The following is a 116,616-nucleotide window of genomic DNA, read 5'->3' on the forward strand; positions in this document are numbered from 1 at the left end:
GAAAAAAGCCGGAGCAGCAAAGAAGACCCAGCACACCCTAAATAAATATATTAATTAAATTATTTTTAAACTATATTAAGTATTCAAGTATTGAATACATACATCTATACAGTACAAATTACAAAATAGTTGTAATAATAATGATTTAAAAGCCTCCCCCATTCCTGTTCTCCACCTACCCAGTTTCACTACAAAGAAGGTCATCATACTAGAGATTTCTGATGATTCTTCTAGAGATATTTGATATGTAGACAAACACCTATATTACTGCCTCTCACATACTCATCAATGACTTCCTAAAATTTAAGAAGGACTGAGTCTTCTTCTTCTAGAACAGGATATAATTTCTCTTCACTGACTCCTTGGATTGGCATGCAGGGCCTCCCAAGGGCACCTCCACCGAACTCTATGCGTCACCCACACAGGTCTCCAAGCTCCGCATCACGTTGCCATCTCCCCAGCCTCCTAGTCTCTAGCCTCCCTCCAACAGCTCCATTTATTGGGATCTTTTTCTCTTTGAGTCTCCCCAGCCAGAATCTACCCACCTCCCGGACCCCAGAGGCCCCGCCAGCCTCTCTTAGCATATTTCATTGTACAGTGATGGTGTATCCCACAGGACCTTGGAGGTCAGAGTGAGGCGCTGGGTTTTATCCTAATCGAACAGGAAGCCGTTGAAGGGTTGCAGAGAGGAGAGGTCTAGTCAGATTGGCCCTTTAGAAGGGTCATCCCAGCTGCTCTGTGGGGAACAGATTGGAGGCGGTGAACCTGTAAGGGGACAGAGCAGCCCTCATGCTAATGCAATAGTCCAGTGGAGAGACAACAGTGGCTGTGACAAAACAGGGATGGAGAACATTCGACAGACATTTCCTCTTGCTGGTTGATTGGTTGTGAAAATGAAAGAGACCATGAGAAAGATGGTACAAGGGACCCCTAAAATGAATAATCCAGTAATGGGTGTTTGTCTCCGTCCCTGCCTTTCTTACTGGATTACTCATTTTAGGGGTCCCTCGTCATTGGGTAGCTGGCCTTATAATGGCACCACCATCCATCCACTCCCCAAGCTAGCAAACTAGGAGTCCATCTGTCTTCCAAAGGGCCATCACTGCTTCTGGCCACCATATTCACTAAGGACACCTCAGTCATCATCTGAGCTAACCTTCTTTCTGTTTATGAAATATGGCAAGTCCCTCCCAACCTCAGGGCCTTGGCCCATGTTGTTCCCTCTGCCAGGAATTCTCTTCCCACTCCTTGTCTTGATAACTTTTAAGCATCTGGGGAGCTTCATAAGAGGAGGGACCTTGTCCACTTCGCTTACTCCTGTATCCCAGCACCGAACCCAGTGCCTGACATAAACCAGGTGCTTGCTTAATCAATATATATTTTTTAATGAAATGATTCTGCTTGTTACATTTTGATACAAAATTTGGACTCTACCATGCAAAATGGGTCAGGAAGATTTCCTGGAAAAAGGAATGGCAACCCACTCCAGTATTCTTGTCTGGAGAACTGCATGGGCAGACCATATGATGGTAAAAAGTCAGACACGACTGAACAACTAACACTTTCCCTTTCATGCAATATAACACCTTGTCTTTGTTTTTATCTAAGGATTTGGTACACCCCATAGTTATAGCCTAAACTGCACCCAGACAGTCAGCCTCTGTTTGCATTTCCCATGCCAGGCTGCCCAGTAATAAATACTGCTGCTGCTGCTGCTGCTAAGTCACTTCAGTCGTGTCCGACTCTGTGCAACCCCATAGATGGCAGCCCACCAGGCTCCCCCGTCCCCGGGATTCTCCAGGCAAGAATACTGGAGTGGGTTGCCATTTCCTCCTCCAATGTATGAACGTGAAAAGTGAAAGTGAAGTCACTCAGTCGTGTCCGACTCTTTGAGACCCCATGGACTAAAGCCCACCAGGCTCCTCCATCCATGGGATTTTCCAGGCAAGAGTACTGGAGTGGGGTGCCATTGCCTTCTCTGAGTAATAAATACTAACTGTTCTAAAACGTTTTTTTTTTTTTTTTTACATTTAAGAGTTTTATTATTATTTTGCTGTTGTCTTATTCTGGTGACAAAAGAAAATATGTCAATTGTATAAACTGCAGGTAGAAATAAATTAGAAGGTACGAGTTCCCCGTGGGCCCTCCCTTTTAGAGCCACTGCTGATTTATTTTTTATCTTTTGGCCATGCTGAGTGGCATGTGGGATCTTAGTCTGCTCAGCCAGGGCTCTAACCCATGTCCCCCACGGTAATCGTGGAGTCTTAGCCACTGGACTGCCTGGGGAAGTCCCACCACTGCTGATTTAAATGGCACCTATATCTTGTTTCCATTCGTAGACTTTTCAGGGGAGGAAGAGGAGACTCACCGGCCTGCCTGTGAGCCTGATCTTGGAGGATCCCTTTCTCTTCTTAATTTCTAGCCCCCACCACACCCTGTAGTTGTTCATGCACATAGCATTGATCTTAACATTATACATCTTCTGTGTTAAAGTTGGCACACATTGGCACCAGTGACTCTGGTGAAGAGGAAGTCTGTTTAAATCTCATCTGAAATGGATTGAAGCCATTCTCAGGCTTCAATCAGGCTCCAGGTCTCCATTCAAATTTGTAAACATTGCATGAACAATTCCTGGGTCAAGTTGAACCCAGATTCAAATCTTGCCTCCAGCACTTCCTGTGTGCCCTTGGACAAGTCTTTTGCTTTCTCTGAGCCTCTTTTCTTCAGCTGGAAGATGACAACAGTAATGGTAGGATCACATTTCAGCTGTATTGGCTTTCTTTCCTTTTTTTTCTTTAATATTTAGGTATTGATTTGACTTTCCCAGGTCTTAGCTGTGGCACACAGGGTCTTTGATCTCTATTGAGGCATGCAGGAACTTTATTTGCAGCATGTGGGATCTAATTCCCTGATCATGGCTCGAACCGGGGCCCCCTGCGTTAGGAGGTCAGAGTCTTAGCTCCCGGATCACCAGGCAAGTCCCTGTATTGGCTTTCTTGTTCCTTGCACAAGCCAAATTCATCCCCACCTTTAGGCCTTCGCAAATGCTCTGCCCCCTGCCTGAAACCTTCTTCCCCCAACTTGTCGTGTGGTTATGTCTCCCTTTATTCAAGGGGGAACCTTTTTGGAGAGAGCTTCCCTGGTTCCTCTCTCTAAAAGAGCACCTCTGTCTTTATAGCAAGTCTCATTTAAAAAAAAAAAATAGCTTTTGCTTCTTATTAATTACTCAGCATTTTCTGAGGTCCTGTTGTGTGCCAGGCATTTTTCTAAGCATTTCATAGGAAAATTCATTCCATTCTCAACATAACTCTTTGGAGACAGGTGGTACCATTGGTAGACTGCTTGGCTGGAGGAGGAAATGGAGGCATCAGAAAGTCGAGTCACACAGCGCGAGGACAGGTCATTAGAAAATGGCTGGGGACTCTGTGGCCCCAGTGCAGGGGCCCAGCTTCCACCCCTGGTCAGGGAATGAGATCTCGCATGCTGCACCTAAGAGTCTGAATGATGAAACTAGGGACCTTGCAGGCCACAACCAAGACCCAGAGTAGCCAAATAAATCAATAAATAATAATTTTTTTTTAATGGATGGCAGGGAATTTGAGTCCAGGCTGACCAGGGCCAGAGTCCTACTTACCATTCACCTAATCTGAGTCATCAGTGGTGTCTAGGAGGGTTATTCAGAGCGGGAAGAGATCCAGTGCTTCTTCTGTGATAGGGTGGTTCTAAGCAGGTGTGCTCCAGGTCCCATTACAAAGGAATTCTGCTCCACCATTTATTACTGGGCACTAAGGACTCTAGATGGAAGGACTTAGTTCAAACAAAGGCTTAGCATTGACAATGGAGGTGAAAATAGCATCCTGATTACAGGATGATATGGCTTCCGCCCACTATTAGTAGGCTGATAAGAGGCCTCTAATGTCCTGGGAGACTGGCCAGTCCTGGTTCTTTTCCACGCCCATTCTCTTCACTTGAGGTGCGTGTGATGAAGGGGCGTCGCTGGTGGTCAGTGGCTAAGACTCCGCTGGTGCTTCCAGTGCAAGGGGTTCGAATTCAACCCCGGTCGAGGAGCACACATGCAGTCCCATGTGACAAAAAAAATGCGATGAAGCACATACTTACACCTGGAAGACAGTCACCTCCTCTGCGGAGTCACCCCTGATTCCTCAGGCTGAGTCAGATGCCTCTTCCACCTTCCCAGAGCCTCCTGGTCACATTCTTCTGCTAAGCTGCTGTCCCCTTCCCTCCTCTCTCCTCTCACTACCCTCTCCCCAACTGTGAATTCTCTAAAGCCAGAGACTGTCTTTTTCCTTGCTGTGTCTCTTTCCCCTTCCTCTCGGTCTGTTCACTCCTACTCACCCTTCAGGTCTCATCTCAAAAGGTCACCTCTTCCAAGAAGCCTGCCCTGGTGACCTCCACAATCCAGAGAGACAATTTTCTCTGTGTAAGCATTGCTTGCTTGTCAAGTCCCCTCACCCTCGATCCAGGAGTTCCCGCATCTTGGTGTCTATGTCACCCTGGGGAAACTTCGTCAGATGTAGATTCTCAACTCCAACCTCAGAGAGTCTGATTCCAGGGACTGGAGCAGGGCCTGAGGATCTGCCGTGGGGTTGTTCACACCCTGAGTCTGGTGCTGTCAGAGGAAGGATGCAGTAAACGGTGCTGCTTGAAGGCAGGGACCATCGTTATCTGTCATGAGCCACACATTAGTCAGCCTGTGTCTGACACGTGCATGATGGTTGAATGAATGCTTGAAGGAATGAATGGTGGCCAGCATTCCTATGTTCTCCAAACACGACTTGATTTTGGCCTTGAAAAAGCCCTATGGGGCTTCCATCCTCTCCTGGAATGGGCGTGGGAAAGTGCTGAAATTCTGGTGTCCCCAGTGCCAAATTGGAAACCGGTGCCCTACTTCTCGGCCATACTCCCTGAGCAAGTTAATGAGTCCCTCTAAGCCTCAGTTTCTTCATCTGCAAAGTAGAAACAATAATAATAAGAGTGTTTGCATCATTATTTACAGGGATGTGAAGAGATTAAATGAAGCAAGGGTGCTGGCCCAGAGTCAGTGTCTGAAGACTTCTGGATCCTGTTATTATTATCGCTGTTGTTTTTACTACAGCTATTAACATAAGAGCTAGCGGGGCTAGTTGTGACTGTTCAGTCTCTCAGTTATGTCCAACTCTTTGCGACCCCATGGGCGGAGCACACCAGGCTTCCCTGTCCCTTATTATCTCCCGGAGTTTGCTCAAATTCATGTCTATTGAGTAGGTAATGCCATCCAACCTCTGTCGTCCCCTTCTCCTGTCCTCAGTCTTTCCCACCATCAGAGTCTTTTCCAATGAAGGGCTTGAGGGACTTTAGATCCTCAAATTCAGGGGCTCCCTACTCAGGGTTCTATGGATTACCCTCTCCATAGTGGGGGTTGGGAATTCCCTGGCAGTCCAGTGATCAAGATTCTGGATTCTCACTGAAAAATGTGCCAGTTCAATCCCTGGTCCTGCACAGGGTGGGTAGGGGAGAGTGAATATACATATAAGGTGTGGGGGGTCAGGAGGGTATTCTATGAACATCTGGAAATGGAGTGCAAAATTTTCGATGCCTGCCCATTTCCTAAAAAGGACAATGTTAGCTTTTAACCATTTAAAGATGGGAAAGTGGGACTTCCCTGGTGGTCCAGTGGTTAGGACTCCATGCTTTCACTGCCGAGCGATGGGTTTGATCCCTGTTGGGGGAACTTAGATCCCAAAGCTGCAAGCTGTCCCCCACCCCCACACACCAAAAAGAATAAAAAAATCAAGAACTGCATCATCCCCTCCCTCTTGTCTCCAATTTTAAAAAGTAATCTGTAAGTAGCATCTCTCATTCCATCTCATCAGATGAATAGTTGGTAAGTTTATTGAAAAATTCCATCAAAGCAGGAAATGATTAAAAAAAAAAAGGATATAGCCCTGAAATATTCCAATTTAAACACCTATGGCTGTATATTCATTCACCCATCTTTTGATGTAGGGCCAGAGCCTTTTCTTTGAGTTTGATCTGAGGTACCTGGTTGGCGTTCCCCAACATCCTTCTTGCAGAAAACACTCCTCTGAGTTCTAGCTTGAGCTTCTTTAAGTCGATGTAGATCCTAAGGCCCTTGTTGTCTAGATTTTTAGAATTGCATGGCCACCCAATAGTCTCTAGTTCTCCAGGCCACACTTAACTAACTCCCTTCAGGCCCCCCCGACCCCATCATCCCCCCATCCCCAGTCCCAGCCCCAGTGGTTTATGACAAAGTTTACTTTGTGCTTATATTATGTGGTCATGTGTGTCAAGCTGGGGCTTTGCTCCGTCTTTCTTTCTTTCTTTTTAAATTGACTGTATTTTCAGAGAGTTTTAGATTCATAGCAATATTATCAAGAGGTACAGAGATTTCTCATAGCCCTCCCCCCATCAACGATACATACATATTCAGCCTCCTCCGTTCTCAACATCCCCCACCAGAGTGGTACATTTGTTACAATGAATGGACCTGTATTAAAACATCATTATCACCCAGAGTCCACAGTTTATATTAGGGCTCACTCTGATGTGACGGTGTTGTACTGTCTATGAGTGTGGACACGTTTGTAATGACTCATGCCAACTAACTTTTAAAATGAATCTTTCCGAAGCATTCGACTGCATTTGGAGAAACATCAATTTTCTTTAAAAAAATATATATATTTATTTATTTATTATTGGCTGTGCTGGGTCTTCGTTGCTGCGGGGGCTACTCTCTAGTTTTGTTGAGCAGGTTTCTCTTTGCGGTGATTTCTCTTATTGCTTCGCGTGGGGCTTTAGCAGTTGTGGCTCACAGACTTAGCTGCCCTGCACCATGTGGAATCTTCCTGGATCAGGAATCAAACCTGTGTCTTCTGCATTGGCAAGCAGATTCTTAACCACTGGACTACCAGGACAGTCCCAACATCACTTTTCTTTTCCCATTCCTCTTTATCAGTCATATACAATTATGTGATTTAATAACAAGAGTAAATGACTGGAGAACCTACCCAGCTGACTTTTGGTAAGCCCAGCTGCATCCTTGTTAAGTCAGTGGGAGGAGTTAGAAGTTGGTTGTCCTAGAGACCAGTCCTCCAGCTGCTGTGGGCATCACATTGTTCTGGAGTTTACAGTAGGCAAGGTGAGTGATGGCTAATCCAGGAGCCAGCTCCAGTGAGTTGGGGGATTTTTGTTTTGGCTTCATCATGGCCTGTGGGATCTTAGTTCCCTGACCAGGGATTGAACTCAGGCCCCAGTAGTGAAAGCACTGAGTCCTGAACACTGGACACCTGGAAATTCCTCAGTAAGTTAGTTAATCCAGAGAGCCTCTACCATACAATCATGTATAACAAAAAGCTCTCTGAGTAATTGGTGAAACCAGAACTAATCCTGTCCTTTCTGCTCATTTATATTTTCTAGTTATTTTTTGCAACTTTGAAACAGCTGATAAACAGATGATAGTTGTTTTTTTTTTTTTTTTTTTTGAGTTAATGAGGAATATAGGGTCATAGGTGCCAAGTGCCAAATAAATTATACTAGGCTTCAAAGTCTTTGAGGATTTCCCCTGGTAGTCCAGTGGTTGGGAGTCTACCTGTCAACATGAAGGACATGGGTTTGATCCCTGATCTGAGAAGATCCCACATACTGCAGAGTAACTAAGCCCGTGAGCTGCAACTACTGAGCTCTTGCCCCACAAGAGAAGCCACTGCAAGGAGAAGCCCGAGCACAGCAACAAAGACCCAAGAAAGCACAGCAACACAGCCAAAAATAAATTAAAAAACAAACCAAAACTCTTTGAATTGAGCCTAATGTAATAGGCTGGACATGACATAACCTGCCTAATGGGGATAATGACAGCGGAGTAACCTTGGTATGAAGCTCAGAGTGCAGTCCTCAAAGTGTGTTCCCAGGACCTGCAGCAGCAACATCACCTGGGAACTTGTAAGAAATGCAAGTTCTCAGGCTCCACCCCAGACCTGCTGCATCAGAAATTTAAAGGTGGGGCCCAGTCATCTGTGTTTGAACAAACCTTCCAGGGAATTACAACATTCCCTGGAATTAACAGATGTTTCACATCCCAGGTTTACCACTTAGAGGCTGTGTGATCTCAGACGAGTACCTCTCTAAATCGGTTTTCTTTCTGGAAAATGGGAATAAAAACAAACCTAACCTCCAAGATAGTTAGTTGTGAAGAGGAAATGAGAAAATACACATAGTAAAATGCCGAACAAGGAAGCCTGGCAGGCTGCAGTCCATGGGGTCGCAGAGTCAGACAGGACTTAGCGATGGAACAAGAGTGCCGAACACACGGCAGCCACTCAGTAAACCTTACACAGAGCTAATGCTATTATTAGGGACTCATGAGTGGCTGCTAATTAGGGTGAAATACTTTTGGGAGAAAAGGGAAAAGATTTTAGGAGGTTGAGAAGTTTTTTGAGCACCACAAGATAGCAGGCATTTTGACCCCATTAAGTCGCTTGGCGCTCCTGATAAATGGGTTGAAGTAGGTAGGAGTCTACTCTCTGCCCACTTCACAGACGTGGAGACTGAGGCTTGGTGAGGCTGAAGGACAGCTAAGAAATAGGAGAGCTGGGGCCTGACAACATTCAAGTACCTCACACGTCCCATCCCAACCCCTGCCCCAAACAGATGCAGGCAGATTGCCAGCTTCTGGTGCCAGGGGAGCCCTCCTCCTCCAAACCATCTGCCCTCCGGAGGAGGCTGACTGTTCTCCTCCCGGGCCCCCCTGCCTGATGCAGGAGGAGGCTTGGATTTCCTGCAAGGGTCACAGCAGGATTGTTTTCTTGGTGCTCTACAAGTCAAGCCTTTCAACTCATTTCTGCTGCACAGGGATTTCCTGGTTCTGTGCCCTGGACCATTCCTGCTGCTTCAGACACTCGCCCAGCTCCAGCCAACACCAGCATGATTCAGTTTTGGACCTCAGATCAGAATTAATAAAGGCATCACTTCATTAATTCATTAGACATTGCACCTGCTCTGTGTCATGCACTGAGAGTATAAAACAGATGCAGGCCCTGCTGCAAAGAACCTGAATATTCACACGAAGAGCACACAGAAGCAACAAATACCATCCAGCATGATCAGTGCAGAGATGAGAGTATAACCTTGCCCTGTGAGAGCCCAGAAGAGGTGACAGATCCAGCCTAAGAGTGGGAGGGGATCCAGGAAGGCTTCCCCGAGGAGGTGACCTCTGAACTGTTGGGTAGGACTTCACCTTAGTGTTTCATCAATTTCTCATTTTGCAGATGGAGAAATGGGTCCAGAGAGAATTATTTAGCTCATTCATTCATCAAAGCAAGCAAACATTTCCCCAGTATCTACATCCCTGAGCCTAAGGATACAGAGGTGAATAAGGAAACAGCCCTGCTAGATGGAAGGTGCAGAAAGGCCCCAAGCACCCAGGGGACCTCACCCGTTCTTGGCCCATAAGCACCTTTGTTTCTTTTTATGTGTATGTGTATTTTATTTTCCTTTATTGTTCCTTTTTTAATAGATTTTTTTTAATGTGGACCATTTTTTTGAGTCTTTATTAAATTTGTTACAATATTGTTTCTGTTTTATGGTTTGGCTTTCTTGGCCACAAGGTATGTGAGATCTTAGCTCCCCACCAGGAATCGAACCTGCAACCCCTACATTGGAAGGCTAAGTTTTAACCACTGAACAGTCAGGGAAGTTCCCCTCCTTTACCTTTTTAAAGTCAGGATTATTACAGTATGGGCTTCCTTGGTGGCTGAGACAGTAAAGAATCCACCTGCAACACAGAAGACCCAGGTTCCATCCCTGGGTCAGGAAGATTCCCTGGAGAAGGGAATGGCTACCCACTGCAGTATTCTTGCCTGGAGAATTCCATGAACAGAAGAGTCTGGCAGGCTACAGTCCATGGGGTCGCAAAGAGTCAGACACGACTAAGCGACTAACTGTATTACAGTATGCTTTACATAGAGTAAAGTATGCTTTACATACCCTTTTGAGTGTATATAGTCCGGCGAGTTTTGACCAATCCACACAGTCCTGTAACCATCATAATGGAGAACCCCATTTATATCTCATGCTCAGCCCACTTCCTGAGCCCAAGCTTTCCGCCTGATTCACTGTGGGATCTGGGGCAGGTCTTCCCCTGCCTGGACCTCAGTATCTTCATCTGTAAAACAGGCACCATGGTATCTCTCTCACCTGAGTGAAGTGAGGATGCTGAGCAGAATAAATACTCAATAAGAAATCCCAACTCTTAGTAGAGATCCCTTTTTCGTTTTCCGTTTTCTCTGCTCTCTCTCTCTCTCTCTCTCTCTCTCTCACACACACACACACACACACACACACAAAGACATTTTTTGAAGCCTTTCGTTTCTCAGAGAGGTTTTATTTATAGGCCGCGCCTCATTGTGAATGTGAAAAGGAGAAAGCCCAGGCCCTCCGTAGACCTTTCATGTGTAAATCAGCCTGGGCCCAGAGCACGGGGGTCACCAGGAGGGGGATTTCACTCTTAATTACTCCTGGAGAAAGCGGGCGGGAGGGCAGCCCGGCGCAGGCTCCACCCACGCGGGAGGGAGGCCTCGCCCCGAGCCCCCGGCCTGCCGGGCCCAGCGCGGGGAGCCTGACTCGGCCCGGCGGGGCTGGCGGGGCTGGGGCCGCACCAGGCCGAGGCGCAGGTGCCTCCGGGGAGCTGGGCCCCAAGTGGGTTTCTTTGGGGGCAAGATGTTTGGACGTGGAAAGAGGGTACACAGTTTGGCACAGTGGGTGTTAAGGGAGGGATGGTCTGCGAAAGGGCCGTGGGGGTCTTAATTAAAAAAAAAAATTTTTTTTTGGAAGGTCTTTTATTCATTCTTTCTTTTCCAGTGTAAAAATAACCTGCTCCAGAAAAGAAGTATGGAAGTAGTCTCACCAGGCCCTGCACATTGTTAACCTCTGGGAATGAACTTGGAGGTGAGGAGAGGAACATTATTAACATTCTTTTCTAACACTTTTCTTTATTTTTGACTTAGTGCAATGGCTACATATTGCCTTTTGTAATTAAAAGAGAGGTACTTTTCATAATATTTGTGATCCTGTTTTCTAATTAGAAAAGAAATTCATATTCAACGTAAAATACTGAAATAATCATAACTACTCATGTTCCCACCCAAAGAAAGTCACTTTTAATATTTAGGATATGGACTTTGATGATTTATTTCAAATTTTTTCCATTCTATTTTGGTGTTTTTTTGCATCCTTAGACTGTATACTTTGCACACTACTTAACATATTAAGGTTTCTTCCATTTATCTTGTCTCTTCATGTGTTTTATGTATTTATATAGTATATATTTAAATTTGTATAAATGTATGTATATAAACATACATGTATTTATATACATTTCATAAATAAATATATTTAAATGTATTATATATAGTATACATTTGTATATCATTTATTATATAAATATATTATATAATAAAGTTATATATTTAAATATTATAAATGTCTATATCTATATTTATGTTACTGGATGGCAATATCTTGAAATTTAAAATATACAAACTCTTGGGCCCCAGCAATTCCATATCTAAAATGCTATTCCACAGGGAATTCCCTGGCAGACCAGTGGTTTGGATCTGTGCTTTCACTTTAAAGACCAAGGGTTCAATCCCTTCTCAGGGAACTAAGATCCTGCAGGCCAAGCAGTATGGCTGAATAAATAAAGTAATAAAATAAAATAAAATTCTATTCTACAGAGGTAGTCACATGAATTTGAAAAAGATAAATAGTATAAATAAATATGTTCATTGCAGCAGTGTTTACAATATAAAGCAAAATCTAGCAACACTCTTGATGTTCATCACCAACCTTGATGGGATTAATTAAATAAACTATGTCACATTACAGTGGAATGTTCTGTAGCCATTGTAACAGAATATCATACTTGCAAAAATACCTAAAAATCTATACTGCATTGAATAACAAAGCCAGTTCCAAAATTATATTGTATGAATCTCTATACATAAACACATTTTTTCAGTGGATAATCACATCTAAGTGTACATGCGCAGAAAATTTCTAGAACACACATGAAAGTGGTAACAATTACTTTTGGGGAAAGAGACTAAACAATAAAGAGGGGTCCAAGAAGTTTTACTTTCACCTTCTACCTTTGTGTACTGATTGAATTTTTCTTTTAATGTGAGCGTATGTTATATTGATACTTTTAAAGTAGTTCACAAAAATGTAGTTTAGCTATATATAACTCTAATATATGTTCATTAAAAAAAGTACAATATTTACTAAATAAACACAAAATTCATTAAAGAAATACAGTGTTGACTAAGGAAAATATAATCCTTTATGCCATCCAAAGGGTTTCCCTGGTGGCTCAGTGGTAAAGAATCTGCCTGCTAAGCAGGAGACTCAGGTTTGATGGGTAGGAAAGATCCCCTGGAGAAGGAAATGGCAACCCACTCCGGTATTCTTTCCTGGGAAATCTTTTGCTTGGACAGAGGAGCCTTGCAGGCTACAGTCCACGGGTTGCAAAGAGTCAGGCATGACTTAGTGACCTAGCCACCACCACCATCCAAAGACTCCACTGTTAACATTTTGGTTTATTTCCTTCTAGTTTTATTTCTGAAGTTTTTTTAACTTTGAAAAATACACTAGTGGAAAAATATACACAAAAGATATATTTGTAGCAAAGTTAGGAAATAAATACCACTCAAACCCTACTATTCAGAAATAACCACTGTTTACATTTTAGTGTATAAACTTTGAATGCTTCTCTGCAGCGTTTTCTTTGGGGAGTTGATTTTTTTTTAGCCTCTATTCCTTCTATATATGTAAATTTGTGTTTTCCTTTAATTCATTAGTCTATTTTTATATGCTCTTTTATGTTATTATAAATGACTTGCAACTGCAGGTTTTTTGTTGTTTTTTTTTTTTTTTTTTGCTGAGTGGCACGCAAGATCTTATTTCCCCGAACCGAGAATCAAACCCATGCCCCCTGCAGTGGAAGTGCAGAGTCCCAACCACTGGACTGCCAGGGAATTCCCACAGGTCTAGTTTTAATAGTTACAAAATATTCTTCATTCAAATCTTTCCCTATTAATGACTGCTAAATTGTTTCCAATTTTTTTATTATAAAAAGCTCAGATGAACACTTTGTACTTACATCTTTTTTTGTGTGTGTCAAATAATGTCCTTGTATCTCAGCAGTGGAGCTATTGGGCTAAAAGGCAATATCCATTTCTCTGGCACTTAGAAAGCATTGTCCAGTGTTTCTCAAGCATTACCCTCCCTTACATCTCACCTACAGTCTCTAAAATGTCCTGTCCATTTCACTGTGTATGATGGGCACAGGCATTCTGGAGGAGGATGGGTTCGGCAAGATTGGGTGGGAACACTTGAAATTTAAATATATATCTCTGCCTGTCTGTTGCCAGCTACCCTCTTTCTTTCTCTTCTCTAGGATTGCAGCAACCACCAAGATTTACTAAGCATTTACTTTGTGCTTTGCATTGTAAATCCATTATCTCATTGACTTCTTCCAAGAACCCTATGAGGTGGGTGGTCTTCAGTTCAGTTCAGTCGCTGAATCGCTGAATCGTGTCTCACTCTTTGGGACCCCATAGACTGCCTCACAACAGGATGCCCTGTCCATCACCAGCTCCCAGAGCTTACTCAAACTCATGTCCATCTAGTCGGTGATGCCGTCCAACCATCTCACCCTCTGTCGTCCCCTTCTCCTCGTGCCTTCAATCTTTCCCAGCATCAGGGAAATGAGTCAGTTCTTTCCATCAGGTGGCCGAAGTATTGGAGTTTCAGCTTCAGCATCAGTCCTTCCAATGAATATTCAGGACTGATTTCCTTTAGGATGAACTGGTTGATCTCCTCAAAGTCCAAAGGACTCTCAAGAGTCTTCTCCAACACCACAGTTCAAAAGTATCAATTCTTCAGTGGGTGGTCTTACCATCCCCATTTTACAGATGAGGAAACTGAGATTTAGGGAGGTAAGTGTCATTCCCAAGGTCATGTAGCTGGCAAGTGGTTCACCTAAAGTTTGAACCAGGCAATCTGTTTTCCTTTGCCTGATTTATAGGCTGATCAAGCAGTCATTTTACAGATAAGAAAAACTGAGGCAGAAAAGGGATGCAAATTGTCCAAAGTCAGAAAAAGAGTCTAAGTCCAAATTGCTGAACTTTTTCTGGCTATGCTCTGTTGTCTGGTCACAGAGTGTTAATCCAGGGAGTTAAGACTGCAGGAGTTCCAAAATTCTTGGCCTTCGAAAATCTGCCTGTGGGGCTTTTTGATTCCAAGAAGATTCAGAGTCTCTCAGAACCACAGCCCTAGCTGTGCGTCTCCCCTCCAGGGCTGGGTGCTGCCTGTCAGTCATAAAAAAAAAAAGGAAATAGCAGTTAAGCACCCACATGCCCAGACAGGGAGGAAATCAGGCAGCCCCACTGCATGTTCAGCCATGGCCATTCCATGGTTGGGAGCATGAAGTATTAAGATAAACAGAAAAGAGATGATAGAAGAGGAGAAGGAAAAATGCTTTAAAAACGAGTGCATTCTGCAGGAAGGCTGCAAAAACAGGCAGTAGAGAAGGAGATTTGAGCCTGGAAGAAATAGAACTGGCTGGTCCCCACAGGTGAGAGAGGACCAAGTGCTCCAGCCTGAGTTCCCACTTCAAAGAACTGTAGCGTGCCTGACCTAGAAGTTCCAGTCACTGCGTTTTACTGATAAGGTCTCTGCAGTAGAGAGAGGGAGGTTCTCCGAAGCCACAGAGATGGCACGCCTGGGTTCTGTCATTGCTTTTGAGTCCCTTCTGTTACAGTCCCATCATCTCTTGGTTGACGATCAGAGCTGCAGGAGGTGAAACTCGAGCTCTGTCTTCCTTGCTTAGGCCTGGGCCACACTCCCTGCTCACATGTGGACTCAGCGGCTCTAATGGGAAGACAACTAGTAGAATGGAAAATTCCCGAAAAGGTCAAGATAATAGATATCCATCCATCCATGTATTCATCCATCTGTCCACCCATCCATTCATCCGTTCATGCATTCATATATCCACTGATTTATCCATCCACTTGCCAGTCATTCTCTCCATCCATCCATCTATCCATGGGTATCCATCATCCGTGCTAACACTAACAACTAGTTTACTAGTGGGCATGCTGTTTAAGACGGAGTGCTAGAATCAGACTCTCCAAGTTAGAATCCTGGCTCTACCACACATATAATCTGTGTGAAAGTGTCAGTCGCTCAGTCATGTCCCACTCTTTTTGCGACCCCATGGACTGTAGCCTGCCAGGCTTCTCTGTCTGTGGAATTCTCCAGGCAAGAATACTGGAGTGGGTAGCCATTCCCTTCTACAGGGGATCTTCCCAACCCAGGGATCGAACCTGAGTCTCCAGCATTACAGCCAGATTCTTTACTGTCTGAGCCCCCAGGGAAGCCCATAATCAATGTGACCTTAGACAAATTTCTTAGCCTCTTTGGTGTCTTAGTTCTTTCATCCATAAAGTACAGATAACAGTATTATAGTCACCTCAGAGGGCTGTTGTAATTCTTAAATGAGTTAATCCATTTAAGGTACTTAGAACTGGTTCATATCTGCTGGGCACATGCTCCTTAGTCTAATGCCACTTATTATTTTTTTAATAATTTTATTTATTTATGGTTGTGCTGGGTCTACACTGCTGCTCAGGCTTTTCTCTAGCTGCAGCGAGTGGGCAATACTCCCTAGTTGTGGTGTGCAGACTTCTCACTGCGGCGGCTTCTCTTGTCGCAGAGTGCTGGGCTCTAGGGCATGGGGGCTTCAGTAGTGGCAGCTCCCAGGTTCTAGAGCACAGGATCAATAGTTGTGGCCCACGGGCTTAGTTATCCTGCCGCATGTGGGATTTTCCTAGACCAGGGATCGAACCTGGGTCTCCTGTATTGCAAGATGGATTCTTAACCACTGAACCACCAGGGAAGCCCAATGCCACTTATTATTATTCAGGAATGTTCTATATAGGGCCCTGAGGTTTGAATAAGTTGCCATGGATAACAAAGGCGAAAGCAAACACCTTGGTCAAGTCAGGGAAAGCTGAGTTGCACGATCTTAGTTCCCCTGGCCAGGGATCGAACCCATGCCCTCTCCAATGGGGGAGTGGAGTCTTAACCACTGTAATGACAGGGAAGTCCCAGAGGTTTCCACTGCTTGATTCATTGTATTCAGGGTCCTTGTTTGGAGTCCAGAGATGAGAGGAAAGGAGAAGGCCCCCCACCCGGCTGTGATCTGGGGCCTGTGTAGCACATGCCATGGGCCACTGCCCTGGTCCCCTAGGCATGCATTTCCCAGGTGCTGGTGGCTGACCAGTCATGGCTGAGTCCTCTTTGTGGCTTCCTCATAGTTGAAGGGAGCAGTTACACCAAGGTCATGCCCTTTTCTCAGGGTAACTTATGTGCTTGGGCTGGTTCAATGCAGCTATAAATGCTCGGCCCCCTCATGTCAACTCAGGACCACGCTGATGGACCATCTTAGCTTCAGAGCTCCCCAGGCAGTTGGCTGGGGCCCCCAGTGAGACTCATTAGAGCCCAACTCTTCCCTCTACCCACTGCCACTTCCTTCCTTCCCTTTCTACAGGATTCGGCCCTAGGAGCAATTCTAATAAAGTTCTGTGTGCTAAGCCCTCCGTCTCTGAGTCTGCCTCTGTTGGATAAAGGATGCAACATCACTTGTGTGTGTACTATGTGCTTCATACAAAATATCTGATAACACCCTCAGGGAGTAGATACTCTTATGGCTCCCTTTGCAGATGGGAAAGTCAAGGCACAGATCGCGGAGAGGATTTGCCCAGAACCCCACAACTGGCATTGGATTCAAACTCAGCAGTCAAGAGCCAGCGTCTGTGTGCTTAACCATTACACTACACTGCTTACTGGGGTCTGACCACACCCAGGAATTCAGTGCAGGGTGGGGTGGGTGGAGGTGTAAATGTGGGGGGAGGATGCACATACTTGTGTGATCACATGTACCCACGTGTTCACTGTGAGTGTGACAGCATGAGTGCATGCCCGTGTAACATGTGCCTGTGTTAACATGTGCTCTGGGGATTTCCCTGGTGGTCCAGTGGTTAAGACTCCATGCTCCCAGGGAAGGGGGCCTGGGTCTGATCCCTGGCCAGGAAATTAGATACCCATGTACTGTGACTAAGACCTGGTACAGTCAAATACACAAGTAATAAAAACAAATATTAAAACAAACAAACAAAACAATGTGCTCTGCTGACATGAGTGTACCTGGGCAAGGCATGTGGGGATGTATGTGCACCCAGGGTCCCCCACTCAGGCTCCCACAGGACCTGTCTCCCTGCTCTCTCCCCCTTCCCCTTGGTACACAGAAGGAGTAAGTGTATTTATAAGATGTTGTTGTTCAGTGGCCCAGTCGTGTCTGATTCTTTGCGACCCCATGGACTACAGCACACCAGCCTTCCCTGTCCTTCACTATCTCCCAGAGCTTGCTCAAACTCATGTTCATTGTGTCAATGATACCATCCAACCATTTCATCTTCTGTCTTCCCCTTCTCCTGCTGCCTTCAGTCTTTCCCAGCACCTGGGTCTTTTCTGGTGAGTAGGATCAGATGGCCAAAGTATTGGAGCTTCAGCATCAGTCCTCCCAACGAATATTCAGGGGTGAGGGGCAGGATTTGGATTCCAAACCCAAAATATCATGTCCTATTCCCATCATGCCTTCCAAGAGTAGTGGAGTCTGGACTTTGGAAACATCAAGGTTTCTGTGGAGTAGACTTGGAGATCAGGGCAGGGAAGTCAGAATGATGTAGTTTGCTCCAGAGGCAGCAGTCCCAGCCTCTGACCTTGCCTGGCTTCCAGCCGGGGTGGCTGGTATCTGCTACTTCTTTGGGAGCCATGTACTTATTGATAAGAGAAGGCTGTGGAGTGAAACTGCTGGGTTCAAATTCCAGCTTAGCCTCTGAGCTGTGTGACTTCAGCAGCTTACTTACCCTCTCTGATCCTCCATTTCCACTCTGTAAGATAGGTGCCAAATAATAGTAGCTTCAGGACTTCCCTGATGGTCCAGTGGTTCAGATTTTGCGCTGCCAAAGCAGGAGGCCCAGTTTCAATCCCTGATTGGGGAACTAGATCCCACATGCTGCAGCTAAGAGTTCACAGGCTGCAACTGTGAAATCCCTCATGCAACAACAGGGCTTCCCAGGTGGCTCAGTGGTAAACAACCTGCCTGCCAGTGCAGGAGACATAAGAGACGTGGGTTCAACCCCTGGGTCGGGAAGATCCCCTGGAGGAGGGCATGGCAACCTACTCCAGTATTCTTGCCTGGAGAATCCCACGGACAGAGGAGCCTGGCGGGCTACAGTCCATGGGATCGGACACAACTGAACAACTTAGTACACACACACACCACAACAAACAGTAACACACACCACAACAAAAACAGAAGATCCCAAGTACTGCAACTAAGACTCAGTGCAGCCAAACAAATAAATTAAAATTAATATTTTTACAAATAGCTCCGTCATAGGGTTTGTTGTAAGGCTGAATACCACTTGAAATAATGCTGAGCCATAGTATGTACTCAATAAATGCTAGTTTTGTTATTGTTTTCAACCCATACCAGACTAGTAAAGGTCATTGGAAAGTGCTTTTCCAGAGGAAAGTGATTTTGTCTGGCAGCTGTTGTGTCCACCTTGGTGAAGCAGGTACTATCATGCCCATTTTATAGATGAGGAAACTAAAGCTCAGCAAAATGAAGTAACTTGCCCCAGGTCACACAGCGAATGAGCAAAAAATAAATAAACACCAGATTTCAAAAGTTGGTCTCACTCCAATTCCAGGGGTCTTCTTAGCACCCCACAGCTGCCTCCTCGTTTGGCCTCGAAGCTTCTGGGTTGTGACAACTTGTCCTGGAAAGCCTGTTCAACACAGATATTTTGCTGCCTACATGTTTTTCTCTCATGTTGCCTCCTCACGAGAGAATGCGCAGGGATTCGCAGGTGGTCAGACTTTATGGGGAAAAAAATAGACATTTTTCTTTGTGCAGAAAGAAATACAAGTGAGACAGTCAAGGGGAGCTCTTAGAGGAAAATGGGAGGTTCAAAAGGCAATTAATGCTGCTGCCTGAAACTGTAAACAGAGAGTTACCGGCTCCGACACCAGCAGCACACAGACAAAAGGCAGACAGAAACAGCGCACCACAAGGAAGCTGGAGTAGACTACGCCCAGGGTGGAAATTAAATGTTTTCCTGAAAGCAGAAAGGAAAACCATGGTTAAAGCCAAGCCATGACTCTAAGTCTGCGACTCCATGACAGGATAAGTTTAGGGAGTTAAAGGCCCATAATTTGTACGTAGGTGTTGTGAATCTTAAAGTCTTACTCGGCCTTACCTCTTGACCTAAGTTTGTAAAACAAAAGTAATAATTAGAAGTGAGTCTTCAGTGTACACTGTCATTTTAATTAAAGATATATATGCACAAATATATGTGTGTGCATATGTATATGTGTGTGTGTGTATATATGTTTATTGCTGTTGTTGTTTAGTTGCTAAATCCTGTCCGACTCTTTGCAAGCCCATGGTCTATAGCCTGCCAGGCTTCTCTGTCCATGGGATTTCCCAGGAAAGAATACTGAAGTAGGTTGCCATTTCCTGACCCAGGGATCAAACCTGCGTCTCTTGCATTGGCAGGAGAATTCTTTACTGCTGAGCCACCATATATATGTGTATAATATACAAACATAAGTATACATATGCATATATATATATATGCATCCCAGGTGGCACTAGTGGTAAAGAGCCTGCCTGCCAATGCAAGAGACATAAGAGATGTGGGTTCTATCCCTGGGAGGGGAAGATCTGGAGGAGGGCGTGGCAACCTACTCCAGTATTCTTGCCTGGAGAACCCCATGGACAGAAGAGCCTGGCAGGCTACAGTCCATAGGGTCTCAAAGAGTCAGACATGACTGAAGCAACTTAGCACATATATATACATGTACATATATGTATAATACAGAGAGAGAGGACATAATTGGTATATTTAGCCAGAATGCTTGGTTGTAACTCAAACTGATGCAAACAAAAAAAGTAATAATTAATAATAATTATTATTTTGTGGCTCACAACTGGATCCAGGCATCCAAAGATCTCAATTTTCTTGCCATGGCTTGGCTCTGGTTTCCTCAGCAGCTTGTTCTCTGGCAGATACGCTCATCCCCAGGGTGACAAGATGGCCCTCAGAAGCCCCATGCTTGCTTTCTCCTCCTAGTGGAAAAGAAATTGCCTCTTCCCAGCCAAAATCTCAGGGCTGTCTCTGATCGGCTCTCGTTGGGCCACAGGTCCATCTTCCAACCAATCCTATGGCCAGGCTGGATCACAAGGCTGGAGTAAATCCCATCCAAGGTACACAGACTAATATTGGCAGAGGGAGAGTTCCCCAGGGAAACTGGGGTGCTATTCCCTGAAGAAGACATATGTGTATCTGGTAGTTCCCACTCCTCTGTTAACCAAGCTTAAGGAGAGGCTGTTATCAAGAACAATAATAATAAATAATTCTTACTGAGCACTCACCATGTGCCAGGCATTATGTTAAATGCTTTTTAGGCATTATCATATTTACTCTTCATATTTTTTTCCTTGGCATCCTCTAACTTCACCAATGGGCAAACTGATGTTTAGAGTGTTTAAAGCACTGGGCCAAGTTGGTACAGATAGTAAGGAGTGGAACTAGGCAATCCTTTCCCAAATCCTGTGATCTTAGCTCCTCTGGGAACTACGTTTAGAGCTGGTCTGTCTCAGAATTGCCAACTCTGTGCCACAGAGGAAGCCCTGAGTCTTCTAAAGGGTTACCTTGCAAAGGCTAACCACTGTGGGATGGCAGATAGCATCCTGAGGCTCATTTATGATTCTCAAAGGATTTCTCCTGCAGCAGAACCATGGATCTGGTGCCTTGGATACTGAGAGGTTTGACAACAGGGAAGTCGGATCCAAGGATCATTGCGAGTTTAAGAGACGGGATCTCTTCAGCCATGCCTTCCTACCCAACCCTCCAGGAGCGGTGGAAAAGATAGTGCCACGGAGGAATGTCCTGGGTTTGAGCCCATTATGCCACTAACCAGCTCTTTGTATCCTTGAATAAACTCCCTTAGTCTCCCCTCAGTTTCTGCATCCATAAAATGGGCATAATAACACATTCCTTAGAAAGTTGTGAAAATTGCATTGTCTGCAAAACAATGCCTGCTTGTCACCTAGCTGGTGCTAGTTTTCTCACAATATCTCCCTTCTCAACACTCCCAGAGATTTAACAAGGGTGGCAAAGGAGAAAAAGGGAATCACCTCTGCCTTTTCTTTCCAGCCTGCTCCCCACAGCCCCTGCCCACTGCCTCTATTCAGCATCGTTCTTGGGTTTGAATCCCAGCTCAGTGGTCCACTTCTTAGCATTGTGTCCTTGGGTAAGTCCTTGTTGCCCTGCTCAGCTGGAGGACACACCTCCCTCACGGGATCCGATGAATATCTCCTCTGTAAATGAGCCTGGCATATAGCTTGTTTAGTCTCTGGGTCTGAACCAGAGAAAGGGGCAGAGCTGGTGGGTTAGCTTGCTTTGGGCAGGGCCTGAGATGTCTGGTCAGCAGAGGATCCCTCTCAACACCACTTCCCATCTCCTGAATAATTCATGACAAGCAAAATGGCTGGCCCAGACTCGGCCCTCCTCCTCCCAGCTGGGGAAGGGAGAAAAGTTTCTAATTACAGGTCAGCAGCCGGACTCCCTGGGGCCCCTGGGTGCTGCACACAGGGGGTATTTATGGGAAGAGACGGGAGGGGGGGGAGGGCTCAGACCCAGCCCCTTTCCTGAAGGAACTCAGTTCCTTTTGAAATTGTAGCCTGGACTTGCCAAGGCCCAGGGAGTGACTGGGGAAAGAAATTTAGAATCGACAGGAAGAGAAAACCTTGCCGAGGGGTCAGAAAGGAGAAGGCAGGCCAGGGAGGGGCGCTCAGGAAGCCTCGGCAGGGGGAACACACAGGCTGGGGAGGGAAGAGACTTGCCCATCGTGGAGAGCGTGGCCACGCCAGGCTTGTCCTGACTCCAAAATTGCAGCCTCTCAGCCAACTCACCTGTAAAATTGGAAGAAACACTGAACTGACCTTACAGTGTGGTTGGGGAATTACACGAATTATTATACATGAAGGGCTCAGAATATTCCCTGGCACATAAACTCAAAAAATATATTAGTGGTAGTAGAGTTGTTCTTTTTTACATTATGTTGCCGTGTGTGTATGTGCTAAGCTGCTTCACTCATGTCCGACTCTTTGTGACCCAATGGACCGTAGCCCACCAGGCTTCTCTGTTCATAGGATTTCCCAGGCAAGAATACTGCCATTTCGTTGGTAAAGATGAAGGTGACAAAATGGTTGAGGGAGATGGTGGGAGATGAGGAAAGTATTTGTGAGGCAGTTTTGTGTAGTGATTAACAGAAAAACCTCATAGCTTTCACTGCTGTGGCCCAGGTTGAATCTCTGGTCAGAGAACTGAGATCCCACAGGCCATGTGGCACAGCACAAAATGAAAGAAAGAAAAAGAGTGAAGATCCCATATATTTCACAGCAATTATAACAGTAATAGTAAACGACAGGAACCCCAAGACTAGACTGACTGAATTCAATCTCACTTCTGCCTCTTACTAGCTGTGTGATCTTAGGCAAGTTGCTATACCTCTCTCAACGTCTGGATTCACCATGTCTAGTCAGGTCCCTGTCCTCATGGAGCTTGCAGTCAAGCAGAAAGTTATGCTAATCAGGAGCATTTACTGAATGCCTACTGTGTGCAGGTCCTGTGCCTACCGTGTCATGGAACTTGCCATCTATCAGAAATGCTATACAAATCTAGAACACTTATTATGTGCCTACTATGTGTAGGTCCTGGACACTCTGCTGCTGCTACTGCTAAGTCGCTTCAGTCGTGTCCGACTCTGTGCCATAGACGGTAGCCCACCAGGCTTCCCCGTCCCTGGGATTCTCCAGGCAAGAACACTGGAGTGGGTTGCCATTTCCTTCTCCAATGTATGAAAGTGAAAAGTGAAAGTGAAGTCGCTCAGTCGTGTCCGACTCTAGCGACCCCATGGACTGCAGCCTACAAGGCTCCTCCATCCATGGGATTTTCTAGGCAAAAGTACTGGAGTGGGGTGCCATTGCCTTCAGACAGTCTTTAAACAAGCCCTCCCAGCATTCCCTCCCATTTTACAGATGAAGAGACTGAAGCTCAAAGAGGTCAGGAGAGAGGAGATTTGAAACTAAGGGGTCATTCAACAGCATGGCTGAATCTCCAAACTAGCATTTGAGCAAAAAAAAGCCAGACACAAAAGAGTACACATTGTATGATTTCATTTATATGAAATTCTAGAAAATGCAAACTAACCTATAGTGACAGAAAGCAGATCAGTGGTTGCCTAGGAACCAGGGGTGGAAGGGGGGGGTAGGCATTGACTGCAAAAGGGCACAGGGGAACTTTTGGGGAGATGGAAATGTTTTATATCCGACAGAGATGCTAGTTACATGGGTGTATGCATTTGCCAATGCTCACTGAACTGGACATTTAAGATGGGTGCATTTTATTGCCTGTAAATTGTATCTCAATAAAGTTGGTTTTTTTAAAAGGGGGAAAAATTGTTCACTAGACTCCCAAGTTCTGCAACCCTTCTTATATTCTTTGAGTGTCTGATTTCAAGCCCATTTGTGGGCAGAAACTGGATCAGATTCATCTTTAGGTTTTTCTCCCTCTTCCGACCCCTGGGGTCTAGCAAAATATTCTCAAACTCAATAGTGCAGATCAACAAACATATCTTGGTAATTCCCTGGTGGTCCAGTTTTTAGAACTCAGTGCTTCCATTGCAGGAAGCGTGGGTTCGATCCCTGCTTGGGAAACTACGATCCTGCAAGCAGCACGGTACAGCCAGACAAAAACACACACACACACACACACACACACACACACACACACACATAAATATACCTCAGGCATCTTTATTTGTGCTGGGTGCTGAGGTCACAGACCTATCCATCTAGTTGGGAAAACAGAAGAAAATGAACAAATAGATACAACAAGACAGTGCAGTCAGTGTTCTGATGGGGTAAGTGAGACATCAAGGGTGTGCCAGCTGGGTCACGGTAGTGAATCCTGCATAGAACCTGGAGCCTGCACTGTGGGGAGGATGCCCTGACTCTGGAATCTACTCCCTGGGTTCAAATCCTCACTCTGCTCCTTGCTAGGTGTGTCACCTTGGGTGACCAACCACCTTAACATACCAAGCTGCAGTTCCCACCTCCCGGAAAGGATCTAAGCTTCTTCAACCTAGAGGGCTGTTATGAGGATGAAACTAGAGGGCAACCTTGCATGCTTAGCCCAGCAAGCATAATAAGAGTTCATGAGTGCGTGCTAAGTCACTTCAGTCATGTCCAACTCTGCGATCCCATGGACTGTAGCCTGCTGGTTCCTCTGTCCATGAGGATTCTCCAGGCAAGAATACTGGAGTGGGTTCTCATGCCCTCCTCTAGGGAATCTTCCTGACCCAGGGATCAAACCCAAGTCTCTGACGTCTCCTGCATTGGCAAGCGGGTTCTTTACCACTAGCTCCACCTAGGAAGCCATAGAAAGTGTTCAATAATTGCTAACTGTTCCTACCATGATAGAAGGTGGCACACTCAGAGAGAGGGGGACTCCCTGCCCAATCCAGGGGGCGGGGGACAGTGGGAGAGGGGTCAGGGGTGCTTTCCCAGAGAGGTGAGACTTGGAGGAGGAGTTAGCCCATGTAAGTGGCCATGGGGGCAGGAGAGTGGGAACAGCTTGGAGCAAATGCTCAATAAATATTTGTTCAAAAAAAAAAAAAGACTGCAAGGCCGGCCTGTAACCAGGGGGACAGAGAAAGCCTGACAGGGCAGACTGGGGGATCCTCGGGAGGCCGGATCTGGGTGGCAGGCTCCACTGGCAGGCTCTAGACCTTTCTGGGCTACAGGGTCTTCCTTGGCCTGGTCCGGCCCCACTCTGTGCCCCTGAAGGGAGCTGGACTCCCCCAGACTTGAATCCTGAAGCCCACGGGAGGGGGAACGGTGGGGCGGAGGGGCAACGGTGGGGCGGGCTGGCAGGGCGGAGGTCCTCCCGGGCCTTCTCCCCCTAATGAGAATGGGCCGAGTCCCTGCGAGGCGCCTCCCCGTGCCCGCGTTGTCCGAGCCACAAAGGGCCGGGATCAATGGAAGGCGGGAGCGGCTGAGGGGCCTCCTCTTTGTGCGGCTGTCTCAGGCCTGTTTGCGCCGCCGTCTCCGCGCCCCCATTGATCAGGCATGTGGAAAGATTCCGCCTCCCGGGCTCCCTTTGTGGCTGCGTTGCCAGGCTGCGCCTGGCGTGAGTGCCCCGCGCGGGGCTCTCCCGCCTGCGGTGGGCACCGGGCTGCGAGACCGGGTGGGGTCCTGAGAGGGTCCGGTTGCCAGATTTTAGCAAATAAAAATACAGGACGCCCAATTAAATGTGTGTTTCTGGTAAACAACACATAAAAAGCAAAGCAAAACGAAATTAGTGTTAAGTATGTCCCAACTATTGCATGGGACATACTTATCCTTTAAAAGTATTTGGTTTTTTTAAATCTGAAATTCAAATTTAACCAGGCTTCCTGTATGTTCATCTGGCACTCTGGGAGAAGAGGAAGCGGAATACAATTTAGGATTATACTTCTCCTAACTTTAGTCGCTGGAGTTGTTTTTTGTTTGGTTTTGCTTTTTTGTGTTTTTTATTTTTTTCTTTTCTCTTGATTTGGTTTGGTCATATCTGCATGTGCCCTGAACAACTACTATTTATTCACTATTATTTTAAAATGAACTCATTATTTTTTAACTTAAATTATTAACAGTGGTTTACTGGTGCATACATTACACACATCAATTTGAATAAACATCAAATGTACCTCCAGATGCATTTTTACCTACGCAGACACCCATGTGATCGCACCCGATCAAGATATACTGTATTTCCATCACCCCAGAAGGTTCCCTTGGATCTCTTCCCTGTTGAGACCCTCCCCAGTCGGCAGCCACTAATCTGACTTCCGTCTGTTCTTGAACTTCATATATGTGGAATCGTATAGTATGTACTCTCTTGAGTCTGGCTTCTTTCATCCAATATTCTGTCTGTGAGATTTGTCCACGTTGCGGCTTGGATCAGTAAGTTTATTCCATTGTATAGCTGTACCATGGTTTGTTCATCCATTCTCTCCTTGATGGATGTCTCAGCTGTTCCTGGTTTTTGGCTACTATGAATAACACTGCTATGCTCAGACTTGTGTCAGTGTTTGTACGGACTTAAACACATTTAACCTAAGCAAGATTACTTGTGAATTCACAGGCTTGACATGCCAGTTTTATAAATATATAACTATTCTACATGTTTATGTGAGCATCTTATACTTTAAAAGTATTTGCTTTTTTTTTGTACCAACCAAGCTCACCTTTTGCAGGGTTGACGGCTACCTGCCAAACTACAGAATAGAGGTTAAGAGAATAGGCTGGCTCAGGGTGGATCCTCGGTAAGTGAGTTAGCTCCTTTGAGCCTCAGTTTCTTCATCTGTAAAATGGAAATGATAATGAAAATTGCCTCTCAGGACACTTGAAAGGCCAAATTGGATAATGCCATAAAAAAGGACTCAGCACAGGGTGCTATACAGTCAAGCATGGGATTAACAGTAGCGACTGATGAGTTGGGCCTGTTAGATGCCAGCTCTCATTCCATCTGCATTTCAATCTTTTGTAATAGGTACCATTATTATCAACCTATTTTACTGATGAGGAAATAGGCTCTGGGAGGCAGTCACTTGCTCATGTTGGCGTAGTTAGTAAGTGGCCAAGCCCCAGTTACAGAAGGTGGGGCAGGAAGGACCCAGGAAGGATGAGGCTCTACAGAGGATCTGGGTACCTTTTCCTCCTGCCTCTGTGTCCTACACCAGCACCCACTCCAAAGGCAGGCAGGGGACAGTGGAACCCGTTTCTCTTTGGAGAGTGGAAGAAGCAGGGCCGGATATTTCTAGGAGAGGCCAAGCATCGCAGCTACCAGGCAGGTTGGAGGACAGACAGGGCGGGTCCAATGGGGGAGGCAGAGGAAGCAGGAAGCAGGAGGAAAAAGCCGGCTCCTTGCAGCTCTGCAGCCACAGCCGCTGGGCATCGCTACCTGCCATCTGAAGGACACGGGGAACTGCTGATCTCAGGCGATTAGCATAACAATCCCCGATCCCACGTCCTCGGGGCCCAAAGCTGGGTCTGCACAATCCCATTTTGAGCCAGCTCTTTCTTTAGCTGGCTAATTATGGGGGGGGGGGCGGGTGCAGAGAGGGAGGGGAACAGGATCTTCTTAAAGGGCCCCTACACCCAGGGCCCACGCTGGGGCTGGGAGCGGGGAAAGGACCCCAACAATACCTTCAGCTCTAGCAAAGTGTGGGTGCCATCACCCCAGGCCATAGGGAAAAGGTTCATCCTCACTAGGGATTTCAAAGTGCTTCTTGTTTCAATCTTCCTTGGCTCCATTAGTGCATAACTGGAGGGTACGAACTGTTCACTTCTGTATGTATCCTGGGGCGAGGCACAGAGTAGGTGCTCTGAGAAGTAGCTGAAGCATAGAGCCCATGGCTTCAGAACGCGGACTTGACCTACCTGTATATAATGAGGCCCCCGGACGTTGCTGATGGAGGACACTGAGGCAGCCTCATCTTTGTAGGTCCCTCAGGGTCTTCTTCCTTCTGCCCATCCCCACCCTCAGCATCCTGAACCTCTCCTTGTCCCTCCAGCCTCCTGGCACTGGAAGGCAGAGAGAGACTTTGGGTGAGAATGGGCGGAGCACAGGGATAGAGCAGGGTTCCAGTCCTAACTCTGCTGCTTATCACCTGTGTGATCTCGGGTAAGTCTCCTAACCGCTCTGAGACTCGGTTTTCTCAGCTGTAAAATGGGGACAATCAAAACCTGTTTCAGGAGGCTTCCCTGGTGACTCAGTGGTAAAGAATCTTGCCTGCCAATGCAGGGGTGACTGGTACAGTCCCTGACCTTGGAATATCCCACATGCCGTGGAGTAACTAAGCCCAAGCCCATGAGCCACAACTGCTGAGCCCACCTGCTGCAACTACAGAAGCCCACGAGCCCTAGAGCCTACGCTCCGTAACAAGGGAAGCCACCACAATGAGAAGTCCATGCACCTCAACTAGAGAGTAGCCCCCGCTCTCTGCAACTGGAGAAAAGCCCACACATGGCAAAGAGGACCCAGCACAGCTACAGATAAATACATAATAAATAAATTAAAACAAAACAAAACTGTTTCAGTGGAATTCCCTATTGGTCCAGTGGTTACGACTCTGTGCTTTCACTGCCAGGAACTCAGGTTCAATCCCTGGTTGGGAATCTAAGATCCTACAAGCCCCAAGGTGCAGCCAGAAAAATATATATTTTAAATATTATTTATATGCATTCACTAAAATGCCATATGGGAGTGCCTGTCACATGGTTGGGGACAAGCGAATAGGAATCCTCTGTTTGCCTTCCATAGAAACATCTACTGTGTCATTGCCAACATGGCTATGGTTTATCAAGAAAGCAAAAGTGAAAGTTTCTCATTCTTGTCTGACTCTTTGTGACCACATGGACCGTCCATGGTATTCTCCAGGCTGGAATACTGGAGTTGGTACCCTTTCCCTTCTCCAGGGGATCTTCCTGACCCAGGAAGTGAACCACGGTCTCCTGTGTTGTAGGCAGATTCTTTACCAGCTGAGCCACAAAGGAAACCCAAGAATACTAGAGTGGGTAGCCTGTTCCTTCTCCAGCAGATCTTCCTGAGCCATGAATTGAACCGGGGTCTCCTGCATTGCAGGAGGATTCTTTACCAACTGAGCTATAAGGGAAGCCCTGTGGTTTATTAGGTGTCCTTTATATGCCTATCTTTGCTCAGCACTTAGATTCTCTCTTCAATTCTCAAAACACACCCTGCAAAGTGGGTTTTGTACTGTTTGAAGAAGAAGAAAACAAAGGCAGAGAGTGACTTGCCCATGGCCACCCAGCTAGAAGTTTCAAAGGGAGGCAGGAGGCCAGCTGACCCCTAAAAACAATGGCTCTGGGGTCTGGGAAGCAACAGCAGACCGTCCCCCTTCTCAACTGACAGCCAGCCGGCCTCAGGTGTCTTGATCATCAGTGTGTGTTAAGCTCTGTGCTGAGTGCCAGCAGGGGACAGAGATGGGCACAAGACAGACATAGCCTGTCATTCTGCCCTCCTGGAGTTGGAATCTGACCATAGGCAAGAAATTTCTGTGAGTGATAAGGACCTTGCAGACTAGAGTCGTGGTGGTGCTGGTGGTGGTGGGGGCATCTGGGTAGTTGTCTCCTGATGAAGTGATACTTGAACTTCAGGATAGCTGTGGGAAGATTGAAGAAGGAGGCAGGTTGTGGGGAGAGCAAGTGCAAAGATCCTGGGGCAGGGTGGAGCAGCCCTGGGCTTGCAGCACTGGGAGAGAGGATGGAGCGGGGCGTCATGGGCAGAGGTTGGGGAGGGAGGAAGGGCCTTAGCCAGGCAGGCTTGTTGGACTTGAAGAAGCCACTCTTCTTTCCTTTACTCCTCTCTCACTTCCTTCCTCCTTCCTACCCTCTTTACCTCCCTCCCTCCCTCCCTTCCTTCTTTCCTTTTCTTCCCCCCCTGCCTATTTTCCCAGGCACTGGGCCAGGGGCTGGGCCCTGTGAGTTTCTTCAGGCTTCTCCCTCTCTGCCCATCTCCCCTCCTGTCCCCTCCCCCGCCTCTTCCGAACTGCTGCCCCGCCCCCACTGGTCCAGCTCTCTCCCCCACCCCACCCCCTCGCCCCCCGCCCAACCCCTCCCTTCCCCCTGACAATGAGAACGCACGCCCTGAGCCCAGCTCTCCCCAGCCTTGTCCCTTTAAGGAATCCCTAAATCCAGACACCCCTCTCCTCCCCCACCTGAGAACCAATTAGGGTTCCCGAATTCAAGTAGAGGCTTTTGTGTGTCACGTGTTTGGGGAACAAAGCCCTCTCCGGCAGGAATAAAAGCTTCTATTCAGGAGCCAGTTTGTTCTCATTCTAATCGTCTCCACTTCAGCCTCGCCTCCTTCCCGGGTTCCCAGGGCCGCCCAGCCGGGCCTCACCTTCCCGCCTCAGCACCCCATATTAGAGCCCTACCCAAAGGCAGGTGGCCACAGACCCAGGGCTCAACCCATCTTCTCTTCCTGAAAGCTCCTGTGACGCTAGCCTCTGAGCGGGGCTCAGGACCTGACGTGCATCCACCCGGAGAGCTGTGACAATCCTCAGTGCGATGGAGGAAACTGAGGCTCAGAAGGGTTAGGGAACTTGCCTGAGGTCACCCAGCTAGTAAGAGGAGTCTAGACTCTAGAGCCCACGCATTATGCTTCAGTACCCTCAGCTGGTCCTAGAGTAGGGCAGGGTGAGGGAGAAGGGAGCTGTCATTTTCACAAAGCCCACAGGGCCAGGCACCTGCTGGGTATTAGAGACTCCTCACAATGCCTTTGAAGAAGCAACAACCGAGGTCAAAGTCACGGGTAAGCTGGAACTCTGGACTCGGAGGATGGAGAGACAGGGGAGTACTTTCATATAATGGAACCATTAAGAAGGATGTATTGAAATGGACCGATCACTGATACATTGCCAAGAGAAAAAAGGCAATACTGAGCATAACGTAATCCCATTTGTGTAAGAGAAAAAGGAAATATGGATACACACAGAAACATACATATGTACTTACTGCACAGTGCTACATGGGCAGAAAACATTTAAGACAAATACGTAATAAATTGTATCCGTGTTTATTCCCCCCTTTTGGGCTTCCCTGGTGGCTCAGGGTAAAAATCTGCCTGCAGTGCAGGAGACCTGGGTTTGATCCCTGGGTCAGGGAGATCCCCTGGAGAAGGGAATGGAAACCCACTCCAGTATTCTTGCCTGGAGAATCCCATGGACAGAGAAACCTGGTGGGCTCCAATCCATGGGGTTGCAAAGAGTTGGACACAACTGAGCGACTAACATTTCCTTTATTCCCTTTGCGGAGTGGAAATGGAGAGTAGGAAGAGACCTCAGGACCATTCTGTCCTGTGGGAAAAAATATTTTCTTACCACAATCATGTATTTCTTTTATAGCATTTAATTTTGTTTTTTGAGGTTGACTTAACCATGTAAAGCGTAGAATTCTGCTGCCTTTGGTACGTTCACAGTGTTGCGTGACCATCACTTCTATCTAGTTCCAAAATATTTTCATCCCTCCAAAGGCAAACCCTATACCTGTTAAGCCCTTATTTCCATTCTGCCCTCCCTTGGCTGCTAGCAACTACAAACCTCCTTTCTGTCTCTATGGATTTGCCGTCTCTGGCTATTTCATAGGAATGGAATCATAAAATACGTGACCTCTTGTGGTCTGGCTTCTTTCACTTAGCATCAGGTTTTTGAAGTTCATCATGCTGAAGCAGGCATCAGCGTGTCCTTCCTTTTCATGGCTGAATTATATTCCCCGGTGTGGACACACCACTATTTGTTTATCCATCCATTCCTTGATGAACATTTGGGTTGTTTCCATCTTTTGGCATTTGTGAGTAGTGCTTCTATAGTCTGTCTTCAAGTTTCATTTGAATACCTGTTTTCAATTCTTTGGGGTATATACATAGGAGCTGGGTGATATGGTAATTCTATAATTTTTGAAGAAATGCCAAAGTGTTCTTCACAACATTGCACTATTTAACATACTTACCACAGTGGAGAGATTATGATTTCTCTGAATTCTTATCAATACTTGCAATTTCCTTCTTAATTTTTTTTTTTTTTACTGTAGCCATCCTAGTGGGTGTGAAGTGACATCTCATTGTGGCTTTTACTTGCATTTGTGTTTGTGATGGTTAATGACGTTGATCATCTTTTAATGTGCTTATTGGCCATTTGTGTATCTTCTCTACAGAAATATCTATTCTAGTTTTTTGTGCACTTTTAATTGGGTTGTTTATCCTTTTATTATTGAGTTGTAAGAATCCTGTTGGCTTCCCTGGTGGCTCAGTGGTAAAGAATCTACCTGCTAATGCAGGAGACTCAGATTCCATCTCTGGGTGGGGAAGATCCCCTGGAGAAGCAAATGTCAACCCACTCCAGTATTCTTGCCTGGGAAATCCCACGGACAGATAAGCCTGGTGGGCTACAGTCCATGGGATTGCAAAGAGTCGGATACAACTTAGCAACTAAACAACAACAACAGAGTTCTTGTGGTATATTCTGGAGACTGTGCTGCGTGCTAAGGCGCTTTGGTCGTGTCCAACTCTTTGCAAACCCATGGGCTGCAGCCCACCAGGCTCCTCTGTCCATGGCATTCTCCAGGCAAGAATACTGGAGTGGGTTGTCATTTCCTTTTCCAGGGATCTTCCTGACCCAGGGATTGAACCTGAATCTCCTGAAGCTCCCATTTTGCAGGCAGATTCTTTACTGCTAAGCCACCAGGGAAGCCCCTTCTGGAGACTAGACCCTTATATATAATTATATATAATAATATATAATTTGCAAGTATTTTCTCCCGTATTGTCAGTTGTCTTTTCACATTGATAGTGTCCTTTGCTGTACAAAAATTTTCAATTTTCATGAAGTCTATCCATTTCTTTTATGTTTGTGCTTTTGGTGACATAACTGAGAATCCATTGCCAAATCCATGGTCATGAAGATTCACTCCTCTGTTTCCTTCTGAGAATTTTATAGTGTTAGGTCTTTGATCTATTTTGAGTAAGTTTTTAAATGTAGTGTGAGGTAGGGACCTACCTAACTTCATTCTTTTCCTTGTAGAGATTCTATCATAATTGTTTTCAATCCTTGTCCTTGGTATCTTAACCAATGATCTCCAAATTTTTATGATCAGACATCCCTAGAGGAAATCATCTTTGAGCCCATATCTTTAGTATATGTAGATGTACTTATTTTATTTATTTTTTGGCCATGCCTGGAGGCTTGCGGGATCTTAGCTCCTCAACCAGGGATCGAACCCTTGGCCCCTGCAGTGGAGTCTTAACCACTGAACCACCAAGTAAGTTCGTGTAGATGTACTTATTTATTAAGTATATAGGTGTACAATTATAATATCTATGTTATGAAATGTATACAAAGGATCATTTTAAGAGACAAAATAGGAAATTCCCTGGCTTCCCAGTGGTTAGGACTCTGTAGTTTCACTGCCAAGGGCCCAGGGGTTTAATGCCTATTCAGGGAACTAAGATCCCACAATCAGCATTTCAGTGCTTCCAAAAAAAAAGATGAATAGGACAAAATGTAGAAGGCCTGGTCTTTTCTTGGTGGATCACATCTTGAGAGTTCCCAGGGCTCTCGCCCTTCTCTGGAGCCTGCTGATCCTGAGGACAGAGCAAAGTCAGCTGTCCTTCTCAAGGGACAGCTGGGGCTGCTGGTGGGAGGGTGAGCACTCCAGGTTGGATCTGATGTCCCTCTTCCGGGTTACAAAGTCTGGTGTCAGAGGGGCAGGTGTTTGAACCCTTCCTCTATCTCCTAGTTGCGTAAACTCAGGCAAACGGCTTTGCTTTCTGAGGCTCAGAGAACATGAGTGAGTCAGTGAGTGAGTGAAAGTCCCTCAGTCATGTCTGACTCTTTGTGACCCCATGACCTATACAGTCAATGGAATTCTCCAGGCCAGAATACTGGAGTGGGTAGCCGTTCCCTTCTCCAGGGGATCTTCCCAACCCAGGGATCAAACCCAGGTCTCCCGCATTGTAGGCGGATTCTTTACCAGCTGAGCCACAAGGGAAGCCCTCAGATAACATAGTCCTCACTTACTTCATGGGCTTCCCAGATGGCTCAAGTGGTAAAGAACCCACCTGCCAATGCAGGAGATGTGGCTTCCATCCATGAGTCGGAAGATCCCTAGGGGAGGAAATGGCAAGCCACTTCAGTATTCTTGCTTTTAAAATCCCATGGACAGAGGAGCCCAGGGGTTGCAGAATCGGACACGACTTAGTGACTGAACACACACACATAAACTACTTATAAACTGATAAACCACTTCATGGGGTGGTTTGTGACACAGATGAGTACAAGGCCTGGCACCTGATAATGTCTCAGTAAACCGTAATGGGACTTCCCTGGTAGTGCAGGGGCAAAGACTCCATGCCCACAAGGCAGGGGGCCTGGGTTCAATCCCTGTCAGGGAACTGGATCCCACATGCTATAACTAAGACCTGGCACAGCCAAATAATGAAAAAACGAAAAACAATGATCATTATTACTATACTTAAGGAGCCAAGTTCTGACAGACCTTCTGATCCTCTTCTTCTAGAAAAAAAATTCAAGGCAGGTACCCCTGGTTGGAGGAGCTGAAGGAAGGGATAGGGAAGGGAAGCAGGGAGAGGCCATCCTGGAATGGGCCAGGCCACACTCTGAGGAGCAGTGTGGTGTGATGGGTGAGACAGAGGTGTCTTGAGCAGAGAGGCCTGGGTGGCCTGTTCTTCCTCTTACCAGCCACGTGACCTTGTCCAGATGGTGACACTTCTCTGAACCTCAGCATCCTCATCACTCCAAGGGAGATAATAATAATTGCACTTGCACCGTAGCGTTATCTAATGAGCAAATGAAACAGCACGTGAACGTCCTTGCCCTGCCAGAAGAGCTTGAAACACAGCAGTGATTATTATTACTACTTGACACCTAAAGAGGATACTGTATCTACCACCCTATTTACCCGTTTGTTCATTTTATCGAGATTTATACAGTGCCAACTACATGCCAGCCATATGATGGGGAACAGGAGAAGACAGTCCTTACTTTCAAGAACCTTATAACCTAGGGATACACAGGCATTAACCAAGCAATAGGTACATGTGAATCTTCACTGTGGCAGATGCTATGAGGAAGAAGGAGTGGGGAAAAGGCAAAGGAATAAAAGATCAGAGAAGTGATGTGGGGAAGTCCTGTGGGGAAGTGACATATATCCAGAAACTCGAAAGATGGAAAGAAAGGAAGCAGGCACAGAAGGAAAGGATGTCCCCAGCTGGAGGCAGCATGGTCAGACTGGGGAAGGGTGTCCAGGCTCAGGCAAAGGTGCTGCAGGTTGAATAAAGGGGGCTGCAGGCTGAGAGAAGAGGGCGAAGGGCAGGCATTCCAGGATGAAACAGATCCTCCTGTCTGGAGGACGGTGGTTCCAAGGCCCTCCGTGGAGAAAGAGTTTGGTGATTCCAGGTTCTGAAAGGCCAGTTGATCAGAGAAAAGAGAGGAGGTAGGATGTGGGGGGGAGAAGGCAATGGCACCCCACTGCAGCCTGGTAGGGTCCATGGGGTCGCTAAGAGTCGGACATGACTGAGCAACTTCACTTTCACTTTTCACTTTCATGCATTGGAGGAGGAAATGGCAACCCACTCCAGTGTTGTTGCCTGGAGAATCCCAGGGAAGGCGGGGCCTGGTGGGCTGCCATCTATGGGGTCACACAGAGTCGGACACGACTGAAGCAACTTAGCAGCAGCAGCAGCAGAACGTGGGGGAGATGAGGCTAGAGAGGCAGACAGATGCCAGTTTATCTAGAGTTTTCTGGGTGTCTGGGTTTTATTCTATCACTGAAGGAAAGAAGCTATTAGAGGGTTTTCAGCCTGGGGCAGAGAGCCAGAGCAACTGCTAGAATACCAGGCGTGCTTTACAGACATCTTACTGAGGGCATGATACCCGAACCTGGTGGTGGACGAGACAACACATAGAAGTGACTGGATTCTAAAGTGGCTTAGAACCAGCCTGGGGACTTCCCTGGTGATCCAGTGCTAAGACTCCACTCCCAATGCAAGGAGCCAGGGTTCGATCCCTAATCAGGGAACTAGATCCCACATGCTGCAACTAAAGATCCTGCATGTCGCAATGAAGATTGAAGATCCTCCCTTGCCACAATTAGGACCCAGCATGGCCAAATAAATAAATATTTTTTTTAAAGAACCAACTTGTGTGAAAATCCCAGCTCCCTATTTCTTTGCCATGTGACCTTGGGATGTTATATACCCTCTCAGGGTCTGGGTCTCCTCTTCTGCCAAGTGAAGTTGATAAATGCACCTACCTCAGTTTGGGAGGGAAAATGATATGATTCAATTAATGTGTACTGCTTAGCCAAGCACCTGGCATATTGTAAGCTGTGACTAATGGTAATTATCACTCCTATTCTTCTTCTTATTGTTTTTCTGTTATGTCCAATAAAGAGAGGTGGGGCTGGTGATGGAATATTTGACTTAAATCCCAGGTAAACATTTAGCACTATGGTTGGAACATAACAGACTTGTAGTAAGTGTTTGCTGAATGAATGAATGGATGAGTACATCTTTCTCTGTTTCTGGTGAGAGTTCCATCCCGCATCGTCTACCACCGCTCCTTGAGCCTTAATGTAGACCCAGCACCATGTTGTGCAGTGGATGTGGGACATGCATACACAGTTCAGTCAACACGGGTGCCCACTGCCTCTCATTCAGGGAGTGCCCACTCCTCTATTTCTGCTTTCTGATCCAGCTCAAATGCCAATCTTCCTTTCCTCTCCAACCTGCTGTACCTTCCCTCTGTTGACCCTGCAAAGCTCTCTTAAGGTCTTATGATCCTCCTACTTTACTTAATATACTGTAATTTGTCCCTTTACTGGAGTGTATGGGAAAAGGAGTACGTCAAGGCTGTATATTGTCACCCTGCTTATTTAACTTATATGCAGAGTACATCATAAGAAATGCTGGGCTGGAAGAAGCACAAGCTGGAATCAAGATTGCCGGGAGAAATATCAATCACCTCAGATATGCAGATGACACCACCCTTATGGCAGAAAGTAAAGAGGAACTAAAAAGCCTCTTGATGAAAGTGAAAGAGGAGAGTGAAAAAGTTGGCTTAAAGCTCAACATTCAGAAAACTAAGATCATGGTATCTGGTCCCATCACTTCATGGGAAATAGATGGGGAAACAGTGGAAACAGCGTCAGACTTTATTTTTTTGGGCTCCAAAATCACTGCAGATGGTGATTGCAGCTATGAAATTAAAAGATGCTTACTCCTTGGAAGGAAAGTTATGACCAACCTAGATAGCATATTGAAAAGCAGAGATATTACCTTGCCAACAAAAGTCCATCTAGTCAAGGCTATGGTTTTTCCAGTGGTCATGTATGGATGTGAGAGTTGGACTGTGAAGAAAGCTGAGCACAGAAGAATTGATGCTTTTGCACTGTGGTGTTGGAGAAGACTCTTGAGAGTCCCTTGGACTGCAAGGAGATCCAACCAGTCCATCCTAAAGGAGATCAGTCCTGGGTGTTCATTGGAAGGACTGATGCTGAAGCTGAAACTCCAATACTTTGGCCACCTCATGCGAAGAGTTGACTCATTGGAAAAGACCCTGATGCTGGGAGGGATTGGGGGCAGGAGGAGAAGGGGACGACAGAGGATGACATGGCTGGATGGTATCACCGACTCGATGGACATGAGTTTGAGTGAACTCCGGGAGTTGGTGATGGACAGGGAGGCCTGGCGTGCTGCAATTCATGGGGTCACAAAGAGTCGGACACGACTGAACAACTGAACTGAACTGAACTTAAACTCCTCAAGCTATGGTTTCTCCAGTAGTCATGTATGGATGTGAAAGCTGGACCATAAAGAAGGTTAAGTGCTGAAGAACTGATGCTTTTGAATTGTGGTGCTGGAGAAGGCTCTTGAGAGTCCCTTGGACTGCAAGGAGATCAAAGCAGTCAATCCTGAGGGAAATCAACCCTGAATATTCACTGGAAGGACTGATGCTGAAGCTGAAGCTCCAATACTTTGGCCACCTGATACAATGAGCTGACTCATTGGAAAAGACCCTGCTGCTGGGAAAGATTGAAGGCAAAAGAGGGCGACAGAGGATGAGATGGTTGGATGGTATCATCGACTCAAAGGACATAAGTTTGAGCAAACTCTGTGACATAGTGAAGGACAAGGAAGACTGGCATGCTACAGTCTATGGGGTTACAAAGAGTCAGACACAACTTACCAACTCAACAAAACAGCAATAAACTCCTCAAGAACTGACAGCAAGTCTCATTCAGATGTAGATTTCTCCAAGGGAACTGACTAGGTAGAAAATGCATATTGGATTTATTCGGTGGGAAGTGAAGAGACAAAGATGGAACCACTGAGTACTTGGGCAAGAGTCTGCAATTTTTTGTTTTGTTTTAATTTGGCTGTGCTGAGTCTTAGTTGTGGCACCCAGAATCTTCACTGAGGCATGCGGGATCCAGTTCCCTGATCAGGGATGGAATCCAGGTGCCCTGCATTGGGAGCTTAGAGTCTTAACCACTGGACCATGAGGGATGTCCCAACCCTTCTCTTTTTGGATCTCTAAGTTTCTCCATCTGTAAAGCAAGAAGGCTTCAGAGGTTCTTCATGGCAGCTATTCTCAACCTTTCTGAAATTGGGACACTCCTGATGGAATGACAATTCCATATGATGCAAATTCCATGGGCATTCAGATAAGATAGTCAGAAGCCCTGTATAATCCCAATTCTTCCTGGAAAGCACATTGGAGAGCACGTCTGAAGGTCAGGGGGCAAGCGTAATGTTATTTATAGACATAACCTTGAGTCCACCATTCCTCATTTGTTTATTTCTTTCTCTTCTTTTCTTTCATTTTTTTTGAAAGTAAGTAACGCGTTTTCAAGCTTCAATAGAGGGAGCATTTAAGAATACCTGGTCAGAGGCTTCCCTAGTGGTCCAGTGGTTAAGAATCTGCCTTGCAATGTAAGGGATGCACGTTCGATCCTTGGTCAGGGAAGTAAGATCTCACATGCTGCAAAGCAACTAAGGCCGAGTGCTGTGGAACCCATGCACCACGAGAAGAAAGCCCTTGAGCTGCAACAAGAGATCCCATATGACACGACAAAGATCCGCTTTGCCAAAATTAAATTGAAAAAAAAGAACACCAGGTCAGAAGCCAGGAGGCCTGCCTAGAAATCCCCTCTTCACCACTTCTGAGTTGAGTAACTTTGGACAACTTACTGAGACTGGGTTTTCTTTTTTCTTTATAATTGTTATTATGATTATTAGTTTACTCTGAGCCTGGGTTTTCTGGTTTGCAAAATTGGAGGATCAGAGCAGAACCAACTTCAGACGACTGTGGAGAGGATTAAGAAAGATCATGCAGGAAAGTTCTTAGCATCATCTGGACCAGGTGTCAAGGGTTCAGAAAAATTGTCTATATCTACATGTACTGTGATTACTTACATGCCCAGTGGCTTAGCGGTAAAGAATCCGCCTGCCAATGCAAGAGACTCGGGTTCGATTCCTGGGCGGGCAAGATCCCCTGGAGAAGGGAATGGCAATCCACTCCAGTATTCTTGTCAGGATAATTCCATGGACTGAGCAGCCTAGCAGGCTACAGTCTGTACGGTTGCAACAGTCGGACACGACTGAGCACACACACACACATAACACACTAGAAGAGTATGACACGAAGCTGAAGGCTGAAAACTACGCTTTTGATTAGCTTCTCCAAAGTTAATCTTTTGTGGTTTTCTGACCCATTCTTGGGGGTCCTGAATACAGGTAGATTTCTCTGCTAAGATGCTAAGCAGATTTATGGATGTAGCTCATTCTTTCTTTTTTTCTAATATGACTTTTAAATTTTTAGATATTTATTTGGCTGTGCCAGGTCTTAGTTGCAATACTCAGGATCTTTAGTTGTGCACGCAGGGGTTTTTTGAATTTTTCTTTTAGCTGCAGCACATGCAATCTTAGTTGAGGTACATAGGATCTAGTTCCCCAACCAGGGATCAAGGGTGGGGGTCTGTACTGGGAGTCTTAGCCAATGAACCAGGGAAGTCCCAGTAGCACATTCTTTCTTTGCCTGGTTACTCTTTCCCCCCCTGTCTCTTCCTATATTTCTTTTATTTATTTATTTTAAAAATTTTGCCTTTTTAGTAAAGCATGATGTTCTTTTTTATTGTGCTATAATTTAAATAAAGTGAAATGTACATATTTTAAGTGCATAGCTTGATGAATTTTTATATATAACTACAACCCACAGTAAATAAGATGCAGACCTGTGTGCATCTCACCACATGTGACTACGGGGCACTTGAAATGTGGCTGGTCCAACCTAGGAAGTGCCGTAAAGTATACGTTGGATATCAACTAATGTAGAAGATATCTTAACAATTGTATTTGGTTGACAGCTCTGGTTTGCATCTTAGTTCTATTGGCCAGTGCTGGTATAGAAGAACATTTTCATCCTCCAGAAAATTCTTCCCTGCTTTCCAGGCAATATCTGCTCCCTTCTCCCCTCCCCCAAAACAAACACTATACCAATTTCTCTCCCAATGGATTCAGAAGTTTTGTTCCAGAACTTCATATAAATGGAATCACATAATATATATTTTTAAGGGTTCAACTTCTTTTGCTCAACATAATGTTTTTGAAATTCATCCATGTATCAGTCATTCATCCCTTCTTATTTTTGTGTAGTATTCCATTGTATGAATAGATCACACGATAGTTTATTCATTCTCCTATTAATGGACATTTGAGTTGCTTCCAATTTCTGACTATTATGAATAATGCTCCTGTGACCATTCTTGAAAAAGTCTTTCAATAGTCTCATCAATTATATTTACTGTGTTTTTTCTTATTGTTAAGATGAATCCATACCTACAAACTTCCCAGGTGGTGTTGGTGGTAAAAAAAACCTGCCTGCCATCATAGGAGGCACAGGAGATGTGGATTCGATCCCTGGGTCAGGAAGATCCCCTGGAGAAAAATGGCAACCCACTCCAGTATTTTAGGCTGGAGAATCCCATGGACAGAGGAGCCTGGAGGGCTATAGTCCACAGGGTTGCAAAGAGTCAGACACGATTGAAGCAACTCAGCATGCACTGACAGGAAAAATCCATTTGCGTACTAACACACAATGTGGGCCTCCACCCCTGTTTGATGTTAATGGTTTATGTTTGGTGTAAATCTTTTCAAACCTTTTCCTCCACATATGGAATCAAGTATTATTATTATTCCTGGCAAAGGGAATAGCTACCCACTCCAGTACTCTTGCCTGGATAATTCTATGGACAGGGGAGCCTGGAGGCCTACAGTCCATGGGGTCGAAAAGAGTCAGACTAACACACACACCCATTATCATTATTAATAAAATTCTCACTTTGCTTCTTCCTCCCTTGACTTCCTGACCTCTGGAGATGGCTGCGTGGCTCTTGATTCTTGCCCTGCTTATTCTAAAGTCCCTAGAAGACCAAAACTGGAAAAGACATAGGGATGGTCCTGGGAAGGCAAATACATGGCACTTCTTCTATATTCCTTCATTACCTGTATCCATGTCAGACATCGCTAATCAATCACAGCTTTCCATCCTTGCCCTGCCCCAGCCACTACTAATCAATAGAAAAACTGAAACCAATTTCCCACGTCTGAAATAATCTGGCCACCTTCCATTTTGCTGATGAATAAACTAGGGCTCAGACAGGGGAAGAGCCTGCTTCAAGGTCAGAGATGGAGCCCCAAGCTCCTGACTTCCTGCCTAATGTTTTTTTTCTACTATATTCACTGACTCCAGAAACGATTTCCCTGGGATACCTGAAAACCTGGTCTCTAGGGAAAGAGCAATTTATTCCCCAAACAGCACTCACAGATGGGACCCTGTCTTCTAGGCAGCCCCTCATCTTTATGCCTTGCCTGACTGTAACCGGAAGCCCCTGCCAACAGACTGGCATCCCTTCCCCCACAGACCTGCGGTTTCTGTGCTTCAGGTCTGCAGTTTCAGTTTCCCAAAATAAACATTTAAAAAAATAAAAAATAAATAAAGGAGGCAGGCTCTTAGCATCTTTGTCTTCAGCCCAAGAATTGTGGAATTATTAACTGACCATACTAAATCAAATTGTTAATTACAACAGAGAGGCGACTTCAGATGCTGAAACCGTGAAACTCCCCAAAGCATCTGCCTTTCACCAACACATCAAACTGACTCTGGCTGTCATTGGAAGCGACAGTGAGAAAGTGGGAGAGTCAGCAGGTCTGGACAGACTGTGGGTGTTCTCAGCTGGGCAAGCAGAATAGTTTATTTAATTCCCTCTCTGCCAGGGCAAGGGGGAAAAGTCAGAGAGAAAAAAATGGAGACAGAACGTAGCCTAATGTTTGAGTTGGGTTGAGTTGGGTTTAGACTGGCCCCACACCCTTGCTAGTCGTGTGACGCTGGGCATGTCATTTCTGGTATCTGAGTTTCAGTTTCTTCATCTGTAAAATAGGGATGCTAACAGAACCTACTTATTGGATTATTGATTGCAGTGATTTCAACGACTTGCTTAAAAAGTTGCAGTTTTATAGTAGTAGTTTTATCTCTTGTATTTGACTCTAGATTGTAAGCTCTACAAGGGCAAGAAGAGCTGCCTGTCTCATTCATTGTCACACCCTCCAGTGCTAGCACAGTGACGAGTTCTAGGCAGGGATTTACTGAACACCAATCTAAGCTATGGTCCTGGGGATGGAGATGATGGTGCACAAGATTGCGAAGCAGCTTAGCACAGATACCCTGCCCTTAAGTAGCTCTCCTACCAGCCTGACAGTCCAGAACTTCTGTAATAATAAACACTTTGTTATGCATGAAATAGGTAGATTATATAATATGGTAGTTCATGGTGGAGATTCCGGCATCAAACTTGCTACCATTCTGATCTTTATTAGCAGGTTTACCTCTCGATGCTTCTGTTTCCAGATGGGTAAAATAGGAGCCTACCTAACAAAACTGTTGTGGGGACTGAATGAGTTTTGTGAAGCGAAGTGTCTGTTTGTGTGTAAGCTCAGTCACTCAGCCTTGAACATACTAATTGCTCAAAAAATCTTTGGGACCCTCATGGACTGTAGCCCACCAGGCTCCTCTGCCATGGATTTTCCCAGGCAAGAATACTGGAGTGGGTTGCCATTCCCTTCTCCAGGGTGCCTTCCCGACCCAGGAGTCAAACCCGAGTCTTCCACACTGCAGGCAGATTCTTTACCCGTCTGAGCCACCAGGGCAGCTCAATAAATCTTAGCTATTACTTTTCCCATTTACTATGTGACTTTGGATAAATTACTAAACTTCTCTAAGAGTTTTTCCTGGTCAGTAAAATGAAAATACAAGCGTTCCTACCTTGAAGAATTGCTGAAAGAATGAAATGGGAAGATCCCTGAAAAGCGCTTAACACAGTGCTGGTATGTGGAAAGTACTTAATAATTTCTAAACGATAGTAATAGTAACAATAATGATTTAAAAAAAAAAAAGGTGCTACAGGAGAAAAGAGTAAATTTCATTTTGATGGATAGACACAGAGCTAAGAAAAAGGTTTATAACAGGTAAGTGATTTCTTTCCTAAGAACTTTATTGAGATATAATTCACATACTCAATGGCTCAGCAGGTAAAGAATCTGCCTGCAGTGCAGGAGGTGTAGGAGACATGGGTTCAACCCCTAGGTCAGGAAGATCCCCTGCAAGAGGAAATGGCAACCCACTCCAGTATTCTTGCCTGGGAAATCCCATGGACAGAGCAGCCTGGTGGGCTACAGTCCATGGGGTTGCAAAGAGTCGGACACGGCTGAGCACATACATACACAATTCACATACAGTGCAATTTACCCATTAAAAGTTTATAATTCGATAGTCTTTAGTGTGTTCACAAAATTGTGCAACTATCACCATAATCAATTTTAGAATATGTCATCACTCCAAATAGAGACCTATATCCACTAGCAGTCACTTTGCCTCCCTAAATCTCCAGTTTTCCCACCGCTGAAACCCTAGACAACCGCCAGTGCACTTCCTGTTTCTGTGGATTTCCTGATTCTGTGGACATTTCAGGTAAATGGAATCACACAGTTATGTGGCCTTTTGTTTCCAGCTCCTTTCACTTAGCATCACGTCTTCAAGGTTCATCCACTTTGTAGCAGGTCTCAGTATTGAATCCTTTGTACGGCCAAATAATATTCCATTGTATAGATTTGATAGATATTTCAGTTGTTTCCACGTTTTGGCTATTATGAATAATGCTGCTATGAACTGACATGTATAAGTTTTTGTGCAGATTATGTTTCCGTTTCTCGCTGGGGGTGTATACCTAGGAGTGGAATTTCTGGATTATATGGTAATTCAAGTTTAACCTTTTGAGGACCTGCTTTTCTAGACTGTTTTCCACAGTGCTGTACCATTTTACATTCCCACCAGCAATGCACAAAGCATCCAGTTTCTCCACATCCTTACCAACAGTTGGTATTATCTATCTTTCTGATTATAGCCATCTTGGTGGGTGTGAAGTGGTATCTCATTGTGGCTTTGATTTGTACTTTCCTGATGGCTAACCCTGGACTGCAAGGAGATCCAACCAGTCCATTCTGAAGGAGATCAGCCCTGGGATTTCTTTGGAAGGAATGATGCTAAAGCTGAAACTCCAGTCCTTTGGCCACCTCATGCGAAGAGTTGACTCATTGGAAAAGACTCTGATGCTGGGAGAGAATGGGGGCAGGAGGAGAAGGGGATGACAGAGGATGAGATGGCTGGATGGCATCACTGACTCGATGGACGTGAGTCTCAGTGAACTCCAGGAGTTGGTGATGGACAGGGAGGCCTGGCGTGCTGCGATTCATGGGGTTGCAAAGAGTCGGACACGACTGAGCGACTGATCTGATCTGATCTGATGGCTAATGACGTTGGGGCATCTCTTCATGTGCTTATGGCCACTTACATATCTTCTCTGAAGAAATATCTATTCAGATCCTTTGCTCATTTTTAATTGAGTTATTTACTTTTTTATTGTGGCTTCCCTGGTGGCTCATTGGTAAAGAATCTGCCTGTAATGAAGGATATGTGAGTTCGATCCCTGGGTTTGGAAGATCCCCTGGAGGAGGAAATGGCAACCCACTTCAGTATTCTTGCCTGGGAAGTCCCATGGACAGAGGAGCCTGGCAGGCTATCCTTTTATTACTGAGCTGCACAACTTCTTTATGTATTCTATATAATACAAGTCCCTTAGCAAATACATGACTTGCGAAATTTTTCTCCTCTTCTTTGAGTTGTTATTTTCACTTTCTCATTTTTCCCCTGCATTGGAAGCTTGAAGTCTTAACCTTCAAGGAAGTTGAAGCCAGGGAAGTTCCATTGTTCTAGTCACTTTCTTGATGGTGTCCTTTGAAGTGCAAAGGTTTCTATGTTAATGATGTCCAACTGGTCTATCTTTCTTTTTATTTTTTATTATTATTTTTAAAAAATTGTTTATTGAATTTGTTACAATATCGCTTCTGTTTCATGGGTTTTGTTTTTGTTTCTGTTTTTCTGAGAGGCATGTGGGATCTTAGCTTCCTGACCAGGGATCGAACCTGCACCCCCTGCATTGGAAGGCAAAGTCTTAACCATTGGACCACCAGGGAAGCCCTATCTTTCTTTTTATAGTTTTAGGTCTTTGAACCATTTTGAGTTGATTTTTGTATATGATGTGATGAAGAGATGACACTTAATTCTTTGGCATGTGGACATCCAGTTGAAGAGATTGTTCTTTTCCCATTGAATTGTGTTCATGCCCTTATCAGCAAATCAGTTGATCATAAATGTGAGGTGTTATTTCTGGACTCTCAGTTTTGTTCTGTTGATCTCTATGTATACCCTTATGCCAGTTCCACACAGTCCTGAAGGGAACTGAATTTGAACTGGACGAAGTTAACTGGACCTGGGGATACACAGTCACAGAGCTTCCTCCGAAATGCTTCAGAGTATTTAAGGTGTTTTTGTATACATGCTCTCACTTAAGTCTTGTAGCAATTCTGGGAGTAAATGCAAGTCCAGCAGTTCAGTTCAGTTCAGTTCAGTCGCTCAGTTGTGTCCGACTCTTTGCGACCCCATGAATCACAGCACGCCAGGCCTCCCTGTCCATCACCAACTCCTGGAGTCCACCCAAACCCATGTCCATTGAGTTGGTGATGCCATTCAACCATCTCATCCTCTATCATCCCCTCCTCCTCCTGCCCTCAATCTTTCCCAGTCCAGCAGGCTGAGTGGCAAATCCCTAGACCCACACAATCAGAAATAGTGGTGGTTCCAGGACCAAGCTGTGGACCCCAGGACTCTTGATCAAGTGCTCTCATTAACCCCGGTGGATTGCTTGCTGTCCAGAAATTTGGGGAAAGTAATAAGTAGAGGGAGAAATTAGGGCACAATTGTGGGCGGGGCGGGGGGGCGGGGAAGGATGTCAGACAGACTGATTATAAATGTTTGGTTCCTAATCAGCTTGTGATAAAATTTCCCTTCTCCTCCTGCATGGACAAGAAATGGGATGTTCTGGGTAATCCAGGGTTTTGCATTTTCAAAGAATGAGAACACAGTGAAATTCTCTCAACACTAAAACCACACAGGCTGTAATTTAATCTTTAATTTTGTTGTTGTCATTCTAGAAGACTCTTTAGTATATTTTAAAGCGGTGTTTCTTCAAGAGTGGTCCAAGGAAAACCTCAGCTATCAGCATCACTGGACGCTTGTCTAAAAATGCCATTTGCAGAGCCCCCGTCCACCCTGTGTCTACTGAAAATCACTGGGTGATTTTTTTTTTTTAAATGCACGTTAAAGTTTGGGAACCACTGCTTTGGAGCAGTGAAAATAAAATTATGAATATCAATTATCATTGCACTTAGGAGATTCGGGGATTCTGCTTAAATGAGTGTTCTGGATAACAGATTAATGGACCTCATTTCCTTCAAGTCTTGACTAAAACATCACCCTCCCTGTGAGGACTGTGAGGACGTTCCTGATGTAAAATTGCTTATCACCCTCTCCCCCATGCCCCCTACCCTCATCATCCCCCTTCCTTCTCCCTGGCACTTACCATTAAGTAACTGACAAATCACCAATTTTATTTATCTATTTATTTATTGTCTGATTCCTGTCTCTAGTAAGCAAGTTTCGCCAAGGTAGCTGCTAGGAATATAGCACCTAAGACAGTGTCTGGTAGGTAGCAGGTGTCAGTAAGTATTTGTGGAATGAATGAATGTGCCAAGTTTTATCTTGGTACTTGGGTGGAATGTCATTGGCCCACTGTATTTCTCAAGAGGATTTTTTTTTTTTAAGTATAAACCAATTTATGCTTTAATTTTCTGAGTGGTTTTTCAGGGTGTGTCATACTAGAGAGAAAGAACTGGAACCGAATCCTCTAATCTCCTAATTCTGGGTCTGGCCCAGTTGCTCTAAAGATCATTTTTTCCTTAATGCCGCTGAGATCTTCATTTTACTATGAGGACCATCCATTTACAGCTACACTGTCCTATGAAGGCTACCGTTCGAAGGACTCCTTGCCCCTACTGTGAAAGTGGAAGGAAGCAATGAGACTGAGATGAACCTGCAGTGGGAGGGGACTTCTGTAAATTCACCCCACACGTGACAGGTAGTGACAACAAGTAGACGCTTGTTTCTTCCTCTGAGGTCCTGCACAAGGAGGATAATAAATGGATCTTCTCTCACCTGGCTTGGCTGGCTCTGCACAAATGATCCTTACCCATCTCCCACCCTCCAACAGCTAGTACCCAACAGCGCTAGCACCAAAATCAATGCTCATGGGTGCTTGGGGCTCCCTCCTTCTATCTCCCCATTGGCCCCATTTTACACACCTGAAATTTAGCCCTAGGAATGGTCAGTTCCCTAACACTGAGATGCACCCTGCTGACCCCTATCCATGTCTCTTCCAATACACACCTGATATTCCAGTTTGTATTAAGATGGTGAGAAATACCATGTGTGGGGGCACCCCCCACCCCCAGTCTGGGGGTGTCTGAGAAATTGTGGAACCAGTCAGACGATAAAAACAGGAAAAAGCAAGTTTGTTTCTAGTGTTATGCACACAGGGTGGCAGGATATACCTGCTGAGTGTTCCCAGAAAGTCCCCAAGGAAACCATTAACTTGAGTCTCTCACGTTCTTCTACCAGAGGTGGCTGGGGTGGGGGGCGGGGAAAGTATACTGAGAGGAGGGGGATGGGCATACTTCCAGAGGTCAGGTTTATGTTGCCCAGAGCTCCTGCACACATTAATAAAAAGTGGTTGACTTGAGGGTGGAGGTCAAGGTGAGCAAGGGGCTTGTCAGCGAGGATTGTCACCGGGTTAGGGACAGTGGACTGAAGGAGGGGGGTGAGAAAAGGAGTGGAGGTGAGTTTGGTGGAGGGGGGCTTGTGTGGCGCTGAGACTGCCAACCCCCACCCCAGCAGCGTTGGGGATTTGGGGAGGAGTGGCTGCTTAGCCTCCTGCTTTGACCCTTTCTTGAGTGGTTTCTGCCAGGGAATTGACGAGAGCCTGTGGATTTGGAGAGATGGGGTAGGGAGAGTGGCCTGAATCTGCCCGCGATTCAGGGTGGACTAGCCGGGCTAAGGGAAGGCATTTAAGGGGTGGGCGAGATGGCTCCCAAGAGCCTAGGGCAAAGGCACTAGAGGGTCTCAGAGACCCAGAATATGGGGATGTGGGGAGAAGGAAGACGGGAAGGCGTTTGCCTCCATGGGGATCCCTTTAAATTGAGACGGACCTAGAGAAGTATCTTCAAACACACTGGGCAGGCATCTTAGGTTCTTCCAGTCCGATGGGGGTGGGGTTTAGAACTCTGCAAAAAAAAAGGGGGGGCGGTCATTCAAAGAGGAAGGTGCACAGCTGAGCCAACGGGTTCCTAAACTGGAAGCGGGGTGCGGGGGGCCCTCTGGAGGCGCTGACCTTTTCCCCAGCCTCCATAGGGACTGGGCGGTGAGCCTTCTGGGACCTGCTTTCCCGAATCTAGACAGAAGTTCGAGCAGGGCTGACCAGAGTTAGCCGGGGAGTGAGGCAAACGGTGGCGATTCCTCACATTGGGGAGGTGGGGGCAGTGGGCAACCGGCAAACCAAGAACGCGAGCTCAGAGCAGGAGGGTTTCCTCAAAATGACTATAGAGTCCACGGCTGTGGATGGAAGAAGGGGTTGGGGGTGAGGGGACCCGAGAAGGAGTCTCAGAAAGGGTCGAGGGAAACTAACACGGTTTCTACTGAGGTGCTGATGGAGGCTCCCCGCTCGGGACGCGATGCACCGAGAGGGTTCCCTGAACTGGACTTGGGGGAGGTGGGGCGGTATGGGACACTGGGAGTGGACCGAGGGCAGCCGGGGGGGAACTCTAAATTAGGTTTAGCGGAAACTGGGGGCTCGGAGGGCGATTCTCGCTCCGACTGGGGGAATGGAGGGATCCTCTCCAGTTGGAACGTGCGGGCACTGGGGGGCTATCTCCCACCCAACCCAGGGAGATTGGGGATTTCTTAGATTCTAGATACCGGGGAACTGAAAGGGAGGACTAGGGATGGGGATCCGGAACCGAGCTACCTTGAAGGCACCGGGAAGCGCTTCATTCCGAGAGGGCGTTCCCGCGGCCCGGCCCCCGTGCCGGGGTGGGTGGGGGGTGCGGCCGCGCCCAGGTCCCGGCCCGCCTCGGGTTTCGAGGGGGTCTCTCTCGCCCTCGGGGACCCGGGAGCCCGGCGGGAGCGAGGTCCGGGCGCCGCCGCCTCCGCGAGCGCCCGGGCGGGCGGGCTGGCGAGCGCTGGGCTTTATGCTCGCAGGGCGGCGGGGGGAGGAGCCGGCAGGTCGGCCCCCGGCGGGCCCTCCCCTCGGCCGTCCCCGCCCGCCCGCCCGAGCGGGGTCGGGGGAGGGGGCAGCATGGCCTGTCCGTCCGGCCCCCTTCGCCGCGCTCCTCATCTGCCCCGCGCCGAGCGCTGCCGCCGCCGCCGCCGCCGCCGCTCCGCTGCCCGCGCCGCCCGCGGCTCCCGATGGAGACTGACGCGCCCCAGCCCGGCCTCGCCTCCCCGGACTCGCCGCACGACCCCTGGTACGTCCCGGCCCGGCCCGGCCCGGCCTCGCTGGCCCGCGCCCGCCCCGGCCCCGCCAACATGGCCGATCCGGGTCGGGCCGGGCCTCCCCGGGGCCCGGGCCCGCGCCCCCTGCGCCCGGGCGCCCGGCGCTCACGCGGGCCCTTTGTGTCTCTCCTCCTCCGCAGCAAGATGTTCATCGGGGGACTCAGTTGGCAGACTACGCAGGGTGAGCGAGCCCGGGAGCGCCCGCCGGCCCGGCGGGGCACCCGGGACCCCCCGGCGCCCCGGAACCGGACACCCCAGCCCAGCCCTGCGCCCCGCTGACCCCGGGCGCCCCTGCGCCGTTTCGCGCCCCGCCCGGGGACCCCGAGAGCGCAGGGCGATCGACAAGCGCGCACGGCCCAGCGGGTGGAGGGGAGGAGATGAGGGGTTCAGGGGGCATCGGGGGTGGGGGGTGGGCTGGGCCCCGGGGACCCGCCGGCGGCAGCGCCAACTCCGCTCGCACCTGCGGCTCAAACTTTTGTGAGGCGGCTCCCGGAGCGGCGGGAACCCGGCCGGAGCCGTCCCCCCTCCAGCCCTGCTCGGCCCTCGGTTTCCTGGGGCCCCCGTGGGCGCCAGGAGGCTCCAGGGGAGCCGGGTGAAGACCTGGGGTGGGGGAAGCGCCGGAGAACGTGCAGGCTGCCGGGCGCGGGGGCGGCCGGACCGCGCCGGGGTCACTGGGGGCAAAGGACGGGGGAAGGGGGGAAGGGCGCAGGGGCGCGGGCTGGTCCGAAGGCGGGTGTGTGGTTACAGAAGGGCTGCGCGAATACTTCGGCCAGTTCGGGGAGGTGAAGGAGTGTCTGGTGATGCGGGACCCCCTGACCAAGAGATCCAGGTGAGCCCCTCACCCCCTCCTCCGGCTCCCGGCTCGCCCCGCTCGGCCGCCACTCTCTGCCTTGTAACCATCTGCCTCTCCCTCACTACGGCGCGCAGGGGTTTCGGCTTCGTCACTTTCATGGACCAGGCGGGGGTGGATAAAGTCCTGGCGCAGTCGCGGCACGAGCTCGACTCCAAAACAGTGAGTGGCCCTCGGGGCTTCGGGGGTCTTTTGGGAGAGGGAGGTCGCTGGAGGAGAGGGGCAGGACTCTGTCCGGGGTTGTGGGCGGGGGGGGCGGGGGGGGTGGGGGCAGTTGGATGGGATCCCGGGAGAAAGGAGGGAGTTTGCCGAGTAGAAGGGCTGCCACGCTCTGAAACTTTGTCAGTCGAGTTGAGGGGATACGGAGCTGCAAAATCCCAAGCCTGCTAATTGATGTTACATCCCCACCCCACCCCAGTCCCTCCAGGACCGGGGAGGGACGGTGAAGCTGCCTCCCCCTCCCTGCACATACTAATCTTGATGCCTCAGAGAGGAGCTTGGGGTGGGGCTAGGTCCCTCCCCTAGCCCAAATGGGGTGAGTCAGGGCTGCAGTGACCCACCCGTGGCTTCTCTGAACTCTAACTAGTACTTGGCTCCCCCCCCACCACCACTACCCCATTCCAGACCAATGGCAAAGCATTATTGAATCCCCCCTCCTTCCTCCCCCCCCCCTGACTTTTGGTCAATGAGCTCCTGGCTTTGTGTGGAAGATGTGAACCTGCTTTGCCCGTGGAGGAATTTATGAGGAGGGCCCTAGCTTGCCTGGAAACAACTCTTGCCGGCTGGGTCTGGGGAGAAGCCGCTGGCTGGGCATTCAGACTCTGGGAACACTTTGCTGCTGTCCCGCCGCTCCCCAGTGTCTTGGGCCCTGCAGGGGGCGCTGGCCCAGGCCCCGGCTAGAGGGGAGAGGGGAGAGGAGAAAACCGAGGAAGGGCTCCTCTGTGATGGGGTGACTGTCTGCCAGGGACAGTGCGATCTCTCTCCACACTCCCCCACTCTCCTCCAGCGCTGGGCCTCCCTGCTTGGGTCAGTCACTGGCTCCTGCTTACCTGCAACAATAGCTGGTTGTGCCCAAGAATTTGTTAAACTACCGCCTGTCCCCAGCTCCTGTTATCTCTGCCCAGTGGCTCCCACTCTTGCCCGCGGTAATGAGCCAATGAGGCCAGGCCTCAACTTTGCCGGCCCTGAAAGGATCTTCTTGGCGCAGACCAAGTGACCCAAGCTGGGAATGGAGAGACAGTGGCCTATTGTTTTTGGTGATTATCTGCCATCAAGCTGCCTGTTCTCCTACCATCCCCTGTCCTCAGAATGCACTGATGGCTTCTGCGGCACTCAGGAAGCCGAGATGTTGGGACTGGGGTTGGAGCTGGGGGGGCAGGGGCATGGACGATGGACAAGAGGAAGAGAGAGGGGAGGAAGGAGCAAGAGATAGGCATCCTTCTGAGATGCGGAACTTTGCAAAGGGCAGGGGCTTTGTGTTTGGCGTTCTCCAGCCTGGGAAAGGGGTGGGGGTGGAAGGGAGGCTTATTGTGGGGAGTCTATTTTGGGTTCTGACTTTCACCTTTTATTTACTTGTTGGGTTTTATGTTGCCAGCTGTGAGTCAGAGTGGAGGTAGGGTGTGTCAGCGACTGGTTGTGCGTGGGTCTGTGGGCCGTGGCTTAGGTACCATCTCCCCATCAGTGTCTGCGCAGGGGGACTGTCAGAGGTGTGTTCTGGTGGCCTCCAGGAGAAATAGAAGGATGAACATGTCCATTGAGATACAAAATCGGTGGGCAGCTATAATTATCCCTGGAGCCCCATGGGATTTGGGGAGAGAGGAAGCGTTGCCCAGTGTGGAGTTTGGAGGTTCCTTCTCTGTGGGTAGATTCCAGTGGGGGAAACAGGAGGGCTGTTCCCTGGCTCGTGCCATTCAGGCAGTGAGGAGACAGAGTCTGTTGCCTAGAACTAGGCTGAGTTGTGAACGGAAGGAGCTGTGGGGAAAGACAGATGTTGCCTGCGATTGGCTGGTGAACTTCTGAGTGGTGTCCACCCACGTGAGTGGCAAGAAACTCTGAAATGACTGGGCCTCAGAGGTCCTGTGTTGATCACAGTATCTCGAGCTCTGCCTTTTGATGTTTGTTAGTATGAATATAGTACCTGGGAGTACCCAGGTGCATCTTGCTTTTTCCCCTTTGGTTGTTCATGGCCAAGGGCAAAGGTGGCCCGCTGGTAATAGCACCTTTGTTTGTGCAAAGAAGGGCAGTTCACAAAGGAACGCTTTCACCTGCGTTATCTCATTTGATTCCATGCAGCTGCCTCTGGGAAAAGTGGGTGCTCTTGTCCCCACTTTGCAGATGAGGGAACTGAGGCTCAGAGGGGTCAGGCAAGTTGCTAAGATCACAGACTTGGCCAGGAGCGCAAAGTTTCTGAGTCCAGATCCCGTGCTCTTGCATGTCACCAAAGCCTGTGCTCTGTTTCACCCCAAGCCGACCTGTACTACCAGGGAACTGTTTGCTTGCACCATCAGGAAGGACTGTTAGATGGCGGTGGTATTGGGAAAACAGAATGGAGTCTACCCTTGTGGTTTACGAACTCTTATCTCAAAGCCTTTTGCAGGCAAAGATTGTTTCCATTCCCAAGGCTCCCGTAATCTGGATTGCCTGCCTCACCTGGACAGGTATCTCTCAGGCAGGAAGGGCTTCAATATACCTGGTGCCGGAAGGAATAAGTCTCTGCTTACTTTTTTTCTGGTTCTTGCTGAGGGCTAGACAAGTGCTTTGTAAGCATTACCTCAAATAATCTTCAGAGGACCCTTTGACGTGGATGTCAGTATTGGGTCCATTTTGCGGGTGAGCTCAAGCCTAAGGCTCAGAGAGGTTAAGTCATTTGTGCACGATCTCACAGCTGGGAGGCAGTGTTAAGTGGGATTTGAGCCCAACAGCCCAGCTCTAACCATTACATCTTCCTGCCAGAGGCCACGGTGGTTTCTGTCACTTCTGTGTCACCTCTGTGTCCTGGGATGAGAGTGGTCCTCAGATCTTCAGGCTGTGTTTAATAACCAAGGCTCCTCTACCTCTGTCTTCTCTTTCAGATTGATCCCAAGGTGGCCTTTCCTCGGCGAGCACAGCCTAAGGTAGGTATGTCTGTGTCTGGGAGCAGCTTTGTACCACGAGTAGAGATTTTCCCATCTTTCTCTTCTATGGAAGAGGCTTCTGGGTGGAGTGCTAATGGCATGGCATGGGGTGGGAGGAGGGAGGATTCTTGATGTCCTTGCTCTCTGGATTGCAGAGATGACGCATTTTTCCATCTGTGCTCTGGGGTGGACTAGGGAGAGGGGGCTGCGTGTGTTGAGAAAAAGAGGAACCCCTCAGGGGATTCATTGCCCTGTATTTGAAGTCAATACACTTTGGATTCTGGGCTTCCTTAGTGGCTCAGAGGGTAAAGAATCCGCCTGCAATGCGTGGGACACAGAGATGTGGGTTCAATCCCTGGGTCAGGAAGATCCCCTGGAGCGGGGCATGGCAACCCACTCCAATATTCTTGCCTGGAGAATCCCCATGGACAGAGGAGCCTGGTGGGCCACGGTCCATAGGGTTGCACAGAGTTGGACACAGCTGAAGTGCCAGCATGCACGCATGCAAACTTTGGACTCTAATTCTGTGACTTTGGAGATCACAACTTCTGTGCCCGCACCTCTTGGGTGGGAGGCACTCAAATACAGCCCACACTTACCCACTGAAGCTGAACTAGAGACAGGTCAGGGAGCTACCTCTGACCCCCGGTGCCCCGCCTCCCCAGCTCCCCTCACCTCTGGGATGAGGTACGTTGGGCTTGCAGAGAGGGAAGGGATCCTGGCATCTGTTACCTGTTATCTTTCAACTTGGGTGACTGTGGCTGCCTTCCTAAGTGTTCTTTGTCCCTGATGCTGTGGCAAATTTTTCTGGGTGCCCGCAAAACAGCTCTCTGAGCAGTGGAGCCATACAGAACTCAAAACTTTTGGTGCAGCACAGGGGCCTAACAGTGGTATTCCAGTTCCCAGGGCACCTAGCTACATCTTAGTTTTTAAGCAGTTGAAAACAGGAGACAGGCAGTGGGCTGACTGCAGTCCTGGGAGCAGGACCCCTGCGTCGGCTGATGTCATGTGTCCCGGGACTAGGTCCCTCTCCAGGAGATCTCAGTTTCCCCCTTTGCAAGGGCTTGGTGGAAATTGGTAGCTTTACGATTCTGAGTCATGGCGCCTAGCTCCGGCCACAGTGAAAGGAGAGGGGCAGGGGAGACAGGAAAAGGGCATCCCTGCCAGGGTCCAGCAGAGGGCCTGAAAGCAATTATAGACCAGGTATTGGAAGGAAGCCGCACCAGGGAGCACATGGTCGGAATTGGGTTAATTCCATTAAGCAGTTTGGTGACAGAAGGTGCTTTAGTGCTAGGATGGGGCTGGGAATTGCCGTGGATTAGCCATGCGCTCCTGGGGTAATTAGGACCATGTGTTCTTCCTAAAACAGGGCTGGGGCCACGGGGCTGCCAGAGGTTGGGTTGGGAAGAGGTTGATGAGGAAAATGTCGGTGTTAAGTTCAGGGGGGACCCTGGGATGGGCCTTGGCCTCTTCTAGGAGTGGCTGGTGGGGTCTTCGCGGGGTACGGCTGTAGGTCTGGGTCACTGAGCCAGCCACCCGCTTCCTGACACAGACCCAGGGAGCGGGCCAGGGTGTGGGGTGTACAGCTGCCTGCGACAGGCCCAGAGGTGGGAGTCCAAGGGGGGAGCTTGGGGTGGTGGTGGGGGGAGTCTTCTGAGTAGCTAGGGCCACAGAGAGCTAGTCAGCTGGCACCCCGGCAGGAGGGCTGGAGCCCCCGCTGGTGGCGGTAGGCCACAGGACTCAGATGCCCACTTTCTCATTCCCTCCCCGAACAGATGGTGACTCGAACGAAGAAGATCTTTGTTGGGGGCCTATCAGTAAACACCACGGTGGAGGATGTGAAGCAGTATTTTGAGCAGTTCGGGAAGGTGGGTCCTAACTAGGGAGTGCTGGCTGGGGGTCAGGGCCGGGGGGAGGGGGGCCGGGCACAGGGTATGAAAGCCCTGTGGAATTTTGGTCGGGTAGCAAGCACGAAGTCCAGCCAGGTCATTCCAATTCCTGCAAGAGTCGCAAAGGGGGCTGGGTCCTTTTGTGGGTGAGGCTGGGCCAAACCCAGCGTTCAGGCTCCTGGCCTATCTGTGGGCTTCAGACTGTGGATGCGTCCCCAGGGAGGGAAGCCACACAGTAGCTATCCCTGTTGTCGCCCTTCTCCTGCTTATCTTCCTTCTCCTGAGGGAGGCTGTTCTCCCGAAGCCAGTTCAATCCAGTCACCCCCTTGGCCTCCTGGGAGTCTGCACCTGTCCAGTCCACAGGGTGGTTGTACCTTCCCCCACTCCTTCCTGCTAAGGATGATAACGAGGCAATAAATATGACTCCCAGTTGTACTCAGAACCCTGCTTGTGCAGGTAGGAGCTGGGGTGGGGGGGGTGGTGCAGATCTCTTAGCTTATTGGGGAGGGGCTGCAGAGACCACCCCAAATTCCTGATCAGTCCCAGAGAACTGGTTCTCAGCTCTGTGGTGCTTGGAACTTAAATTTCTGGGCCATTTAGTTCATGCAGAAGCAATGTAGTGACATCAGACAATAGCGTGTCCCGCCTTCCCCAGAAAGGGGAGCGTGTGAACATCAAGGTGCCATGGAGAGATGGCTAGGAGGGGACCAAGTTTTACTTAAGCCTCAGGGTGAAGTAGAGATTTCTGTGCTGAGTGCTGGGGTCCCTATGTTTTTCAGACGTGAAACAGGCTGCCGGCTGGGTCTCACCTTCTCATCAAGGCCCTTTCGGTTCCCTATATTAGGCGCAGGGCACAGGAGAACCGTGGCTTGGGAATGGGACGTGAGCTGGTGACTGGGTGGGTTTCCAGCCCCCTGCCTCTAGGGTAGAAGAGGAGCGGGTGGGAGGTCCCCTGGCCAGCGTATGCTGGCGATGCCGGGGCCAGAGGCCTAGGCTCAAGGCGCCTCCGCAGGACCCGGGTACCGGATCCAGGGCAGGTCGGGCGGCCTGGGCCCCAGAGGGAAGGGCGCTCCTGGGAAGCAGCAGGCCCCGCTCGGGCTCCGGTGGGGTGTCTTTGTGTCTGAGCGCCGAGCATTAGAGCTCGCACTAATCTGATCCAGCAGCTGTGATTGGAGGCCGCCTGCCCCCGGGGCCGGCGTTGCCATGGCAACCGGGCCCCAGGAGAAGCCGTCAGCGGCCGCGTCTTTTGTTCGGGCCTAAATCGGCGTTGGCATGTGAAACCGGCCCGGGGAGGCCAGGGGGAGCCGGAGAATAGGCTGCCAGGGAGCGAGGGGGACAGCCGGGAATGCCAAGGGCCCCGCGGCGGGGGGCCCCCCGCCCGGATCGAGGGGCCGCCGCCGAGGGGGGAACAATGGTCAGCCGCCATGGCTGCCACTCAGGCTTAGCTGCCGCCGAACTTGGCGGCTCCCACTGGTCAGCAGGCCTCGGCCGCCTCCCCTCCCCGCCTGAGCCCCCCTGCCCCCGGGTTCCCATGGAGACCAAAGCCTATTAAGGACACTGGGCTGGGAGCCTCCCTCCCCTCTGCTGGCCCCAGGAGGGGACGCCAGTGGGGGGGGTCCCCTGGACCCCCAACCACTTTTCCTTGCTCTGTGCCCTGGCCTCAACCCCCCTTGCCCACTCCGGGTCTGTCCAGCCAAGGCCTAGGTTGAAGGGTGGGGGTTGGCCAGGGCTGGTGGAGCCAGAGGGGTTGGTTGGAGGAAGGGCAGTGGATTTGGGCTGAATCAGGAACTCAGCGGCGGGATAGGGAAGGAGGGTGTGGCTGGATTCATCTATTCATTTGTTCAAAAAATAATCAGGGAGCACAAGTCCCGTGATGGATAGGGTGGTCATGACCGACCTGGCACTGCCTTCATGGAGCCTTCAAAGCCAGTGGTGTCCAGTCGTTTACTCTCTAGCTTCGCCAGTCTGCCCCATGTGACTGTGGGCAAGCCCCTCTCTAATAAAGGTAATAATAATAATAACAGCTGCTATTTATTAAGCACTTACTCTATCCCGGGTGCTGTGAGTTAGGAGTGTTGCATGCAGATCTCCTTTAACACCTCCCTATAAGACACAGCTAACGCCCCATTTGACAGAAAACGGACTTGAATCATAGAGACCTAAAGCTGCTGGCCAAGGTTACTTTCCAGCTCCAGCCGGTCCTACTCAAAGCCTATGCTTTTATCACAAGCCCCCCCTTTCCGGGTTTCTCTTTTCTCTGTGCCAAATATGAAGTGTCCATCCAGTTTGGATGGCTGAGCTGACTTGGGACTCAGAATGGGTCCATAAGGATAGGAGCAAGGGTGACACCGAGCTGTGCGGCCCTAGGTCAGGTGCCTCTTTGGGCGGAGAGATGTCATTTTCTCCTGAGATTCTCCAGGGACCCCGCTGCCTCCTGACTTACTGGTGTGAGGGGATTCTGGTTCTCCTTGGGGAAAGTCAGGGGCCCAATTGCTGCTTGGTGCCTAAGAGCTGGAGGACCACCCAGCTCAGGGGCCGCCCTTTCCACTTCAACAAGGCAGATGACAGCCTGGAAAGAGAGCAAAGGCGAGTGGGGAAGAGGCTGTGCCCCAAGGCCTCAGGAAGTTTTCCTGATCCCTTGGGTGTCTGACCATTTGGGGGAGGGTCAGCAGCTGGAGTGGGAGGTGGAACGGGGAGAGGCAGTGTCAGAGGCAGCCCTTGATTTCCACCCAGGATGAGTCCGACCTTAGCTTAACCCCGTGAGACAGCTGACATTGGCTGAAGAATTAAGAGGGCAAGGAGGAAGCAGCAGATGTAGAGGGAAGCTGAGACTGCGGAAGGGAAGAGAAGGCCTGTGGCTGTCCGTGCATCCAAGGGGATGCCTTGAGGGAGCAGCAAGAAGAGAAGACTTGGGGTCCAAGGGATGGGGGATAATGCAGAACCTCCCCCTTCCTCCACCCTTCTCCCCTCCCCCGTCAGTGGGAGGCCAGCAGCCCAAGCACTGAACTCTGCTTGCTTTAATTACAGCCTCTAGCAAAAAGGAAACCTCAATTAAAGGAAAAGATCTGTAGGAGGAGAGGGGAGTTGGGTCTGACTGGAGTAGCTGCTGGCCTCCTGGCCTTTTGCAAGTGGGAAAGAGGCTTTCACTTCCCCATCTCCTATCTTACTCCTCTATTTTCTCCTCTAACACCCACCGTCTGCCTCCTCCTACTCCTCCCAGGCTTGATCTGGGATGTGCTGTGTGACCCTGGACAGGTGACTTTACCTCTCTGAGCCCATTTCCTCATCGACAGAATGAGGCTTTTACCATGCAAGGAGAAGATGGTGGGGCAAAGTGCCAGGCATATAGCAGGTGCTTAATATTTACAGGAGAATCTGGTGGTTGAACGGGGATGCTATGGTAGCCAGTTGGGGTTGCAGATGGAATGCTGTCCCCCACCCAGGAAGCAGGTTGAAGATAAAGCCTGGACCGGGCAGGAGGGGAGTGGGTGTCGGAGCCCTCGCTCCTGGGTTGCGTTGGAGACCCTTGGGTCTGGTGGGTCCTCCACGGGAGCTCTGTTTTAGGTGGATGATGCCATGCTGATGTTTGACAAAACCACCAACCGGCACCGAGGTGAGTGTGGCCCCTCCCCCTTCCTAGGCCGGGCTGGGGGGCCTGTGGTCAGCCAGGGGGCTACAGGTCACAGCTGCCCTTTCATCTCGCCTCCTGACATCCTATCCCCGAGGATCTGCATCCTCTCCCGGGCCTGGCCTTACAGAAGGCTTTTGTCCCGCCGTTTCCTGTGCTAGAAACTTGCCGAATTGCAGACACCCGAGAGGAGAGGAACGGAGGAGTGGACCTCTCCTCCCCCTGCAACTGAGCCCTCCGCCCCCGCCCCAGCCGGTGTCTGCTGGGCTTACCTTGTCCCTGGTAACCAGAGCTGAGGCCCGGCCACCCCAGGGTCAGGCTGACTCTACAGTCTGCTCCTGCCACTGGCCCCCTTGCCCCACCCCTGGGCCGAGCCCAGCCCCCTTGCCCCTGGATCTGTGAGCATCTGGGCCACCGGGTGCGCACTGCCTGCTTGTTTTTTTCCCAAGGGCCTTGCCTTCTGAGAAATACCATTCCAGCCCCTGGGGCACACCCAGGAGGAGGCACGGTTGTTTCTCCAGTGCCTTCAGAGCTTTGGGCCTTTTAGCCTGTTTGGGGAATGGGGTATGTGCTGGTGTGTGTGTGTGTATGTGTTTGTATCTATGCATGTGAGGGTATTTGATATGAACAGTTGTGTAGACCTACATGTCAGGGTAACTCATATGCACACAGGGGCCTTTATGCCTTTGTGAGCACTAGTTAGAGTGTCTCTGTGATGTATGGGTACCTAGGGGTGTGTATGTGTGTGTGTGTATCTGTATACAAAAATATACTTGTCCATGTTCATGTACGTTTTTAAAAGTATTTGTGTGTGTATTTTAAAAGTATTTCTATTTCTCTCTCTGGAAAGCATCTGAGGAAGAGAAAAGGCATGTTGAATGTGATATGTGTCACAGCCCTGCCTCTTTCTAATTTGCTATGTGATCTTGGGCCAGTCACTTCACTGAGCCTTGGTTTTCACGTCTATGATTTGGGAACTGAAATCCTGTCTCATCACGTAATTGAGAGGTTGCCAGGGTGCGGGTGAAGCCTCTCATTAATTCTTAGACACTGGCCTGTAAGAAGGGAGTGGTGCTCTTGGTATGACTTGGGGCTGGGTTTTGACCAGGAGCCCGGTTCTGACCTTGCCTTTGCCCTCCAGGGTTCGGCTTTGTCACGTTTGAGAGTGAGGACATCGTGGAGAAAGTGTGTGAAATCCACTTCCATGAAATCAACAACAAAATGGTGAGCAGGTGGACTTCCCTAGCAGTGCAGTGGTTAGGACTCTGTGCTCCCACTGCAAGGGGCACAGGTTCAATCCCTGGTTGGGAACGTTGTGCATGATGTGCAGAGGGAGACCGGGTCTCTAGCCTGAGTCAGTCAGGGAATGCTTGGAGGTTCTGGAGGCAGTCAGAGAGGCCTCACAGTCCGTGGGCCAGAGCCAGTTTTTTCACCCCCCTGAAAGTGTGGACAGGAACATGGCATTTAGAAAGCACAGCTGGTGGGCTCAGAGGGACTTGGACTGAAATCCTTATTCCACCACTTCCTAGTCTAGTCATTGGACAGATGACTTCCCCTCTCTGAGCCTCAGTTCCCTTGTCTGTAAAACGAGAGTGTCAGTAGTACCTCCATCCATTTCAGGGCCGGTGTAAGCATTTGATGAACCACTGCATGCTCAACCCATCTCTAGCACATTGCGATCACGCCAAAAATAGTAACTATGAAATGAACAAGAGGCCTGCCAGGGAATAGGAGGGTCCATGACCCTGGGTCTATAGGAGGGACTGACTGCCGGATCTCATTGCAGGTGGAATGTAAGAAAGCTCAGCCAAAAGAGGTGATGTCACCGACGGGCTCGGCCCGGGGGAGGTCTCGAGTCATGCCCTACGGGATGGACGCCTTCATGCTGGGCATCGGCATGCTGGGTATGTGCTAGGCCTGCACCTGTGGCTTCTTCCTGCCCAGAACTGCACCTGGGGCTACCAGGAGCTGTGTGGGTGTTGCCTTTCCTCTGTGGTCTGCCCTCCTGTCTGGGAAGACAGTGCCCAGGGTGTGTGGACCAAGGATCTCAGGGTTGGCAGTCCTAACCAAGGTGGGTGATTTGGTTGTGGGGTGCTGCCCTCTGGTGGTGACCGAAAAAAGTGGTCCAGTTGCTCCTTATTAATTGGTCCTTCTGTCCATCCCACTGTTCAATTTGTTTGTCCACTCATCCATCCAGTAAGTAGTTATTGAGCAACTATAAATGCCAGGCCCTGTGCCAAGAATTACAGCAGTGACTTTCCTTGGAGCTTTATGGTCTGGCAGAAAAAAACAAATAAGTCCCTGGTGGCTCAGTGGTAAAGAATCTACCTGCCAATGCAGGAGACACGGGTTCCATCCTTGAGTCAGGAAGATTCCCTGGAGAAGGAAATGGCAACCCACTCCAGTGTACTTGCTTGGAAAATCCCTGGACAGCGGAGCCATGGGGTCGCAAAAGAGTTGGACACAACTTAGTGACTAACAACAAAAACATTCTAGGTTTCGGATGGAGAAGCGTAGGGAGCATGGTCACAGTGAAACTGACCAAGACTTGGAGACGCTAGGATAGACGTGACATTTAAGCTGAGTCTGAGGGTTGAGTAGGAGCTAAGTCATGGGAGGGCAGGGAGCAGGGGAGGGCAAAAATGGTCAGGCAGATGGAACAGCATTTACAGACGCACATGCCTTTGGGAAGGTAGAGATAAGCCTGTTTCTTCTTGTTTGTTTGACTAATATTTATTGAGCAGCTTCTGAGAAATAGGACCTGCCTTCATTGTAATTCCCATCAAGTGAGAGACAAGATTAAACAGACCGTGTCACCACAGACTGACTGCAGGCTGTGGGAGGCCCGAGGAGGCACCTAAATCGACCTGGGGGTTGGGGAAGCTCCCTGGGGAGGGGGGTCAAGGTCACCAAGAGCCTTGGAAGATGAACAGGAGTCAGCAGTGCTTGGGGCCCTTGACCAAGGGTGAAAAATCTGAGCTGGGACCCCAAGAAGGTCACAGTCTTCCTGGAGAGACAAGCTGTATATACACAGAAAGAGAACACTAACAAGGGGGTCTTTATGCTGGAGATGGGGGAGGGGTGCCCTGAGGACTCAGAGAAGGGGGTACAGCAGGGCTAGAGGGTCAGGAATGGGATCACAGATAGAGGGGTGAGGAGCACACCCACCAAGTGGAACATTGTCTGCGCCTAAAGTTTTGTTTTTGTTTTTTGACTTTTTATTTGGAAGTAACTTTATATTTTCAGAAGAATTGGAAAAATAAAGTAGTATTACCAAAAAATCCGTATACCCTTTACCAGATTCACCTGTTTTTTTTTTTTTTTTAAGATTTTTTTCTAATGTGGATCATTTTAAAATCTTTATTGAATTTGTTACAGTATTGCTTCTTTTTTAATGTTTCGGTTTTTTGCTTGAGAGGCATGTGAGATATTAGACTTGGTTGGGGGACAACCAAGGATTGAACTCGTAATCCCTTTGGAAGGTGATGTCTTAACCAGTGGACCACCAGAGAAGCCCCCAGATTCACTTATTGTTAACATCATACCCTACTTGCTTTTCTCATTTCCTCTATAAGTGTATGTGTGTATATATACACACACACACACACATATGTGTACACACACACATATATGATATGCTTATGATTTTTCTCTAAATCATTTGAGGGTAAATTACTTAAGTGTGTATTTCCCAAGATTAGGGGTGTGCTTTCATGAAACATTGTAATTATCAACTTCATATATTTATATTGATAAAATATTTTAATCTAGTCTACTATTTTCTGATTTTATCAGTTGATCCAATACTGTTCTTTATAGCTATTTCTGTCCTCCAGAACAAGATCCACCAGAATCAGTTTTTGAATTTAGTTGTTCTGTTTCTTTAGCGTCCTTTGGAACGCTGAGAAAATTTTCCTTTCAAAACAATTTATTAGCTGGTTTTACCCCTTTTAAGAAGTGTGGGAGGGGCCTTCCCTGGCAGTGCAGTGGTTAAGACTCAGTGCTTCCACTGCAGTGGGTATGGGTTTGATCTCTGGTTGGGGAACTAAGATCCCACATGTGCTTGTCGAAGCCCCCCCCAACAAAAAAAAAGTGAGGGTGGGGGAGAGAAAAGAACACCTCTAACCAATAGAGAATATTGGTTAAGAGACTTGGAGCCAGTCAGATCTGATTTTGAATCCCAATTATACCATTATTACTCACTATGTGATCTTTCTTTCAAAGCTGCAAATATCTATTATATACATACTAACTAGTAGGCACTGTGCTGGTGATGGAGAGACAGAAATAAAAGATGGGAAAGACAAAATCAGCTCTTGAAGAAATCCTGGGATAAGTTCAGATACTGGTCATCAGTGCTATGAAAGGAAAAAACCAGGGTGACATGATAAATATTGAAAGGAAAAACCAGGGAGAGTCACATGATAAATACTGTTGTAACTGATGAGAGAGAGGTCTTTTGTGGGATCACTTCTCTGAGGAGGTGACATTTGAGCTGCCTCTTGCACAATGAGAAGGACATAGTCATGTGAAAACCTGAGGAAGAGTGTTCCAGGCAGAGGAATTATCATGTGCAAAGGCCCTGGGGTGGGAAGGAGCTTGTGAATTTGAAAAACAGCATGGAGGCCAGTGTGGCCATAGCAGAGTGAGAGAGGGGAGGGGCAGGGTGTAGATGAGGAGAGGATAGAGGCAGGAGCCAGAGCACGAAGAACCTTGATAAGGGTTTGGATTATTCTCAGCTAGTGTCACCTCACTGAGCCTCAGTTTCTCTACCTATAAAATGAGGCTCCTAACTGTGCCACTTGGGATTCTTACGAGGGTTAAGGAGAGAGCAAAGTGTGCAGTGGGCTTTGTATAGGGTTTGGCATGCAGATGGTATGTATGTGGTAAATGTGATTATTATTCATGACACAAAGTGGGGAGGGGAATTCGTGATACATCCTCCCCCACAGTGCTGTAGATAAAGCATCTGACACTGGTCCCCTTGCCTTATCAGGTTACCCTGGTTTCCAAGCCACGACCTATGCCAGCCGGAGTTATACAGGCCTCGCCCCCGGCTACACCTACCAGTTCCCCGGTAAGTCCTGCCCAATGTCCCTCTGCTGCCAGCATGTCCCCGGTTCCCAGGCAGTCTGACTCCTCAGGGCAGTGTTCAGGGGGTGGTGCATGGCTGGGGGGAGGTCTGGCTGCTGGAGGTTAGGAAGGAAGGGCATGTCTGAGGAAGGAGCGCCTCTCCCCACCCAGCCCGCCCTCCCCTCCCGAGAAGCTGGGGGTGGGGCTCCCTGTGTGGCCCTGCATGACACCCCTCCCTCCCAGGATGACCTCTGCCAGTCTCTTGCCTTTACTCCCTACCCGCCTCCAGGGTTGCCACTTCCACCAAAAGGGCATCAGGCTTGTGGTGGGGAGTCCCCCCTGAGGGCCAGCGTTGGCTGTGTCCTTATGGAGTCACCTATAATGACCATGTGCTACAGTGAGCTCCTTCCAAGGCAGATGAGACCTTTTGAGACCCTGAATGCTGAAAAGCAATTTAAAACCACGATGATCACCACCCTCATTTGCAATTCAAAATAAAAACAGCACTAGCCCTTCCCATACGTGGCAAGAAGCCCAACAAAGTTCTGAGCCTTTCCCATGATGACTATTCAATGTTTTTTTTTAATATCAAATATCATATTTTTGCAAGGCTCTTGTTTGTTTTTTCATCTTATTTCTCTGGAGGGGTCCCCTAAGCCCTTGCACCTTGGGCTGTCCAGCTATGACTCCTCTGTGCCCATGACGCTGACTAGTCCTGACAGTGATCTCTGGGGGAGGCGGGATGAGCCTGATTTTCTAGGTGAGGAAACGGGCTCAGAGGGGAAAAGTGACTGCAAAGATGACTCATCTAGAAGGTGGCAGAGCTGCTCTAGGGTCATTGCTGGCCTGTCCCCAAAATAGAACAAAAAGATGGATTCTGGGAGATGTTTTAGTGCCTTCAGACCTTTTAAGAAAAACACCAGGGACAGAAGCTCCACCATCTCCCAGTGCCCGGGGTGTAGGTGGCAACTCTGCCCACTTGTTCCTTCCTTGTTGGTCTCGCCTCTCTGTGTCTTTGTCTCCTTCCCCACCCTGGCCTGCTGGCGACCATGCTCTCCCAATCCCCAGCTCTCGGGTCCTGTGCATGGCCTGTCCCCCCATCAAGTGTCCCGTGGGTGCCTTCGTCCTCCCTGGGCCACGCACGAGGGGCCTCTCTGCATCTTCCTAAGCTGTTTTACGTTTCATTTTAGAATTCCGTGTAGAGCGGACCCCTCTCCCGAGCGCCCCAGTCCTCCCCGAGCTTACAGGTCAGTCGCTCGGATTTCGTACACCTCACAGGCCACATGGGGGAGAAAGAGAATGACCCAGGGACCGACCCCGGGAAAGCTAGGGGGACCCTGTTCTCCTGCCCTCCAGTCCTCCGGCGGTGCAGCAGCCTCGGGCACTGGCCAGTCTGCGTAGCTACATGGTCCTTAAGGGTAAGGCACAGGGCCAAGGCCAGCAGATGGAGGCGAAATCACTCATTCATCCATTTGATAAATATTTATCTAGCGCCTCCCGTATGCCAGGCACCGTGTAGGCGCTGGGATCCAGCGGTGAACCAGCCAGGGTCTCAAACTCAGAGAGGAGTGGGCGGGGTGGGGACGTCCTACACGGTGGAGGGCGTGGCTCCAGTGGTGGGCGTAGCTTCTTTCGGCCCAGTCAGGACACGGTGGAGGGCGTGGCTCCGGCGGTGGGCGTGGCTCCGCTCTGCCTCTGCCAGGAGGCAACGTAGAAACCCGATATGTTCAGATCCCATTTTTCCAAGAGAAGCCAGAAACCCGGCTTTCACTTTCAAGTGAATTTTTCAGTTATTTTCAAATATTAGCAACGATTTTCAAATTTTTAAGTTCCCTGAGGACCAAACGAAACCTATTTGAGGGCCGAACCCAGCCCATTTGCAACTTGTGGGCAAGTAGGGTGATGTGTGCGGCCATCCTGGGCCATTTCTCCAGGTGGAGTTTTCACCTGGGCCTGTCAGCTCAGCTCTGGAGCTGGGGCCGGGGCGGAGGCCCACGGCAAGGGGCAAGGGGCGGATGCAGATGAGGTGAGCTGCAACGGGTTTCTCTGTTCAACCTGCTTCTCCCCTCACCCCACCCCCAGACTCCTTCCCCCAACCTAGCCGCGTGTGGAAGACACAGCGTGGATGCTGCTTTAGATGAGACCTTCCTTCCAAGGGGTGCCCAGAGGGCCCCCAAAATGGGGGAGGGGAAAGAGGCACCTGGGGTGAAGGAAGGGGAGGGAGTCCTGGCGGTGGGGGTGATAGAGGATCTTCCCTGAGCAGAGTGAGTTGAGGGGCAGATGGGGGTCTTTCCTACTCATCTCAGAATTCGTATTGAGGGCCTACTGTGTGAGACAGACAGCCAAGCCCTGGAGGCAAAGAAGGAACCAGACAGCAGGCTCTCATCTGCAGAACTTGTGCTCTAGAGAAAGAGATAAATACTTATTATACAAATGAGTAATGCTTTACTGTTGTGATGAGAGCATGCTGGTTTTGCTTTCAGGAAATGCCTAACTGGGCCCCAAACCAGACCTCAGGGCCCAGCCCTGCCCTTAAAGAACTGAGGGAAGGAGTAGCCCCTCTGCAGATATTTTGGCCTGGGGAGGCAGTGGGTTCGAGGCTGAGCAGTTCTTGGAGGTCTGGTGTCTGAACTTTTCCCTCACCTTCAAGAGACGACAGTATTTCCTTGTGCATTTAATCAATATTTTTGTTGTGCCAAATGCTGTTCTAGGTGGTGGGGATTCAGTAGGGAGTGAGACAGACAAATTCCCTGCCCTCCTGGAGTTGACAGTCTAGTGGAGGGAGACAGGAATAAACAAGTAAATCAAGATACTTGCACCGGGTGAGAGGTTCCACAAGGAAAATAAAACAAGGAGATGTGCTAAGGTGCTCGGGTCAGGACGAGGGGCTGCCTTAGTAGGGGTAGTTAGGGAAGGCTTCTCAAAGGAGGTTATGTCTTGAGAAGGTGCCAGCACTCTAAAGATCTTAGGCAAATCGTCTCCCAACTGTGCAAGCATGCTGTCCTAGATTTTCATCTCCTGGTCCAACAACCTACCCAAGAATTTTCACGAGGATTTTTTTTCCAGAGTCCCTCACCCCACTTCCAGTTCCAGTTCAAGGCTAGGGTACTAAAACAGCCCCCAGGGGCGCATCTTTGAATGGGAGACGCTGGCTGTGGATGGGAGTGTGGCCTCTCAGGGTTGCAGTGGCAGAGCCAAGCAGTAGGGGGTGCTCACCCCCAGCCGGAGGCAGCTCCAGGCTCATGACAACCCATCATTAAAGCACGGATCCCTCCTAGTTATATTCCTTCTAGTTCAGTTCAGTTCAGTCATTCAGTCGTGTCCAACTCTTTGGGATCCCATGGACTGCAGTACACCAGGATTCCCTGTCCATCACCAACTCTAGGAACTTACTCAAACTCATGTCCATTGAGTCGGTGATGCCATCCAACCATCTCATCCTCTGTCGTCCCCTTCTTCTCCCTCCTTCAATCTTTCCCAGCATCAGGGTCTTTTCAAATGAGTCAGTTCTTCCCATCAGGTGGCCAAAGTATTGGAGTTTTAGTTTCAGCATCAGTTCTTCCAGTGAATATTCAGGACTGATTTCCTTTAGGATTGACTGGTTTGATCTTGCAGTCCAAGGGACTCTCAAGAGTCTTCTCCAACAACACAGTTCAAAAGCATCAATTCTTTGGCACTCAGCTTTTTCTATAGCCTAACTCTCACATCCATACATGACTACTGGAAAAACCATAGCTTTGACTAGATGGACCTTTGTTGGCAAAGTAACATCTCTGCTTTTTAATATGCTGTCTAGGTTGGTCATAGCTTTTCTTCCAAGGAACAAGCGTCTTTTAATTTCATGGCTGCAGTCACCATCTGCAGTGATTTTGGAGCCCCCGAAAAATTCTCTCACTGATTCCATTGTTTCCCCATCTATTTGCCATGAAATGATGGGACCAGATGCCATGATCTAAGTTTTCTTAATGTTGAGTTTTAAGCCAACTTTTTCACTCTCCTCTTTCACTTTCATCAAGAGGCTTTTTAGTTCTTCGCTTTCTTCCCTAAGGGTGGTGTCATCTGCGTATCTGATGTTATTGATATTTCTCCAGGCAATCTTGATTCCAGCTTGTGCTTGGATCCAGCCCGGCATTCGCATGATGTACTCTGCATATAAGTTAAATAAGCAGGGTGACAATATACAGCCTTGACGTACTCCTTTCCCGATTTGGAACCAGTCTGTTGTTCCATGTCCAGTTCTAACTGTTGCTTCTTGACCTGCAAACAGATTTCTCAGGAGGCAGGTAAGGTGGTCTGGTATTCCCATCTCTTGAAGAATTTTTCACAGTTTGTTGTGATCCACACAGTCAAAAGCTTTGATGTAGTCAATAAAGCAGAAGTAGATGTTTTTCTAGAACTCTCTAGCTTTTTCGATGATCCAGCGGATGTTGGCAATTTGACCTCTGGTTCCTCTGCCTTTTCTAAATCCAGCTTGAACGTCTGGAAGTTCATGGTTCATGTACTGTTGAAGCCTGGCAGGGGGAGAATTTTGAGCATTACTTTGCTAGCGTGTGAGATGAGTGCAGTTGTGTGGTAGTGTGAACAGTCTATGGCATTGCCTTTCTTTGGGATTGGAATGAAAACTGACCTTTCTGTGGCCACTGCTGAGTTTTCCAAATTTGCTGGCATATTGAGTGCAGCACTTTCACAGCATCATCTTTTAGGATTTGAAATAGCTCCACTGGAATTCCATCACCTCCACTAGTTTTGTTCATAATGCTGCTTCCTAAGGCCTTCACTTCGAATTCCAGGATGTCTGGCTCTAGGTGAGTCATCACACCATTGTGTTTATCTGGGTCATGAAGATCTTTTTTGTATAGTTGTCCTGTGTATTCTTGCCACCTCTTCTTAAAATCTTCTGCTTCTGTTAGGTCCATACCATTTCTGTCCTTTATTGTGCCCATCTTTGCATGGAATGTTCCCTTGGTATCTCTAACTTTCTTGAAGAGATATCTAGTCTTTCTCGTTCTATTGTTTCCTCTATTTCTTTGCACTGATCACTGAGGAAGGCTTTCTTATCTCTCCTAGCTATTCTTTGGGACTCTGCATTCAAATGGGTGTATCTTTCCTTTTCTGCTTTGCCTTTTGCTTCTCTTCTTTTCTCAGCTATTTACTTATAAGGCTTCCTCAGACAACTATTTTGCCTTTTTGCATTTCTTTTTCTTGCAGATGGTCTTGATCACTGCTATTCCTTAAACACCTGCTGTGTACAAGGCAGGGTGCTAGGCGCTGTAGAGGTGGGGGGGTGGGGTAGACAGCAAACTAGGGAATAGCCAGATCCCTGTGTTTGAAGACAGGGTCAGAGAAAAGGGGATGAGGAGACCTGGGGAAGGGAGTGGTCATTTCTTCCTGGGTGATGGTCAGGGGTGCTGAGCCAGGAGGAGGGGCACGAGGGGAGCCAGCCAGGGAGCAGAAAGAGCAAAATGGGGTTGTCGAAGCTTCAGCCCGATCTTTTGGTGGGGGGAGTGGGGGTGCGGGGAAGGCGAGAATGCACTTCTTGGTCCGTTGGTCCTTGGAGTGACAGGCCCAGTTTTTGGTGCCTGTGTCAGTCAGTCACTGGCTCCAGTTGACTTGGACTGGAAAGAGGGATGTATCTCTCGATAGCCCTGGGCCGAGTAGCCCCCCGGTTCGGCCAAGGGCCCTCCCTGGCGATGGCAGCCATGGGTAGTATTCAGGGCAGCTCAGGGGGTGCCCCGCCCCCATCTCACCCCCCATGAGATGTGGCTTGTGCACCCCCCGCCCCCACCATGACATTTGGGTCGTGCACATGTGTCCCTCAAGTCCAGGTTGAAGCTGAGGCCCAGCCGATCCCTGGGAGGCCATCCTCTCTCCTCCCTTTCTCCAAGGGAGCTTTTTTCTGCCTGACCCCGGGGCTGTGCTTGAACCCTCTGAGGTGGAGTATGGCCAGAGAGGCTCTGCCTGCACCCCTGCTGCCCCTCAGCCATCACACTGAAGTGCCCACACCTTTCCTTCCAGCCATTCCCCTCACCGCTTATGGACCCATGGCGGCGGCGGCAGCAGCAGCGGCCGTAGTTCGAGGGACAGGTGAGGCCGTCTGGGGTACAGGGGGCGAGGGGAATGGGGGACAGAGAAGTCTAGAGGGGAGGGGAGGTGGCCACGGCCACCCCTTTTCAGAGGGACTCACTTATTCATTCACTCAAGGACTATGAACTGAGCATCTGCCAGGCCTGCCAGGAAGGAGACAGGTGTGGTCTCTGCCCTCCAGAGCTTGCAGGCTGGTGGGGTGGCAGGTGTTAAAAAGGCGATCCCATGCTACAGCCCCAGCGGGAGAAGTCAGGTGTCAGAGAGGGGCCTCTCAGGAAGGGCTGCCAGGAGGTTGCCCCTCTTAACTTCCGATCTGAAGGCAAAGAGGAGGAAAGGTATTCCCAGCAGAGGGACGAGCAGGTGCCAAGGCTTGGAGGCCAGTTAGCATGGGTGGAGTGGAGGAGTGAGGAGTAGAGACAAAGAACCAGATTCTAGGGAAACACCAAACATTTTAAATAGCAGAGTGATGATCATTTTAGACAGCACAGGCAGCTGCAGGGTGGGGACAGGTGGGAAGGGCTCCACAAGGGTGGGGCAGTCAGTAAGGAGGCTGCTGAGCCATGGCACCAGAGATAAGGGGGGCCCTGGGCTGAGGCTGGTGGGGGTGGACGGACTCTGGGCAATCTCCAGGCAGTGGTCCCACAACACTCTGCTGGATGTGGGGATGAGGCCGAGGCGGAGGGGTCAAGGTTGGGGGAGGGGTCAAGGTCCGGGGAAGGGTCAAGGTCTGGGGAGGGGGTGGGATGGGTTGGGGGGTGTTGCTGCGGGGTCACAGTGGGCGCTGGGGCTATCACTGTCTTCTTTCTGGGTTGCCAGGCTCTCACCCCTGGACGATGGCTCCCCCTCCAGGTTCGACTCCCAGCCGCACAGGGGGCTTCCTGGGGACCACCAGCCCCGGCCCCATGGCCGAGCTCTACGGAGCAGCCAATCAGGACTCGGGGGTCAGCAGTTACATCAGCGCTGCCAGCCCCGCCCCCAGCACTGGCTTCGGCCACAGTCTTGGGGTGAGTGGCCCCCAGACCTGGAGGCCCCAGAAGTTGAAGGAAGGAGAGGCCTTGTCTATCTTTTGAGGGAGGGGGAGAAGAGAGGCAAGAGATAATGGATGGGAGACCCGGGATCAGTGAGAGTTATCATTCACTTGTTCAGTGGGCATTTAATGATCGCCCTCTGTATGCCAGGCATTGGGTGGGCTCTGGGAATACTGTGCAAATGAGGCTCAGCATCTCTGCCTGTGTGGAGGCTAGATTCTATCTCAGGGGTGCCCTGCTTTTAACCAGGGTGCTGGTAATCTGCAGATTCTCAGGCCCTACCCTGGATAATCTACCCTAGCAGAAAGTAGGGGTGATACGGGCAGGGCTAGAGAAGGTCTGTGCCTTACCTGAGGCTCCTGTGGAAGAGAGGAGGAGCCCCTGGGCTTTCTCTGCCACCCCCAGGAATCTAGGAGTCAAATCCTTTTCTTTCCAGGGCCCCTTGATTGCCACAGCTTTCACCAATGGGTACCACTGAAGCAGGAAACAGGTGGCAGGAGGTGAGGAGGTGGGCTGGGGCTTTGGGGTGTGGGTGGCACCTGGGAGGCTAGCGCTGAGCCACACAGTCTGGGACATAGACTTTCATGGAGCCCACAGCCCCAGTGGAGAGACAGACCTGTATCCCAACAATGATCAAAGACCCGGAGAAGCTACTCAAACTGCTCCAGAAAGGATGTAAATGATAGCCACCATAAGGCAGCACGTGCCGCTTCTCAGGCAAAGATTTTTTTTTTAAGACTGTTGGGGCTCCGCTGTGATGAGGGAGGAGAGGAACCTGTGCAAATCGGCTCAGGTTTTTCAAAGGGCAGGGTTTATCTGGACTAAGCATTTCATGCCCATAACACAGCAATTCTACTTCTAGGCATTTATTTTTATAACTGAAATGCCCATCAACAGGAGAGTGGTTAAATAGACTGCATGCATGCACTGGAATATCCAACAGGTGAAACAGGATACTGTCCACATATCTACATATACAGAGAGCCAGGGGGAGGGGAAGACACACAGCCATCATGCTGTGTACAGTGGGGCGCTCTGTGTCCCAGCGACACTTCCTTTGTTTGTCCATTTGTGCATTCCAACAACTATTCATTGAGCATTTGTTTCAGGAGGGGGGTGGTAGAAGACCAAGAAGGCTCGCCTCTCTCTACAGACAAAAAAACAAGTGAGCAATTGAGATCATTCTAAATTGCACGTGAGAGGTCTACCTGCTTCAGGGGTTCAGAGCGCAGCCCCTGATAAGGTGACATTGGAGCAAATCCAGCCATCCAGAAATCTAGGAAAGAGGGTTCCAGACAGGGAGTAGGAGATGCGAAATATATGCGCAAAGCTTGCCTAGGAAGGGATTAGGGAAAGAGGCCTTAGGCACGAGGAGACGTGGGTTCTGCGAGTCGCAGAGAGGTGTGGGGCAGGACCCGCTAACCCGCTGCTGTGTTCCAGCGCCCTGGCCTGCAGCTGACTGAGGACCACGAGTGAGCCAGCGAGGGGGCGGGGACACCTCAGCCGCAGCCGCCGCCCCCTCCCCCGCAGCGACTCGGACCGCTACTGCCTGCCCCCTACTCCCTGGGCCCCCCGGCCCCTGCCCTGCTGCCCCCCCACCTCACCCCCGGACATCCATGTCTGGCTCCCCTACTAACCTCCTCCTCTTCCGCCCCCAGCCCTTTCCCCCACCTCCCCTGTCCTACCTGCTTTTATTTATTTTGGATTAGCCGGTTGCCCCCTCCCCATGCCCACCGTCTCCCCCCCCACCCTGCCCCGTTCTCCTCTCTGCGCCCCACCACGTCGGGTCTGCGCCCCTCTCCCCGCCGCGCCCCCATAGGACCCCCCCACCCAGAAGGCTTTTGTATTTGTGCATAGCTAGAGTGAGGGCGGAGGGGGCCTGCTACAGGCCACAGCCACAACCCTGGTTTTTTTATTCTGATTTTTCCTTCCTTTTCTCTTTCCTTTTTGTTTTGTTTTGTTCTGTTTTTTAAAGAAACCGTTTTTTAAACTATTTCTAGGTTTGTGAATGTGAAGCCCCAGGCCGCAGGGGGCAAGGGGCCAGGTGCCCCCCCACCAGCTGAGAACAAAATGTCTGTGTGGGTGTGGGCCCCTGGCCAGCTCCCTCCAGCCCTGGAGAGGAGGACAGGCTGAGGAGGCCAGGCCGAGCCCCTGGAACCATCCCGTCCTGTATCATATATGTAAATACTGCGAGGTGAAGCCCCCACCCGTCTTTAAGACCCCTTGGGGGCGAGGGCGTTGCCTCACCCCACCCCGCGTTTCTGTACCTCCCTCTCAGACACCGTTACTGTAAGCTTGCAGGCCTCAACTGTGGCCAAGGCAGGCCCCGCTCTCTCAGGCCCTATGGGGTCAAAGGCCTTGGGCCCGTTCACCCCAAAAAAAAACCCAGTGTGGGGGCGAGGGAAGAGAAGGGCTCGCCCGGAGCCACTGCTGGAAAGGAATTAACTCTCCAAAGGTCACCCCCCACCCCCCCACCCCCTACCTGGTCAGGCCTTCATGGTTTCTGCCCTGAGCCCCCCATGAGTGGGCATTGGGGGTGGGCACTTTGGGAAGGGGCAGACCCCAGGGGAAAGCAAAGGGCTTCTCAGGGAACCCCCACATTCTCTCACTGAAGTTCCCCACCAGGATGGTCCCATGGCCAGAGCCCCGAGTCCCTGGGCCCTCTTCAAAGGAAAAAGAGGCTCAGGTCATGACTTCATGAACAGCGAGTGACCAGGCTGGTGTGGCGGGGTGGAGCCCCCCACCCACCCACCCACTGCCTGCCCGTGTCCTCTCCCCCACGTCTGGGGCTGGGAACCTAAGCTCCCTTCCCCATCATAGTCCCCTCCCCTGAAAACCCCCTTTGGAGAGTTAATTGTCTGTGTGAGGTGCTTAACCTATTAGCCCTGAGAACACAAAGCAATAATCTTTGTTACTGAGATGCGCGGCTGTTCGTGGTTTTTTTTTTTTTAATGTTTCCTAATAAAAGAGAAGCTGCATTTTATTGGTTTTTATTTTTAATTTTCTACACACTTGAGCTGAGTCTTGAGAGACTTAGCTTTCCTCTCCTCCCCTTCCTGTGATCCCCCCACCCCACTGGGCCCACCCATGGGCTCAGGGCCTTGGAATTCCGTTTTCTGATTTGTTTGGGAAATTTTTTTAAAAAGATGTTACACGGTGTTTTGAAGCCAGCAAGTTACCACCCTCCGGTGTCTCTTTTCTCCACATCTGTAACTTCTTTTTCCAGGTTTTATTTTCAGTTTTGAATTCCTAATAAATTATTTGAAAACGGGCCTGAGCTTGTGTCTTATATCTCTCTGTGCATTCAGAACTTGGTACCCCAAAGATACCCTGTTTTCCCTTAATTTCTGTTTTCCTCCTGGAATAATCTTTACTTTCTTGTCAATCCAGCTCCCATCTCCAATTTCTTGACCAGCCTCAAAACTTGGTGTTGATGATGAGATACCATTTCATACCCAGTAGGATGGCCATCATCAGAAAACCAGAAAATAACAAATGTTGGTGAGGATGTGGAGAAATGGGAACCCCTGTTGCATTGCTAGTAAGAATGTAGGATGGGCAGTTACTGTGGAAAAGTTTGGCAGTTCTTCAAAAAGGTAATACCATCTGATCCAGCAGTTCCACTCCTCGGTATACACCCAAAGGAATTGAACGTAGGGGCTCAAAAAGATGCTGTGCACCAATGTTTACAGTAGCATTATCCACAACAGCCAAAAGATGGAAGCCACCCATGCATCTATCAACAGATGAATGGATAAATAAGGCCTTTCCAGCCAGTGGAATATTATTCAGCCATAAAAAGGACTGAAGTACTGCTATGCGCTACAACACGGATGAACCTTGAATTAGGCTGAATGAAAGAAGTCAGACACAAAAGGACAAATATTGTATGATTCTACACATTTGAGGTACCGACTCATTGGAAAAGACTCTGATGCTGGGAGGGATTGGGGGCAGGAGGAGAAGGGGACGACAGAGGATGAGATGGCTGGATGGCATCACTGACTCGATGGACATGAGTCTGAGTGAACTCCGGGAGTTGGTGATGGACAGGGAGGCCTGGCGTGCTGCGATTCATGGGGTTGCAAAGAGTCGGACACGACTGAGAGACTGATCTGATCTGATCTGATTAATAGAATCAGCAAATTCATAGAGACAGAAAGTAGATTAGAGGCTGGGAAGGAGGGAGTGGAGAGTTAGTTATTGCCTAGTGGTTACAGAGTTTCTGTTTGGGATAATGAAAACATTTAAGAAATGGATTGTGCATAACATTGTCAATATAATTAATGCCACTGAATTGTACAGTGAAAAATGATAAATTGGGAAGGGGCTGTAAAACACAGTAAATTTTGTTATGTATTTTTTTCCACTTTAAAAAAAAAAAGAAGCTTGGCATCGAACCCCTTACTCTCATGTGCTCAGTCGTGTCTGGCTCTTTGCAGCCCCATGGACTATAACCTGCCTGGCTTCTCTGTCCAAAGAATTTTCTAGGCAAGAACATTGGATCGGGTTGCCATTTCGTACTCCAATGGATCTCTTAAGTCTCCTACATTGACAAGCAGATTTTTTACGACTAGCACCACCTTTGCCCTGCTTTGCCTTAAACTCAAAGAGAATCCTAAGAGGGTGAGGCAGGAAAACCAGCTCAGGTGGGTGTGGGTAATCCTCCAAAGTTAGATGTGGTGGTTCTAACACCTGGCTCCTCCCTTTCCCAGCTGAGGGTCCTCAACCTCTCTGAGCCTCAATTTTCTCATCTATTAATGGGAATGATATAAAAGGTCACATGGTAAGATTCTGTTTATGTGAAATAGCCAGAAGAGGTAAATCCATAAGAAATAGAAAACAGATTGACTGGGGCTGGAGGGAGAGGGGCAAAGGGGAATAAACTCAATGGTTAAGGGATTTCCTGTGGGGTGATGAAAATGTCATTAAAGGCGGTGGTGGCATGACATTGTGGGTCTGATAAAAGCCACTGGATTGGTTACTTTGAAATGGTTATTTTCTAATGTGTAAAGGAATTTCACCTCAACAAATTTAAAAACAGAATGGCAGCAGTAACTAGGGTGGTGGTTAATTAAACAGGGAGGGCAGACAGAGGATTCAACACCAGGCAAGGCACAAAGTAAGTGTTTAGTGAATAGTAGCTGCTATGAATCCCAAGGTTCCTCCAGGTGATTGGGGCTCAGCATTGGCTGCCCCCTCCTGGGTGGTCCCTACTGGCTCCCACACTCATTCAACAAATATTCCCTTAGCATCGACTGTGCGCGCATCACTGTTAAGAACTGAAAGGGTGACCAATCTGTCCTGCTTTGCCAGGGACTTTTCTGGTTTGAATACAGGAAACTCTGTGTCCCAAGAACCCTTCAGTCCTTGAAGGGGGAAAAAAAAAATCAGAACAATTAGTCATCTGAAAGGCAGTGATTTCAGTTGGGTGTGTATGCTGCTGTCACTTCAGTCGTGTCCGACTCTGTGCGACCCCATAGATGGCAGCCCACCAGGCTCCCCCATCCCTGGGATTCTCCAGGCAAGAACACTGGAGTGGGTTGCCATTTCCTTCTCCAATGCAGGAAAGTGAAAAGTGAAAGTGAAGTCGCTCAGTCATGTCCGACTGCAGCCTACCAGGCTCCTCCATCCATGGGATTTTCCAGGCAAGAGTACTAGAGTGGGGTGCCATTGCCTTCTCCGAGTTGGGTGTGTAGGGGGGGGTCAAGTTCTGCTAAAATCTGCAAGAAGGGTAAGAATTAACTAGGCAAGGCTCACATGGGAGGAGCATACCAGCAGGAGAGACCAGCAGTTGCAAAAGCCTTGAAATGGGAGAAAGCACAAGGACTTCAATCAGACAGCTGAGAGAAGGCTTCCTGTGGCTGGAGAAGAGGGTATTCCACCCTACTCTGGGCTGAGAGGTAGGTAGGGGCAGAGGAAATTGGGCCTCTAGGCTGATTTTGTTTCTTATATAAGAGCCATGGGAAGGCGTGAAGGGTTTTAGGCAGTGGGGTGAGAGACTGATGACGTGATGTAATTGGGTTTGGGTTTGAACATGTCATCAGCCCACACCATAGGGAAAAGATTTGAGGAACGCCATTGTGGAGGGAGCACAGGGTCACTGAGGAGGGTGCTGCAACCATCTGGGCAAGGGATGCTGGGGCAGGTACCAGGTATTGGAGGTCGGTGTGGCTTGAGAGCTGGACTTGCAAGGGACTGGACAGGAAAGAGAGTGAGTATGGGGAGAGTTCCCGGGTTTCTGAAGGTCAGCTTCCTCGGTGGGTGTGCTCAGTTTGAGAAATATTTTCAGCTGAGCCCAGATGTACTGGAAACAGACAGAGTGATGAGAGAGGGGGAAGGGAAACAGCCCCTTAAGGTGACCCCAGCCAAGTTAAACCCAGTCCAGTGTTACCTAAGGCTTTCTGGGAACTTCCCAACAGCCCGCATTCGGGGCTCAGTGCCAGATTAAGAGGCAAGAACATGCAGGTTCAAATCCTATTTCCATCACTTTCCAGCTGTGTTGACTTTGAGCCAGAACTTAAGTTCTCTGAACCTGTTTAATCATCTATAAAAATAAGATGACAACAAAAATAATAACTATGTCAGAAGATGGTTGTTAGGATGAAAAACAACGTAACACTCTTTGCCCAGGGCTGAACAGACAGAAGCACTCAGTAAATGGTAGGTGCGCTTAAGCATTTCCTAGAAGCAGGAGCCGTGTCCTCCAGGGGCTGGCCAGGTGTGACCTTGCTAGAGTGTGGGTATGTCATCACCTGAAGGAGTCAAGAAGCTATACTTAGCCATTCTTTCCACTGGACAGTGTGTTTTTCCCAGGCTGGGAGAAGCTGTGCTGTACACACCTGTGCAAGGGCAACAGCAGGTCACGGTGCAGATCCCAAGGGCCTGGTGGGCTATCAGTGACCTCCCAGGTCCATCCCGCTGCCACCTCTGTGTCCCCTGCAGAGGTCTGGATTGTCACATTTATCTCGTCTCTTTCCAGGGGGAGAGGGTTCCAGCAGCAGTCTGACCCCTCTCCCACCAGCTGCTTTGCTTAAGCCCTGGCACAAATTGCACGTGGGAGTTTGTCCAGCCTGCCCTTGTGGAAGACTTCCAGCTGGCTGGGGTCGCGGGGAGAGAAGCAGGCAGGACTAAACCTCCTTCTGGCCTCCAGGGGCCTTTGACATTCCCACCTGCTACTACAATTCCCTGTTGTGAGGTGACATTGCGTTATCATCAGTGCCAGATCCAACTCGCATCCTGCTGTGTGACATTGGGCAGTGACTTAACCTCTCTGAGCCTCCGTCACCTCTGTAAAGTGGAGTTCGTCCTTGGACCTGCCTCAGAGGGCTGTGCCAGGTTCTTAGCATGCAACTTGGACTGTTAGCGGTCAGTAAATGGTAGTTAATACTATTAGCCTTAGAGGATTTTTATAGCATCAGCTACTCCTCCTCCTTCAGATCACCCCCAAACAGGAGCAGTGCCTATTCTCTGCTCTGTTCTCAGCCCCAAAGAACCCAACACAAGAGGGACTTAGCATTTTGTTGGCCACGACTCCCCTTTTCCTGGGCAGCCTTCACTCATTCTGAAGAGGCAGAACCACTTTGCAGGTTGAAGTTGGGTCCTGAGTTAACCCTGTTCTTCTTCCAGGAGCTCTCACAGGTCTCCTCCCTACACCTGTGGGCCGGCCCCGGGACAGGTGCTGTTACACCCTGAGGGGCACTATGCAGTAGAACCTTCTGTGATGATGGAAATGTTCTAAGTTCGTTCTGTTCAAAACCACAGCCTCTGGCCATTTGTAGAACCTTCTATGACGATGGAAACGTTTTAAGTTCGTGCTGTTCAAAACCACAGCGCCTGGCCATTTGTAGCTATCGAACACTTGCAATGTGGCTGGTGGGACTGAAAAGCCAATTTTCAATATTATTTGCTACCTAAATAGCTACTTGTGGCTAATGGTTACCATAGCTATTGGCTACGGTACACTGGTATGCACACTGGCTAATGGACTGATGGAGAATATCTACAGGCAAGTAGGAAGAGATGGGTGATGAAAACCCTGGATCAAATAGGGGCAGAGTCAGGCCCAGGCAAATAAATCCATTCCCCTTTCTGGGCCTGTTTCCCCATCTGCTTACTAAATGCTGTTTCAGTGTTACTGCATTAGCTGAAGGACCTTTTTCTGGGGCTCTTGGACTTGGAATGAAACCAGGAAGCTCTTCCAGACGGATTTCTTCTTTCTTGCCCCCAGTACCTGTTCAAGGGCAAAGTACAGAGCTGGAATCCTGGGGTGCATGCGTGAGCAGAGGTCACAAGAGTCAGAATTATCAATTCTGCTCTGATTCATGTGACATAACCTAACATAACCTTGCCAAGGGCAAATGGAGGTGTCTCAGTGGGAAGAGACAGGTGTGGGTTCAAGTCTTGGCATGGCCATTCCCAGCTTCATCCCAGGCTGAACCTCATCTGGAAGTTCTCATCTGGAAAGCGTTCTCATCCAGAAAGTGCCCAAGATCCATTCCAAGACAAGAGACGATCAAACCCAGCACGGCCGTGGGATGAAAATGACACTTCACCTCTGTGACCTTCCTCCCCCAAACCCATAGCCAACCCCCAGTCTTACCATGAGAAAACATGAGACAAATTCCAAGAGAGGGGCATCTTATGATACACCTGACTAGTATTCCTCAAAATGCCCAGGTCCAGGGGGCTTCCCTGGCAGTCCAGTGGTAAAGACTCAGCACTGCCAATGAAGAGCACATGGGTTTGACCCCTGGTAGGAGCCGCCAGGCTCCTCAGTCCATGGGATTCTCCAGGCAAGAATACTGGAGTGGGATGCAATTTCCTCCTCCAGGAGATCTTCCCAACCCAGGGACTGAACCCATGTCTCCTGCGTCTCCTGCATTGCAGCTGGATTCTTTACCACTAGCACCACCTAGGAAGTCCAAAATAATAATGTCATGTCTTACGAAGTGAATTTCACCTTAAAAAATGTTATATAGACCTTTGATATGACAGTTGTAAAATTCTTTTTATTCTACAAGTCAGATGCAAGCCTTTGTAATTCCCAAGTCCAGGGTTTTCTTACAAATCCACGGTGGGGGACTGGGAGAGGGAGTGGTATTGCTGGAGTGGGAAAAAAAATTCAAGCTGTGCCTTAGAATCAGATGTCCTAAGTTGGAGCCCCTGCTTAGGGGGCTAGCTGTGTGATCTGGGGCAAGTTGCTTCACCTCTCTGAGCCTGTTTCCTCACCAGCAAAGTGCATGATTGATGGGAACCTTTCAATGAGACCCACAGCCCAGACTCAGGCTCATGAGAGGACCTGGAGGCAATAGTCACTTCCTTCCCATCCCCCTTCTCCCAGTTGTTCAACGGGGTTGACAGCCACCCCTCCCCCCCCCACACACACACACGCACACACACACAGTGTTGAAGCTGGACTGAGTAAAAAGGAGTGGGTAAAAGAAAAAAAAAGAAGAGAAAAAGAAACACACACACACAAAAGGGGTGGGTATGAGGGTCAAAATTCCAAGGTGCGCAACTCCACAAATAATCCCTTTCATTCCAAAGGGTGGATGACAAATACGCACACTACTTCCAAGGACCCCCGGCTGGCAGGGCTTGCTTGTTGCTCAGGATTATTTCTGCAACAGACTCAAGGCCAACTCAGAGTCAGCAGGGAGCAAAGCAAACACGACGGTCTTATCTCAGGGCAGCAGGGCAGCTATAAGGAGGGAGGCCATAGTGACATTAGTTTTTGCTCACCAACCTGACAACAGGATGAGACTCCTGGTGTTGGCTGCTCTGCTCACAGGTAGGCAAGTGCCCTCAGCCCCACCCCTTCCTGCCCTGGGATCTCTCTGGTCAGCAATGGGGGCCAGAGGTCACAGGGATGGCCAGACCTAGGGTCTTTTTCAGGGCTCACCGTGGGGCTTAAGAGCTCCCATATTGGGGTCCCCTCAAATCCCCCTCGATGGGCTTTCCAAGTGGCACTAGCAGTAAAAAACCCAGCTGCCAATGCAGGAGACCTAAGACACGAGGGTTCGGTCCCCGGGTTGGGAAGATCCCCTGGAGGAGGGCATGGCAATCCACTCCAGTATTCTTGCCTGGAGAATCCCCATGGACAGAGGAGTGTGGCAGGCAACAGTCCACGGGGCCACAAAGAGCCAGACACGACTGAAGTGACTTAACACACACACACACCAACAAATTCCCCACATCTGGCATCTTCTCCACCTTTAGGTCTGAACTCAGATGACCCATCTCAGAAAGGCTTACCCTCCTTGTCCAAGCTAAGAGCACCTCTTCTCTCTCTCCTTGGAGTGGGCCGCTATTTCCTTCTCCGGGGGAATCTTCATAACCCAGAGATGGAACCTGCATCTCCTGGTGGCAGGTGGATTCTTTACCACTGAGCCATGGCCTTGGTACAAGGGCTTCTCAGTGCCTGTCTTGGCCTGCAGCATGTCTCTTGTTGATTCATTTCATTTTTTATCCCACACCCACACCTAAGCACGGACTCCTTGAGAGCGGTGATAGTGCTGTTTGCACCATTTAATGAATGGATTAATAGAATCAGAATTAACTAGAATTCAAATCACACCTCATTCAGCCATTATTCATTCATTCAACATAGATGGTATCAGAGTCTCTAAGGTATCAGGCTCAGGGTTGAGACTGAGGACTCAGCCATGCTCTGGCTGGGGGTATGCTCATGCACTCGAGCAGTACCTCCGTTCAGGTCTGGCCTCTGCAAAGAGCAGAACTGGTGGGATCAGAGAGAAAGAAAGAGGAGGGAAGCAGGAGAGGGGTCCGGAGAGGGGCCAAGGCAGTCAGGCCACTCCTGTCTGAGCACAGCTCCACCACTCCTCTGGGGTCTGCTCCTGGATGTAGCCGCTGTCAGCTGCCACCGTGGAGGCTGCTCTTGAGAGAAAGTGACCAGCTGCCACCCTTCCTGAGTCCTGGAGCCTAAGCACTTGGAGCGACTCCAGTGTCCACAGCATATCAAGGACAGGAAGGGCCAGGCATGGGGCAAAGAGACGACACTAGGGGCTGAAATCACTTAGCACCATCTTTACAGCACCAAATCTCACAGGTAGGGCTCTGCATCGGAAGTAAAGAGGTCCTAGGAACTTACACTGGCAGTCCAGTGGCTAAGACTCTGTGCTCCCAATTCGGGGCCTGGGTTCGATCTCTGGTCAGGAAACTAGATCCCACATGTTGCTGCTTAAAATCCTGCATGCCATGGGCCTCCTCACCATTCTTCACATTCCTGGCCCCCTTCAACCTCGTCATCCCCCAACCCAACCCCCCATTTAGATTCCCTTACTGTGCTTCAATTTTGACACCTTCTAACACAATGTCCGATTCCCATATTTATTACCTTTATTGCTTACTGTTTTTTCCTGCACTAGATCATAAGCTCAAAGAGGTTACAGATTTTTCATTTGTTCACTGATGTGTCTCCAGGGCAGTGACTATCATATAACAGGTGCTCAGTAAATATTTACTGAATAAATAATGGAAATAGCTTTAAATTATCATATATTTGCACAAAAACTAGTACACAAATGTTCACAGCAGCACTATCCATAACAGCCAACAAGCAGAAACAACCCAAATGTCCGTCAAATGAGGAACAACTAAAAAAATGTGATCTGTCCATACAATGGAATATTAATCAGCCATAAAAAGGACTGAAAAGCTGATACCTGTGATAACAAGGATAAAACTCAAATCTTATGTGAAGTGAAAAAAGCCAGTCACAAAAGGCCATATATTGTATGATTCCATTTACACAAAGTGTTCAGAATAGGCAGTTCCATAGAAACAGAAAACAAATTAGTGGTTGCCAGAAGGGAGGGGAGAAAGGGGAGTGATTGTTGATGGGCAGAGGGCATCATTTTGGGGTGATGAAAATGTTGTGGAATTAGTATTGATGGTTGCACAATTCTGTGAATATACTAAAAACCACTGAATTGTGTGCTTTGGTTAAAATGGTGAGTTTCATGTTTTGTGAGTTGTTTAGAAAATGCCTACTCGCTTTACCAGGTTCCTGTACCCAGCTCTTTTCAGAGGAGGCAGCTGATGGGGGGTCAGGGGGACAGCATGGGGCCTGAGAGGGCAAGCAGGTAGTAAGGTCCCTGGGGCGCCGGCAGCCAACCAGGACATATTTGAACTCTGGCTATGTCCTCCTGCAGTGGGCGCTGGCCAGGCCGGCCTCAACTCGAGGGCGTTATGGCAGTTCAACGGCATGATTAAGTGCAAGATCCCCAGCAGTGAACCATTGCTGGATTTCAACAACTATGGCTGCTATTGTGGCCTGGGTGGATCAGGGACCCCTGTGGATGATCTGGACAGGTGAGTTGCCCTGCCGGGAAAGTATCCCTGAGATGGAGGGAGGGCAGAAGACAAAGGTCAAACAAGACACAAAAAAAAGGGGGGGAAAAAGATTTGCCTATTTGCTAAAGTAACACATGTTCACCTCTTAATTGAGGGGAGCGAGGGGAAAGCTGAAGGTTGGCAGGGGAGGGTGTGTGTGTGTGTGTGTGTGTGTGTGAGCTGAAGGTTGGCAGGGAGGGTGTGTGTGTGTGTGTGTGTGTGAGCTGAAGGTTGGCGGGGGAGGGTGTGTGTGTGAGCTGAAGGTTGGAGGGGGAGGGTGTGTGTGTGTGTGTGTGAGCTGAAGGTTGGCAGGGGAGGGTGTGTGTGTGTGTGAGCTGAAGGTTGGAGGGGAGGTGTGTGTGTGTGTGTGAGCTGAAGGTTGGCAGGGTGTGTGTGTGTGTGAGCTGAAGGTTGGCGGGGGAGGGTGTGTGTGTGTGTGTGTGAGCTGAAGGTTGGTGGGGAGGGTGTGTGTGAGCTGAAGGTTGGCGGGGGAGGGTGTGTGTGTATGAGCTGAGGGTTGGCAGGGGAGGTGTGTGTGTGTGTGTGTGAGCTGAAGGTTGGCGGGGGAGGGTGTGTGTGTGAGCTGAAGGTTGGAGGGGGAGGGTGTGTGTGTGTGTGTGTGTGAGCTGAAGGTTGGCAGGGGAGGGTGTGTGTGTGAGCTGAAGGTTGGCGGGGGAGGGAGGGAGGGTGTGTGTGTGGGTGGGTGTGTGGGTGTGTGTGTGTGTGGGTGTGTGTGTGGGTGTGTGTGTGGGTGTGTGTGAATGCTGCCCTCTAGTGGCAGGACTTTACAGCACAAACGATCACTGCAAAGATTCAATCTTCCAGCTGGAGTGAAACCATCACTGCCTCTTGTGCTGTATAGGCTTGTGCTGTATTCCTGCAACCATTTAAAAATCATCTTCAATAAACATGAGGAAAAGACTTACTGTTTTCAAGCCACAGGACCAGTACCTCTCAGAGCAGGTCATCTAAAACAGCCCCACCTGTTCCAAGGGAGCAAGTTCAGGCTGACGTGCTGCCCTACCCATGCTCCTGCCTCAGCTCTGTTCCTCCCCTTCTCCAGGTGCTGCCAGACACACGACAACTGCTACAAACAAGCCAAGAAACTGGACAGCTGTAAAGTCCTCGTGGACAATCCCTACACCAACAACTACTCCTACTCATGTTCTAACAATGAGATCACCTGCAGCAGTAGGTTTACCCTCTTGTTGGCTCTTGTTAGCGGGCATGGAGGGAAATAATAGTAATGATAGCCATCACTGACTGATCATTTTCTTGGTGCCAGGCAGTATCTCCTTTAATCCTTGAAACAACTGTATGGAATAGGTACTGTTATTATCCCCATTTTACAGATGAGGAAACTGAGGCTCAGAAGCCTGGACAAATTGTCCAAGGGCACACAGTCCCATAAATGGTAGTGTTTGGTTTTTGAACATAGGTCTATATCACTCCAAAACCTCTGCTTTTAACTGCCAGGCCATACTGCTTTGTTTATTTCATAAAAAGAGCTTAGAACTCCCACATATCAGGCTTTCATTACATGCCAGGTACTAGGCAAGGTGTGCATATGTGATAGGTCTTATTAAACCCATTTTACAGGTTAGGAAGCTGAGGCCCCAAAGTAGTCACTTGCTCCAAATCACAACCTATGAGTGGTAGGGCCAGCATTTGAACTCGGTTGCTTCTGATTTTAAAGGCTCGGGTCTTAACCACTAAGTTATGCAGCGTTCATGATGAAACATGTCCCTCCATGAAGACAGTTCTGGAGAGCAAGACAATTCAGAGAGGTGTAGGGTTCTGTCTTGTGAGACCAGCATTCTAAATTTTCATTGCCCTTAATTTTGCAATCACAGATACATCCCAATTTTTGAAAATTGTACTAACAACACTGGAATCACCATAGTCCAACTCCCAAAATGCCAAGAAAAGACTGACCTGGCATCCCATCACCCTAAGAAATAAAGTTTCATGACTCTATTCCTTTTAACCAGGGATCCAACCCCTGCAGAGGAACCGCAGAGTTTGCTGGACCACCAGGGAGTTCCTCCAACCTGTTCCTTTAAATCATATACACATTTTCTCCATCTCTCCAGCATTTTCTCTTTTCTCTCTGCTTTATTTTCTCCACTGAATTTCCTAATAGCTGACATATTAATATTATTCCTTCATTTGCTGTCTCTCCAATAGAAAGGATTCACAAGATCAGAGGTTGTCTGTTCTCTTTATGGCTGTGTCCCCAGAGTCTAGATCAGAGCTTGGAATCATAGGTGCTCTCGATGTAAATGTTTGATGAATGCAGTCTAGATACAATCTTGCATTCTGTGTTTTTCTCACTTATCACTTTATGACCATGTTTCCATGGTCTCACAGTCTTCCTTATTACTTCTTTCAAAGCTGCATAAAATAGCTTCATTTGCTTACAGAGTCCCTGGTAACAGAGATTTCAGTTGTGCTCTACTTCAGAAAGCCAGATATACAGAAAATCATATTTTTGCCCTGAAACTTGATCAGTAAGAATTTCTTTCTATGGATTCTGGACTCCTTTACTAATCTGCTGAAAGCTATAGACACTCTCCCCAGGGAAACACACACACCACGCATACATGTTTGCAAATAATTTATTTTTAATGCAACTGTCTTCTTCCCCTACAAGCTAGTCAAGAAGCCTTCAGCATAAGACACTGATTCAAATTATAAACAATAACTTGCTAGACACACACTACTATGTATCAGTTCAGTTCAGTTGCTCAGTCGTGTCCGACTCGTTGCGACGCCATGAATATAAAATAGATAAATAACAAGGACCTATATACCACAGGGAACCATATTCAATATCTTGTAATAACCTATAATGGAAACTAGTCTGAAAAAGAAAATATAAATGTATAACTGAATCACTTTTGCTGCACACCTGAAACTCAGACAACACTGTAAATCGACTCAACTTCAATAAAACAAAATTAAAAGAAAAAAAACTCGCTAAATAATTCTCATTATGCACACTTTATAATCTAACTAAGCACTAATTTATGCTTAATGAGTGGTTGAGGAAAACATTCATGATTTTTAAAGGAAAGGAGTAGAGAAACAAAACCTTAATAAGATTATTGAAGGTAAGCAGATATACATAATTAAATTATGGATAATAAAGCTGAAATGCATTTTATCTGCGTTGCTTCTTTTGGTTACAAATGTAAATGAGGTCAAAATAATATAATATCAAATTCTCCAGTAATGTATGTCATAGAAAGCAGAAGGCATCTATAATCCTAATACCCTAGAAAACCAGTTATATATATTGCAGTTCAGATTTTTTCAGCATATACTATACACTTTTTACTGTTAATAAAATATCTTGGAAACATTTCCACATATAGACACAATTATTTTCAACATCTCTATAATACTCTATTGTAAGGATATTCTGTAATCTTAAGAATATGTGCTTTAAAGTAGAGAAATTGGCTTACAAAACTTCACTAAGTTGAAATGTAAAATATTTTGCTGCCTTGAGTATGTGTTTTAGTATTTCCCATACGATTTGCAGTTGCTTATCTATGTTATCAGTGCTCTGTGGTTATATGGGTTTTAAGAGCAGTGAGTTCATTTATAAGTGTGAAACAGAGAATATCCCAAAAGCAGCTATCGTACCTTAGGATCACCAGATAAAACAGGCTGCCCAGTTAAAACTCGATTATCAGATGGACAAGAAATGATTTTTTTTTAAAGTCTGTGTCCCAGATAGTGCATTTATTGTTGATCTGAAATTCCAGTATTTTTATTTGCTTTATCTGTCAACCCTAAATTTGCACCAGTGGAATTGCCAGCAAATCATTTCATTTCATTCTTCCTGCCCCTGGATCGTACAAAGCATGAACAGCCTTGACTCAGTCCTCTGTTCTTGCTCTATTCCAGGCGAAAACAATGCCTGTGAGGCCTTCATCTGCAACTGTGACCGCAATGCCGCCATCTGCTTTTCAAAGGTGCCATACAACAAGGAGCACAAGAACCTGGACAAGAAGAACTGCTAGATCTGAGTATCTTCCTGGGAAATTAGGATTCCCTTTGGGCCCCATGGCTTTGACCTTATACCATGTCCTCCAATAAAGCACCCATTGAAAGGCCTCCTGCTTGGAGATTGTTTTATTCTCTGCCTACTGAACATGACTAAATTTCTTCCTGGTTCTTTGGGAGCATCATTCGTTCCAGACCTGGAAGTTGAATTAGAGGGACATTTCTAGGAAGTGAGTACCACAAGACCTGAATAATGATTAATAACCACGGATTATTTACTCTGCACCTGAACTGTGTGTCTCTAGATTCTCTGGGCAGCCCTATAAAATTTAGACACTATTAGCAAATTCTATTTTTCTAAGCTGAGCTTCAGTAAGAAAGGTCATTCACCCACCGAGAGAAATGCATCTGGTAAAGAGCAAGGAAGGGATCTGAAGCCAGACAGTCCAACAGAACATCGGCTCTTAACCATACCCTGCCCAGCCTGAGGCAGTGGGCTCTTCGCTTTGAGTCAGACCTGCCCTCCCTGTTTCTCTGTCTTTTGCTTCCAACCGTGTTCAACCATTTTTTTTTCTATAATTCCTTTCTAAACTCTACAAAGCCTTCACCACAGTCTACAAGCTGGTGTGTGTGTGCGTGTGTGTGTGTGTGTGCACGCATGCACACGCGCGTGCACATGCACGCACGGGAGAGAGAATTCTGGGAGAGCGAGAGGAATTCTGAGTGAGGGAGGCTGTGAGGGAATTCTGAGAGATGAAGGGTATGAGACAATTCTGAGACAAGGAAGGTGAGAGGGAATTCTGAGAGAAGGAAGGTGAGAAGGAATTCTGAGAGGAGAGTGAGAGAGAGGAAATTCTGAGGAAGGGAGGATATGAGGAAATTCTGGGAGAAGGAGGCCGAGAGGGAATTATGAGAGGAGGGTATGAGGAAATTTGAGTGAGGGAATTCTGAGTGAGGAAATTCTGAGAGAAGTAGAGTGAGAGAGAAATCTGAGTGAGAGAGGGTGTGAGGGATTCCTGAGAAAAGCTGGGTGAGAGGGAATTCTAAGAGAAGGTGGGTGAGAGGAATTCTGAGGAAGGGAGAATGCACTGTGCTTAGTCACTTCAGTCGTGTCTGACTCTCTGCGACCCTCCATCAGGCTCATGTGTCCATGGGATTCTCCAGGCAAGAATACTGGAGTGGGTCGCCATGCCTGTCTCCTGTGTTGACAGGCAGGTTCTTTACCACTAGTGCCACCTGAGAAGCCCGAGGGAGGGATGGAGATAGGGAATTCTGAGAGAAAGAGGGTGTGAGGGATTTCTGAGAGAAGGAAGATGAGAAGGAATTTGTACAAGCTGATTTTTTACATCATAGTCTTAAAGTATAATTAACAATAATAATTTCTACCTCTTGAGCACTTACGATATATTACTGTGCTAAGTGTTTTCTGTGTCTCATCTCTTTAAGTGTTCAAACCAGTTCTTTGAGATCCATACAGCTGCCTCCAGTTTATGGGTGAGGAACTAAAAATTCAGGTAAGTCAAGTCACTTGCCTGAGATCACACAAATGGCAGTCAGGATTTGACCAGACGTGTCTCTTTGGTGGGTTTCCCTGGTGGTGCTAGTGGGAAAGAACCCACTTGCCAATGCAGGTGACATAAAAGACACGGGTTCAATCCCTGGGTCGGGAAGATCCCCTGGAGCAGAGCATAGCAACCCACGCCAGTGACAGGAGCCTGGCAGGCTACAGTCCACAGGGTCACAAAGAATCGGACACAACTGAGGCAACTTAGGAAGCATGTTAAGTCTCCTTGACAATGCCTGAGCTGTTAACCACTAAGTCACTCAGCCAGGTTTCTCTACAAAAGTTTATTACTACACTGGCAATGAAATTCACCAGAGAGAGTGGAGAAGGGCACAGAAGAGAACTGAATTGGAAAAACAAAGATGAGAAAGGACCACGTGGACTATGAAAAGCCATGACTGAGCAGTTTTAAACCACTGGAGACTAACAGAATACACACTATCGGGTGTGTGGTAGGCAGCAAAGGAGTGCATGTGGATTCGTCTTTGGTCCCAACTTCTCCTTCATTTCATTCCTCCATTCAAAGAATATTTATTCAATACTCACTCTGGGCCAGACACTGCACAAAATGCTGAGGATACAATGTATCTGGGATTGGCCTGAAGACAATGATTTATTGTTAGTAGCTGCCATCAGTTTTCTGAGACTTTTTTTTTCTCTTTGCTTGTCAACTGGCATATGCTGTGTAACATATGCTATGTTCTACCTTCCAGACTGTGCCATGCATTTTGCACAATTACCTCCTCACCCTCACAACAGCTCTATAGTTGAAGGTATTATTACCTCCCCATTTTACAGATGAAGAAACTGACTCAAAGAGGCAAGTCATCTGTCAAAGGTCACCCTCTCATAGATGGTATAGCTAACACTGGAACCCAAATCTGGTCATTTAGAGGAAAAATGCCATCACATCGAGAATTGCTGAGGGTAGAGTGGGGTGTCTTAATCACTTTCATAACTCTGTCTGCCTGGTACTGTACTTGATATATACAGCACTCAATGAATAATTGCCGAATGCTGAATGAAGTGTTGGTCATTAGTGCTCAGCACCTTTTCCGCAGGCAAGAATGGGACTATTTTCAAAAGGAAATTCATCATTTAGGTTGAATGTCTATTTTATACATACTGTGCTACAGTATCATTGCAAGGGACAAATAATTAAATTAGACCTGACCTCGGCCTTCAAAGAACTGTAAAGTTCATTTTTTTTTTTGTTTGTTTTAACTTTTTAGCTGCCTGTCTTGAGGGATCTTAGTTACCCAATTAGAGACTCAACCGAGTGCCCCCTGAGTTGGCAGGGAGGAGTCTTAACCATTGGACCGCTCCGGAAGTCCCTATAAATATCTTCTTTCAATGGAAGGACACTGCAAGTCCCTGTTTGGATGAAAGAAAAATAAGATTTTAGGGGACTGTTTCTGATTCCTATTTTTTTCGGTGGATAAACAACAGAGTCCCCTGAGTACTCAAGCTGGGCTCTAAAAATACTCTCTTACGCAAAATCCTACCTCTTTTTATTATCCCAAGGGTTGGGGGAGTGAGAACTCCTGTAACATATTCCTGTAACAATCTTAATGAGCATCTGCGGGGTGCTTACTACAGGAAACGAAATACCGGAAACACTGTTACAACGGCTGGGATGATTTAAATGAATAAACACATAAACTGGACCGAGAGTAATGCGATGTCAGGATTAGGTATAACCTCAGAAGCTACAGTATCTTCACAGAGCTTGGCACATCACACACGTTCATTAAATAGTCTTTCACTGAAGGTACAGCGACACTCAACCATTTGCCGCAAACGAAGAAAAACCACGTGGCCTTATTTACCTTTTCTGATCACGTGATCGTGTGCTCCCAGGCCTGCCAATTCGCTGGCCACACTCCAGGATGGAGGATTTCAGTAGCAAATGTGACTGGCTTTCTTCTGGCCACGTGGCTCTAGGCTCCTCTTTTCTATTGGTGAACACTGGCCCAGCCCCAGCCTACCGCCGCTTACCCCGGGCCCCGGCCCCGCCCCTCTCGCGTGAGAGTAGAGGGTGTGGGCGAGCCAGCGCAGGCGCAGTGGTCGGTGTCCGTGGAAGGTGGGGTTGAGTTCTACAGAATCCCGCAGCAAGGACAGAGTAGGCGAGTCAAATGTGAGAAAAGGGTGAACTACACTCTGGGTCTCTCATTCTCTACATACATGCGCCTCCTTCTACATTCCCTCTGCTAGGAACACCTCCATTGCGTTTATCCTTGGTAGGCATCGAGGGGACCAGGAAAGTCAGTCAGTTCAGTTCAGTCGTTCAGTCGTGCGACTCTTTGCGACCCCATGGACTGCAGCACGCCAGGCTTCCCTTCCACCACCAACTCCCATAGTTTACCCAAACTCATGTCCATTGAATCGGTGAAAGTGAAAGAAAGTGAAAGTGAAGTCGCTCAGTCGTATCCGACTGTAGCCTACCAGGCTCCTCCGTCCATGGGATTTTCCAGGCAACAGTACCGGAGTGGATTGCCATTTCCTTCTCCAGGGGATCTTCCCAACCCAGGGCTCGAACCCGGGTCTCCCACATTGTAGACAGATGCTTTACCGTCTGAGGCACCAGGGAAGTCTATTGAATCGGTGATACCATCCAATCATCTCATCCTCTGCCGTCCCCTTCTCCCCCTGCCTTCCATCTTTCCCAGCATCAGGGTCTTTTCCAGTGAGTCAGTTCTTTGCATCAGGTGGCCAAAGTGTTGGAGTTTCAGCTTCAGCATCAGTCGTTCCAATGAATATTCAGGATTGATTTCCTTTAGGATGGACTGGTTTGATCTCCTTGCAGTGCAAGGGACTCTGAAGAGTCTTCTCCAACACCACAGTTCAAAAGCATCAATTCTTTGGCTCTCAGCTTTCTTTATAGTCCAACTCTCATATCCATACATGACTACTGGAAAAACCATAGCTTTGACTAGACGGACCTTTGTTGGCAGAGTAATGTCTCTGTTTTTTAATATGCTGTCTATGTTGGTCGTAGCTTTTCTTCCAAGGAGCAAGCAACTTTTAATTTCATGGCTGTAGTCACCATCTGCAGTGACTTTGGAGCCCCCTAAAATAAATTCTCTCACTGATTCCATTGTTTCCCCATCTATTTGCCATGAAGTGATGGGACCGGATGCCATGATCTAAGTTTTCTGAATGTTGAGCTTTAAGCTAACTTTTTCAGTCTCCTCTTTCACTTTCAAGAGGCTCTTTAGTTCTTCTTTGCTTTCTGCCATAAGGGTGGTGTCATCTGCATATTTGAGGTTATTGATGTTTCTTGCAGCAATCTTGATTCCAGCTTGTGCCCAGCATTTTGCATAATGTGCTCTGCATATAAATTAAATAAGCAGGGTGACAATATACAGCTCTGATGTATCCCTTTCCTGATTTGGAACCAGTCTGTTGTTCCATGTCCAGTTCTAACTATTGCTTTTTGACTTGCATACAGATTTCTCAGAAGGCAGATAAGGTGGTCTGGTATTCTCATCTCTAAGAATTTTCCACAGTCTGTTGTGATCCACACAGTCAAAAGCTTTGTTGTAGTCAATAAAGCAGAAGTAGCCACTGGACCACCAGGGGAGTCCCTCTTAAGACAAAACAGGTACACAATAAGGAAAAGTGGCTCTGGGGGAGATCCGAGTGAGTCTACTCAAAGGAGCACTCAATAGAAGACAAAGGTTTTGGCAGATGGAATGGCTTCTCATCTCACCTTCCCACCCACCTCCCATATCCTAGTGATAATGGCTGACATTTGCTCACTCTGCCAGGCACTGTGCTGTGAGCTATACATGCTTCATTAACTTGTCTAATCTTCATAGCCACCCAATGAAGTAGCTCCTATTATCCTCGTTTATAGAAACTGAAAATTAGATAAAATCAACTTGCCCAAGTTCACCTAACCACTAATTAGCAAGACAGGGTTTTGGAAATCCAAGTCTGCCTATATCCTAAGAGTTTCAGTGCATTGCTGTATTCCTTCTCTAATAAATTAAGAAGACTGACTCTGCTTTCTTGGATGAGTTTAAATTTCTTTTTGTTCATGTGACATAAAGATTAAGGAATCAGGGTCATTCCTGGTTGCCCAGAGGCTAAGACTCTGTGCTCCCAATGCAGGAGACCTGGGTGCAATCCCTGGTCAGGGAGCTAGATCCCACGTGCTGCAACTAAAGATTCTACATGCCACAACTAAGACCTGGAGCAGACAAATATTTAAAAAAAAATTAAGGAAACAATCTGGACATCAGAGGACCATCTTGAATCTCAACAAGAATAATATATCTGGAATTAACTATTATAGCTGGCAGCAACCTTTGCTCTTCCTTGGAGCAGAGTGGACAAGTCATCTTGATTTTAGCACTGCAAGCCCTGCATCAGGAAACTCCTTCAGTACTGGAAAATCTGGGATGGCTGGTCACCCTACCTAGGAGTGTTGCATTTTCTATCCATCCTGCCTCTGATCCTCTCAGGAAACATTTGGCATCCAATGAGGATTGACCTTGATGCATGCACAAGCATCTCTGGTGGGGTCAACCGAGCTGATACGTTGTAAAATACTTTGCACAATGCTTGGGATATAGCGTGTTCAACAAATGCTATTATTTAAGGGAGAGCCGAGAGGATACTCAGTTTTAACATCGTGAAAGGAGTATGAGTTAGTGGGAAGGAGATTTGAGTATTCTGTGCTTGTTTGCCTTCATGACTTCTACTTATGAAAACCGTGAGGACTTCCCTGATGATACAGTGGATAAGAATCTGCCTTGCAATGCCGGGGACACAAGTCCAATCCATAGTCTGGGAATGACCTCACATGCCTTGGGGCAACTAAAGCCCATGGGGCCCAGGTACTGAGTCTGAGCTGAAAAGCTTGTGCCCTGCGGCAAGAAGAGCCACAGCAATGAGAAACCTGAACACCACAGAGAAGAGTAGCCTCCACTCACTGCAACTAGAGAATGCCTGTGTGTAGCAATGAAGACCCAGCACAGCCACAGTAAATAAATTAATTAAAAAGCAAACAATATAATACAACTGTGATAGCAGAGTTGTGGAAGCAACTAGGAAGGATATGAGTGAAAGTCACAGCCAAAGCTGGATGAATGCAGTTAGAACCATGTAACCAGGGCAGCGACAAGCTGACAGCACCCGCTAGTAGAAGTCTGTTAGTCCAACTCAGGGCACTTAGAGCGGGTTGGGAACTGCAAAGCTAGAAGAAAGCAAAAGATGCAAAGTAAGAGACATGAGAAGCATCAGCTTCAGGAAATGCCAGGTTCCTCTTGAGGCAAATTTTTTTGCAAAGAATTCATTTCCAGAGGAAGTACAACCAAAACAAACATTCCTAAGGCCCTCAAGACTTGGTTTCATGAATCATGCCAGCATTAGGTGATAAAAGAGCCTGACCTCTCTCCCTGGCAGCCTAACCTGGTCTCCACTGCCCACATTGTTACCATTCTTGGCCAGGGGTGCTGTTGACTTCCACTTCAGGCTAACTTCCTACTAACTGGAATTTTCAGAGAGGTAGGAATCACTGCTGTCTAAAAGAACAGGGAGGAAGATCTACCTGGATTCTAGTCCTGGCTCTTTAAAAACTGTGGCCTTAGTTAAGTCTGGATCTTAGACAAAGTGAATCGGGGATGGACTAAATTTTCTCTCCTATCATTTCATGCCTGACTCTGTGACATCTTTTGGTAAGGAATGAGGGTGGGCGAGATAACACATCTTTTGTGAGCCACTTGAGAACAAGGAGCTGTATCTTTGTAGCCTTAGTAGATAAATACACTGTTGGTCAGTAACCATTTATGAGATTCATGGCGGGGAATGGCTTGGAATTCAAAAGACCCAGATTTGAATGCAATTATTGGTAGTACCGACTTTCAGTAACTGAGCAAATCTCGTTCAGAGCATCTTAGTATCTCTAGATGCAAAAAAGCTGGAGTGAGATTTACAACAACCTTACGCCTCTCCAGCATTAATGGATGGTTATGAGCAAACATATTGTGCAGGTGAAAAGAAAGCTATGTGTTTTCAATATCTTGGGTTATCCCAGTTAACTGAAATTTGCTTCCTAGGCAGATGCAGGATAAATGTATATTGCTTGCCCCAATTTCAGACAAAAGACTATCCAGAATAGGCTGTGAATCTTTCACCTGCCTCACTTTTTGATGAGATTGTGCAGAAAGCTTTAGCGTAGGACGATGATTCTCTCTGGCTAACACAGTAATCAAACAAGGCTTGCTGCTTCCCTCAGCAGAAACAAATCAATTTAAGAATCCACTTGGGAATTCACTGTTTCCTCTCTACAGACCAGGTTCAAGGCCCGTCTCATTCCAGCAGCTGAAATCAAGCAGAAATCCTTAGAGAACTGGGTCATAAAGCTACATTCATTTTCAGCTGATTAAAAAAATATAAAAGTACAACCCACATACCTAATGTGCTATTTAAAAAATGTTTCCTTTATCCCTTGGTTAGTAAAAAATTAATTCATATTATTGCTCATCATTTTTTTGAAAAAAAAAAAAAAAAGTATATCAAAATGATTCACTTAAATATATTTAACCATTTAGAATTAGAAATTAAGTCATTTCCTTCCCCCGACCCCCTTACTTAGGATATTAGTGAGATCCCTAGGTTAGCACTCTGGAGGTCATTCTGGTTTACATATTTCCTGGGCTCTTTCTTCTGCCTAATGAGATTTTTAAAAAGCAGTTTTCCTATCAAAAGAAACTGCAAGTCCATCTTATGGGGTAAATCTCATTAGCCTGAAGATTTTAACTCCTGAGCTCTGAAACCTGCTGGGTTCAGAGATGGTCCTGCAGAGAGATGTTGCTTTGCCGCCCTCTGCAGGCTACAGTTGGTAAGCCTCGGTCAGATAGAGGAAGCGGGGATGAATCCTTAGGTATCTGAAAAGAAAAGAAACAAGTTAATGCCAAAATAAGCCGACAGTGGGGAGGAGGAAATGGCTGTGTACATCAGTCCCCCATTCAAAAAACCATAGAATTTAGGGTATGTCACCTCTGTAAGGTGAAAACAGGATGTAAAACACTGCACTGCTTGATTCAACTTTTGTAAGAAAAGCTTTAGATTCAGTTACACCAGAATGTTAAATTTTGGTTATCTTGGTGGTAAGATTATGGGTAATTTGTATGAAAATCCTTTTTACTTATCTGTATCACCTGCACTTTCCATAATAAATATGTTTTATTCTAGTCATAAGACACTAGTTAAAAGTGATTGTGGGCTTCCCTGATGGGTCAGATGGTAAAGAATCTGCCTGCAATGTTAGATGCCTGGGCTCGATCTCTGGGTTGGGAAGATCCCTTGGAGAAGGAAATGGCTGCCCACTCTAGTATTCCTGCCTGGAGAATTCCATGGACAGAGGAGCCTGATGGGCCACAGTCCATGGGATCACAAAGAGTTGGACACAACTGAATGACTAACACTTTCAAAAGTGAGTGTGCCAAGGGGACTTCTTGGGGGCTAGCAGGGTTCTGTTCCTTGATCTTGATGCTCTACATCTTCATTAAAATAGTTTTAAAAAGTAGTTGTACAGGAACTCTCACACATAGCTGGTGGGGAAGCAGCCACTTGAGAAAACACTTTGATAGTTTCTTACTATCAAAGAACTAAAAACTAAACATATTCTTATCATGTGATCCAGCGATCTCATTCCTTGGTATTTGCCCAAATGAGATGAAAACGTATGTCCACAGAAAACCTCCACTTTATTCATAATTGCCAAAAAGTTGGAAGCAACCAAGATTCCTTCAGTAAATAAACAACAAATACCGTGTGAGTAAACAGGGGGAAGGAATGTATGGGAACCTCCTGTACTTTCTGCTCAATTCTGCCATGAACCTCAAAAAATAAAATCTGTTTTTTAAAAAAGTGGCTTTACTCCTCTGGGAATATATTAAAAACTACTGAATTGTATGCAGTAAATGAGTGAACTGTATGATATATGAATTATATCTCAAAGCTGGAGAAAAACCTTTTTCTTTAAGTGGTTGTACCAATAGTGAATATAGAGGTAGAGTACTAACACCTGCTACAATATGGGTGACTCTTGAAAACATTACACTAAGAGGAGAAGACAGACACCAAAGGCTACCTACTGTATGAACTGTCCAGGACAGGCAAAAACAGAAGATTAGTTGTTGTCAGGACCAGGGAGGGTGGGAAATGGGGAATCACTGCTAATAGGTTTTCTTCCTGGGATGATGAGAATGTTCTAGAAGTAGTGATGATTCATGTGTAAACTTTGTGAGTATACTAAGAACACATTAATTACATACTTTTTAAGTATACTTTTTAAAGGATGAACTTTATGGTATGGGAATCATATCTTAATAAAGCTGTTATTTTTGGTAATGGGGGAAAAGGCAATGGCAGATTTTGGAACATTGTCTTAAATAGCTATGTGCCTAGAATTCAAAAATCATTGTCTTTCCAATATCGCTTAACATACATAAAAAAATTAAGAATGGTTTCATTTAAGAAACCATTTCACTTAAGTTTAAACCATTTCACTTAACCATCAAGAAACCATTTCACTTAAGTTTCAGTTAAGAATGGCCATACCAAGACTTCCTTATTGGTTCAGTGGTTAAGAATCCATCTACCAATGCAGGGAACAGGGGTTCAATCCCCGGTCCTGGAAGATTCCACGTGGTGAAGGGCAACTAAGCCCGTGCCACAACTAGTGAAGCCCTCCTGCCTAGAGGTAACAAGAGAACACAACACAATGAGAAGCCCCTGCACCCCAACGAAGAGTAGCCCTCACTGGCCACAACCCAGAGAAAGCCCCTGCAACACAGCTAAAAATAAATAATAATTTAAAATGGCCATCCTTTTTTTTTGACCACGCCCTTTAGCATGTGGGATCTTAGTTCCCTGATCAGGTATGGAACCATGCCCCCTGCAGTGGAAGCATGGTATCGGACTTGAGTAGGAACTGGAATCTGGTATCTAAGGTTTTTTACCCTTAGCAGCAGAATTAAAGTGAAAGCCCAGTTTCCAGCTCCAGAACATCAGGCTGTGGTCAGCGTGGGTCTATTAACGGCAGCAACTCTCCACAACGAGAATCCAGTTTCAGAGATGCCAGGTCATCGGACCGCGTGGGCCCAATGTTCAGTATCACGATGGGCAGCTTCTTCTCTCGGGCAGTGAGGATGAACCTGTAACCTGAGTACACCTGTCAGGGCAGAAGAGGCAGGTGAGAGCTCTTTAGACGCAGAAAGAGCTGGACCAAATAGGGAGCCCCTCCAGGGTAAAGCCGGTTCAGGAGACATGGGTTTGATCCCCAGGAAGAGGAAATGGCAACCAATTCCAATATATTTGCCTGGGAAATGCCAGGCACAGAGGAGCCTGGCGGGCTACAGTCCATGGGGTCAGAAAGAATCAGACAAGACTTAGAGACTAAACCACCACCACTACCACCAGCACCAGGGCCTCCCAGCTTGCAGTCAGTTACCAGTAACAACAAGCCAGTTACCTGCAAGGATGATCCCACCACCAGGAGGGAGTCAGCTTCTTTCACCCTCTTGTGCACAAAATCAACCTTGTCAGGCTTCACCGTGTCCCCGAAGAAGACGACGTCTGGTTTCAGGGGGCCCCCACATCGAGAGCAGGATGGGACCTGGAAGCTCTGTACCTCCTCCTCGGTGAGAAAGACATCGCCGTCGGGAGCCAGGCCATGGGCCTCGGCACTCCAGGTTGGGTTCAGGACTTGGAACCGCTCCTGCAGCACCCCACGGGGAGTCTGCTCCCCACAATCCAAGCAGAGGACCCTGAAACCACAGAAGGGCCGACTGACCTGGGGGAGGCACAAAGCTGCCAGAGACCTTTCATCCCAGCCATCTCCAGCTCCTCCATCACGATGGCTTTCTCTCCCTGACACCCCCCGTTTCCCCTCATTTTATTAATATCTTGTCATGACCTCTTTAGCTATCACCTTCCTTCCAGTGCCTGCCAGCCTTCTAGAACAAAATGCATTTGTTTCTTCACCACCCACTCCCTGCTTAAATCTGCTGCAGCTCACTTTTATCCTTAACATGACTGCAAAGACTTTACCAGATAATTTCCTTAGTCCCGAAACCAGGGTTTTCCAACCCCCTCCATCTTCTGCTCTAATCATTTGCTGTAATTATCGCTGCCCATGGAAATACTTTTCCAGGAGTTCCCTGGTGGCCTAGTGGTTAGGATTCCAGGCTTTCACTGCCAGGTCCCAGATTTGTTTTAAAACATTTAAGAAAATGGGACTTCCCTGGCGACCCAATGGTTAAGACCCCCCACTCCCAATGCAAGGGGCACAGGTTTGATCCCTGGTTGGGGAGTTAAGATCCTGCATGCCACACAGCGAGGCCAAAGCGGGAAAAAAGAAATTTAAGAAGAGATGAAGAGAAAGGATAAAGTAGACTTGATAAAACTCTTTGAATCTGGGTGATGGTACGTGGGAGTCCATTATATGACTCTACTTCTGTGGATTTTTAAAATTTTCATCACAGAAAAAAACTTAATGAACCCATAGCCATCCCCAGCTCATTCCCTGACACTAACTTAGTCTGAGTCCTTCTGGCTGACCTCCCTGAGCCACTCTTCCTAATCCTGTCCAGCCTTCCTCAAATGCTATTTTTATCATATTGCTTTCTTGTTCAGAAACCACCAACAGCCCCCTTTGGTCTCTCACAACAGACCCAAATCAGCACTGCAAGATTTTTAAATGCATCCAGGATTTGGGTCTAGCCTTCCCAGACAAGCTGATTTCATACTAGTCTCCAAGGAGACCAGTCCACACTCTACAAAAGTTCCCTTCATATGGAAAGCCCTCTTTCCCTGCCTTTGTCAAGTTAAACCTGAGCTATTCTCCAGCCCCACCTCACCTATAAAAGCTTTCTTGATTACTCCTGTTTCTCTGAACCTGTAAAACATGTCTATCAAGGACCACATAAAATAACAGTCATGTGTGGAGTTGTTTGTCATTAAACCTGGTATTTTCGGGTCTCCCCCCAAAAAAGATTACCAAATTCTCACATATTATATTTTGGTATTATTTTATATATATATATATATATAATGCAGACCACATTTTATATTTTGGTTTTGACCCCTCCACACCGGCAAGGAGCACACCAGTACACACCACATGTTGCAGGCACCCAATAGAGTTTACAAATGGTGGACTGATTTCAGTTCGCAGAGAACTGTTTCCCAGGCTTAAAGATAAGGAAATGGGCTCCAATTAGCTACAAGTTACGACCAGGGCTACGTATGTTCACTTCATCAGTCTTTATTGGGTCCTGGCTGTCCTGTGATCTATGTGTCTAGGCACTGGGGACCCAGCTGTTTGTAGCACATGCTGTTTGGTGGTCTGGTCACAGTTCCCTGGGAACACTCAGAGGCCACCTGCATACAGATCTCTTGTAAGTGGCTTCCTAATTCTCTGGCCATAGAAGCTTTCCTGCAGGAGCAGAGTCAGTATTAGGGAGTTAATTCTCCCAGAGTCCCCCTCCACCAGTGAAGGATGGGAGATGATGGATAAACACCCCAGGTCCCTTGATTTTTCAGTAAGATGATTCTGAAACTGCTGAACAGTCAGAGAGCCAGCTGCCCCAAGCAGTAACACATTCATTAGCATAACCTTTCCCTAGCTCTCCTATCTTCCCTGTTTCACGTCCCATTCCCTCACTGAATTTGCTAGGATCAACTCCAGAGTAAACAACTTCCTCCTGAATCATTTCCTCGTGGTCTAGGGAAGACAGCAGTGATCAGCACGGCCAGGTCCCTGCTCTGACGGAGCACACATTTCTACATTCACTGTTTTAGGTTTTCCCGTACCTGTGCATGCATCCGTGCAGTTCTGTTAGGCGCTGACTCCCCGCCTTGGTATGCAAGGCATCCACATTTTGGGTCACCAACCAGTGCAGCTTTCCGAGTCTCTCCCAGTTGCTCAGAGCCCAGTGTGCAGGGTTAGGCTGGTGGGAGGAGAACTGAGGCCAGCCCACAAAGTTTCTAGCCCAGTACCGCTGGCTGACGGGAGCGCTCCGTACAAAATCCCCATGCTGGATAGGCCTCCGGTCTGTGCGGGCATAAAGTCCCACCTTTTCTGACCTGTAGTCTGGGATCCCTGACTCGGTGGAGATTCCTGCCCCGGTCATTACTAGGAGCCTCTTGGAAAGGGTGATGAAGCGTTGTAACTCTTTGACCTTCTCAGGGTCCAGAGGAGGACTTGGTGGCACAAATAACCCAGTGGATCTGAGTGAGCACTGCTGGCTGAAGTTTGCCCTCCAGTGGACTTTTGCTGTCCTTTTGAAAGTTAACCCAAAGCTCATCCTCATGCTAGAGAGAAAAAAAGCATCACAGGAGAAACTGTTTTTTTTTTTTTAATTACTTGTTTTTTATCTATTAATTGTTTTTTTGTTTTGCCACATGGTACATCCCATAGGATCCAGGGACCTTCCCTGAGACCAGGGATCGAACTGGTGCCCCTGCACTGGAAGCTCAGAGTCTTAACTACTAGCCTACCAGGGAAGTTCAGAAACTGGGTTTTAAAAATCAAGATAACCAAGAGAAGGGGGGTGGGGCAAGATGGGAGAGGGGATTAAGAGGTACGAACTTGATCTATAAAATAAATAAGCTATAAGGATATATAGTACAACATGAATATAGCCAATATTTTATAATAACTATAAATGGAATATAACCTTTAAAGATTATGAATCACTAAGTTGTACACCTGAAACTTTCAACTAAATGTAAAAAAGTTTTTTTCTAAATATTTATTTGGCAGTATCAGGTCTTAGTTGCAGCATGTGGGATCATTCAGTTGTGGCATGTGGGATCTAGTTCCCTGACTAGGAATTGAACCTGAGCCCCCTGCATTGGGAACATGGAGTTTTAGCCACTAGACCACCAGGGAAGTCCCTAAAAATTTTAATTTAATTAAAAAACATACAAAACAGATGAGTGAATAATCAATAGGTGGAGTATATAAATAGCACAAGATTAACCAAGAGCTGTTCATTGTTGAGGATCTGTGTTAGATCCAAGGATGGGGCTTCATTACATTACCTATCTCCACAATAACAAATAAAATTTTCAACAGTAATTTCTTAGAGGAATGTTTGGATGCCCTAGTGTGTCCTGGACAGTGGAAGTACAGAAATGCCAAAAGTCATGAAAATGCCAAGAGCCAAGTAAAATATACCCATATTTTATAAGCTCAGGAGATATGATCAGAAAATCAGAAAGGACTTCCTTGGTGGTCCAGTAGTTAAGACTCCCTGTTTCCAATGTAGGGAAACTGCAACATTCTGAGCCCACATGCTCTGGAGCTCAAGGGTCGCAGGGCAAGGAAGACCCCACGTGACACAACTAAGACCCAACACAGCCAAATAAATAATTTTTTTTAATGAGAAGAAAGAAGAATGGAGAAGTTTGAAGAGAAGCTTAAATATGGAATATTTTGCCTTCATGGTAGACAAAATTCCAATATCTGGATGATATTAGCAATCATATAGTATTTGGAGAAAACTATTTGAAACAACTAGACATAGTGAACAAGGGCAGGTAACTTAAAACGTATACCTCCCTCCTGTTGCCCTTGACCTAGACAAAAATGACAGCAAGGGCACATGATTATCAACAGTACAGCAGTAAACAAGGGCTAAGCTTAGCCTAAACTTACATAGACAAACCTTAACTCTAGGCAAGAAACTAAAAGAAAAGCCTGGGTAACATCCTTATTTAGTGCCCTTCTCCAGGGGTTCTTCCTGATCCAGGGAAGCCCAAACCCAGGTGGCATTAGTGGTAAAGAACCCGCCTGCCCATGCAGCAGACCCAAGAGATGCAGGTTCGATCCCTGGTTTGGGAAGATGTCCTGGAAAAGGAAATGGCAACCCACTCCAGTATTCTTGGCTGGGAAATCCCATTGTCAGAGCAGCCTAGAGGGCTACAGTCCAGAGGGTCACAAAGAGTCGGACATGACTGAGCGACTAAACAACAACCTTGTTCACAAAATAAAACGTATAGTTTTATTTCATGATAGCTCAAGCCTATCTTGTCTTCCTGGTCTCCTAAGAGCCATAGCTCTCCTATGCTCTGACCATCAGATGGGTATTAATTATGACTGGCAAATCTGCCAAGGCTTTCTGCATCCAAGGGAAACTGTATGTTTTGGTTTCCTAAAAAAAAAAAAAAAAAAAAAGGAAAGAAAAAAAAGAGGAGGAGGCCTCTAAAAAATAAAATCTATTTTAAAAAGGAGGGAGATAAAATGATAAAGCAGAATTCTAACATAATATAAGAACTATTCTGTCTCTCCCAGTAACACCTGGTGGTCAGAACTGAATTTCTTACAAACTTCAAAAAGTGAGTGGTTGGGACTTCCCTGGTGGTCTTGTGGTTAAAAATCTGCCTTCCAATGCAGGTGATGTGGGTTTGATCCCTGGTCCGGGAACTAAAGTAGTATTCCCTGGGTTTGACCCCTGGGTCAGGAAGATCCCCTAGGGAAAGAGATGGCAACCCACTCCAGTATTCTTGCCTGGGAAATCCCCTGGACAGAGGAGCCTGGTGGGCTACAGTGCATGGGGTCACAAAAAGTTGGACATGACTGAGTGACTAACACTTTCAACACTTTCTGGGAACTGAGATTCTGCGTGCCGCAACGAAGACCCGACACAGACAAAAATAAAAAATATTTAAGTCCTTTAATAGCTCATTGTTAACCTATCTATGACTCCATCTAAAGACGTCTTTATCAGAGGAACATATTTATATTTTTAGTTAAAACCATCCCTTGGGGGACTGTGTGTCCCAAAAACCTACTTCCCACTTTATAAATTAAAATTATCTTATTTCTTCATAAACTAAAGAGGCATATTTGAGCTCCAGTTTAGTTGATGAAACTGTTGCTCAGACTTCTCAGGATTTTATTAATGTAGTTAAGCACTCGCCTACCTTTTATTCTATTTCCCCCACATTCTATTAGTTTACCCTCAGTTGCAAATACAGATGCTTGGACACAGTGAAGAGTCGTGAGACATGACAAACAGTCTTCCTCAGCTTTTCTAGCTGAAAAAAAACAAGGCCTTGACATAGATTTTGATAAAATGTAGACATTCTCCAGTGACACTCACCCCATACGTAAACATTATTTTATATTGGGCTTTCCAGATCTGGGATCAGGACCCTGACTTTCCAAAGTAACACGTGAACAGCTAGACAAATACAGGTTCCCGATTCCTGAGACCAAAGGGCTCGGGAAACCCTGTTGAAAACATGCTCAACTGGAACAACTGCTCTCTCCCAGGTCCCACCAAAGGCAAAGAAGAGAAATGGAATCCACAGTTTCTAGAAACCTGCAGCCGGCACAGAACACACTTACCTTCCACAGCTTAAGGGACACTTTACGCCCAACAGGGACAGACGGGCTATATTTGCATTTTGGGAAATGTAGTTCATGAAGCAGAAATGATGCAAGAAAAACTACAAATCCCACAGTCCTTTGGGCTTCACAGTTGTAGGACCCAGATTGTCTAGTAAGGCCCCCTGTTGGCCTTCTCTGGTCGGAGGTTTCAAACCCAGGTATGCGATGTGCAGCTGTCTCCTAAGCCATCATGTTTTTGAGAGAGAAGCGGTTAGTTTAGATGCCAATGTCCTGAGTGCAAAATAGTACATCCAAGGACTTCCCGGATGGTCCAGTGGCTGAGACTCAGGGCTCCCAAAGCAGGGGGCCCCAGTCGATCCATGGTCAGGGAACTAGATCGATCATGCATGCCTCTCTCATGCCACAGCAAAGAACCAGCATAGCTAGATAAATAAATATTTTTTTAAATAGTACATCCTGTCAATTACAAATTGGCACTTGCAAATTTGTAATTGCAAAGAGCTGCAAAGAGCATTTGCCAGCGATTGAATAAAAACAAGGAGATTGAACCCTGTGCTGCTGCAGCTATTGACCTTCAACACCCCCTAAGGGAGTTCAGGGTGGAGTGAGGCACTCTGTGCTCCAGGGAATCTGGTGGGACAGGTCTTTAGATACATAGATATTTTCAGGAACTGATTTCATGATCCCAATTTTTGCCATCTCTTCCTATCTAGAAAATCACTAAATCCCTTCATGGTGCATCACTAACAGAACACCTTTTGTAAGCTCCCCTTTCACCAGAATCTTCTATATTAACCTTCCCTCACTATCTCTCAGAGCAGTCTCTCAGAGCTACCTGAGGTGCTGTCCACCAGGCTGCAGTCCTCATTTTACCCCAAATAAAACTTAACTCGCAACTCTCACGTTGTGCATCTTTTTTAGTTGACAATCCAAGTGGGAATTCACTCTCTCATTAGAAGCTTCAGCAATGGATCTAGGTTTGACTCATCCTCAACTTCAGTGTTTACAATCCTTCCCACGCATCGAAACGGAATCAGGTTCCCACCATGCAGTGAGTTGTGAAGAAATTCATTCACAAATGTCTAGAAAACTGATTACAGTTGAAAGGAACAATTAAAGTGAAATATAATACACAGGGACTAATATGATTACACATGTGGCTTCTCCAATTTTATTTCTCATCTTATGTTTTTATTAAATTAACCAACACAATGCCTGAGTCTTACTTCCAAAAATTCTGATTTAACTGGTCTGGGGAGACACGGGCACCAAGCCGTTTTACAAACTTCACAGTTGTTTCTAATACGCAGCCAGTGAGAGCCACTGATCTGTAGCGTGGCCTGGATAAGACATCAGTTTGTGCTTTAGAACACATCAAAGAAGAAGACCACTCTAAGGAACCACTTCCCCCATTTTAAAACGAAGTGAGGAAAATTCTCAGATGGTCCAGTGGTCACGACTCAGAGTTTTCACTGCTGATGGTGCATGTTCAATCCCTGGTCAGGGAACTAAGATCCCTCAAGCCACTGGACACCGCCAAACGAAACAAAACAACAACAACAAAAAACTGAGGCCCAGAGAAGAAATATGAAAGCTGGAGTCAGAGTTTACTCTCATTGAATGCATAGCGGTAAATATTGGTAAAGTAAGTTCAGTAGTTTTGAAGCACGAGGTAGATGCCCCCCACTCACCCACAAGGAAAGCGATTTGAGTTTATTTCCTGTATACAGAAACTCCAAAATATCAATAGCAGTATAACCAAGAGAGGAGGCTGGTCCCTGCCCAGATGAAAATAAGAGACCACATATTTCTCATCCTTCAAGTCAAGGCAACCTTGACTTCCAGACCAGAAAACTCTTTGGAGGTCAAAAGAGGAATGATGCTAAATTTACCCATAAGTTTTTTTGGTGAAATCCATCCTGACAGAGATTCATGCGCACACATTGGAAGATAGTAAGAGGCACCGAATAGGGACTCAGAACTAGGCAAATTGAAATGACTGGCCAAAGGAAACCCAGAAGAAATGCCTCATATGAGTGATTCAAGCTACCATGAGGTCGCGACTCTGAGTCCACCTGTGTGTCTATCTAGACGTACTGTACTCTTTTTTCCTCCTAACAAACATTTTACTTGTCTCACTACTTTTCGTCTTTGGGGGAATTCTTTTTTTGCAAAGCCAGGGCCTTGTCACTCATCACTGGTCTCGTAGTTAGGATTCAGCTCTCTCTCTGCAAGACCCGACCTCAATCTCAGGCTGGGAACCGAAACTCTGCTTCAAGCCACTGCAGGCCGAGGCTACCAGAGATCACTCTGGGAGCAGTACCTCCAGTCACACCTCAAATAGGTCCCTGGGCTGGGAGAATCACCTGACATGAATATTTTGTGCCTTAGTTAACCTGACCACGCTGGCTGAAAGTGAGTGAAAGTCGTTCAGTCATGTCTGACTCTGCCACCCCATGAATATACAGTCCATGGAATTCTTCAAGCCAGAGATACTGGAGTGGGAAGCTGTTCCCTTCTCCAAGGGATCTTCCCAACCCAGAGATCGAACCCAGGTCTCCCGCACTGCAGGTAGATTCTTTACCAGCAGAGATACAGGGAAGCCACAGGGAACCCTGGCTGGAAAAAAAAAAAAAAAAAAAGGATCAAAATGTAGACTGGAAACTAAGGCAAAAAATTATAATCCAGAATATTTTCTGCACAAATGAGTGTTTGATCAAAACCTATAGAAATGTCAAAACATGACATTACCCCCATCTCAGGCCAATATTATCCTGGAAAACTTCATATCCACATTATTTCCTCAGTTCTCCCAGGGGAATAAGCATCATTAAGAGACTGGCCAGGAACACAAGATTATTGTGCCTTTAGGCCCCAAAGAATCTCATGTTCTGGGGAGAAGTTAGCTGAGTTTTCCAGCTTTCTTAGTCTGGGAAGTCATCCGTGGAGGATGAAGTCATTCAAGACAGCTGGTGAAATACAATTTCCCTTGGTAGCTACCGACAGGCTGTAATGAGCCACCCAATCGAGACATTCTCAAGGGCTGAGAAGTTCCTTGGATGATGCTAGTCTTTGCATTTCTCACAAATCCACTGCACCAGGCATTAATGACAAAGTCCTCTAAGTTAATCACACTGTTAGTCTTTTCTTTTTCTCTCTGCTGTTTTTTCCTACTCTGGCTGTGGAAAAAAAAAAAAAGTTAACTAGACATCAGCATCAAACAGGTCTTTTTTAGAAAAAATTTTGGCTGCAGTGGGTCTTTGTTGCTGTGTGCTGGCTTTCTCTAGTTGCAGAGACTGGGGGCTACTCTGTAGTCGAAGTGCACAGGCTTCTGACTGCGGTCATTTCCCTTGTTAAGGAGCTGGGGATCTACAGCATGGGCTCAGTAGTGTCCCACGGGTTCAGTTACCCTGCAGCATGTGGGATCTCCCCCAACCAGGGATGGAACATGTGTCCCCTGCATTGGTGGGCACATTCTTAACCACTGGACCACCAGGAAAATCCCCAAACAGGCCCTTTTATGTCAGTTTTACATCTAGTTGATGACTACATAAATATTCAGTAAGCAATACATTGCACATTTCATGTTTGAAGTTTTTCATAATGAAATGTTGGGGGAAATACAATTTTCTCAGAGACTACCGTTTTCATCTTCAGATCAGATCAGGATCAGTCCCTCAGTCATGTCCGACTCTTTGTGACCCCATGAATCGCAGCACGCCAGGCCTCCCCGTCCATCACCAACTCTCGGAGGTCACTCAGACTCACGTCCATCGAGTCAGTGATGCCATCCAGCCATCTCATCCTCTGTCGTCCCCTTCTCCTCTTGTCCCCAATCCCTCCCAGCATCAGAGTCTTTTCCAATGAGTCAACTCTTCACATGAGGTGGCCAAAGTACTGGAGTTTCAGCTTTAGCATCATTCCTTCCAAAGAAATCCCAGGGCTGATCTCCTTCAGAATGGACTGGTTGGATCTCCTTGCAGTCCAAGGGACTCTCAAGAATCTTCTCCAACACCACAGTTCAAAAGCATCAATTCTTCGGCGCTCAGCCTTCTTCACAGTCCAACTCTCACATCCATACATGACCACAGGAAAAACCATAGCCTTGACTAGACGAACCTTTGTTGGCAAAGTAATGTCTCTGCTTTTGAATATGCTATCTAGGTTGGTCATAACTTTCCTTCCAAGGAGTAAGCGTCTTTTAATTTCATGGCTGCAGTCACCATCTGTAGTGATTTTGGAGTCCAGAAAAATAAAGTCTGACACTGTTTCCACTGTTTCCCCATCTATTTCCCATGAAGTGGTGGGACCGGATGCCATGATCTTCGTTTTCTGAATGTTGAGCTTTAAGCCAACTTTTTCACTCTCCACTTTCACTTTAATCAAGAGGCTTTTCAGTTTCTCTTCACTTTCTGCCATAAGGGTGGTGTCATCTGCATATCTGAGGTGATTGATATTTCTCCCGGCAATCTTGATTCCAGCTTGTGTTTCTTCCAGTCCAGCATTTCTCATGATGTACTCTGCATATAAGTTAAATAAACAGGGTGACAATATACAGCCTTGACGTACTCCTTTTCCTATTTGGAACCAGTCTGTTGTTCCATGTCCAGTTCTAGCTGTTGCTTCCTGACCTGCATACAAATTTCTCAAGAGGCAGATCAGGTGTTCTGGTATTCCCATCTCTTTCAGAATTTTCCATAGTTTATTGTGATCCACACAGTCAAAGGCTTTGGCATAGTCAATAAAGCAGAAATAGATGTTTTTCTGGAACTCTCTTGCTTTTTCCATGATCCAGTGGATGTTGGCAATTTGATCTCTGGTTCCTCTGCCTTTTCTAAAACCAGCTTGAACATCAGGAAGTTCATGGTTCACATATTGCTGAAGCCTGGCTTGGAGAATTTTGAGCATTACTTTACTAGCGTGTGAGATGAGTGCAATTGTGCGGTAGTTTGAGCATTCTTTGGCATTGCCTTTCTTTGGGATTGGAATGAAAACTGACCTTTTCCAGTCCTGTGGCCACTGCTGAGTTTTCCAAATTTGCTGGCATATTGAGTGCAGCACTTTCACAGCGTCATCTTTCAGGATTTGGACAGCTCAACTGGAATTCCATCACCTCCACTAGCTTTGTTCGTAGTGATGCTTTCTAAGGCCCACTTGACTTCACATTCCAGGATGTCTGGCTCTAGGTCAGTGATCACACCATCATGATTATCTGGGTTGTGAAGATCTTTTTTGTACAGTTCTTCTGTGTATTCTTGCCATCTCTTCTTAATATCTTCTGCTTCTGTTAGGTCCATACCATTTCTGCCTTTATCGAGCTCATCTTTGCATGAAATGTTTCTTTGGTATCTCTGATTTTCTTGAAGAGATCCCTAGTCTTTCCCATTCTGTTGTTTTCCTCTATTTCTTTGCATTGATCGCTGAAGAAGGCTTTCTTATCTCTTCTTGCTATTCTTTGGAACTCTGCATTCAGATGTTTATATCTTTCCTTTTCTCCTTTTGCTTTTCACTTCTCTTCTTTTCACAGCTATTTGTAAGGCCTCCCCAGACAGCCATTTTGCTTTTTGCTTTTCTTTTCTATGGGAATGGTCTTGATCCCTGTCTCCTGTACAATGTCACGAACCTCATTCCATAGTTCATCAGGCACTCTATCAGATCTAGTCCCTTAAATCCATTTCTCACTTCCACTGTATAATCAAGGGATTTGATTTAGGTCATACCTGAATGGTCCAGTGGTTTTCCCTACTTTCTTCAATTTAAGTCTGAATTTGGCAAGTAGCAAAAACCAAAAGTCTTTTGGAAAATATAGTGCAGAGCTGAAACAAGTCCAATGAAGGTTTCTAGTAGCCTTCCACTTGCCAACACAATGAGAGTGACTGTTACTTCAAACTCACAAACGCTGGGCATTTCTGTGGAAATAACCTCTCTCTGCCGAATTAATATGTCCTGCCCAGAGAAAACCTTTTCAGGTTAAATATTAAATTACCATATGATTCAGAAATTCCACTTCTAGATATATACACAAAAGAACTGAAATAAGAACTTAAACTGATACTTGAATGCCAATGTTCATAGAGACATTACTCACAATAGAAGGAAGAAACCTCCTGTCAAAGAATAAATGGATAACAAAATTCGTACAGTAGAATATCAGCCATAGAAAGGAATGAAATTCTGAAATATACTACAACATGGATGAACCTTGAAAACATGCTCTGAGATAAGGTAGATACAAATGGTCAAATAAATGTGTGATTCCCTTATATGAAGTACTCGTGGTGGTCTTGTCGCTAAGTTGTGTCCTACTCATGCGACCCCATGGACTACAGCCTGCCAGGCTCCTCTGTCCATGAGATTCTTGAGCTACTAAATTCATAGAAAGTGGAATATGGGTTGTCAGGGGTTGTGGGGAGAGGAATGGGGAGTTAGTGTTTAATGGGAACAGTTTGGGATGATGAAAAAGTTCTGGAGGTGTGCAGTGGTGATGGTTGCTACCGAACTGTACACTTAAAAATGGTTCAAATGGCAAATTTTATGTTATGCACACTTTGCTACAATTAAAAACAACAACAATAATAATGATAACCAACACTTTTTCAGAGGATAGTCACACCGTGAATCAGAAGCCAAGTGAACAGCACTCAACACAGAGCACATTTCTTTTCCTCCCCAATTCGTAGTCGTGAGTTAAGTTAATTAGCATGTTCCCTCCCACAATGCTTTGCTTCATTCTCCACTAAAAACTAAGCGAAATCAAGCAACTGAATCAGCGTATGTTTTTCCGAGAGCTCTTCATATCGTTGTCTAATTTTTATTCATTCAATATTTAAGGGTTTTGCCACGAGACGCCAATTCACCTTTCTGAAATAGGAACCTTGCTTATTGGGAACGATGAGAAGGGGCGTTACTCGTTAGCTTTGCGCAGTGGCAGTATCGTAGCCAATGAGGTTTATCCGAGGCGCGATTATTGCTAATTGAAAACTTTTCCCAATACCCCGCCGTGACGACTTGAAATATAGTCGGCATTGGCAATTTTTGACAGTCTCTACGGAGACTGAATAATTTCGGTTTTAAAAGAAAGTACTACTTTTTCGAGGCAAGTTATATATTTGTTAAATGCCTATGTGAGAAAATAGGCTCACGTTTTCATTTATAACCGCTTTGTGAGAGTACATTCTGTTTCCATTTATTCTAGCCGTTTATTTATTGGGTTTTGCGTTTTATGTTAAGCTTTCATGAAGATTACTTGATCAAACGTGGTTAGGCAAATCCAGTTTTTTATCCGTACTGTCTAGTTTTTTATCTTTGTAATACTAACAATTAAAATTTTTAGTTCGGGTTTTTGAAAATGCTTTTTTCTGGTCCCACTCTCACCTCCAATTCCTGGTTCTTCTTCGGTTTGTCCTCGCTTTTCCGGTCCTCCTGATGCTCTGTTTCCTCCTCAGAGTACAAGTCAACCCGATTCGTCTCTGTGACGTCATGCTAATTTGCATAACATTCCCCGGCATCCCCAGCGAGAGCGCTCTTATTTCCAAAATAATAGTGTTCGACAAGAGATGGCCCAACCACAAGAAGCCCCCTGCGCGGATGGGCCTTAAATGTAACTGTATGCAGGGAAACAGATTCAATCCACGAGCTCGCTGGCGGTCGCTCACCCTCAGTGAAAAGGCAGTTGTCATCCGTGGGGGAAGCGGGTGCGTGCTCACGTTCTCCAGCTTTGCGCAGTGGCAGTATCGTAGCCAATGAGGTTTATCCGAGGCGCGATTATTGCTAATTGAAAACTTTTCCCAATACCCCGCCATGACGACTTGAAATACAGTCGGCATTGGCAATTTTTGACAGTCTCTACGGAGACTGAATATTACTTGTATAAGAAAAGCTTAAAATTTCTTCTGGGCGTATAAAGTTTGGTTGTATTTTTTCTATGGCTGGTTTTACAGTATGTTGGGTTTTTCTAACCGTTATAATTCTGAGGTTTGCATAAAACTCGTGTTTGTACAGTCGGTTGATATCATCCAACTATCTCATTTTCTGTCATTTTCTCTCAATTTTACTTAGCATCAGAGTTTTTTTTTTAGCTTTTCATAACGTTAAATATATTTATCTTAAGGAGCCATTCTTCTGTGATATCTTACTTTTTCATTTTTTATTTATTTTTGGGTACATTGGGTCTTTGTAGCTGGTAGAGGCCTTTCTCTAGTTGTGGTGAGCAGGCTTACTCTGTTTCTGCGCTAGAATATTTTCTAATAAGTCGGTTCTTCGTATTAGGTGGCCAACCTATTGCCAACCTTCAGCGTCAGTCCGGCCTTTGAATATTCAGGACTGATTTGTTTTTCTAGGGTTGATTGGTTGCGATCTCCTTGCTGTCCAAGGGACTCTCAAGAGTCTTTTCCAAAACCACAGTTCAAGCGCATCAGCTTTCTTTATGGTCCTACTCTCATACCTATATTGACGTGAAAACATGCTTCACGGAGTTTGTTGGTTTCAGTTGCGGCGTTTTCTAGTCAACGTGATTTAGGGGTACGTGTCTAACTCCAGTATTCTTGCCTGGAAAAACCCATGGACAGTGGAATCTGTCGGGCTAAAAGCCCACAAGGGTCGCAAAGAGTTGGACATGATAGCACGCATGCACCTTGTCACACCTGCAAGTCCAGCCTGGAGGTTTTCCCACAGTACTACCCATGATTTTGGTTGTAATATTGTAGTTATCCTCTGGGAGCTCACAGTTGCCAAATGACCAATTTGGCTCCCATCACCCCTGAAGAGGCAGGGACTCTTAAGAGGGTCACGGATGCACAGAACCAGACAGAGGACTGAAAATTTTTCATCTATTTCCTTTTAAAAGGACCAGGAGGTGGTCCAGTGGTTAAGACGCCATACTCCTAGTTTGGGCTTCCCTTGTAGCTCAGTTGGTAAAGAATCTGCCTGTAGTGCAGGAGACCCAGGTTCGATGCTTGGGTTGGGAAAATGCTCTGGAGAAGGAAATGGCAACCCACTCCAGTATCCTTGCCTGGACAATCTCATGGACAGAGGTGCCTGGTGGGTTGCAGTCCATGGGGTCCAGAGTCGGGCACGACTGAATGACTAACACTTACTCCCAGTTCAGGGGGCCTGGGTTCAATCCCGGGTCAGGGAACTAGATCTCGCATGCCACAACAAAAATCACATGCCATAACTAAGATCCGGTGCAGTCAAATAAATAAATACATATATTTAAAAAAAAAAAAAAAAAAGAAGAGGAGGGGAATGGACACAATAGACTTGTTCAGGTCCCACTATGGAGTCCCTGGCAGAGCTGCTCTTGGAACCAAGTCTCCTAACTCTTAATAGGGATGCTGGTTTCCACTTTAGTGGCTACCTCTAGTTTTGTCCTCTTAGGAAGCCAGGTGTGTCTATGAACAGAAGGCCTCAGGAATCCTATCCCTGGCATGGCAGATCCTTGACCTGCTTAGGCCGCCACTTATGAATCATTCCTCTGGCCTCTAGCAAAACAACAGACTGGTTCCAAATAGGAAAAGGAGTACGTCAAGGCTGTATATTGTCACCCTGTTTATTTAACTTATATGCAGAGTACATCATGAGAAACGCTGGACTGGAAGAAACACAAGCTGGAATCAAGATTGCCGGGAGAAATATCAATCACCTCAGATATGCAGATGACACCACCCTTATGGCAGAAAGTGAAGAGAAACTGAAAAGCCTCTTGATTAAAGTGGAGAGTGAAAAAGTTGGCTTAAAGCTCAACATTCAGAAAACGAAGATCATGGCATCCAGTCCCACCACTTCATGGGAAATAGATGGGGAAACAGTGGAAACAGTGTCAGACTTTATTTTTCTGGACTCCAAAATCACTACAGATGGTGACTGCAGCCATGAAATTAAAAGACGCTTACTCCTTGGAAGGAAAGTTATGACCAACCTAGATAGCATATTCAAAAGCAGAGACATTACTTTGCCAACAAAGGTTCGTCTAGTCAAGGCTATGGTTTTTCCTGTGGTCATGTATGGATGTGAGAGTTGGACTGTGAAGAAGGCTGAGCGCCGAAGAATTGATGCTTTTGAACTGTGGTGTTGGAGAAGATTCTTGAGAGTCCCTTGGACTGCAAGGAGATCCAACCAGTCCATTCTGAAGGAGATCAGCCCTGGGATTTCTTTGGAAGGAATGATGCTAAAGCTGAAACTCCAGTACTTTGGCCACCTTATGTGAAGAGTTGACTCATTGGAAAAGACTCTGATGCTGGGAGGGATTGGGGACAAGAGGAGAAGGGGACGACAGAGGATGAGATGGCTGGATGGCATCACTGACTCGATGGACGTGAGTCTAAGTGACCTCCGAGAGTTGGTGATGGACGGGGAGGCCTGGCGTGCTGCGATTCATGGGGTCACAAAGAGTCGGACACGACTGAGGGACTGATCTGATTGATCTAAGTGGGGAGGTGGTGGGCGAGCATCCACTGGTACAAAGCAGCACCGGGTGTGTCGGGGGAGGAGGAGGAGGGAGGAGTGGGGGGGAGGGAACCCCAGTGTCATCAGACTCTTCTCTGCTTCAGAGAGCTCAGAGTCTTGAGACAGACCACAAATAAACATATGAACTAGATAATTACAGATTATTTCAATGTTATAAAGAAAATAAACAGGGACATGTGATGGAGTCATCCAGGAGACCAGCCAAGATCCAACAGCAACAGCTATTGAGCACTGACTTGTGTGTCAGACTCCATATGAAGCGCTTACTTCATATCCCAGACTCCACACAAAGTGCTTAATATGCTTTATTTCACTTAGGTTCTCACAGAAATCATCTTGCTATTCCTTTCTTTTTTACAAGCAGCACTATTAAAGGATAATTGATATTCAATAAACTGCACATATTTAAAGCGTACAATTTGATGACTTTTAAAAACATGTACACCCATGAAACCATTTCTGCAAACCAGCTGGTGAACATATCCATGACTCCCCAGTGTTTCCTGGTGTTCCTTGGCAATCCATCCCTCTCCAGCATCTCTCCCCACTAGCTCCCTCCTGCTGCTGTCACTATAGATTAGTTTTCATTTTTTTAGAATTTTATATAAACAGAATCTACGGTATGTGATTTTTTTTGAGACTGTTTTAATAAAAAATATGTTCTTGCAGTCCATCCAGGTTGTTGCATGTATCGCTGGTGCATTCTTTGCCCTTGCTGAGTAGTTTTCCATTATGGAAGTACCAGGGTTTGTTCAACCGTTCACCTGTGGGAGGGCACTGGCTTGTTCCCAGTATTTTGCTAGCACAAATAAAGCTGCTAAGAGTATTCCTATACAAGCTTTTGTGTGATCAAAAGTTTGTTTTTGGCTGTGATGGGTCTTTGTTGCTGCATTAGGGGCTTTCCCTAGTTTTGGAAAGTGGAGGCTGCTGTTTGCTGTGTTGTGCAGCCTTCTCATTTCAATGGCTTCTCTTGTGAAGTACAGGCTCCAGGGCACACAGGCTCAGGAGTTGTGGCTCTCAGGCTTAGTTGCTCCGCAGCCTGTGGAATCTTCCTGGACCAGGGATCAAACCCCAATCCCCTGACTTGGCAGGCAAATTTTTATCCACTGGACCATCAGGGAAGTCTCTGAGTATAACTTTTTTTAATTCTCTGGGTTGTATAGTCAGTTACATGTTTAGTTTTTTTAGAAGCTGCCAAATTATCTCCCAGAGTGGCTTTCATTTCCATGTTATTTTCCATCTACAGTTCTTAAAAATCCCAGCAA

General features: G+C 47.3%; 3 protein-coding genes and 2 non-coding genes across 7 annotated transcripts; 4 read left to right on the forward strand and 1 right to left on the reverse strand.

Annotated features, from left to right (window-relative positions):
* Positions 1-49,699: 49,699 nt before the first annotated feature.
* Positions 49,700-74,839, forward strand: MSI1 (musashi RNA binding protein 1). 2 transcript variants are annotated; one of them, XM_070386022.1, is made up of 15 exons: positions 49,700-49,880; positions 50,049-50,089; positions 50,656-50,737; positions 50,836-50,920; positions 53,830-53,871; positions 55,647-55,739; positions 59,325-59,373; positions 60,530-60,612; positions 61,175-61,292; positions 64,385-64,465; positions 65,652-65,708; positions 70,477-70,545; positions 71,362-71,549; positions 72,010-72,073; positions 73,014-74,839. In XM_070386022.1, the coding sequence occupies exons 1-14, from the start codon at positions 49,822-49,824 to the stop codon at positions 72,049-72,051; spliced, it is 1,089 nt and encodes a 362-aa protein (XP_070242123.1). In that variant the 5' UTR covers positions 49,700-49,821; the 3' UTR covers positions 72,052-72,073; positions 73,014-74,839. The 2 variants fall into 2 exon arrangements, with proteins under 2 accessions (XP_070242123.1, XP_070242124.1); XM_070386023.1 differs by having other exon boundaries at positions 71,395-71,549.
* A 6,384-nt stretch (positions 74,840-81,223) lies between these two features.
* On the forward strand, positions 81,224-88,066 carry PLA2G1B (phospholipase A2 group IB). Its single transcript, XM_005891478.3, has 4 exons — positions 81,224-81,366; positions 83,750-83,909; positions 84,994-85,121; positions 87,846-88,066. The coding sequence occupies exons 1-4, from the start codon at positions 81,333-81,335 to the stop codon at positions 87,959-87,961; spliced, it is 438 nt and encodes a 145-aa protein (XP_005891540.1). The 5' UTR covers positions 81,224-81,332; the 3' UTR covers positions 87,962-88,066.
* A 1,374-nt stretch (positions 88,067-89,440) lies between these two features.
* Positions 89,441-104,949, reverse strand: SIRT4 (sirtuin 4). Of its 2 annotated transcripts, XM_005891477.3 has the most exons (6): positions 104,882-104,949; positions 101,338-101,838; positions 98,996-99,290; positions 98,484-98,695; positions 98,083-98,218; positions 89,441-96,404 (listed from the first exon to the last, which is right to left on the reverse strand). In XM_005891477.3, exons 2-4 carry the CDS (start codon positions 101,835-101,837, stop codon positions 98,543-98,545), a joined length of 948 nt encoding a protein of 315 aa, XP_005891539.2. In that variant the 5' UTR covers position 101,838; positions 104,882-104,949; the 3' UTR covers positions 89,441-96,404; positions 98,083-98,218; positions 98,484-98,542. The 2 variants fall into 2 exon arrangements, with proteins under 2 accessions (XP_005891539.2, XP_070242125.1); XM_070386024.1 differs by lacking the exon at positions 98,083-98,218 and having other exon boundaries at positions 89,448-96,404.
* A 6,848-nt stretch (positions 104,950-111,797) lies between these two features.
* LOC138991534 (U4 spliceosomal RNA) lies at positions 111,798-111,938 on the forward strand. The gene has a single exon (XR_011467508.1). It is a non-coding gene; the product is annotated as a U4 spliceosomal RNA (small nuclear RNA).
* A 659-nt stretch (positions 111,939-112,597) lies between these two features.
* On the forward strand, positions 112,598-112,738 carry LOC138991533 (U4 spliceosomal RNA). The gene has a single exon (XR_011467507.1). It is a non-coding gene; the product is annotated as a U4 spliceosomal RNA (small nuclear RNA).
* Positions 112,739-116,616: the final 3,878 nt, after the last annotated feature.

The sequence above is a fragment of the Bos mutus genome, chromosome 17 (genome assembly GCF_027580195.1).
Source record: "Bos mutus isolate GX-2022 chromosome 17, NWIPB_WYAK_1.1, whole genome shotgun sequence".
Classification (NCBI taxonomy): Eukaryota; Metazoa; Chordata; class Mammalia; order Artiodactyla; family Bovidae; genus Bos; species Bos mutus.

Coding starts and splice junctions, on each gene's coding strand:
- MSI1 (XM_070386022.1), top strand. CDS start 49,822: ATGGAGACTGACGCGCCCCAGCCCGGCCTCGCCTCCCCGGACTCGCCG. Junction 50,090..50,655: donor CAGTTGGCAGACTACGCAGG/GTGAGCGAGCCC, acceptor GTGTGGTTACAG/AAGGGCTGCGCGAATACTTC. Junction 60,613..61,174: donor ATGAAATCAACAACAAAATG/GTGAGCAGGTGG, acceptor ATCTCATTGCAG/GTGGAATGTAAGAAAGCTCA.
- PLA2G1B (XM_005891478.3), top strand. CDS start 81,333: ATGAGACTCCTGGTGTTGGCTGCTCTGCTCACAG. Junction 81,367..83,749: donor GTTGGCTGCTCTGCTCACAG/GTAGGCAAGTGC, acceptor GTCCTCCTGCAG/TGGGCGCTGGCCAGGCCGGC. Junction 85,122..87,845: donor CAATGAGATCACCTGCAGCA/GTAGGTTTACCC, acceptor GCTCTATTCCAG/GCGAAAACAATGCCTGTGAG.
- SIRT4 (XM_005891477.3), bottom strand. CDS start 101,837: ATGAGGATGAGCTTTGGGTTAACTTTCAAAAGGACAGCAAAAGTCCAC. Junction 99,291..101,337: donor CTGCACGGATGCATGCACAG/GTACGGGAAAAC, acceptor CTGTGGTTTCAG/GGTCCTCTGCTTGGATTGTG. Junction 98,696..98,995: donor TGGTGGGATCATCCTTGCAG/GTAACTGGCTTG, acceptor CTGCCCTGACAG/GTGTACTCAGGTTACAGGTT.